Source organism: Sapajus apella, unplaced genomic scaffold (assembly GCF_009761245.1).
Source record: "Sapajus apella isolate SASKATOON/1434 unplaced genomic scaffold, GSC_monkey_1.0 scaffold26, whole genome shotgun sequence".
NCBI classification, from domain to species: Eukaryota; Metazoa; Chordata; class Mammalia; order Primates; family Cebidae; genus Sapajus; species Sapajus apella.
The window spans coordinates 20,812,880-20,957,058 of NW_022436966.1; the positions used below are offsets into that span (position 1 = coordinate 20,812,880).

General features: G+C 34.5%; 1 pseudogene; it reads right to left on the reverse strand.

The window, feature by feature from the left end:
- Positions 1 to 3,076: 3,076 nt before the first annotated feature.
- LOC116560389 lies at positions 3,077 to 79,387 on the reverse strand (annotated as a pseudogene).
- Positions 79,388 to 144,179: the final 64,792 nt, after the last annotated feature.

Sequence of the window (144,179 nt, forward strand, 5' to 3'; positions counted from 1 at the left end):
TGATCAAAGTTGTGGTTGATGAAAGACGGAGTGGCTGTGGCAGTTGCTTAAAATAAGAAAACAATGAAGTTTGCTGCATCTATTGACCCTTCCTTTCTTTTTTTTTTTTTTTTTCAGAAAGAAAGAAGTAAAATTATATTTGTTTGTAGATGACATCATCTTCTGTATAGAAAATTACAAAGAGTCAACCAAAATACTGCTGGAACTAATAAACACATTCAGTGTATTTGCAGAATACAGTATCAGCACCAAAAATTAGTTGGATTTCCATACATCAATAATAAACAATTTTAAAAGAAAATTAAGAACACAATTTCATTTGCTAGAGAACTTAAACTAAGAAATACTTAAGAAGAAAGGTAAAATGGTGAGAAGTTTATACTCTGAAATCTATAAATACTGATCAAAATAATTATAAACATATATCAGTTGAGATACAACCCATGCTGATGAATTGGAAAATATTGTTAAATGATTATATAACCCAATGTGATTTAGATTCAACACAGTACCCATAAAAATTCCTATCAGTTTTTGTTAAAAACAAACAAACAAACAAACAAACCAACCCAGGTAAAGTGGCTTATGTCTGTTGGCCAGACTGGTCTCAAACTCCTGACCTAAGTGATCTACCCAGCCTGGCCTCTCAAAGTGCTGAGATTCCAAAGTGAGCCACCGCACCTCGCCCAATCCTTTAACATAAACACTTTAATGTCAATACTTGAACTCAATGTTAAGTCAACTCAAACCTCAAGATGAAGCTGAATTGAGTCCACTGTCAATGCTTGATGGTTTGCTACACTCGCTGCATTTGGAATAATTATTTCAAGAATGATTTTTCTGATGTTCTGCAAGGAGTGACCTCTGGCTGAAGACCTTGCCACACTTATGATATTTCTAAGATTTCTGTCCAATATGGATTCTCTGATGTCTAATGAGGTGTGAAACGTAAAGGCTTTTCCTATCACATTTTTGAGGTTTCTTTCCTGCATAAATTCTTCTACGTTTTGCATAAGATGAAGCTTGACTGAAGATTTTGCCAAAATCATCACATTTGTAAAGTTTCTATCCCGTATGAGTTCACTGATAAAATGCAAGGTATGAATGATATTTGAAAATTTTGCCACATTTGTTCCACTTTTAAGACAGCTCTTCATTATGGATTCTCCAATGATTTGCAATGGTTGTAGAATTACTGAAGACTTTGTGACAATCATTACATTAGTAAACTTTCCCTATACCATAGATTGCTTGATAGTGAATAAGTGTTGACTGCCCACTAAAGGCTTTGCCACATTCATTACACTTGGAAGATTTCTCTCTAGTGTGAATTCTAGTATGTTATGTCAGGTGTGAATCACAACTGAAACCCTTGTCACAAACCTTACATTTCTATGGTTTCTCTCCAGTATGAATTTTTCTAAGTCTTTCAAGGTGTGATTTCAAAATGAAAACTTTGTCACATTCTTCACATTTGTAAGGTTTCTTTCCAGTATGAAGTCTATGATGACATGCAAGGTTTGATTGTTGATTAAAAATCTTGCCACATTCATTACACTTGCAAGGTTTCTCTCCAGTATGAAGTCTATGATGACATGCAAGGTTTGGTTTTTGAGTAAAATCTTTTCACATTCATTCCACTTATAAATTTTTTCTCCAGTATGAATTGCCTTATGAATTACAAGAGCTGAACTTTGACCAAACGTCTTGCCAGATTCATTACACCTGTAAGGTTTCTCTAGTATGACATCAACAATGGAATACAAAGGATGACATCTGACTGAAGGTCTTGCCACACTCATTACACTTGTAAGGTTTCTCACTAGTATGAAGTCTATGATGGCATACAAGATGTGACATCTGATGAAAGGTCTCGCCACACTCGTTACACTTGTAAGGTTTCTCTCCAGTATGACTTCGCCCATGAACTGCAAGGTATGAATGATGTTGGAAAACTTTGCCGCATTTATTACACTTATAAGATCTCTCTTCATTATGGATTCTCCAATGATTTGCAATGGTTGTAGTGTTACTGAAGACTCTGTGACAATCATTACATTTGTAAGATTTCCCTATACCATGGACTGCTTGATGGTCAATCAGTGTTGACTGCCTACTAAAGGCTTTGCCATACTCATTACACTTGTAAGGCTTCTCTCCGGTGTGAATTCTGGTATGTTATGCCAGGTATGAATCACATCCGAAAGCCTTGCCACCAACCTTACATTTGTATGGTTTCTCTCCAGTATGAACTCTCCTATGTTTTTCAAGGTATCATTTGTGACTGAAAACTTTGTCACATACTTCACATTTGTAAGATTTCTCTCCAGTATGAAATCTATGATGACGTGGAAGGTGTGTTTTTTGATTAAAAACCTTGCCATCCTCATTACAATTATAAGGTGTCTCTCCAGTATGAATTGTCTTATGAATTACAAGGGCTAAATTGTGATGGAAGGTCTTGCCACACTCATTACATTTGTAAGGTTTCTCTCCAGTATGAAGTCTATGATGGACTACAAGGCATGACATCTGACTCAAGGCCTTGCCACGCTCATTACACTTTTAAGGTTTCTCTCCAGTATGAAGTCCAAGACAGCATGTAAGGGATAATTTCTGAACTGAAAGTCTTGCCACATTCATTACACTTGAAAGGTTTCTCACCAGTGTGACATCTATCATGGCATACAAGGTATAGCTTTTGGTTAAATATCTTGCCACATACATTTATATTGTTTCTCTCCTAAGTGGATTATCTGATATTTCCTTGAGAGAGCTATAGTTAAAGGCTTTGTCACACTCATTACATTGAAAAGATTTTTCTCTCATGTGTACTTCCTGTTTTTGTGTGAGTAAGGAATAATGAAGCAAATTATTTCCAAAGTGTTTAGAAATATTCATTTCAGGCCTACAAGAAATTATTTGGGATACTGAAACTGAGAAAGCATCATTGATAGGCTTCTCACCTTATTGCCAGTTTTCACTTTGGTCTGAAATATGTGCTGCTCAGGCAGATAGGAATGAAAACTTAATCCAAGCAGATTAAGGTTGGATGTAATAGGCTTGTTTCCAGCATGCCTTTGATCATATTGGTCTGTACTACTAGTCAACTTTTTTTATTTTTGTCATGGGTGCTTCATGGCTCTTTCTGTCATCTTCTTGCCACTGAAACTCAAAGTCATGAATATTTTTCTCAATTCCCTTAAAGCAAAAATCTCCAATATGATGACTTTCATGTGTTTCCAATGTCCCTGTGTGGAACACTACTGTACTGCCTTGTTCTGTTGACAAGAACTTCTTCACACATTTAGAAGAGAGATCCAGGGAGACCAGGTCCCTGTATAAAGTCCTCTGAGCAGGGTCCAAGCATTTCCACTCCTCCTGAGAGAATTCTATGGCCACATCCCTGAATGTCAACAGACCCTAAGGAAGAGCTATCCTGACTCCTTTGCTTTCCCCTTCCTCTTCCAGCTTTCTTTCTCACGTATCAAAAGTCTTTAGAAGTCAATCGCGAAGTGGTGTGACCTGCACTCTACGCATCTGCTTCTGGGTTTTCGACTCTTCCTTTCATAAAAGATTTCTTTGTAGTATGTGACACTGTTTGATAGCATTTTACTCATAGTACATACAGAACTTTCAAAATTGAGATAAGTCCTTTTAACTCCTGCTACTACTTTTATCAGTTGAGCAGCAACTGATACTCTAAACATTTGGTTGCCATTTCAACAATGTTAACAGCATCTTTATCAGGAATAGATTTCTTCTCAAGAAACCTAATTTCTTGTCTTATCTGTAAAAAAACAACATCTCATTTGTTCAACTTTTACCATGAAATTGAAGGAATTCAGTCCTATCTTTAGGCTCCACTTCTAATTCTAGTTTTCTTGCTATTTCTACCACATCAGCAGTTATTTGCTCCACTGATGTCTTGCACTCCTCAAAGTCATCCAAGAGGGTTGAAATCTTCTTCTAAATTGCTGGTAATTATGATATTTCAACCACTTGCATAATATCAGTTATATTCTTAATGGCATCTACAATGATAAATCCTTTCAAAAAAATTATCAATTGAATGCCCAGATTCATCAGAGTAATATATGGCAGCTATAGTCTTATGAAGAGTATTTCTTAAATAATAAGACTTGAAAGTCAAAATCACTCCTTAATCCATGGACTGCAGGATGGATTATTTGTCTGCGGGAATGAAAACATTAATCTTTTTGCTTTATCAGAGCTCTTGAGTGACTAAATGCTTTGTTAATGTGCAGTACTGTTTAAAAGGAATCTTTTTTTCTGAGCAGTAGGTCTCAACAGTAGGCTTTAAATATTCATTAAACCACACTGTAAAGAGGTGCTGTCATTCATGCTTTGTTGTTTTATTTATAGAGCACAAGAAGAATAGGTTTAGCATAATTCTTAAGGGTGTTAGGATTTTCAGAATGGTAAATATGCATTGGCTTAAATTGAAGTCACCAGCTATTAATGCACTGGCCCCTGATATGGTTTGGCTCTGTCCCCACCCAAATCTCATCTTGAATTGTAATAATTCCCATGTGTCAAATACAGGGTCAGGTGGAGATAACTGAATCAGGGGATTGGGGGGACAGTTTCCCCAACAGCATTCTCATGTTAGTAAGTCTCACGAGATCTGATGATTTTATAAAGGGGAGTTACCTTGCACTAGCACTCATGCCTGCTGCCATGTAAAACATGACTTTGCTCCTCATTCACCTTCCACCTTAATCGTTGAGGCCTCTCCAGCCAGGTGGAACTGTGTATTAATTAAACCTCTTTTCTTTATAAGTTACCCAATTACAGATGTATCTTTATTAGCAGCATAAAAACAGACTAATACAGCCCCTAATTAGAGAGTCAGCTTGTCCTTAAAGGTTTGAAGCCAGGCGTTGACTTACTACCTCTAGCTATAAAAGTCCTAGATGGCATTTTTTTCCAACAGAAGGCTGCATCATCTGTGTTGGAAACCTGTTGTTTACTGTGGTCCCTTCATCAGTAACATTAGCTAGCTCTTCCAAATAACTTTTTGTATCTTCTACATCTGCAATTGCTGCCTCACCTTGAATTTTATATTATGGAGGTGGCTTCTTTTCTTAAATCTATGATCTAGCCTCCACTAGCTTTCAACTTTTCTTTTGCAACTTTCTCACCTCAGTCAGCCTTCATTGAATTGAACAGAGTTAGAGCCTCTCTCTGGATTATGCCTTGGCTTAAGAAACTGGTATTATCTGGTTAGATTTTCTATCTCGACCACTAAAACTTTCTCCAGCTCAGCAATAAGGCTGTTTTACCATTTTACCATTTGTGTCTTCACTGGGATAGCACTTTTCTTTTTTCAAACTAGTTAACTGAAGCAGTGACAGTGGAGAAAGAACAAAGACATTTGTAACCAGAGTCATGAACAATTATAGACACCACCACATTTGGACCGGCCAAGGTAACCTTTTAATTTCCTTCAAGTACTTTTTCTTTTCATTCACAACTTAGCTCTTGGTTTGATGCAAGAGTCCTAGCTTTCAGCCTATCTCTATTTGCAACATGCGATTTTCATTAAGCTTAATCACTTTTAGCTTTTGATGTAAAGTGAGAGACATGCTATTTCTTCTTTCACTTGAACACTTAGAGGCCATGGTAAGATTACTAATTGGCCTAATTTTAGTATTTTTATATTTCAGAGAACAGAGAGGCCAGGAAGATGAAGACACATGGATGAGTACACAGTGGGTGGAGTAGTCAGAGCACACACAACATTCATTGATTAAATACGGCATCCTATACGGATGTGATTTGTGGATCTCCAAAAAATATTACAATTGTAACATCAAATGTCACTGATCGCAGATTACCATAACAGGTATAATATTATAAAAAAGTTTGAAATATGGAAAGGATTATCAATATGTGACAGAGAGACATAAAGGGAGCACATGCTTTTGGAAAAATACTGCTGACAGACTTGGTGTATTCAGGGTTGCCACAATTTGTAGAAAATGCACTATCGGCCAAATGCAATAAAACAGAGCACAACAAAAGAAGGTATGCCTATATATATAACCTTATATGCATAATATATTAACATATTACCTCAATAGATGCGAATATATTAAATACTGACATTTAACAACATACTAATGTACAAAACATGTTATATTTTTCATTAATAATATAATTAGGTAGATAGAGATAAATGATCTCCTTTCTCAAACTACATTTCACTATAGTTTGTACCATATTATATAGCTCCTGATAGTTGTTAGAAAAATATAATTAAAAACAAAACTTCTGTCACTCAGGAAACAGAAAGCTTCCACACAATGGTATTTGAGAAAGAAAATAGTTTTCTTATTAAATAAGTATTAAACCAGAATGTGATGCATACCACAGCAACTTGCTAGAGATAGCAAAAACAGAAAGAAACCTCACCCTTTGATAACTAAGCAGATATAACCTATTACCTACATGTTTCTGAGATAAATAATAACTAGTCCTCAAGAGAAACGGAAAGTACTATTTGTCACATATGCCTTATTCTAAGTTAGCCTGGAACTGAGGTGACCATTTGTATCAGTTAATTGGTTTTGTCCAAAGGAAAAAGAAATTTCTTATACTGTGATGACAGGAGTTGATTTTGCAATTTGGAGGAAGGTGCTCATTTAAATTAAGCTTCTAACTTCCTACAAAAACTGGGAGGTTTGGATGCTTTAATTTTTGGAGATTACATTTCAAAGAGATTGTCCCCAGGTTCTTGAGAAAGACATGGCTTGCTCTAAAAGCTGGCAAGAAGCTTATTTTCCTTTTCAAAATATTTAAATACATTTCAAAGACACAGAGAAATAACTTATAACGACATGTTTTTTAATGTAAAATGTAACAGAAAAGAGATAAGAGGAGTGTCTTTTCCTGTTCGTACCAGAGGTTGTTTTCTCCTTAGATTTGTATTATCTTCACACAGTCTATATTCCAAAGTATGTAATTTATAATATACAGTTGGCCCTCCACATCTGTGTGCTTCACATACGCAAATTCAACCAATCATGGGTCAAAAATATTTGGGAAAAACCACAAAAAATTATACAATCATATAAAATTATACAAATAAAAACACCAATAAAGTATAACTGCTATTTACATAGTATTACATTATATTAGGTATAAGAATTCAGAGATTATTTAACGTATGTGAGAGGATGTGTGTAGGTTATATCCAAATATTATGCCATTTCACATTAGGACTTTAGCATGGGTTGATTTGGGTATCTGTGGGTCGTCTGGGAACCAATCACTCTAAGATACAGAAGAACAACTGCAGTATATATTTCTCCACAGAGAGTTTACCTTTATTTGGCAATGTAGGTGTATTACTCAATTACTGTTTTGATGAATTTTGTTAAGAATTTTGTGAGACTAAAGATGGGTTGGGAGATTTTTATTCTTTGACTATCAACGTATGCAAAAACCTAGTTAAAATAAAACAGCTTTCTAATAGTGACGATAGGGGTTTGGGGTGGACTGGAAAGTATTTTTAAGATCAAGAAAATATCTAGGTATAGTAGAAAAGAGGCAGAAACTAAGGAAGAATGCATTGCAGATAGAAGACATGCAAAGATTGAATAAACATAGCTAGGTATTATGAAAAAGTGTTAGCCAAATAATTTTTTAAAATATCTTAGTGCAGAATAGAAAATGCATAGAATGTAGAGAAAGACACAAAAGAAATCCTATAAGCAATTATCAGCTTCTTTGTCATTTTGAAATAACTTACTATAAAATAAATTACATAAAGTAAAATACCACATTGGACCCTAATCTCATAGAAACTTATTTTAAAGCTCCAGGTATTCAGGTGAGCTTTGAAGATTCAAAATAATAGCATTCAAGATTGCCTGCTACAAATACCAAGATGAATAAGGTGGTACACATCATTCAATAGGCATTTATGTGTAATACTTCCATTTAGATCGATTTTATAAAATTACTAAAAAAAAGGGCACTAATAATATTTCAAAAATCAACTACTTGCTTATCACATCATTCCTGATTTTATTTTTATTTGTCTACAGATATATTATGCCTTAGGCATAAGAAAATTAAAATATAGATTACATCTGAGAATATATGCTTTGAAAACATTTTGGATAATGTTATCCAAGTGCTGAAATAAATCACTATTTTATTGTTTGATGTCATTATGCAGACAACAGGCCACGTTAGTAAATAAAAATCTACTAGCATTTTTTATTGTTGTTAATTTAATATTTGAATTTGTCTATGTTTTTGCAGTCCTTGATGAAATATAATGCTAATGGAAATATGAAGTTCTAGAAATGTCACCCAGAATAATTTTTTTACAAATAAATTTGTAGTGGAGCCAAGAGAAAACTTCCCTCTTGCCCTCTGAAGGTTCATTGAAAAAATCACTGAAATAAGGCAGATTAATAGGAGAAAAGGCAAACAAATTTATTTAATGTGTATCTTCAGAATGAACACCCAAACATCCAGTGAGGTTCAAGAGTTTATGCACCATCCTGATAAAATAGTTTACAGAAAATGAGAGAAAAGGACTTCTGTTGAGGGGATTACTAGAAAGAGCAAATAGATCCAGGAACAAAGATTAACTTGTAAATATGTGGAAGAGTCTGTTCAGATGTGATTTCATTCTTCATCTTTTTTTCTGCCATAGATAGTGAGATAACAGGGAATGGGAGAAGAAAAACAATTTTTCCCTTTGGTAGGTCAGCATCATAGGTAGATAAAAGAACTTCAACTTTTTCTTAGGAGAAAGAGTAGGGCAGGGAGAAGGTCAGAGAAACCTTCAGGCTTTCTCTTTAGTTCATCAAGTCAAAACACTACATTTTGGCGTTTTGGCTTCTGAGCCTCAATAACATATATAGGAGCCGAAGAAAACCAGGCAACCAAGACAGATCGACTGTGAACTCATATTAAATGCTGCACCTCAGTGTCTACATTAAGTTATTCATCTTCAGTTTAGATGATGATTAAAAGAAGATGTTTTTCAGTCTCAACAGCATTCCAATGAAAACTTATGTTCTTCGTTGAACCTGCCTTTGCCAAGGCAATGACAGTGAGTAAAATCTACCATAACCAACTCCATCTTGATTCTAGCCTCACAGGCTGACTGTCCTCATTCATTCTTGGGCAAAGGCCAAGCTAACCACAGGAGGAATTTAGTTGATAGTTTAACTGTGAAATGAGGATGATCAGAGTCCCTACCTAAAATAAATCCCTTCCTTGCTCAGGAACCTAAATCCCATTTGTAATACTAATAAAAGGCTATAATCCTAATGGGAGGGACCTAAGTTCTTCTAAGATGCAGGTGATGTAGGTGTAGTTAAAGGATAACCAGCCATCGTCCCCTAAGCTTGCCTCTGTACATTCCCTTGATGCTCAGGAGTCATGTAGTCAGAGCTTGCAAGATTTGTGACTTCTTTACTTGCTCCTATAGATAACATCACTACTGTAAAGCCTAAGATTGGTCTTCTGAGATGATTTTCAGACTTTTGCATTCTGGCAATCAATTGGCTTTACCTGGACCTGTAATTCATACTCAACTGGTCCTGTGGTCTTGATACAGAGAACAGATTCAGTGTATGAGGACCATTTTTGACACACTCATTTTAAATTATCATTTCTTCCCAGGCCAATAAATAGGCCCCTGCCCACCAATTTATCCATGAAAATCCTAGCCTCTGAGTTCTCAGAAAGACTGACTTAAGTAACAACTCCAGTCCCACCCCTTGGCTAATTCTGCATTAATTCAATTCTGTCTCTGATATAATACTATGGTCTCAAGTGAGGTTTTTTTTTTTTTTTTTTTTTCCTGTGCAATGGGCAAGAAGAAGCCAGAAGAAGCCATGAGGCAATACATTATTGGCCACCTAAGAAATACTATATATTGTTTTATTAAAATAATAGTTTAAATAGATTATTAGAAACAATTAGACATAAGACGGTGTTCCCAAACCAAACTGAGATTCAGGAAGTAAAATAAGTAAGTTATTTACATGGTTATCAAATGAAATAGATATTACTGTTAAAAACATCAATTGCTCATTGTGTTGAATCCTTTTAAAAATTAATTCAAAACAAATCTCCTAAATTACTGATACATTTGCTCTAAATGCAAAATATTTTTAATAAAGAGCTATATGGGAACGGCCTCAGTTAGGAAATTCAGGAATACAAAAAATGACAAAGATCTCAAAGGACTAAAAGAATGTCAAAAGAACAGAGGATTAAAAAGTGTAGCATTATCTTAGTGTGCTGTTTTAAAACAAACAAAATATTTAACTTAAAAAATATATATATCAAATCCATGTTCTCCAGGGCAGGATGATAAAACAGATCCAGAAATGTCTGTCAAAATAAGATTGGCCTTAAAAAGACTATAGGAGTACTCAAAAGGGATTTCTCTCACTCTGACACTAACCACCATACAAATGGCTGAACTAGCTAAGAATAAGGGGCTTTTACATCCTAAAAATGAATGGTTTCTATGCAGAAATCTGTAAATGAGCAAAGGAGGATTTAAGAAATCAACCAATGAAATTCCAAACAGCTTAACTGTCAGTGAAGAAAACAGACATATGTTGCCCTTTTCGTACCCTGAGTTATTATTCCACGGAGCCCATAAATGTTCTCTTTTTGCAAATATATTTGAAAAGCAATTTATAAATTCTAGCCCTGGTGGTTCAAACATTTCATGTGAAATCTTCAGAATTTGAAACTCCCTTCATATATTAGGCCTACTTGTCTTTTATCACTGTAATTTGGGAAATACTAGTTTTTTGTTTTTGTTTTTTTGTAAACTTTAAATCAAGTCAAGAATTCTAAGATCTTGTGTCAAATCCTGTAATGAGTATACTAAAACAAACAGATTTTAGGAATATGGTATATTTCTACTTTAAGATGAGATTGTCCCCTGTTCTTATGTAAACTTGAGTTAAATAAAAAGGTCTCTATGAAGTCTGGGTCATCTCTCAAATTCTAAATTCTCATTTTTTATGCTATACATCAAAGATATCCTAGAATAAGAGGAAAAAAAAAACTCTAATAAGAAATTGGTTGTATTTCTTTCTGAAATCACAAGTAACAATTTATTTGGGGATCATGTGCCTTGTTTGATAACTGTTTTCCAACTCTTTGGAGGGTAAGTGTGGCTTTTTGAAACAGTCAGGCCAACAAGAAGCAGGCTGGTATTACTAGAAAGGAAGTTTGAGCAATTTTTATTTATGTTTTTTTCTCACATTTCAGAAAAATTTAACTTCTAAGTGATGAGATACCACAGAGTACAGGGTGGCAAAATAAAGTCCATGGGCCACTTCTGGCCGGGCATCTGCTGTATAAATAAAGGTGTAGCAGGCCAAATATCACTGACACAGGCCTCTATAACAACTGTTTCAATACTGAGTGGTTAAGTTAAATATTAAAAGCTAAAAAAGTAGTACCATTATACGCAGACAGAAATGTAACAAAAGCCCATCAAGATTTTTGCCAAGGGAAGAAATCAGGCTCGCTGATACACCCACTTTGCATTTTGGTTGAGATCAGGTCTATAGTTGTTTTTGAGTCTGTTTTGCCTAAGTGCACTCCCACTTGTGCTGTCCAAAATTTGTCTTCACTGGTTTGTGTATCTGTCTTGTTCCTTTTGATAGCATGCAAACTTGAAAATGGGAAGTATTGGGTCCATTCCTGTGGAGAGGCCTTTGGGAAGGAATTTTTTTCTTTTTTTGGGAGCTCAATGGTTAAAAGTCAGCTTAATTAAAAGCTAACATCCAAGATGTGTATATGTATGTGTGCATGTTTGTATTTAAAAAGGCCTCATGTTTTTGTTTATTTCTCTCCTAGAACCTTGTCTTTTTGAGCAAAAGTTTTTTTTCTTTTCAGTGACTGAATTCTATTTTCTTTATTAATAACTATTGCAACAGAAACTACTCGGGTTTTTTAGGAAAACATTTAATTTAGACACTTATAAACGTCTTTGTTTGGAAAAACAAATTTTTTTAAGTGCACTATAAAAGCATCACATGGTCTAGCCTCAGAATAATTCTCCCTTTTTGAAAACCCAGGATTCTGTATCAACTCTGCCCAGAGCCCAAGATCCAGTTAAAAGATAAAAAAAGGAGATCTTATGAACCTATAAAATCTACTTCTGTTGGCATACCTAATATGTCTATGTATTATGTCTTGTGTACATCATGTTTTACTACCAAAAAGACATAAAACAGTTCAAATTAATTGGCTTAACCAATAAAAGTACTTAAATACTTTAATAGAAAAAAGAAAAAACTATGCAAATGCTTTTTCAAATTTATGTGACTTCAGTAAAATCTCTAGTAAATAAGCTAGCTTTAAAACTTATTGGCAAAGTAGTATTAGAAATGTCTTAAGAGTTGCCAGCATACATTTTTGTTTGCATTTATTGATCAAACAATTTCATACTTATTTCTGCCAAATACTGTAAGTTGTCAAAATTTGGCATAGAGGCTACAAAACTGTAACTTAGCTCAAAAGAGAATAATCTTTGTTTTTCTAATTGTTAATAAGATAATTAGATAAATTTAATGTGATAAATACTCATAAACTTGTCACAATTTAGTATCTGAAGTTATATTAAACAACAGATATTTCATTATTTAGGTATTTTCCTATAAATATATATTGTAGGAAAACTTCTTCCTAAAAACTGTATTTTTCTAAAGGGTAACTAATTTTTATCTAATTCAGTTTATTTAAAGCTTACATATAAAACAAGGTAAAAGAAACCAGGAAATGAGAGATATATAAAAGGTTATAAAAATAAAGAGATTTTTAAAGATCATTGGTAAAATAAAAATATATTTGAAAATGTAAACATTTGTTCTAAACTGAGCAGGTCAAATGTTAGGTTTGCTAAATGCTTTACATCATAAACTGCTTTTTTGATTTAGAAGTTGTTCAATTTGTTTTGGACTGCTAAATTCTAGACAAGGCCTGAGGACATATGAAATTAATCATGTTCCTAGCAATGCAAAAAGTTATTAAAGAGATTCTATATAAGAAAGGATCTGGTATGTTAAATTCTCATTCTAAAGTAAAATAACTGGTTATTTAAAAACAGGATGTTAAGTCAGATAGTCAAGGCATGTCATAGTTTGTCTGTGTAAGTCATGAAAGAATTTATGAAAAGGAATTTATGCAAGAAATGCTGCACAACTTAAAGTTGATTAGGCCTCCTAAATGCTTTATAAAATGCTACTATGACTCTTAGCTGTAAAACTTGCCTGCTTTACAGCTAGCTATGTAAGGCCTGGGACACATGGAGTTAGATGATGGAGTAAGTCAGAACTTATCTGCACTCCTGTCTAGGTCTTAGGCTCCACATCTAGTACGTAATTAAAATCCCAAACTTACCAAGGTTTTCACCAAAAGTAAAGATTGCTAGAGTTAATAGAGTAACATTTGTTTGGCTTTCTTTGGGCTATATTTGTACAAATATGTTATTGGTATGTATTCCGAAGTTATGGGAGACTCCCATAATTCTGATATATCTTAGTTTACATTATCAATAATAATTGTTACATTAAATGGTAATGTGCCACAGAGGTAACAGATTTCCTTTTCAATTGTGTCTTTAACTAAACCTACCATAAAACTTTTTTTATACATAAACAACTGTGTTTTTTGGTCCTTTTCAGAAGGTGGTTTTATAATCAGCTATAAAGCTCTAACATGTGCTCTTGAGTGCAGGTTTCTGATAACTTTGGACACTGTGACATCAGAATAGAGGATAACTGTTCAGAAACCTTGAAGAGCCAAAATGTTCATTAATATCAAGTAAGACAGAAATTAACTGCATGAACTGAGCTAATAGGAGACTGATGTGATCTTTTTGATTTTTTGCTTAAAATGTTGCTAATCCTTTGTTTCGCTTTTCAGAGTCAAGGAAGCTTCTTTTGAGGTATTAACGGCTTTTAAAAATTACAGAGTATACTATAAACAAAATTTTGAGCATATTTGTTTCTCTCTACCTGATTTCTCCAAAATTTTGAAATGATTTGTGAGTCAATATGATTATTTGCGTAACTGAAATAAGAATCTCTTTTCTTTTGCAGCAGGACACAACTGAAAAAACTTGTAATTTTACCAAGGTTTTAACTGGAATGGTGCACTCACCTTTAAGGAATCAGACTTGACTTATGGAGCCAATGAAGTCCTTGGAAACTGGCCTATTATTTTGTGTACACAGTCCCTGTACAAGGTTTCTGGCCTGTGATAAGTAAAGAATGTCACTTTCTGAGAGGCCAGGAGCCTGAAATTATCTTGGAAGCTCAAAAGGAGAGAAATTATAGGCATTTCATCATACCAATCCATGGCTGGGCTCGGCTTTAAAAAGTCTTAGATTCCTTCTATGGAACAACATTTCATCAAAGCCAATTTAAAACGGCTATGTGAAAAATAATTATCCTTGCTGCCCTGTATACAAATAATTAAGCCAATTATAATAAAGGAAACCTGTCTTTCCGTGATTTGTCTTTTAATAACAATGGGAAACTAGAGGAGGAGATTTATGTTTCAAAATCTATAGCACACCTGTTAAATTCTAGTCTTGCCTGATGTTTTTCAGTTTTTATTATTTTCTACAGATTGAATTAAATTTTAATTTTTCTGGCTGCGGGTCTTTAAAATAATGTTTTCAATTTTTTCTTCTTTCTTTTCCTTTTTCCCCAATCATCCTAATTGGAAATCACTGAAACCTAAGGTGTACTTTCTCAAAGCCCTGCAAATTGAAGACTAACCAACTTAAACTTCGGATGAAACAGCAGCAACCTATTCATAAGTGTTGTTATTGAACATACTATTATGTTTCAGCAGGTCCTGCCTCTAAGCCCCTGAAACGGAGAGTGCTACTGGGAAGAAATTGACCTCTTCCACTCCAGCGCTGTATTTGGTGCCCCATAAAAACTGACCGTCTCAGCTGTAAGTAGCCAGAAAGATTACAACGCTCCATCCTGTGATTCTCATGGTAAGTAAATACACATCATGCACAAATTGACAGTGGGGATTGTGGGAGGCAGATCTCACTAACACAGGCCTCAGTAACAACTATTTCAGTACTGTCTGAGTTATATAGTTGAATATTCAAAGCTAAAAAGGTCAGCGTCCTTATGTAAAGGCTAGAATGTAACAGAAGCCCATCAGGAATTTTGCCTGGGCTTTCCCTGGGCCTTGAAGCATGACAAAATAATGAGAGAACTCTTAATAGGACCTATTTAGGATTAAACATATTTTACTGGGGTCTGAAGAAATGCCCCAGGCCTCCACAAACAAGTTTATTGGGGGTGTAAAGGAATGGCCCAAGCCTCGGTGATTTATCCAGAGACATAATAAGGGTAATCACTCTGGCATCTGCACCCATTTAGATGAAGTAAATTTACTGAGGCTCCAGAGGAAGGTTTTCAGGACTGACAACTTAGTTATATATTACAAAAAATTAATCACTTATATCTTTAGATGAATGCACAGTTATACGCAGACATGCAGCTTAGAAGGCATATAAGCTCTGGAAAATATTGCAATTATGAGTTGGTCTGGTCATCATTTCCACACCTTCTCCCTACAACTGGTTACAGAAATAGAAACTCTCTTTTTCTTCAGTTCACCTGCATCTCATTATTGGGCCATGAGTTTGGTCCGTGAATAAAGTTACACTACAGCAGAATCCAGTGTATTCCTCTAGGCTCATCTATGGCTGCTTCCAAGCTATAATAGACTAGCTGAGTAGTTGTGACAGAGACCAAATGGCTACAAAGGGTAAATAATTTATTACCCTTCCTTTACCAAAAAAATGTTTTCTGGTCCTTGTCATATAGAACCCTCACACATAAACACAAGGAGTATGTTTATAAGTGACCAAGTGTTCACAACTGCCATTTCTTTCCCTCTGCTTTATCTTGACCAAACTTTAGTCAGTCTTTTCTTTCTACAGGCTCCTGAACTCTGCTTACCCGCAAGCCTGAGAAAGCACCAAAAAAGTGGAATACTTCTGCCCCCACTATCAGCTTTTCCTGACAGCTGGCAGACTACAGAAAGACCTTGTCAGACCCCACTGGCGATTTTGCTTTGTGTCAAATTTCTCCCTTAAAATACATTCTGCTTACATTTGCTTGCTGCTCTATAACCTACAAATGAAAAAATCTTTTACTGTTTAAGATTCTTTTAGATTTCTGAGATTGCAGTATTTTTCCTATTGAAATAGTCTTTCTTCTGAGTAACGCCTCTCACTCTCTAAGTCCAAATTTGCATTTATTTGACAGTTTCTGGTGCCATGACTTAAATAGAGTCCTGATTCCTGATCTCCCCTGAGAACTTTTTGTGTTATTTCTGGTTGGAACAGATGTGATCCATGGTGGTAACTTACAAGTCTTAACCCAGCGCTCTGCACATTTTTCTGTAATAGCATGATAGTGATTTGCCTTAATTCTATTAAATTGGGCTTTTCCTGGTTCTTTGCTGCTTCAGCAGGACTTTTCCTGGCTTTTTTCTCTTCTAGAAAGAATTTTACTAAAAGGAAGTCTTCTTGGCCTTTTAAATGGGGATTTAATCACTGACTTTTCTATTGAGCTAGAGACTTCTGGCTCTTTTCTGGTCAATTTTGTGGTCAAGAGAGAATCATCTTCTTTTCCAAAGATGGACATTTTTTTTTGGATCTTTTGAGTGTGAATTTACAACATCAATTTCCAGTTGGAAATTCTCAGCCCTTTTGTGAGGCCTCATTGCTTTCCATAATTTTTTATTCAGGGATTGTACAGACCAAGCCTTTTAGCTTCTCAACAAGAATTGTGTGAAAGACCCTGATATTATTTGCCTCTGTGTCCCCACCCAAATAAATCTATGTTGAATTGTAAACCTCAATGTTGGAGAAGGGGCCAGGCAGGAGGTGACTGGATTGTGGAGATGGACATCTCCCTTGCTGTTCTCGAGATACTGATGATAGTGAGTTATCATGAGATGTGGTTGTTTGAAAGTGTGTAGCACTTCCTCCTCTTCCCTTTACTCTTCCTGCTGCTCCAGTCATGGAGGATGCCTGCCACCAGGATTTTAACTTTCCTGAAGCCTCCTCATACGTGCTTCCTGTACAGTCTTTGGAACTGTGAGCAAATGAAACCTCTTTTATTTACAAATTACCAGTCTCAGGTAGTTCTTCATTATAATGCAAGAATAGACAAATACAGAAAATTGGTACTGAGAGGTGGGGCACTGATGTAAAGATACCTAAAAATGTGGAAGCACCTTTGGAATTAGGCAATGGACAGAGGATGGAATAGTTGGGAGAGCTCAGGAGAAGATAAAATGATGAGGAAAAGTTTGGAACTTTCTAGAGACTTGTTAAAGTGTTGTGATCAAAATGCTGATAGTGATATGAACAATTAAGTCCAGGATGAGGTGGTCTCAGATGGAGATGAGGAATTTATTGGGAACTAGAGCAAAGGTCACTTTTGTTATAAATTAGCAAAGAAGTCGGAGGCATTGTGTCCCTGCCTGGGGGATCTGTGGAACTGTGAACTTGGGAAAGGTGGTTTAGGATACATGGCAGAAAACATTTCTAAGCATCAAAACATTCAAGATGTAGCCTGGCTTCTTCTAACAGCATATGGTCATGTGTGTGAGCAAAGAGATGAACCAAAACTAGAACTTACATCTAAAAGGGAAGCAGATCATGAAAGTTAGAAAATTTGCAGACTGACCATGTTTTCAAAATAAACCACATTGTATGGGGAGGAATTCTAGCTGGCTGCAGAAATTTGCTTAAGTAAGGAATAGCAGAATGTTAATAGCTGAGACAGTGGGGAAAATGCTTTCAGAGACCTTCATGGCAGCCCCTTCCTTTGCAGGCCTGGAGATCTCTAAGAGAATAGTTTTGTAGACTGGGCTCAGGGCCCTGCTGCCCTGCACAACCTTGGGACATTGTTTCTTGTATCCCAGCCACTTCAGCTCCAGCCATGGCTAAAAGGGTCCCAGGTATGTCTCAGGCTGGTGCTCCAGAGGGTGTAACCTGGAAGCCTTGGTAGATTCCATGTGATATGAAGCCTGTGGGTACACAGAGGGTGAAAGCTGAGGCTTGGGAGCCTCCACATAGATTTCAGATGTATGGAAATGCCTGGATGTCTAGGCAAAAGTCTGCTGCAGGGGTGAAGCTCTCATCAAGAACCTCTGCTAGGGCAGTGCCGGGCAAAATGTGGGGTTTGAGCCCCGACACAGAATATCCATTAGGGCACTTCCCAGTTTGGCTACGAGAAGAGGGCCACCATCCTCCAGACCCCAGAATGGTAGATCCAGCAGCAGCTTGCATCATGCACCTGGAAGAGCCACAGGCACTCCACACCAGCCCTTGCGAGCAGCATCACAAACTGAATCCTGTCAAGCCATAGGGGTGGACCTTCTCAAGGCTTTGGGAGCCCACCCCTTGCATCTGTGTGGTGTGGATGTAAGACAAAGTGAAAGGAGATTATTTTGGAGCTTTAAGATTTAATGACTGCCCTACTGGGGTTCAGATTAGCACAGGGCCTATAATCTCTTTGTTTTAGTCAATGTCTCCATTTATAAAAACATTTAACCAATGCCAGTGCACCTACTGTTTCTTGGAAGTCAATAACTTGCTTTTGGTTTCTCATAGGTTGAAGGAACTTGACTTTTCTCAGATGAGACTTTGGACTTTGAGGTTAAAGCTGAAATGAATTAAGACTTTGGGAGACTCTTGGGAAGGCATAATTGTGTTTTAAAATGTGAGAAGGACATAGATTTGGGAGGAGCCAGAGGTGGAATGATATGGTTTGGCTCTGTGTCCCCACCCAAATCTCATGTCGAATTTTAATCCTCATTGTTGAAGTAGGGACCTGGTGGGATTGTATTACACGGCAGACTTCTCCTTTGCTGTTCTCAGGATAGTGAATGAGCTCTCATGAGACCTGGTTGTTTAAAAGTGTGTAGCACTACTCCACTTCATTCTCTTTCCTGCCCCAGCTGTGTAAGAAGCACGTGCTTCTCCTTTGCCTTTTGCCAGGATTTTAAGTTTCTTGAGGCCTTCCCAGTTGTCATCCTTCCTGAACAGTGTGAAAAACTGTGAATCTACTAACCCCCCCGCCTTTAGTTTTCTGAGACCGAGTTTTGCTTTTGTTACCCAGGCTGGAGTACAATGGCGCGATCTCGGCTCACCGCAACCTCCATCTCCTGGGTTCAAGCAATTCTCCTGTCTCAGCCTCTCGAGTAGCTGGGACTACGGGTATGTGCCACCATGCCCAGCTAATTTTTGTATTTTTAGTAGAGATGGGGTTTCACCTTCTAAACCCCTTTCTTTATAAACTGACCTGTCTCAGGTAGTTCCTTAGAGAAAATGGCCTAATAGACTCCTCTGGCTCCCAAATGAGGACTAGGCATGAGACTCATTTGTTGCTACATCCCTCCTTTTTACTTGATCCTGTTCCTCTCATGGGAAACTCTCAATCTCCTGGAACTAAAAGTAGATTAACTCCAGCTAACAATACGCTTCATCACTGTGGCATTAATTTTTTCCCGCGCCTTTTAAAATCGCAAAGTATTACAAAGGATAACCTGGAATTGCAATGGCTACTCTAAGACTTCAGCAACTTCCTTGGTTTAGTTCTTCTCACGTAGCACTTAAATTCTGGAAGTCCAGAATGTCCTCCTGACAATGGTCTGCTTTATTATTATTTTTGTTGTTCTGGAAGAAGCTGAAAAACTTCTCCCTCAGTCAAATCTCAATCAGGCCCTTCAATGTTCTCAGTCTACCTTATTGAAAGCTGTTATACTCAATCTTTTAAGGACCATGTGTTGCCTCCAATGCTACTCTTTCTTTTCTTACTGAAATGCCAGGAGTTTTTTGTTAGTTCTACGGTTTACTGCACAGAATGTCAATCACCGATATAATGAGTATTGTCAGAGAAGAGGCTATAATCGGTAATGCTACTGAGGAAAATGAGGGGAAAATCTCAAACACATTTTGCCAAATTACTAAAATTGTGAGCTTATATAGCAGAGAATGAGAAAAGGCAAAGAAATAATCAAGATGGATGAGGGGTCTGGCATCTCATTGCCTGGATGTGGTGAGCTGGTGAGTTTCAGTTCCTTGCCAGAGGTTTGGTTTCCTGAAGAAGGAAATCAGATGACACACATGTAATTTTCAAGTTTTAAGTCTGGGAGGGTCATTTTTCTGTTTTTTCAAAAATCTGTGAATATTGTTTTCATGGGCCAATTTCACTTTTATCCCTGACTCTAAAATATATTCTTGCCCTCAACACTTCCTTGCTTATTTCCCTCTGCTCGTCCAAGTTTGTTCCAGTCTCTCCTACAACCTTGCTCTGGCCTGCCTGTGTGTGTCCTTCACTCCCTGACTCCACCCTGGCTCTTCCCACTTCTCAGTTCCTCATGGTGACCTGTGACTTTGTTCTCGCCCCTCCAGGATTAGGGCACCAAGGACAAGGGACTGGAGAGATGCAATATCCCTTCTCCAGAGAATTATCTTTGAACACTGGTCTCAATCTGATCTGCATGCTACAATGAAGAATTTCCCTGATCCATGTAAGAGTACAGAGAGATTTTCTACACAATTTAGGTTAATTTTAGGGCAATACTCTCTGGGATTCCTATGCCTCTAACAATTGGTTCAACCCCTTATATGTCCTGTCTTATGATTTGAAAAAGCTAACTTGGTTAGAGTTTAAGAGGATTTAAAAATAAATCAAAATATCCGTGAGGCTTATAGCAGAGTTAAGGTGATTGGAGGAAAACTCTTATACTCCTAGAAAATGTCGAAAAACATTCTTGAGGTCTACGTCTACTTGACCACATAGCATTTGCCTTGGCTTCCAGCTTTATTAAAGGACTCTATATAGAACTAAGGAAGGTTATTTTAGAACATCACATTAATTGGCAAAACACTTTCCTCTTTGAAATCCATCCTTTAGTGCAGCACTATGAGGATATACAGGCTGATAAACCTAAATTTGCACAACAAAAGCTCATGGTTCTTCTCCTTAAATAGCTTGAGAAAAATAAATCTAAAACCTCAGGGCAAACTTTACCAAAGTCTTTAATAGAGATCCCTGTGGATATTGCTGGGAAAATAACATCGAGCTACAGAAAGACCCAGGGCTGAAAGATAACCACAAATCTGAGTCTCAATGACTCCTCTCTGAAGGATCTACTCTTGTCTTTCCCCAAATGGTCTTAAACACTCTAGGGAGAATAATTATCCCAGTGAATTGATGCCCCACTACTTTCCAGTAGACAGTGTAGCCACCTGCTGCACCTCTGACAGCTCATAATTCTTCACCGCAAAGCCTCACAGTATGCAATGTCTGTGGTGCTGTTAGATAACTTTTCTCATCTTCTGCCCCTTTTAAACCTTTTTCTATGCCTCTTGGACTTCATTATGCCCAACATACCTTTTTATTAACTTATACAATTTAGTTCATCTATTAGGTAAAGACCTACTTTCCAACTGGAATGTTAATCTGTTCATGTAAGGCAACTGCAAAAGTAGTTGAAGACACAGCTGTCCTTACGCCGTCATACCATGAGCATTTATGTAGCTTGTGTGGTATCCAGTATACTTTTATACATTATGTATGTAGCCTACACCATATGGTTTCTCTTTTAAAATTCTCCTGCTCTTTTCTTCTTATGTTAATGTCAATCCATGTCAAAAATATCTATCATGCCACTCTTCTACCTTTACCAGAGGAAGGGTGACTGCATGAAAGTATTCTGGTCTTTCTAGTCTCAATTTGTCCTCACCCAGATCTTTTAGAAACCCTTCTTGCAAATCCAGACCGGCCCCTGTTTGTTGGTGGTGTTCTTCACACTTCAAAAGAACATTTTCAGATAGGAAATGCTGCTACAGATTTCGAAAATCCCATAGGATAAAAGTTTCCACCTGGGACAATGTCAGCTAAGTTTTCTGAAATGGTGGCTTTCACAAGAGTGTTCTACGGCTGAAATCAAGAGACCTAACACCTCTATAGACAGTAAGTATGATTTCAAGGTAGTAGTATATGATTTTAGTATGTTTTCAAAAACCAGAGGATTTAAGACAACACTTGGGGCACCAATTAAAAATGGAAAATCAGTGTTTGACCTCTTAGAAGTTTGTTATTGCCAAAGAAAATAGCTATATTTAAGGGCAGAAGCTGATAAGGATAATAAAATCCCAGAAGAAAAGGAAATTTATCTGGCTGATAGAAATGCTAACCCAATAGCTCATCAAGGTTTCTCACTCTCACCACAATCAGATAAGATTTTAAATATACTCTGATTATCCCCGATTCTTTAATTCAGGTACTTAAAGCCTTCCATTTCCAAACCTCTGGTTTTGAATGAAAAGGCCAATTGGAAACAAGTCAGACATTTTATCCAACCAGATAGACTTTGGAAACATCCAGATAGCCACTTGGACTCTCCTCACTTCCTCAATTAAAATTCAGTCTCTGGCCTTTATAGAATTACTTATCATGGAAATGAGAAATTAAACCAGGTCCTCTACCATCATTGGTGAAGAAGCTTTACTCCCTATCTGGGACAAGTGGTGGCTTCCTGCCCCATTTATCAAAAACATAACCCTGGTAAAGTTGCAAAAGTAAGGCAAGAAAGAAAACTCCTTCAGAAAGACCTTTTCTTCACTGACAATTCAGTTTATTCAGTTCCCTAAATCTCATTGTGAATATGTTCTTACTATCCATATTAGTCGTTCTCACTCTGCTGTAAAGAACTACCTGAGACTGGGTAACTTACAAAGAAAAGAGGTTTAATTGGCTCAAGGTTCTGCAGGCTGTACAGGAAATATGGCTGGGGCCAGCCTCAGGAAACTTTCAATCACAGCAGAAGGCAAAGGGGAAGCAAGCTTGTCTTCAGGTGGCCAGGAGGTGAGAGAGCAAAGTGGGAAGTGTTACATGTTTAAACAACCAGATCTCATGAGAACTCACTATCACCGAAACAGTAAGGGGAAAATCCACCCCCATGATCCAGTTACCTCCCACCAGATCCCTCCTCCAACACTGGGGATTACAATTCAACATGAGATTTGGGTGGGGACTTAGAGACCAACTATCACTATCATTTATATGTTCTCTGATTAGCTTGACACTTTTTCTTGTGCAACAGACTTAATTTTTGTGTCCCTCCAAAATTCATATGTTGAATTCCTAACCCTGGAAATCAGGCCTTTTGAAAGGTGGTTATGTCATGAAGGTGAAGCTTTCATAAATGGGATTAGTGCTGTTATAAAATACGTCCATGGGTTCTTGTTCACCCCTTCCTCCATCTGAGAGCACAGCAACAAGATGCCATCTATGAGCCCGGAAATAGGTCCTCACCAGACACAAAGTCTGCTAGTGCCTTGATCTTGGACTTTCCAGCCACCACAATGAGAAGAAATAAATTTCTGCTGTTTCTAAGTCACTTGCTATATGGTATTTTGTTGTAACAGCCTGAATGGACCGTAATAACCTGTAAAAGAGCCACTGTCTCTGCTGTTGATAAACTATCGTTAGAACAAGTACTCTCTACATAGGGAATTCCACTGGTTCTTTCAAGTGACCAAAGGACCCTGGTAAAAATCATCCAAGAAACTTGAGTATTTCTTCCCTTATCCTCCAATGGCATTCTCTATCATCCCAGTAATACGGAATGAGCACTTTAATAATTTCTCTACCCATAAAAGGACCCCAGAAACCATGAAATTCCTTCACTTAATTTCTAACACAATCTCTCAAATTTACTTGATTGTTGATTATAAATTTCTTTTTCTTCGAAAGCCTCTGATTTCCCCTAAGTCCTAACCTGTCTCAAATTTAATGGTATCCTTTGTATTGTCACAAAGAACACTTTTATTAATACTTTTACTTTATTCTTTAGAAATAACCTCTTTCAATATCAATGCTTTTCCAAAAAGGCAAATTGCTTGTTTTATAACATAACGAAGTTCTGTTTCATGAACCTAAATATTTACAATTACAACTATGTTGCCACCAATAAAAATACCTACACTATTACCATAGAAGAAAATAGCACATAATTCTTGCTGTCCTATCAATCTACTAGACTTAGATGATCCTAAACATAATATTACCAGGTGTGCTCTGAATTATCTGTTCTCGAAGCAACAACATGATTATGTTACCCTTCCCAATTGGATGGAAAAGCATCACTATCAAAAGAATTCATTTGAATTCTAAGATGCGAACCCACAGGACAATTATTTCTATGAATCCCAAATAGTCCCTAATGAAGCGTATTTTATTTGTGGCAGCCATGCCTATTGGTATGTATCTGCTAATTGAATTGGATCTTGTTATACAGTTAACCTAATAAGCCCTAATTAAATTTCTAACTAGACTGCCTTTTAAATTGTTTTCTCGTGACAACTTTACTGCATGATTTAAGTTTTTCAGGAGCTAGATTGACCAAAAGGTCTACAAAAATGTGTTACAACTACAAAATTAGGCTCACAATCCCAGGCCTAGAAGAAGGCTGTGACCTTCCTTTTTCACCAAGTTCTCAACAAGACTTGAAACAAAAAGCTAAAATATTGGGAATAACCAAAAAGAATTGACTGCTGCAGTAGATCATGGGTAGGCAAACTTTATGCCTGGGGCTGCTGTTGTGTGGGCCACTCAAAAAGTCTACTGGCATTCCTTCATCTTCCTTGCTGTGCTCTAGGAAACGTCCATGACTGTGGACAATCTTATCAAAACCACTAGCATCATTGCTAGAGAATGACAGTCCTTGAAAATCCTCTGGCACTGGGCATGATTCCAGATTCTGGAATGGGTGCTTTCACAATGGCTGGAAGGCACTGTTGTATTTTCCCAGAATCCTCTATGATGTCTATGCCATCAACAAAAACATTCGGACCACAAATGGAATTTGTCAGATTGCCACTGCTGTCTTCACTCTACCATCTGAATGAAGATGTTTTAGGCATGTTTCAGATCTTTGAATTTCAGCTGGTTTTCTTCAAACCTCAGATCCTGGTTTTAATCATGTGTTCATCCTTTGATAGCTAGTCTATTTTATCCCCAGATATGCCTCATTTTATCATCATTATTTTTCCCAGATTCAGTAACTTGCCCAATATACCTCACTTAACAGCCCAATCTCTAAGATCATAAAACAGCTATCTGTCTCACAGCATGTTCCACATTTGACACAATGGGCAGTGCTTCAGGGGCAGTAAGAATTTGAAGGGTTCCCTACCCTTATAAACTGTTTGGATCAACCTCAACTTCACAGTGATTCTTAATCCATCTCTAATAGTGTTTAAGAAAAGACTTTGTGTCTTAAACAGAGAGGACTAACCACGTGTTCACAATTGCCATTTTTTACCTTCTGCTTTATCTTGACCAAACATTAGTAAGGTTTCTCTCGTTCTTCCATGATCTTATATTCTTCATGCCCACAAGTCTGAGCAAGGACAAAAAAAGTAGAATGTGCTTTCTCATCAGCTTCTCCTAGGAATCTACTGGCCACAATGAGGCTCTTTCTTGGTCAGACCCAATTGGCCATTTTCTTCTGCTTTATCAAATTTCCTTTAAAACATTCAACTTATATTTTACTTAATAAATGAAAATCATTTTCTGTTTAATTCTAAGGCACTTGAAATTTCTGAGATCTGAGTTTTCTCCCTATATTCGTTCTTTTGAATAAAACCTGTCCAAGTTTGCATTTTCTTTTATTTGCGAGTGGCATTCACTTCAGCAAATTTATAATACCAAAACTAAACAAAAAATAAACAGAAAAGCAAGGGAAGGAGACCTTAATATCTATGAAGAAGATAGAATAAATGAAATCGTGGATTTTTAAGACTCATAAAATAAGTAATACTCAAGAAATAAAATAACAACTAAAGTATGCCTATTTTAAAACAATTCTTGAATGAACAATTCTTGAAAATGGGTCAAAAGTTCACACATGGTATTAATTCATGTAATGTCTAAAAGCATCCAAAATATCTTTGATTTTATAGGTATATACTTAGGTACATATATAGTAAAAGTATAATACATATAAATTTTTCACTAATTCTATCTGAGGAGAAAGAGAAGGGAAGGTTTGGGCAGGATGCTAAAATAGGTATAATTTGCATCAGTTAATTTTTTATTTCTGTATAAATAAAATACAAATATAGCACAATGTTAACATTGCTTAAATCTGGCTGACAAGCACATGGGAATTTATTATATTATTCTTTGCATGTTTTGTTTAGTTCAAGTATTTTTTAATAAATTGAATAAGCAGAGAGGGAAACTCTGTAACACTGAAGACTGCTGACAGGTAAAAAGTTTTCTCTGAAATGCAAATGTAAAACTTTTATCTGGTATTTTTGCCCTGTGTCTGCCTAGAGATGTGATTCACAGAGGAGTTCCTAGTGCCTTGCAGTCAATTCTCTGTTGAGGCCTAGGCTCGTTTTCTTACCACTTTGACTCATTCATTAAAGGTACATATTGTACATCCATGAATATTTCCAGTAACAACCTCTTTTATTTCATTGAAATGTAAAAATGAAACACATTTTTTAGCCAAGTGATGATTTAAGAAAGAACTATATGTATGTATTTATTTTGCTCCCTTATTTTAAATAAGAGACTTTGCTAATGGGGAAGAGAAAAGAGTCACACCTTTCATTTCATCTGCTTTTCCTGGACATGAAAAAAATCAATGCATAGTATTGAAAGGTGGCTCCCTTTAACATATTTGATCAAATTAGAAGAGTGTTTTAAAATGTCTATCTTCTCACACATTTTTAGATTTGCCTGTAAATTTTTTTTAAATCATAAATTTAAATAGATGCTAAGAATTTAATTTTAAAGTCAATAAATTCTAAGACTGCTTAATTTTGCTTTTAAACATGTTCAGTACATGCAGATGAATTTCAAAAGGATTTAAATGGGGTGAGTTGTGTTGGGAGTCAGAAGTTGATACCTGAAAATAAGACACCATGGCATACTGGATATTTTGAGCTGAAAGAAGCTAAGAAAACCACAGAGGAGGTTTTTTTGAGATTCTCCTACATCCCTGTCTTGAAGCAGGCTATAGAAACTAAAATTCCCCTTAATCTTTCTCCCGTGAAGAGGGCCACAAATCCTAGCTGAAGTAGGTTGTCAGATCCTCATCCTAAATGGGTTCTTTCTCAGAAAGAAGGAATGCCCTTTATCCCCAAAGACATAGAACACAGGGAAGAATCCGGAATAACACCTTACTGAGTTTTTCCCAGTTTGTTAACATTACTTCAAACCATTTTTTTGATCCAATTACATTTCTCTGTAACTAACCACTTCTTCATCAGATTTAGCATAAAACATACACAGATTTCCCTGTTTCTCTGGATCATAATTTTTTGTGACGACTTTTCTGTCATGCAAAACTTCTTAAATAAATTTGCATACTTCTATTAATTTTTCTTTGTCAGTTTGATTTTCAGCTCCATCTAGGAACCCTAAAATGATTGAATTGAGAAAATCATCCTCCCCCACAGGTGAAAGACCTTTTTGTTTTATTTTACATTAGAATTTTTTTTTTAAATTTCTGGTGGTCTTGGTGAATGTAGAGGGATAGGTGTACATTTTTCTTATTGAGAAACCTAACCCCACAGCACTACTTTAGAGGTCTGGTTCATACAACATCTTGGCATTTGTTGAAAATACCATTTAATGAAGTAGAAAACAGGGTAGTATATATCAGATATAAATAAATGTTCCAACTACTGAAGGTGTGTGAGAAAGTAAAATTTTTCCTGTGAGTTTATTCATAACATTTAATGTATTATTGTAAAAAGTCTATGCTTTACATTTCTGTGACACCTTATTTTTGTGAATCAAATAAAAGTCATTGCCACTGCATGAACACAGTTCTTTAAGAAAATTCAGAAATGAAACTGGTTAGAAGTACACTGAATTTATACCTGGCATATGATAATCAGGATACTGAATAGTGAACTAAATTAAATTAACCTTAATTTTAAAGAAGTGGTCCTTTAAATAAAACTACCTAATAAAATGATAAGCTCTGTGACATAAAACCTGTCTTTGAATGCTGGCTATCTTGATTAGTAAGTAACGGCGTGAATACGAGGAAGTAACTTAGCTTTTCTAATAATCCACTTCTCAGGCCTGTTGTTACAAATATAGGTAATAATGTTTCTAAAAGCATTTTATAAATATGAGGTTCTGGTGTTATTCTGCTTGGATTGAAGCTGTGGGAAACTATTTTTTCTGTATATGGTGGGTAATAGAAAATTATTATTTTCCTGGGCTAAACAATTTTGATACATTCAGTCATGACATAATAAATGGATATGTTGCTTTGTATAAATAGTTTTGATAATACTAACTTTACTTGAACTAAAATCACACACACACACACACACACACACATTATTTGCATGGGTAAATTGCCTGCGACTTATGCATCTTTATGTGTGTGTGTGTGTGTGTGTGTGTGTGTTCATAATGGAGGGAAGTATTAGGCAGAGAAAAATACCAAAAAATGAAGTGAGACATATTATAAAAATGTAACTATTTTAAGATAAAAAGCTAATATAATAGAATTTGAATTATAGAACTTAACACAGGTCTTATTTTTCTCATGAATCCAGTTTAATAAACAAACAAAAACAGAAGGGAAATCTCTACCAGTTAATCTACAAAAAAGAAATGGGATATTGAATACCTAAGACATCTGTCAAAAGCTTTCATTTGGATCTCAAGAAAACTTATTATTTATTTGTGCTTCTCAACCTCAGAAAACCTAGCAGGTACAAATTCAGCAAAGAGAGAGCCTAATAATGATGAATTTAGCTTGAGCAACAAAAAGAAAAACCTGAAATTTATAGAGGGGGAGAAGACTAAAGGGACTCAGGTGGAAATAAAAATGTAATTTAAAAATGTTTTAAATTGAGCAGCCACGGTGGCTCCTACCTGTAATCCCAGAACTTCAGGAGGCCAAGGCAGGTGGATCAGTTGAGCCAGGAGTTCAGGTGATTCTGGGCAACATGGCGAAAGCCTGTCTCTACAAAAAACACAAAAATTAGCTGGGCGTGGTAGTGTACACCTGTAGTCCGAGTTACTAGGGTGGCTAGGGTGGGAGGATCAACTGAGCCCAGGAGTTAGGCTGTAGTGAACTGTGATCATACCACTGCACTCAGCCTGGGTGACACAGTGAGACCCTGTCTCAAAAACCTTCATAACCCTTTATAATTTTTATTAAAGAGCAGATTAGTGCTATAAGAGAAACCTGTTGTGCTTTTATTTCAATGTTTAATTTCAGAAAAGGTGAGTAATAATCCTTTAACTGTTAGGTGAAAAATCATAGCAGAATGTATATCTCAATGTACACAGATAAAACGTCTGGTGGTTCTAGAGGGAGATCAAAGATGGACGCTAGATCAAACATAAACTTATAAAAACCTATCACAGGATTTCTGAAGAAACCTGCACTGATTTCTGGGTTTTTAAAAAGGGAGAGTTGTTATGAGGCTAAACCATGTGATGCTTTTACAGTGCACTTAAAACGTTTTGCCAAACTAAGACATTTCTAAGTAGGTAAACTGCATTTTTATTCTTAAAAACCCCAGAGTAGCTTTTGTTGCAATAGCTATTAATGAAGAAAATGGAATTCAGTAAACTAAGAAGAAAAAAACTTTTGCTCCAAAACACAAGGTCCTAGGAGAGAAATGAACAAGACTTGAAGGCCTTTTAAACGCAAACACACATACCTGCACACATACACATCTTAGGTGTTCACTTTTGATTAAGCTTTTAACCATTACACTCCTAAAAGAAACCTTTTTCCTACCAGAGGTCTCTTAGCAGGAATGGACCCAATGCTTCCCATTTTCAAGTTTCACAGTATCAAAAAGGACAAGATAAACAAGATAAACAACAAATTTCAGACAAACACAAGGGCCGGGGTGTACTCAGGCAGAACAGGCTCAAAACCAACTCAAAACCTGATCTTAACTAAAACGCAAAGCAAGTATATGAGCCGGCACTATTGCTCCTCTGGCAGTGCCAGACAAATGGCTTAAGAAGCTCAGAGAAGAAGACAAAAGGCTTCCAACATAGGATTCGGTTAACTCACACTTCAAGTACATCTGCTCCTGATCTCCTTTCTTCCCAGTAGTGAAAGGGACATGTAATTTTGCACATGGGACAGCCCTTGGGAGGGTCCCTGGGAAAATCTCACCCAGCAGCATTCTCCTGAAGATTGTCTAGTCCCAAGCTGCCGGCCACTGAATGCAGCACCATCCTGCTCTCTCCCAACTGGCTCGCCAACTTCTGTTCCCCAACCAAACTGAGGGTGGGGCTGCGATTCCTCGTGGCCCAATAACAAGACGCAGGTGAGCTGGAGAGGAGGCGAGTTTGTACTTCTGTAACCAGTTACAGGAAGAAGACCTGGAAATTATCACCAGACCACCTCAAAATTACAAAGTTTTGCAGAGCTTATATACCTTCTAAGCCATAGGTCTACGTTTAAAAGTGTGCCTTTATCTAAAGACATAACGGATTAACTTCTTTTAATTTATAACTAAGGGCAGAGTCCTGAAGACCTTCCTCTGGAGCCTCAATAAATTTACTTAATCTAATTGGATCCAGGTGCAAGGGTGATCCTTACCTTGTCTCCTGCTAAACCATGGAGTTTTGGGGAGTTCCTTCAGACCCCCAGTAAACTGGTTTGTGGAAGCCTGGGGAGTCTCTTCAGATCTCCGGTAAACGGTGTTTAATCCTAAATGGGTCTTGTTAAGATTTCCTTCATTATCTTTTCATGCTTTAAGGCCCAGGAAAGGCTTAGGTGAAACTTTTGGTGAACTTTTGTTACATTCAAGCCTTCGTATAAGGCACTGGCTCTTTCAGCTTTTAGTATTTAGCTTAACCACTCGGTTAGTACTGAAACAGGTGTTATGAAAACCGGCGTTAATGAAGTCCGGCCTGCTGCAGAATCACTCCTGGTGACAATTTAGAACCTAATCATGGGCCAATTAGGATTCATAAACTGCAGAGCAGTCTGAATGAGGAAAGAGTATTATAAAAAATTATTAACATCAATAGGGGATCATAGTAATGGCATATTAGCAACCAACGGGAAAAGAAGACTCTGAAGAATTGAGGGATATCAGTTATAAAGAGAATCACTACCCTTAGGGACAAAACAGTACACATTTAAGGAGGAAATCTGAAAGAGTACTCCTTGTCTGCAGAACTTCTGAGAATGGCCACTGCTCCACTAAGTGGTGGATCTGTTTTTTGTGTTATCACACTGGTCGAAATCTCTAGAAATCCATTCCTTCAGTGGTTCAGGAAAGCCAATCACATAAAGGTTCTGTGTTGTGAAAGTGGCTAGGGATCTGTGCTCTGGAGTGCAAAACAAAGCCATCAGCTGGGAGATGCTGTATCTGAAATCCGGAAGAAACCATTGGGGTGCTGGGAAGAGCTGTTTGTGGAAAAATTTGTATATGTGCATGAGACTTACTGGGAATCACCTATCACAAGTAGTACACTGAAAGATTCTCTCTGGGATTTTGAGGTTTTGAAAGAATGTAGCCTTTGGAAATGTTCTGTGCACTAATGGCTGCTGCTTGCTGCAGGAACCTTTAAAGAGGAAATAATAAGAAGCTTAAGAAGTTTTCAGGCTGGGCACGGGCTGGCTCATGCCTGTAATCACAGTACTTTGGGAGGCTGAGGTGGGCAGATCACTTGAGGCCAAGAGCTTGAGACCAGCCTGGCCAACATAGTGTAAACCTATCTCTACTAAAAGTAAAAAAAAATTAGCCAGGTATGGTGGCATGCACCTGTAATCTCAGCTACTTGGGAGGCTGAGGCGTGAGAATCACTTGAACTGGTGAGACAGTGCGCAGTGAGCTGATATCACGCCACTGGAACTCACCCCAGCATGGGCAACAGAGAATCTGCCTCAAAAAATAAAAATAAGAAAAAAAGAAGTTGTTATAACTTTCATGGCCTCTACTTAAAAAGCTTAAAATTATGCCACCTGGCAAATAAGAAATTTTTCAGTATCACAAGCAGAACAATGAAGGTCGCATTTGAAACTGAGAGGCTGTGCATTGATAATTGACACATTAGGCATTATAAGAAACAAGACCAAATGCCTCAAAATCAAGAGAAAAATAACATAAACTAACCAATGACAATACAGATTTTTCACTGGCAGACTAGAAATTTATAATTACTATAAATAAGAAAATATTAGAACCGATAAAAATCAAATACACAATATACAACTTACTAAAAATTTAGACATATAACAGAGCAGGAAACATTATAGTAGTCAAAAAATAGAAATACACTATTAACCCAATACCTAAAGATAGCAAAAGAAACATTAAAAATAACTGATTTTTACGTTAAAAATGCTGGAGAGAAAGATATATACCATTTATAAAAAGTAAAGTAACTTAGAACCTATAAAAAGTGAAATTGCAAGCCAGCAAGGTGATATATCTAAAATTAAATAATCTTATTGCAGAGATGAATAGCAGACTGAAAATATACTTAGCTTATAGAGTATAGATTTTTTTAATACCAGAAATAAGTACAAATCCTAAATAAAGATAAATACATTTCACTATATTATAATTAAACCTTCTAACAAGATATAACTAAAACTCACTGTTAAACCTTATGTAAGAGTAGATAAATAAACTATTTAAGACTAAATTACCATTCCAAATATAAATAAGGTCTTCTGCTAATTGAAAAGAATTATTTTTTAGAAAAATAGACAAATCAGGTGAATATGAAAGACAAAATGAGAATTTATATTAAATTCAGGAGCTGCTCAACTTCGTTAGTAATTTGAGACATGTAAATCAAAGCAATAACTTACAATTTGACAATATATTTGTAAACAATCAAGAAGTCTGATAACATGTAGTGTTGTTGAAAATGAGGGCAAATAAAAGTTATTTTACACTTTGATAGAAATATAAATTAAGGCAATCATTTTATAAGCTCCATCTCAAAAAAAAAAGCTAATGGAAGAAGTAGTAGAGACTGGCTAGTGCTCTTTATATATAACACTCAACAATCCCATCTCATAAATATTCACAAGGAGACATCTAAAGGATTTAATGAAACTGTGTCAAAGGGAGAAAAATAAAATTAGCATAGCTATCTAATAGCAGGAGAATTAATAAGGAAATATACATTCATCCAAAGAAATATTGTTCATCAGTTAAAATTACTACACAAGATCTACCTATTTAAAAAGGATAGATTCCAAATATATCTTTAAGACATAATATATGCTATAGGATTCATAAAAATATATAATTTTTTCAAAATAAGAAGAAATTAACATGTACACTGTTTATGTGTATATGTATATTCATCATATTATCATATATATAACACATCCAAATATATATTGACATACAGATACATACAGACTCATATATAGTTAGAGTCAAAGTAAAAAATCATGGATATAATATGAAGCCTTATTTTTATAATGATAACGTTTCCTCAGAGATGGAGAGTTGGTGAATCCCGTGATGGGCAGGGCAAGAATGGTTGTGGGCTTCAATTCTATCTGTAATATCTTCTATATTTTTTAATAAGGGTGGTGGGTCTATTGTTTAGTATTATGCCATTCACAGAAATATTTCAGACAGTTGAACTAGTTTATATTTCAAAAAAGAAAATACAGCTCAAATGATCCAAGGTCACAAAATCATATTACAGATACATTCAAATTTGTATTTTTTTTCCTAACAATCTCAGTTTTTTGAAACACAAGTTATATGGGGCAGCACATGTTAAAGAGAAAGTAATCTTATAATTTTTTTCTTTTGTTTTTTGAGACGGAATTTCACTCTCGTTGCCCAGGCTGGAGTGCAATGGCACAATCTTGGCTTAACCACAATCTCTGCTTCTAGGTTTCAAGCAATTTTATGGCCTAAGCCTTTTGAGTAGCTGAAATTACAGGCATGCACCACCACGCCCAGCTAATTTTGTATTTCTAGTAGAGACGGGGTTTCTCCATGTTGGTTAGGCTGGTCACAAACTCCTGACCTCAGGTGATCTGCCAGCCTTGGCCTCACAAAGTCCTGGGATTACAGACGTGAGCCACTGTGCCTGGCTGTAATCTTGTACATTTTAAGGTTTTGGAGTGTATTTTTTGTGGCTTACATGTATGTGATTAGAACCCTTATAATTTTGCCTTGGTGTCTCTGCCAGCCTCTTCAATAAAAATGTCTCCAGCTTCTTCCCCCCAGGAAATTCTATTATTCTTTGCATGAGAATACAGTGTGGGCCCTCGGTTTCTTTACCTTGCAAACTCTGTTGCCTTAGACTGAGCCAAGTGATAAAGAATAGATTTCCTGTGCTCCAGGTTTTCCCAGATACAAAGTGTTGAGGAATGAACTCCAGTTTCTTCAGTGGAAGGCAGGGAAAGAGGGCAGATGGTCCTAGTGGGATCTGAGGCCCATTTCCTTAAGAGTTTTTCTGCATGATGAGAATTTTATTTGTTTCTAAAGAAAATCCTATCTAGTATTATTTAAATGAATCATATTTCTTCTATTAACATGTGTTTCACTGCATGTCATTTAAAAAATATTCTTTAGAATTTTGAGCCATTGAGGTACCTGCTTATATGAAAGGAGCAATACCTTAACTGACATTGTTTGATTTATCTGGAATGGGTGGTATCAGACTGAAATGGTCTTTCTTGAATTTGTCCATTCATAAAAGCCAGTATGTCTCAGTTTTTCCCACCACCACAATTTAAAAGAACATGCAGAATCTCAGAATGTGATAGGCAGAAGTTGAACAGTCTGGATTTAGAATATTGTAATAGCTGGTAAATTGTTCTCCAAGACTTAGAGTGCCACTAAGACAGTTTAATAGAACATCATCATAATTACATAAAAAAGAAATTTTTTGTGGTCTGTGTTTGCTTTCTATCATGTGGCACAACCACCAGCATAAAAGTTTGTACATAAATTAGCTGAGTAAACAATAAATGTTACAATGTACCTATTCTCAATAGGTTGAATAATGAAAAATGCTTTCATAATTATCTTAGGAGAATTGAAGGTGCTATTTAGCATATTCAGTTTTATGAAGATGAGATTCGATGCGGGTATTTACCTTCATACAGGTGGAGATAGGAGATAACCCCAAGAATACACCCGTACCATATACATATAACTCCTTTCTGAACAAATTACCTTCCTGTTCCATTTTATAGAATAGTAAAAAAGAATAATTATTGTATTATAGATTATCCTTTGAATTTAGGTAGATGCTAACTCACCAGTAGTCTACAAAATATTATTTCTTTGACGTTTAAGCAAGAAATATATTATAAAATTGCCTGAGAGATAGTCTTCTTTGATTCAGTCTCTGAAATGGTTAATATAAATCAAAAATAGCAAAGTATGACTCAAAAGACATTGAAATTGTTTACAGATCACTTGAAATGTAATTTTGATTTTTCTGATTGTTGTCTAAAGATGCGGAAGGAAAAAATTGCCATGCAAAGTTGGAAATAAAAATCTATTTATTTCTGGCTCAGCAATGGAGAGTTGTGCTTAAAAGACACAGTATCTCTGAACAAAGAGCAGTGCTTATCTTATATATAGGGGATTTGGGGAACATTTTATCAGAAATTGGTAGGTTTTCAGAAGGAGGAATGTTTAGGGATTGGATGACCTTTGGCCAGTTACAAGATTACGCCTGCCACAATCAGAAGTGTGGGACAGTCAATGATTGGCTGTTGCAATTCTCAGTAGCTGATTGGGAAGATTTTAAAATCACTTTTGGAAGTTTGCTGTCTTTAAGGCCAAATAATAATTCACATTTCTGTAGGAGAATTAAAATGTTTTATTGTCAAACACAACAAAAAGTGAATACACATTTGAATAATTAGAAGTGCAAACTTTCTATCTCCCTTGTCTGCTACAGTAATTAAAAACTACAGCAGAGAAGAAGAAATTCCAGATTAGCTGTGGAGATACAAAGATACTAAACACAACTTCTGTGAGGGAGCCGCGTAAATATCTGTTTCAGGGATCTCTATAGAGTCTACCCATGCTGTAAGTAAAATGTAATAATTTTACATTAATTCAAAGAGACCAAATTTAAGTTGACACATTTTTTTACAGAGAAAAAAATGGTCACACAATAATTTTAATCATATTAGCAATAATAAACAGCCCATTATTGTGTTTTTTAGCTTCCATTAAAATATGTAATATTCTTTGATACAACTGGCTGTGTTCCCACCAAATCTCACCTAGAGTTGCATCTCTCAGAATTCCCACATGTTGTGGGAGGGACCCAGGGGGAGGTAATTGAATCATGGGGGCTGGTCTTTACCCTGACATTCTAGTGACAGTGATTAAGTCTCAGGAGATCTGATGGATTTAGCAAGGGTTTCTGCCTTTGCTTCCTTCTCATTTTCTCTTGCCACTGCCATGTAAGAAGTACCTTTCACTTTCCCCATGATTCTGAAGCCTCCCCAGCCATGTAGAACTGTAAATCCAATTAAATCTCCCTTTCTTCCTTGTCTTGGCTATGTCTTTATTAGTAGCATGAAAACAGACTAATACAATCTTCCAGTCTCTCTCAAGTCCAATTGTATGCAAGAAGGAAAAAAACAAAAAACAAAAACCACGCATTTAGAAATTTAGGTTTCTTTATAATGAATAAAATACTTAATTCAAATTCCAAGTTTATGTAATATTTTACCAAGACGCTAACTTTTATATTCCTGTAGAGATCCCTGTTTTAATCTAATGAGCATGGATATAGAAAATAAGATATCTTCTATCCATTAATCTTTAAAATGTAACTGCTGTGCTAAGCAGAGTTGAAGAATGTTACATTGGAAATGGGGAATGAAACTAAATTCTGTTGAGCCCCTGCTGTTTTCACAGGTTTTGTTCTATGCAATTGGTCTCTTTTCATGTTATTATATTTTAAATTTCACAGCGGCTGTCTTATTTATTTTACCAAAAAAAATCACATATAAATACATAAATAATGTTTATTGTTAGATATATTCTAGATGAATATCTGTGACTCAGAGAGATTCTATCCATTTCTCTAGTCAAAAAATAAATTGGGGGATCTCAGATTCAAATCTGCTCCTGTCTTCCATCTAATCCTGGGGGAGCTCTATGAAAAAATGAAATTAAATCTCATTTCCTCTATCTCTCTTCATTGAAAAATCAACCTTTTTCTTGCTTAATTATTCTATGCTGTCAATATCAAGACTGTTTAACCATGAAGCTTTTAATATCTATTATATATCTGCTCTATGATTTTGTGGAAGAAACACCCGATTTGCCAAGTAGGTTATGTTGAATGTGACTCAATTATACTTTTCAGCAAATATTATTTATGGAGTTTCCCCTTGCCCTGCAAATTGAGTCATATACCATGCACACTAAAGTGCTTGCCCTGGAGGAACTCAAGTAGGGCAGCTTTAATAGTCTCCTTTGCTTTTTAAAGTGTCCACATTCAGCTTATTGGCGGGTACATGATAGAACAATGCTTCCCCATTTTCAGTAAATGATGCCACATTTCTTGTTGTTTTCCAATTTTCTGGCTCTCTCTAGTGCTACATGCCTTCCCAGCTACTATTGTGACTGTTCTGGGAAGTTCATTAGTCAATTCCCTCAACACCCAAGATCCATTTTATTTGGTCCTGCTGGTTTATGTATGTTCACATTTTTTAAAAAGCATTCCCTAATGAGTTCTAGTCAGTAGTTATTTTTTCATTTCTTTCCAATTCTGTAAACTTCATTTTCTTTGCCAGCCTTGCTTTCTTAGATTCTTAAACTGTCTCTGGGATTTATTTTCTTAGTTCCCCTGAAACATGGATTTTTTAAAGGGAGCTAATTCTCTCATCTCTTCAGAAAAACTGCTCATTTTTTGCCACTGGAATCTATGATTTCTAGGATTACTTTCAATTCTATTATTGTAAGTGCCCCCTTGTCGTTATTGTAGATTCTACACCATTTATTCCCTATACCTTTATACTTTTTAACTAGTTGAGCATATTGCAGTTTACCCTTTGCTCATTAGCACATGCATACTCCAGCTCCAACTTTTTTTTTTTTTTTTTTAGACAGTGTTTCACACGGTCACCTGGGCTGGAATGCAGTGGTGTGATCTCATCTCACTGCAATCTCCGCTTCCTGGGTTCACGTGATTCTCCTGCATCAGCCTTCCAAGTAGCTGGGATTACAGGCATACACCACCATGCCTGGCTGTTTTGTATTTTTAGTAGAGACAGAGTTTCAATATGTTGGCCAGACTGGTTTCAAACTCCTGAGCTTGAGATCCCACCGCCTCAGCCTCCCAAAGTGCTGGGATTATAGGCATGAGCCACTGCACCTATCCCCAACTTTTATATTTAAATTACCTGCTAAATTGCTTGATAGAATAGCATCCATAGATAGAAAAAAAGACCTATGTGGTATACAGGGTATGTGTTCGCGTGTGTGTAATTAACATGGAAAGATATAAATTATGAAGACTTTAGATTATCTAACACATGTCCAAGAATCAGATGCCTAAGCTTACAGTTCATGGATAATAGCCCTAGATATTAAGTACAGTATGTTTTTGCTTTTCTACTAGGACTCTTTCATATACACTCTTTTGCAAATGGAGAAGAGATTCTGATAGTGAGAGAACTAACTGAATCAAAGATATGCATGGCTTCTATGGAGGTGCATTTCTGACCTCATATATTGACAATTATCCTTGTATTTTAAAATTATTTTTTGAGAGCCAGCCAAAGCTAATTCTGACTGTGATTCACACAAGCATTAGACTTCCCTTTTAGGTTCCAGCTAAGTTTATAGCTTTTATAATGTTGAATTTCTTCCTACAATACTACTTAGCTCTCATTTCATCTGTACCTTCTTCATTCTTTCACTTAAAATGCTGTGATATTTGCATTTGAAAATAAAGAACGATATTTTTTTCCAGGTTTCTTTTTGTGTGCTTTGTCAATCTTAAGATCCAAAGTCTTTGCTAGGACACTGAATACATGGAGTATGAGAGCTTACAATGAAACAAGCCACACATATTACAGTATATACTCAAATAGGATATCACGGTAAACAGCTTGTAGACAGAGACTATTCTGAAATTAGGTAACAATGAGAGTTGGTATCCAATGACTGAGAATTTACAGTACAGTGTACTGGGTTAGCTGTAATTGGCTGAGTATAAGATTACAATCAAAGTACAGGGAAATTATATACTGGTACTGTACCATCCTTTAGTGGCATGTGCATGTATACATACATTGAATCATACCAATTCTCTTTCTCTTTCTATCTACATCTACATATACATATATATGTGTATAACAATTATTTTGAAACTACTTTAGAGACAAATAGCTGTACATGCACATGCAAAATATGAAGGATTGTTAAATGTGGTATGCATTTTTTTTTTGTTCAGAAATTCAACTAACATTTATTGGGTACCTAACCTGTATCATTTAAATCACATATATTATCTCTCTTAATTATAATTACATAGAAAATGTGATCATATCAGTAGGAAACATAATAAGACAAAATGGAACAAAACAGAGAATACAAGTGCTGACCCTGTGTGAGTTTTCAAAGAATAAGAAAAGGGCTTTGGAATACTGATACTATTACTAGCTTAAAGACGTTAAAGGATGCATTTACCACCACTCAAAAAAAATCAAATAGAGATGCAGTTTGAGTAAAGAGACTAGATCAGTTCTTAAAGTCCCAGTTGGCAAATCCGAGCTCTGAAATAAGAGAGAGAGAGAGAATATTGAGAAGCAAATTAACAGATATAATATAATAATGTCCAAGAATTAAAAGACAATTGAACTCCCCAGGCAGTATTGAAAAAGGCCACATCTAGAATTTAAAACAAACCAGTAAGTAAATGAAAACACTACCAACAACCAATCAAACAAACAAAACAAATGAAATAACTCAACTGGAATACAATCTATAAGAGAAAAAGAATCCGGCCAGTATAAACATATTACCAACAACACCAGACACTAGAAGTCAATAGATTTGACTCACAGTACTATAGAAAACAGTTATTAAGCATTGAATTCTATACCCACCCAAAATTTTCATGCACACATGAGGGTATAATGAACATATTTTAAGATGTGCAACAATTCTGGATATCCCATACAAATTTTTAAAGAAATCATTTCTGCTTAGAATTCTCCAGCACAGAATTTACTAAATATCAATCACATTCTCTATTTAAAGTTCATCATAATCATGTATATTGTTATTTTATGTATTTTATTGTTGATTTTTGTTTTACTTTAACCCTAAGCTCATTTCTTTGTACAATGCAGATGTAAATACAGTAAGTCTTATGTTTCAATTGTGTCCCTTTCTTGGAATGCTCGCATTATTTTGTGTGTGTGTGTGTGTGTGTGTGTGTATGTGTGTGTAAAACATGATTAATGATGAATTATCTGTGCCATTATTTAGTGAAGCGACTTTCTCCTTATGTAGGGGATATTATGCAGGTCTTTTTAATCTTTAATCTTTTTAATCTTTTGATGCAAAAGATTTGATGTTTTTCTATGATGATACATGAAAACATGGATTTTTAAAAAAATAATTTTATTTTGATTTAATATATGGCATAAGATATAGGTATAATACTAGACAAAAATTAATTTTATGAGTAAGGCAGCATTGTAAATCTGTAAGGGAGAGAATAGCCTTTTCAATAAATAATGCTTTATTGTTTTTTTTTATATGTATACAAATAACCTCCACCTCACACTATACTCAAAAATAAATGTAATATAGATGGTAGACTAAATGTGAATGGTAAGACAATAAAAATTTTGGAAGAAACAGTGAATAATACCTTAAAAGATTTGGGAAGGCAAAGATTATTTAAACAAAATACAAATGACACCAATAACTAAAAATGATTAACTTAAACTTAGTTAAAATTCAGAAATCCTATTAAAGACACCGTGAACCTGGTAAAAAGAAAAAATGCAAAACTTGGACTTGAGGAAAATAACTGTTACCGACTAAACTGGGTCTTCCCAAAATTCATGAATTGAAGTCTTAACCCCTAATATGACTGCATCCAAATGCAAGGTCTTTAAAGATATAATTAAGATTAAATGAGGTCATCAGGGTTGAGCCCCAATGTGATAGAATTGGTATCTGTATAGAAAGAAGGATACCAAGAATGTGCTTTCACAGATAAAATGTAGTGTAAGCACCATGTGAGAACGTGACATCTCTAAGCCAGGAAAAAGGAACAAGCAATACCTGCATCTTGACCTTAGACTTCAAGCCTCCAGCACCATCAGAAAATAATTTTCTGTTATTTAAGCCACCAACTCTGTGGTTTTCTGTTATGGCAGTGCAAGCAGAACTATACAGTATTTAGACTACAATTATCTGACTAAAGACCTTTACTCAGAATATAAAAGTACTCTTCTAAGTCTAAAAGTAGAAGGTCAGAAACCTCATTTAAAATAAGCAAAAAACAGGGTATACAAATAATCAATAGACACTTAGCATATTTTGCTATAAGGAAAATTCAAATTAAAACACAAATGTAACACTTTACATCTACTAGCATGGCTAAAATTAAAAAGTATGCCAATATCAGGCATAGCTGGAAGTGGAACACCTGGAACTTTCATAGACAATTGGTGGGATTATTTGTATAATACTTGGATAATATCTATTAAAGTAAGCTAAAGATATAAGTAATTTATAATCTACCAATCATACTCCCAGGAATATCCCTACCTCCACTAAAGGTCATATAAAAGAATGTTCCTAACAGCACTATTTATAATAGGAAAACACTACAAAGAACCTAAGAGTTCATCAGAGTGAATGAATACATTCTGCAATTTAAAAGCAATGAAACAGGCCAACTACAGTAGCTCAGGCCTGTATTCCTGGAGCTTTGGGAGGCTGAGGTAGGAGGATTCTTTCAGCCCAGGAGCTCAAGCCTGCATGCCACTGCGCTCCACCCTGAGCAACTAAAAGAGACCCTGACTCTAAAAAATAAACAACGGAAACAAACTAATAAAGAAAGAAAAACAATGGAATAATACAGACAAAAAGAACAAACTACATTTATATGAAGCAACATAGATAAATCTTATGGTCATAATAATGTTGTGAATCATGAATGAAAGTAGCTTAGATGCATAATGCGTGAAAGCAGCTAGATGCATAACGATCATAGTATAAGTTTCTGTTCTTTTGAAATTCAAGACAGGCAAAGCTAATCTAAGGTTATAAAAGGATAGTGAGGGATATTATTGATTGAGAAGTGCAATGAGAGGTGTTGCAAATGCTTTAAACTTTTGACATGGGTGGTGACTACTCATAAATATTATATAAATGTGTAAATAATATGTGCATGTAAGTTGGTTAATTTTATTCTTATTGACTGTACAGTATTTTATAGCTTACACACACACACAGACACAGACACACAGACACACACACATATAATTACTCTATTTACAAATCCCTGAAGATCTAGACTGTTTCTCTTGCATTTTTACTGGTATGTGCTATTTTTGTATTTTCTTTGGATATTTTTGACTAAAGTGTCATGTACTCCAAAAACGTATAGAAAGAAATGACAAAAGTTTACAAAAAAATCGCATGATCTATATAATAAAGAGAAAGTAAAATCATACAAAAGGAATATAATCTTAATATACTCTTTGACTTTACGGTAAACTATATCTTCATATTCACAGTAATGTAAAGCATTAATTTTCAACACTAAAATTAGCCTATAAATAAAATATAGAAGGCTTAAATTAATGACAGAGTAGAATATGCATGTTATGTATATTAATAAGATGAAGGTAAAAATAAAAATCCAGTGTGTGGGCAGTAGATAGGCTAGAAAGAGAGGAAGAAGGAGGTATCTTCAATCTAATAGGGAAACTTCAGTACAAATTGTCTATATTTCATGGAACTATAAATAAGGTTTTGTGTATAATACACAAAGTTATGGAAGCACATGTTATAATCATTCGATGTTATAAGAAACCAATTGAGGAGAAAGAAGTTGGTAATCGTATGAGTAAGCCAAATTCCTATTTACTATAGCAGAAGTGAATTGCATGATGTCTATAATTAATTAATCAATGATATTAGTAAAATATAATTTAGAGATGTGGAGGAATTTACCAGAAGAATTTAGAACACAGAAAATTAAAGGAGTTAAAAATTAATTTCCCTTTGGAGAGGACTAGGAATGTAGTTCTAAAAAAAGTTTGTTTTCATTGTGAACTCTTCTGTATTATTTAATATTTTTAATAATACACATTTTATTTTTATTATTAAAAAGTTATTTATATAGTTGCTTGCCAACCATTTTTGCACATAAATAGCATAACTGCTAAAACATATTTGATAGCCAGTTGAATAACAACTATTCCAGGTAGAACACAGATACTCTTTGACCCAGCAATTCCTCTAACAGAAATTCCTCATACAGATATTTTTTTGCATGAAAGTACAAAGAAATAAGTGGGAATATTCCCTGCAGTGTTATAAAGGACATAAATATCCTTCAATAGAAACTGGTAAGTCATTTTGCTATAGTCATTCATTGGTGTATTAGTCCATTCTCATGCTGCTATAAGGACATACCCAAGACTGGATAATTTATAAAGTAGATAAGTTTAATTGACTCACAGATCTGCAGGGCTTGGGAAGGCCTCATGAAACTTGTAATTACAGTGGAAGGAGAGGTAAACTTGTCCTTCACAAGGTGGCAGGAGAGAGAATAATGAGAGCTGAATGAAGGGGAAAGCCCCTAAAAAAAACATCAGAGCTTGTGAGAACTTACTATCAGGAGAACAGCATGATGGAAACCACCCCCATGATTCAATTATCTCACCTGGTCCCTCCCATGACACGTGGGGATTATGGGAATTACAATTCAAAATGAGATTTGGGTGGGGACACAGGCAAACCATAGTAACTTGTCTATTTGGTTTTATTCTAATCTCTTTGCACTGTTTTGGAGTATAAAGATATATTGTTTAATATATTAAGCGAGAAATGATGTAGAACATTATCATGTTATAATAATTATTATATTTTGGTCTAATGTACACAAAATAGGTTTATTATGAAAATATATGTATATTCATATACATGTATTTAACATGTATATATATTTATATACAACACATACATGCCAAGGCACTTTTTGGAAAAATTATAAAGTAATTGTTAACTGTATTTTAGGGAATGACACTGTGGCAAGGGTGGCAAGATAGAGGAAGTCTTTTTTGGAGAGATTTGTTACTACTCAAATTATAATCCTGAAAATGAGCTCTAATGAAACAGTTTTTTAAAAATTTTAAAATAACCTGCTCACCTTTGTATCTTTTGACTTATGTAACTGAGTTTCTTTTAGGAGGTATGTACTTGATAATCGCCAATTATATAAATTCCAGATGATTCATGCTAGCAGAGCGAAAGGCTCACTTCTACTGCATGACCCAAACAAAGTCTCTTATATCCAGGCTGAAGAACTCAGCAGTGATTTGCTGTCTAAAACATCCTCTCACCCAAGTAGCAATGAACCAACATTAAATGCCTTAAGAACTAATTGAAAGGATGGCCAAGGTCCTTGTTAGAGATCATGTGTCTGTGAATTTCATTGTAATTATGCTTAATGAGGCTATTACCTTCCTATGTCCACAGTGCCTTCTTATTGGCCAAGGCTGGTATAGTTCTGCTCAATTTGAATCAAGATTACTGTTTTCTAGGCTGAAATTTTATTAAGGTGAGAAACATAATGCAAAAGGACATAGAGGTAGAACAGAGGCATTTTTTTCCTCCATAATTTTTTATGTTGAACCAAATACCCATCTGTGACCATTTCTCTATATGCCTCATGAAATGGGGTTAGTTAATCATTCTGCTCTATGAAAACCCTGGGTTGCAATATAACTCCTGAGCCTATTTCAGAAACAAAAATGAGATCTTAGTCTGAGTTATAGTTGGTAGAATAGTGGTTAAGAGCATAAGCTTTGTTCACAGTTTGATAACCTGAGTTTTGAATCTTAGCTCCCTCAGTTACCAGCCAAGAAACTTTAAGCAAGGTATTTAACCTCTCAGAACCTTCATTTACTCATTTTGGGATGTTTATAATAATATCTAGCCAGCAATTATAGCTTTTAGAAGGATGCCTGTAAAGAGCTTTAAAATAGTAGTATATATACAATAAAATGTGACATAAAAAGAAAACACCTTTCCTCAGGCATGAAAATACACACTAGTATCATATCTTGGGCAAGTGATATTTTCAGCCGTAAAAACAAAACAAAACAATGGGTCTGGCAGGATAATCTTTTTTAGAAGGATCTAAAAAAGATGTATTTTGGATGAAGGTTAACTGTTCTATAATAAGCTAAGAGTCTAGAGTCTAGAGTCTAGAAAAAATATTGAAGATCCTAAAAGGACTTGTTAGATGTGGTATACCATGTGCTCTTCCTTGTGCCAGGGAAATACATACTGTATATTATCCTGAAGAATCCCTAAATGAGATAATGTGTGTTTAGCCTGTCAAGCAACACAAAAACAAACATTTTAATGACCAAATTTTGGGAGCAAGCTCTCTCCTGAACATCAGCTATGCAATCTCATACCTTAGTCCCAAACAGAAGATAAAAACCTTCTATTTTGATTGTTAGATTCCTTGGTTGATACACTCATTAGCAAACATTTACTAAGCATTTACTTTATGCCAAATCTTCAATAGTAAAAAAAGAAAAAAAAAATAGATGAATCTTACCATCATGGAGGTTTTAGTCTACAGGGAGAGAGGGACAGTGAAGATGAAAACACACACATAAACCTACAAGGCTACTTTTAATACATGGTGTGAACTAAAAAAATCAGGGCACAATGGCAGAGAGAATGACAGCTGTGGTGGAGTACATTATTATTTATATTAAGATTCTGAAAAGAGTTCAACTTTTTAAATTTATATCAAGTATGACTTAGGATGGCCTTGAATTTTAAAATCTACTTGAGCCATGTAGTTTTGTAATCATTCATCTTTAAAAAAAGAAATGGGTAATTTCCAACATAACTTTTCAATTCATAGTTTTTTATAATCGCTAAATTTAAAATTCTGTGCACTAAGAACGCTCAGTCGTCTTTCACTATGAACAACTGAAGTTCCATTGGTCACCTTAGAGCGTCACTGATTTAATTTTAAATTCTAACATGATGGTTACATGCCAAAGTCTTTCTTCAGCTGCCTAAAAACACATAAAAACACTTTAAAAAATGCTAAAGTTAATTATTATAAACTACTAATTTTTAAATGTTTTTCCAAGAAATTTTGTTGCTTGATACTTTACTGGCAACCAGCCAAGGAAACAACCAAACAAAAACAACAAAATATAGTTCCAATGAGCTGAAACTGACAAGTCTAACTGCTGATCAGAACCCCTAGAACTGCGTTAAGACGGCAACTTGCAGCTATTTTATAGAATCTTTCAGCTGATCCATTACTTGCTGGTAAATCAAGCTTTAAGTTACTGGTTTTCTTTGCCAAGGTCTATAGTATCGCTACCCCACTTGTTAAAAAAAGACTTAAGAAGAAAAATATGAAGCCTTATGAAAGGTAACATGGCTATTTGATTCAAACTTTGATCCTCTCAGACAAACACTCAGCTCTATTTGCGCTGGAAAACTCAATGAATCCTTTGAATACGTACTAAATAATGACTGTCCCCACCTCTTCCTTTCTTCCTCTGCTGTCTCTTGCTAATTGAAGTAATTTAATCTCTTCTATTTTCTTGTTTTTGGCATTATATCCTTTTTCCATCAAAACCTGGAGGTAATATTAGGCAGAATTTGTTTCTCTCTCTTAATCACCCATCACTCCTACCTGAATAATGGCCACAGGCATGGTTGTTTTATTGTCTGTTTCTTTGTGGTTGTCTGTGATCTATATGTAGACATATCTTCATTGTGCATTTTCCTGATGGTTTCTGTCCAAGTCTCTCGTTTTCATTCAATTCAGAGTTGAAGTTCTGTAGGAGTAAATAATTTTGTTGCCAGAACAATCCTGAAGGCTTTTGAAAGGCTTCTAAAGTAGTCAAATCTATTTTAGTACTCAATTGCTCTGACTTCCAAGGTTAAAGCCCCATTTTCATAGGTATAGCTTCAAATGTTACGGAACCACACACTGAGCCTAAGAAGTAGCAACTGACTGATGATGCTATTGATTTTGGCCTTGGTTGTTTTTCTATATGGAACTTTACTATCCTCATCAAGTGTATGAAAGGAAACCAAAATAACCTTAGCGGAGCAAAAATAGTGTGTTTAATAAACTATGAAGGGACTGACACCTTCATTGCTACTATATTAATATTATACAAATGAATTAAACTTCCTAGAACCTCAAATTAGTGACATGCAGAGGATGAATAGGTATTTCCAATTTTTACCCCATGCAACCTCAGAAGTGCCTTTTTAAATCATCGTTAATATACACTATTATGTTTCCTCATCCAATGATGCCCCAAAAAACTAAGACAATAAAGAGGGCAACTGTCTACAATATTTTATGATGACAGTCTATAGTTCTTTCATTATGAAATATTTACTTAGATAAGTATAAAAAATAAATGATGGAATTTCTTTGTTTTGTAAATTATAAAACTTCTTTCTGTTTTGTGTACTGTTTATTTATTTTAGTTGTTTATGTATTCTGTAAAATTATAAATGTATATACAATAGAATTTCTATTTGTCATATTTTATTATTTTAGATTAATTTTATATTTTGAACAAATAATTCATGTAAAAAATGAAAGCAGTATAGGTATACAATGAGAACTCTTGATTCTACTCTTTGTCTTGTTCAGTTGTACCCATTCCCTATATAAACATATTTAGTTCATTTCTTATATGTTCTTTCATTGTTTCTTTATGCAAATTGTAAGAAATACAAAACTGTATTCTCTCCCACCATTATTACATATTGTCTTGATATGTTTTTATTCAGTTTAAGAATACATTCTAGACATCAGTTACTGTTAGGACAGAGATAATATATTTTCTTAAATGCTGCATTGTATTTTGATGTGTAATCATACCTTAAATTTTAGTTTGATTTTGAACTCTAGAGTATGTAAATATGCTGCAGAGATAAAAATGCTGTAATGACTATGCTTATATTCTTAATTTGCATGTATTCATGAATATCTATAGAATAGTGTCCCAAAAGTGACACTGCAGAATCAATGCATGATATATTTGTAATTTCAAGAGATGTTACCAAATTTTCCTTATAAAAGTTGTTCGTCTTCATATTCTTGCCAACAATTTAGGAAAATGTATTTTCTCCATTGCCCTATGAAAAGACGTTGAGGTCAATCTTTCAGATTTTTGTATTTCTCTTAATTTGAGTGCATTTAAACATTCTTTTATCTGCTTAAGAACAATTGGTTTTTATCTTATTGACTTCTTGGGGCTCTCGCCATATGGGAATATTAATATTTTTTCTATGACATAAAGCATTTTGAAGATTTTTATTCTTATTTTCACTTTGCAATGATACTCTTTGCCATGAAGAAGTTTTAGTGTAATTATAGTTGGTTTTATCTTTTTATAATTAGATGACTTTTAGGTTTTCAGTCATAATTGGAAAGTTCTTTCTTATTACAAGTTGAAAAATGTGTTCACCTATATTTTCTTTGAGTAGCTGTGTAGGGTTTTTTAGATATATATTTTATTAATTTAGAGATTATATGTCATGAGATATGGATCTAAATTCTCTAACCCAGTTGACTCAAAATCATTTATTCACAAGTCCATCTTAACTCTGCTAATTTGAGGTAATTGCCTTTGTTACATACAAAATTTCCAAATGCTTTTGGGTTATTCCCAGTCTTTCTCTTCTTTGCCTTTGGTCACTATATGTATTCATGCATCTGCAATTATATCCTTTTAATTATTATAATTTATTTTTCAGAATCCTCTTGAATGTTCTTTCTCATTTTTTTATGAGTACAGTAGAATTGCATAACAATTTTATAAGCCAGATTGTGTTTAAATATAACTATTAAAACATTGCTACTTACATTGTGGATTTTAAAAAGTCTTTTAGAGTCAGGCTATTTTGCTGGATGCTCATCAACATTTCTAAATTTTGTGCCTAAGACATTAATAATATGTGTATGTTCTTTTATACTTTTGCAAGTATCTTTGTCTTTGTCCTTCTGATCATGTGACTTGGCAGCTAAAACTGTTCAACCATTCTCCATAGTTTTTAGAGTCCAAATTACTTGACCTGTCATACAAAGTCAGGTTCTACTCCCTCTTCACATACTCTGCTGGTCTTCTTTATCCAAAGGGATTTATTTGCTATTCTAAAACAGTATGCTATCTCTTATAGTAGGATGTTGCCTAGAAACGCCACACCCTTACTCTTCAAGAGGCTGTGTAGCCCTTTTTGTAGAACTTAGCCAGCTCTTCTGGAAAGGCACCTGGCTCTCACTGTCTGAGCCTGATACTCCTTATCTGTGCTTCATGAGCACATCCCTTATAAGATTCTTAACAAACTTTGATGCAAATGATTCTTTTAAAGCTTTACCATGTTTCTCCAGTATATGAATTTTTTTGTAATGTATACACATCTTTGGTGAGGCTAGCAGAGTAGATGTCAAAAAAATCTTTAAATAAGGCTTAATAAAGTAGTTTATGTAGTATAATTCTTACAATAGGTAATGACTTATTTTAAATAGGAGCTCAGAAGTCAAACTCATACCTAAAAATTACTATGTTGATGACTTGAGACACAACCGAAAATACTTGGCAGGGAACTTCGTATCTTGTTATTATAATACAATGGATTCTTCATGCAAATCCTTCACCAAGACTGAACATGGAAGGCAAATGGAAGTACATGCCAGCACGTGAACACCAACGCTAGGCTATTTCTATACACTTACATGGTGGTGTTTTTAAAGCTATTTTCAACATGTGTGGTTATAATTCATTCAATAAAACAGATTTTAAAGGGTTAGCCAAATGATATAAGACCATAAGGCTGATAAAGCCTAAGTATATATGACCTAAGATTCGCTCTCCTTCTGAAAAGTATAAATTCCTCTTAGCAGGTCAACTTCCCTCTAGCAATAAATTCCAAAGGGCTAGAATTGTTTGTATAATCTTATTGGGAAAAGGCCTTTCTAAGTATGACACTGAAGTCATAAAGCATAAAGAAAAGTCTAATAGATTTGACCACATGAAATACAACTTCTATATGTCAAAACAGCATAATCTTGCTTTGTAATCTAGGTGAAAAATATTTATAAGAGCTGACAAAATGTCAATATGCTTATATAAATAACTCATTTGAATATGAAAATTATTTTTAAAATCCATATTGATAGCATATGGGCATAGGGCATTATCAGATAACTTGTAAATGACAATTGCTAAATTATACAATGAATCAAAGAAAGTACAAAAAGGAAAAAGTCATGTACATTGTAGTAGGGTTAAAAATATGAACTTAATACAAAGAAAATACAGTTTCTTTTTCATAACTGACTAGTTTTTTCACAGTCCTCCAATTCTTTGGAGGGGTGATATTAACTTTTTAATTAATGATATTGTCATGTTTCCTGACATAAAACATCTTAGGCCTTAGCAAAAGTGCGACTGCTCCCTCTTGTAGAATTCTTCCTCTGTGGTCCTTTCTCATACTAACTTCTGTTTATCCACAGATATTGGCTTGATCATCAGTTCTTCAGGAAAACGTTCTCATTCTTTAACTAGGTAAGATTTCTCTGCTAAGTGATCTGATATTGTCCTACATCGTTTTCATAGTACATAACAGAGTGTAATTATTTGATTAATCACCTATCTCTTAAATTAGTCTGTTTCCATCTACAGGCTACAACTAAGTCTATTTTCCTTACCCATTGCCCTAGAATCCAGGAGAGTAACTGGCACAGAGTTGACATCTATTAAACATTTTTAAAAATGAACCAATAAACAAGAGTCCTTGAGTAATAGAAGTATAAGATGATATAAAATTGTCGAACTTAAAGTGACTATATCCTTTGACTTGCTACTCATTTGTCGTAATTTATTCTGAGTTGTGCAAGGATAAATGTAATATTCAATAAACTTTAAGATAGTGGAAACTCAGAAATAATCTAAATATCCAACAACAGAGAATCGCAAAAATAAACTATTGCATTTTAATGGCATACTTTGGAGCCTTCTAAAATGCTATAAAATTATGGTTTTAGATGTGAAAAAATACTCACTATAAAACCTAAATGAGGAAAACTAGGTTTTGTACTTGATACTTCCATTTTCATAAAAGAAATGTACACACACAAATACATAAAAATATTTTCACAGACATTATGTGTGAGTTATTTGTCTAGTTGAGTTCTTCCTGTTGTTCATTTTTATGTTTATTTGCTGTCTTAATCACGTATTCCTTTTTAAACAATCTTTATTTTGAAAGAGGGAAAATTCAAGATAATACTATTTCAGATAAGAAAATTGTGTGGTTTTAAAAATTGTACTGCCCTTTAAAACTTGGTATATGCGAATTATATGATAAAAATATCCAGGCAAAATTTGGCACCATAGGAGGAAAAACATGCCATTGTGTTTCAGAGTCAGTGTACTTGGTATATCTAGCTAAAATCTTAGAAATATATCTATTTTTTTTCTACCTGAGACAATAAATAAACTAGTAGAAAATAGCCCAGTTGATTTATACGGTGGATGCATTTTCAAAAGGTTTTCGAAAACCTTTCTCTAATACAAAGTTTACATTATATGATGCTTCAATAATAGATAATCCAGGCTTCTGTGTTAAAGCTAGATTATAGAATTTGGAGTTTAACTGTCTTGCCCCAGCAAGGCAATGGCCATCTGTGTCATCTGGCAAAAACTGGGAGGATGAGTGATCAAGAGGTTGTTGATCCTCATTAAAATGCTTTATTTCTAGCAGGGCATTGAGAGATCCAAGGCTTGGCAAGCCCTTCCTGTGTCTGTCACTATTCCTTCTCAGGTGCTCTTCTTGTTGCTCAGTACAATGGGTGACTGCTGCTCTGATGTGCTTGCCAGGAGCTGTGGCCCTGAGGTGCAGCAGAGGAGTGTGGTTGATTGCCTGCAGGTGTCTGACTGAAGGATGTCTTCACTACACATTGAAAATCAAGGCACATATCACAGTTGAGCAAACCAGCTGTAAGTCACCTTGTCACCTCAGTCTATTTTTAGATCTACGATGGTAAGAAATAAAAGCAAAATAAAAATTTGCTTTTTAAAAATATGGGTAAGTCAAGAAAACGGGGTGGGGGGAAAGCGAAACAAATAAGTGTTCTGAGAAATGTTGGTGAGGAATTCAGACACTGTGGGCTGGAAGTTATCTCTTGCAGGTACAGTCTACAAGATGCTGGGTTAATCGTATAAATGGCCTGGGTCTTATTTTTTTTAAGTGAATAATGAATTACACAATCTCTAATGTCTCTTTCATTTTATGAGTCTCATAATATCTGATTTAATCTGCAGATATATTAATCAATCTTTCATGTAATGCATTCATGCCTAGAAAATGCTATCATCCTCTCTTAATAGCTCCAATCTTAAAGGAAAAGAAAACAATCTCTCAAACTTTAATTTCAACATTATTTTACCGGTAATAATTAAAATTAGCAAGCATGACTTGTTCATTTGTTTAATTTCTATTATATGGAAAATTTATCTTTAAATTCTTAACTCTGAAAAGAAAGAGTTTTTCAATTCATTGTGATGCTGGAGGTTGAAGAAGAAGAACTGAAAGTTCAAAATCTGAAGTCTCTTTTTAAATTTTAGGTACAGGCTGAAAATCCCTAATCTGAAAACTTGAAACCTGAAATTCTCCAAAATCCCCAATTTTTTGAATGCCAACATGATGCCACCAGTGGGAAATTTCACACCTGTGAATTTTGTGATGGGGCACAGTCAAAACAGGATCAAAATTTGGTTTCATGCACTAAATCATTTAAAATATTGCATAGGATTACCTTCAGGTTATGTGTATAAAGTGTATATGAACAACATAAGTGAATTTTGTCTTTATATTTTAGGTCCTGTTCTCAATATGTCTCATTATGTATATGGAAATGTTCTAAAATTTAAAAAATCTGAAGCAGCTCTGGCTCCATGCATTTCAGATGAGGGATACTCAACCTACATGTGATCCCCTTAGCATGTAAATCATCACAGTGAAGTCTATCACTAAAATAATTGAAGTAAAATCAATTAATCATAATATCCATTGTAACATATGTAGAAGTGGAAGTGTAGAAGAAAGAACACAACAATATAGATTTCTTAGACTCCGTAAGATCATGGAAAACACGTAACCTCAACAACAAGGAGAAAGGCATGAGTACCAATGAAGAGTGTATTTGGTTCAGATGCCATCAAGACTACAGCCAGAATTCTTCTCTCCCATTGATTTCTGACCCATTTGTCCTCCCAAAGTCTTAGAAGATGTGATAACCTCTGTCTGGAGACACTGTCAGTCAAGTAAAAAATAAAACCATGTCCCTACCTAAGTCTAGGTTTAAATCAAAATCCTGGCCCTGAGGCAGAAGGATATGGCAGAAAGGATGCAAAAATTTGAATTAGAAAGTCCTAAATTTAAATTACAGTTCTGGTGTTTGTCAGGCAATTAATTTTAGGCAACCTTCTCCAAAGAGCATTCATGAATCGGGGTAATTCCCATTACAAAAGATTACTGAGTAAACACATAATATATTATTGTAGGTAAAATATCTGTTTTTAGTGTTTCCTTATTAATTTTAGTTTTTTTCTTTATCACTTCCATCCTTTACAAATAGTTATGTAGATAGATAATGATGACAGAGAAATAAAGAGATAAAGATATATAGGTAGCCAGATAGATATATAGCCAGATAGCTAGCTAGCTATATGACAGATAGATAGATAGATACATACATACATACATACATACATAGATAATCTTGCTCTGAAGCCCAGCAGAAGTCAAAGGAAGACGTATTTATTTCTTGTGTCTATTTTATTTCATTAAAAATGTTTTTCTGTTTTCAGCTATACAAGTGTACACATAAGATACAAATTACATAAACCACATTTTTTTTTCCTCCATGGGTCCTCCAAGTAGTTTTCATTAAAATTAAAGTTGGGTTACAAATTACTATTGATGAATTCGATAATAAATGCGGGCTTTGGGGAAAATTAGGGGAGTTGCAATGTTACTTAAATGTAACCTGAAACATACAAAGCAATCACAGACTAATATTAAAAGTTTCAGAGGCAGATAATAGCCACATGGCTCTGACTGAGGGTGATTTCCATAGAACTGGAAGCTGAAAAGCCAGAAAATCAGTTGCTTTTCAGCAGTGTCCGGTACTGACAGTCCTCATTCCCCTACATATTAGTGGTGTTAAACCATTTACAGGAAAGGCAGACATCCATCATTCTTGAGGGATCAGAGCCATTACACAAGACAATGCTGAGAAAGGCCATTACAATGCAGTTTTAAAGAGGGCAGAGGCTGAACACTTTACCTGGAGAATATGAAAAGGCAAGATTTGCCCGCTATGTCACTTTCAAAAACTTGTATGGTCACTTTCAAAAACTTTTCAGGCTTTCATTACTTGAGGCTATTTTAAATGTGTGATATATGAGCAGAAGTACAAGGAAGCAGAAACTTCTACTTCATGTAGAGAAGCCTGTGTTCTCAGGGATGAGTGCCCTTATTTAGAAATAGTGAGGCAAACTGCCTCCTTTGTGACACTGTGTTAGCCTTCCTGCCATTTCAGTTTAACGTCTCACTAGGCCTGACTGCCTTGAGCTAAAGCACTGGAAAGAAACCATGACTTGTTTACCGTGTGAAGATGTGAATGTATATGAGTAAGCCATTTGGACACTCCAAAGAATGCCAACTTTTCTCTTGACAAGGGATTTCTGCTTTACTTTATCATTGCTTCTCTGCCTAATAAAATTGATATTGGTTTAGATCTCATAAACTTGGAAAGACTTCTAAGAGTGGGAATCGCGAATCATCGTGGTTTTCTAACAAATGGCCCTGTAAAACCTTGAGCGCAGACCCAGAAAGATTTTGGTTCATGGACTATGGCAGCAAAAAGGATGCTTCTTTTTCTTATATTGTCTCCACTTTACTGGTGTGAATTAATGATACATTTGGGGTGAAATCTAAATTTTATATCAGTTTAAATGTTATTTATTTTATGTCACAGTAGAGACAGTGTGGCCTGTTGCTTGCCTTGGTGTTAGTAAACCTATGTTGCCAACTAAAAATAAATCTCTGGATTTTTGTTTCTTCAATATCCATTAAGAATAATAATTTTTGAATCATATGTTTAAGTGAGGATGAAATGAGACCTGGACAAGACATTTTTAGAAATATGATTAAATGATACCCTAGAAATCTGCAAGTGCCCTATCAACCAACATATTCCTAGCCTCTTTGGAAGTCTATGTCATCCTAGTAAGACCCTATTCTCTCTGACTAATCCCCAGTACTCATAAGTCTTCCATTATTATCTGTATCAATTATCCAAATTAATTCTTTACGTCTTTTTTTCTCCCATTTATATCAATCATCACAAAACTTGAGCATCTAAGATTTATCTTCAGTCCTGGATTGTAGTCCCTATAAACCTATAAAGCTCAGTGGGGCAACATCCATCCTGTACTCTTTTCTATTATCTCTGCATCCTTGATTAAAATTTCTGCTTTATTTTTCTCTAAAACAAATATTGCCAAATAATTAGATTTTTTTTTTTTTTGAGACAGAGTCTCACTCTGTGCCAAGGCTGGAGTGCAGTAGTGTGATTTCAGCTCACTGCAACCTCCACCTCCCAGGTTCAAGCGATTCTCCTGCCTCAGCCTCCAGAGTAGCTGGGACTATGGGTGTAAGCCACCACTCAAGGCTAATTTTTGTGTTTTGAGTATAGATGGCATTTCACTATGTTGGCCTGGCTGGTCTCAAACTCTTGACTTCAGATGATCCACTCCCCTTGGCCTCCCAAAGTACTGGGATTACAGGAGTGAGCCACCACTCCCAGCCATAATTTGATTTTTATTTGTTTTTCATTTTCCCCACTAAAATGTTATCTCCACAAAAAGAGGAAGTTTTGGCTCTCTTGTTCACTACAGTTTCCCAAAAATATAGAACATTGCCTGGCATAAAGTAGATAATATATATTTTTAAAATATATGTATAAATCAGATTAATAAAACTATAAATATTATTAATAATATATTTAGATAATATTTATAATCACTTAACATATATAATTATAAAAATATATTAAAATATAATATATAATATGTATATAAACTAAATATCCCAAGATAAACTAATATTTCTTTTTTCTTTTTTTTTGGCTTTTATGTTTGGGGGTACACATGAAGATTACATAGGTGAACTTGTGTCAAAGAGGTTTGCTGTACAAATTCTTTCATCAAACAAGTGTTAAGCTCAGTGCTCAACAGTTATCTTTTCTGCTCCTTTCCCTCCTCCCACCATCCAACCCTCAAGTAGACCCCAGTGTTTGTTGTTTCCTTTTTTGTGCTATGAGTTCTCATCATTTAGCTCCTACTTATAAGTGAGAACATGTGCTATTAGTTTTCTGTTTCTGCATTAGTATGCTAAGGGTAATAGCCTCCAGCTTCACTTATGTTCGCCAAAAGACATAATCTCAATATTTGTTACAGCTGCATAGTATTACACGGGGTATACAATCTGTCACTGATGGGCATTTAAGTTGATTGCATGTCTTTGCTATTGTGAGCAGTGCTGCAATGAACATTTGTGTTCATGTGTCTTCAGGGTAGAATGATTTATATTCCTTGGGGTATATACCCAGTAATGGGATTGTTAGGTTGAATGGTAGCTCTGTTTTTAGCTCTCTGAGGAATTATCACACTGTCTTCCACAATGGTTGAACTAATTTAGTCTCCCACCAACAATATATAAGTTTGCCCTTTACTCAGCAGCCTCACCAGCAGCTGTTATTTACTGACTTTTTAGTAATAGCCATTCAGACTGGTGTGAGATAGTATCTCACTGTGGTTTTGATTCACATTTCTCTAGTGATCAGTGATGTTGAGAGGTTTTTCGTATGCTTGTTGATCACATGTGTGTATTCTCTTGAAAACTGTCTCTTCATGTTCTTTGCCCATTTTTCAATGGGGCTGTTTCTGTCTTATAAATTTGTTTAAGTTCTTTATAGATGCTGGACATTAGACCTTTGTCAGATGATATTACGCAGTTTGTAAATATTTTATCCTATTCTGTAGATTGTTTGTTGATAGTTTCTTCTGCTGTGCAGAAGCTCTTAAGCTTAATTAGATCCCACTTGTCAATTTTTGCTTTTGGTGTCTTTGTCATGAAATCTATTGCCCTTTCCTATGTCCAGGATGGTATTGCCTAGGTTGTTTTCCACGTTTTTTATAGTTTCAGGTTTTACATTTAAGTCTTCAATTTATCTTGAGTTAATTTTTGTATAGGGTGTAAAGAAAGGGTCCAGTGTAAAGAAATGGTCCATTCTTCTGCATATGGCTAGCCAATTACCCTAGCAGCATTTACTGAATAGGGAGTCTTTTCCCCAATACTTTTTTTTGTCAGCTTTGTCAAAGATTAGATGGTTGTAGGTGTTTGACCTTATTTCTGGGCTCTCTATTCTGTTCCATTGGTCTATATGCCTATTTTTATATGAGTACCATGCTGTTTTGGTTACTGTAGCCTTGTAGTATAGTTTGAAGTCATATAATGTGATGCATCCAGCTTTCTTCTTTTTGCTTAGGATTTACTAGGATATTTAGACTCTTTTTTGGCTCCTTATGAATTTTTAAATAGTTTTAAAAATAGTTTTTAAACTAATATTTGTTTTTCAGTGATGAATTGATCTATGCTATTGAATAATCATAATTTCTGAATGTTGGGAAGCTCATTTTCCAGGTCATATGAAGTATAAACTAAGTCCCTACATTCAACAATTTCAAAGAACTCCTTAATAAATGAGGCTTGCACATAGATAACTAAAATACAAAGTATAAAATGTGGTCAAAACTACTACATATAAAATTGCTTGACTCATAAGAGGAGACTATTAAGATAATTATGACTTGGTGGTCAAAAACACTCTAAAAATAGGCCACAAACATTCTTTCTCTTTAGTGTGTTATGAATGAATAACTTAATATTTTAATTTTACATTCTAAGTTGTTTTGTCTTAAGTGCTATCAAACTAATAGAATTCAGAAAATTATGCTTCTCAGTGGCTTATATCGGTGCCTCTCAAAGTATAAGCTGCATTTAATCAACCGAAGATCCTGTTAAAATGCAGATTTTGCTTCAGTAAATCTGACATGGGATCTGAAACTCTGCATTTCTTTTTTTGTTTTGTTTTGTTTTGTTTTGTTTTGTTTTTGTTGCATTTTTAGACAAATGGGACCTAATCAAACTCCACAGCTTCTGCACGGCAAAAGAAACAGTCATTAGAGTGAATCGGCAACCAACAGATTGGGAAAAAATTTTTGCAATCTACCCATCTGACAAAGGACTGATATCCAGAATTTACAAAGAACTAAAACAGATTTACAAGAAAAAAACAAAAAAGCCCATTCAAAAGTGGGCAAAGGATATGAATAGATACTTTACAAAAGAAGACATACATGAGGCCAACAAACATATGAAAAAATGCTTATCACTGGTCATCAGAGAAACTCTGCATTTCTAATGAATTCTCAGTTGATGCTGGAAAAGCCTCTAGAGCATGAATTAAGCTTTCAGCGAAAAGACAGAGACAACATTAAGCAACGATAATTACACCCAATGAACTTTAAAAAATGGGCTACTGAAAAAGTTGATCAAACCTCATTTTATAATTTAAAAATTGACCCCTAAGAGCATGCTTTTGAATGAATTTTCACTAGAATTGCAATCAAGCAGCAGTTTCATTGTGCTGCTCAGAACACCCTGTGACGTAGGATGAGAACACAGTAAGATTACAAATCTTGCCTGACATAGTGCGTCTTTATATATTCATTATCTTGAAGTAATACTTACTAGATACCCCCAGGGTTCCCTTGCAGCACCAGGTATTATACAAAAGAGAATTTAACAGAATCACTAATCTCCCCTCTAAGCTCTGGCCAACTAGTTCCCACTCAAGATATGCAGTTGTAAAACCTAATAATATTTTATGAGCTTAAGGTCATTTTTGAACAACCTTGAGACTTTATTGAAGATTCAGAAAAATTTTCAAAGATGAATTCCTTGTAAAACTCCATTTTCAAGCTGATCTTTTACCAGATCCCAGCTAGTGAAGTCATTAAAGATTAAAACATTCAAAATTTGAAAGAGAAGGTTAAATTGCTCTTCTCAATATTAGAATAAATAAAGGCAAATGTGAATAAAGAATGATATTTTGTATGCCATTTATAATTGATATTATGCACCCTGATCAGAAACATTCAATGTAGCTATGGCTTAGGAAAATTAACTGTCCCTTCCACAACTGTCACTTTCACAAATCTACATTTTGACAGGAGTTACAAGTATGTATTTGGTCATTCTATAATATAAAATATGGTATAAAATTGTAAACAAATAAAATTTGACTTCTTATAGGAACAACTTACTCCACTAGGAATATCAGAAAGAAACCTCAGAAATTTTCTTATACATGTATCTCTAGATAAGGTTATAGATAAGCTAAAAAGTAATACCTAATAAGTTTTCATGAGAAAATCACTCTAGAGTGAAGGCATAATCTTTGCTAAACCATGCAGGTCCAAAAGAGCAGGAATAGTAAAGAACAGGGACAAGAGTAAGCCATTTGCTTTCAACTGGAGCAACCAGCACATGAATGGAGAAGAGGTAGCAGGAGATGCTGAACAGCAAATTTGGAGGTTAGTTAGAGAATGTTGCAAGCCTTATCTGTTCTGAAGTTGAGATTTGTCTTTTAACCAAAAAAGAATCACTAAGAATGCCTTTATGCTGAGTGTCTTCTAGAAAACTAATATGGATAGTACGTCATAGTGTAGAGGAGGAGCTAACCACAGAACACCTGGGAACCAGCTATCATTTGGAAGTTTATTGACCATAGAAAGAAAGATACTGAAAGTCTGAACCAATGCATTAGCAGTGAGAATACAGAGGAAGCAAAAAGCGTGCACCTCCGTATGGTTGGTGGGGAGATATATTTATATGACTCAATGATTAATGGGATCTGCCTGGCACTTCATGAAGTTTCAGTGAATAATAAAAACTTTGTAAATGGTGATATACTCCAAATATAACATAATGATGAAGATTATTAATGTGCATGTGAGTCATAAATGCTAATTACATGATGTAATTTTTAGTTTGTCTTGTCAGAAAGATATCTTTTCATTAGAGTTTTGGAAGGAATTTGTTGGGAGTGTGGCTTTGCCTTCCACATTTTTATGCGGAATTCTCTAAGATATGTCAACAAATTTTGTAGACTATATAGCAGAAAAACAATATTAGAATATGATATCAGAGTGGCCTATGACTTTGGATGCATTATCCTACTTCTACTTTAATTATAATATAAATATTAGTGTGATATTTATGTAAAGTTTACATTCTTTTTCATACCTGTAGATTGTACAAGTATCTGTTGCAATATGTTGTCTCAAATATGTAAGCTTTCAATCAGAAAAAAACCTGGATAAAAGAATAAGAATTTTCCAATACAACTAAATCCAACAATGAAAAGTAACATAACAGATATACCTCCATCATGCTGGTTTAATAGTGACATGCTAATATAGAAAAGTGATCATTTTAATATATGGATATTACCACTCCTGTGAAATGATTAAACCACCCTATGGCAGTGGACAGGGTGAGTAGAGATTTAGCAAGGTCTTGGAGGAGAGAATATATGCCAAGAATATGCTCTGATGCCTTCCGAAGCTTTGGTAAGGTTGCAAAGCTGATGAAGGCAATAGCCTGTTAGTTTGCACATATCCTCATGACCTATATCCAGTAAACAGTTTGTTGCTGTTTCTTCTTCTTTTGCTCTTCTTTTTCAATTTGCTGGAAATGTAGAGCAGATTCATAAGCTATTTTTGTTTTCTATAAGAAATCTGGAGTAGATTGGGGCCAGGATATCATCCCATTGTATCATTTGGATGTGTTACTGGTTTTCAAACTTCTCGTGTTGTTTATTGCTAAATGGCTTTTGAGTAGGTAATATCTCTGCTAAATTACAATCACAATAACAAATGATAAGGTCTCTTTTTAAAAGTGTTAAGGATAATCTCATTTAAGTCTAAAACCATGAACATTAGGAATTGTCGTAGGAATTTTAAAAACAAAAGAGAGTGATTGAAGGAGGAGTGAGAGAGAGTAAGGGAGGGAGATAAATTGTTGAAAAGAGGTGAATAGATAAAACATATTCCCCGAATTGGCTTCTTATCGTAGAATGTGGTTTAAACTTTTTTGCATGGATGTCTCTGTGTGGATCTGGCTGTGAGATTTTTAGCTTATTGCTACTTTATGAATGCAAAGCAACTTGGATTTATCTCACTTTCTTATACAACAGGGATACCGCCATTTCATTTTCCAGTCCCATATGCAAAATAACAGCTCTTCTTGTATGCCTCAGTAAATTTTGAATTTAAATTAGGTCATGAAGGTAAGTAGAGAGGGAAAAAAATGCTAACTTTAAAAAGGTTTATTACCTGAACTTTAAAATCACTTGAAGAAAACCACAAGATTCTCTAAAATTAAAGATAGGCACAGCCTCAAATTTGTGCTGTCCGCAATTAACCATGCAAGACAGATATGCAATTATATTAAAGCAGTTATTTTTCTAACTCTGATTTTTGTTATTATTCTAGTATTTAAATTCTAAGTGATTTTGTAAGGGAAGACATAGTGAATTCTGTGGCCCTATATTAGACGGTTTTAAATATTCATTGGGTTCATATTCATCTGTCTGAATTTAATAAAGTGAACTGTTGTAGTTCAATTTTGTCTACCCAACAAAGAGGAAGGGAATAGCAGTGTCTCTAAACTCTATCATTTTAATAGTGTAACCACTTAGCTGTTATCTTTCCCATCGTAAACAATAGGAGCAGGAATCTTAAGATATTGATAGCATTGATTGATCCCTAGCATCCTACTTCCTGAACTGTGATTGTGTGTGTGTGTGTCTGTGTGCGTGCTTGTGCGCACGCACGCAGACACACACACGCATGTTTTGCCTTGCTCTCTCTCCAATCCCTGCTTTTGCTCTATCTCAAATAAGAACTATGTAAGAATAATGTTGGCATAATTCACTTGAAAACCACTTACATAACACTCTATGACAGACACTTTTCTAAGTGTTTCTGAAAATATGAATTTATTTCATGTAGCATAATCCTTATGATGACTCTTTAAAGTAGGAATCATTGTAACTGCCATTTTACATATGACAAAACCGATAATATAAGAAATTAAGTCAAAGTATTAAGGTAGCAAGTGATTAGGGTTACAATTCAGGTACATCAGCTTTCAAGAAAGACAATTGCCATTCTCATTATGCTGTGTCACTTTTTAAATAAACTGATAAGTATAAATAGGGTCATGGATTATATTGTACATAGTTACCTGGTGGAAGAATTCTAAGTTACTGTTTAAATATGCAATTAGAAAAAAACTCTACTTGTTTATTAAATGTTATTTGATTTATTCCATGGATCTGCAGTCTTGTCCAAAAAAATCCAACCCAAACTTGTAACCATTATCAATTACTGATTAATTTGAACGACAGTAATAGTTAAATTTTTATTAAGCCTTTACTATCAGCTTTATATGGCTCTCTATTTTAATCTGAATTTCCCCATTAATATTTATAACAATCCAGTGAAATTTCAGCACTGAAAATCAGAAAGTGAAGTTCAGAGAAGTTATGTGACTCTAAATCCTGTGTGACTAAGTAGCTCAGCTATGACTAGAATTGGTCCAGAGGTCAAGATGTTAACTTCAGCACTTCTCATTTGTAATAACACTCAGAAAAATGAGTATAAGAGTTCATTTCTAACTTCAAATTTTATTCTGCATACCCAATATGAGATAATTGAGCACTGTTTCATTTGTTCCAAACTGGGATTGTAATCAAGTTTGACCTTTGTTTTCTTCTAGTCATTTTCTATGTCCCACAGTGTACTCACAATCAATGAAAATATTTTAAACATGAAAACGACAATCTAATGCCTAGAAACTAAACCAACCTACTTATATGTTTTATAGCAGAAATCTTCATTTTCTTTTTTCTCTTGGATCTGTGCCCCCAGGACATGACCTGACTTCCATGGACATGACAGGAAACAATTTGTCAATTTGTTAACCAGCCTCTTGTCTGCACAACTGCATATTCCTGAATCATTCTTCAAATACTGATGTAGGTCTACTACTCAGTCATTGCCTCTACCAGACCTTTTCCGTTCCTTTAGGCTTGCTCATCAGCACCCTTTTTGATGCCATCACAAAAGGATAGTCAACTTGGTGAATACTCAAAGATTTCTGAAAGCTGCCATTTATTTTTACTCCTTTAATTATAAGTTTTGGGAAACTTGGTGAACAAAATATGGCTTTCTCTATTTTTACCTCTTTTTGAATATGAAATATAAGGTAGCTTCCAAGGATACCAGCATATAGCAGGCGTTTGATAAAGATTTCCACAGGAATGGGAGTAACTCTGGAACAGGAGTTGGATAAGGTGTCCTTATCTCTACACTAATGTCATGTTTGGACATGGAGAAACCTCAGTCAATATGAATATTTTTAATTAATTGAATGATTTTTAAACTCTTATTTGCTATGTTATTATCACTTATTTATTTATTAGTACATTTTGTTCTTCGTATGAACCTAAATTAGAGAGTGTTCATATCATTAAAGGACTTTCAAATCATTAGCAAATATCTGTGCTGATGGATTTTTGTTGTTGCTGTTGTTTGTTTTTTAACATTAGAAATATTAAAAAGTAATTAATGTAGTTAAGGTTTTTGGTTTGTTCAGTTTTTTGATACAATGACAACCAACTAATAAGTAGAACATTTTTTCTAAATTAACAAAACATATTATGCAATTGAACGTTTTACTTTTATTTACAGGAAATATGTTACTGCTAAATTAAAATATTTGTGTAAAAGCAAAATATTACATTACTTTGCAATTTCCTAATGAAATTACTTAATCTCTGAAGAGTATTTTGAAGATAACGACCTGGTGACTGAGTTGACAAGAACTGGAAGATACTATCCAAATGAAAACAAAAGTTAGGAGTTCTGGATAAGGAGGAAAAAAATCTATGTTCTTAGTTCTACCAATAATTAGCATTGTTTTATTCATGTCATTTTACTTTTATCCACCTAAATCAATCTCTCTTTCTTTCTGTTTTCCCCCACCCCTCTCTTTAACAGGGAGAAGTCAGTTACACAAAATCTCTTAAAAATGTATTCAGTTCTATCAATGGTACCTATGGAGGTACTTAAGAAATATATTTGTGTTAGGTCTGGAAGAAAAACTAGGCAATACCATTCAAAACATATGCATGGGCAAGAATTTCATGACTAAAACACCAAAAGCAATGTCAATAAAAGCCAAAATAGACAAATGGGTTCTAATTAAACTAAAGAGCTTCTGCGCAGCAAAAGAAACTATCATTAGAGTGAACCAGCAACCAACAGAATGGGAAAATAATTTTGCAATCTACCCATCTGACGAAGGTCTAATATCCAGAATCTACAAATAACAAACAAATTTACAAGAAAAAACAAACAACCCCATCAAAAAGTGAGTGAAGAATATGAACAGACACTTTTCAAAAGAAGAAATTTATGCAGCCAACAAACATATGAAAATAGGCTCATCATCACTGGTCATTAGAGAAATGCAAATCAAAACCACATTGAGATACCATCTCTCACCAGTTAGAATGGTGATCATTAAAAAATCTGGAGACAACAGGTGCTGGAGAGGATGTGGAGAAATAGGAAGGCTTTTATACTGTTAGTTGAGTGTAAATTAGTTCAACCATTGTGGATGACAGTGTGGCGATTCCTCAAGGATCTAGAAATAGAAATACCATTTGATCCAGTATTCCCATTACTGAGATAATCATTCTATTATAGAGACACATGCACACATATGTTTATTGTGGCACTGTTCACAATAGCAAAGACTTGGAACCAACCCAAATACCCATCAATGATAAACTGGATAAAGAAAATATGGCACCTATACACCATCGAAACTATGCAGCCATAAAAAAGGATGAGTTCATGTCCTTTGCAGGGACATGGATGAAGCTGGAAACCATCATTCTCAGCAAACTGACGCAAGAACAGAAAACCAAACACTGCATGTTCTTACTCATAAGTCATTGCTGAACAATGAGAATACATGGACAAGGGGAAGGTAACATCACATACTGGGGCCTGTCAGGGGGTGGGGGGCTAGGTGAGGGATAGCAGGGGATGGGGGGATTGGGGAGGGATAGCATTAGGAGAAATACATAATGTAGATGATGGGGTGTGGGTGCAGCAAACCACCATAGCACGTGTAACAAACCTGCAAGTTCTGCACATGTACCCCAGAAGTTAAAGTATAATAAAAAAATAAAATAAAGAACCATCTGTGTAACAAACCTGCAAGTTTTGCATATGTACCCCAGAAGTTAAAGTATAATAAAAAAATAAAATAAAATAAAGAACTACCTAAAAAAACAATAATTTAGATTTTGCATGTAGGTATGTGTGTATGTATGTATGTATGTTTGTAAAATTATGTTATTTCAATCCCTGTTAAAATTGAGTCCTTATTATCTGTTCATACAAATGATTAACTTAGTCACGGTGTAAGCTTGTGGTATTTGTCTAGAGATTCTGGCCTATCAAGAGACTTAAGCTGGTGGTTTGAACAAATGACTTGATTTCACAGAATCTCACAGTTCTCTTGCCTACAAATTGGGGAGATTAATATTTACCTACCTGCAAAGTATTACATGGATTAGTTAACAGAGGAAGAGCACAGAATTTGGAACTCCACATTTTTTATTTTTTCTTCTTGATCCTTGTCGTGAATTCTTTATTTCTATTTTGAAAATCCATAATTTCTTGTTTGCCAAGGCTGCTTATTGCACAACTTTTTATTTATTGCTTTGATAATTCCGCTTAGATAGTGAACAGCCAGCATTCTCAGGTTCCTGCTGTTTTATTGCTTTATGAAAGGAAGTTTATTAACTGCTTTAATAATCACTCTGAATACCTCTGAATCTTTTTAAGTTGATTCCTTTAAATAACACCCCAAATAAAGTATTTTAAAAATTGAATTTGCCTTTAGCATAATTCTGAACACATACTAAATGCTGTGAAAATCTAGTAGCTACAGTGAAGTCAACAAATAAAGCAATCATGTATGTTTACAATATCATAATCAGATGATATTCTGTTGCTAACAAACACCCAAGGTTTAATGTCACCATAGCTAACAGATAAAAAAAATATCGTGTTCCAGAGCAAATGTCTGTGGTCACACAGAACTTCATTCCAAATTGAGTATATCCCTTTTTATTTGCATAGCCTTGGGTAAAGGTCTTTGCTTTTCTAGGCAAGTTCCCTTGTGTACAATAAGTAGATCCTAATAATATTCTACATACAGATGTTGTAAACATTAAATCTAGTATTACAAGAACCAAGAATAATGCTTAATGCATAGGCAATGCTCAATAATTTTTGACAGCTATTATTATTATTGTACTTGAATTCCTGAGAAAAATATGTTAAGGTAAGACAAAAAATTTGCAGCTGAAAATAGTGCTACTGTATTTCATGGCATCAAGCAACATCATAGGGAAGTTAACTTTAGAAATTATCTGGGTCTTGTGTACAATGATTTTAGCATCTAATCTGGTAGTGAAAGATAGCACCTGCAGCAGAATGCATGACACTTACCAATCTAGACCTCCATCTAAGGATGTTGGTTTCAATGTTACAGAATATAGTTTTCTCTGCTTAAAATAATTTAAATTTCTATCTTAAAGTTTAATTTGTTTTTACTTTTTTTTTTTTTTTTTAAAGATACTAGATCTCATTGTGTTGCCCAGGCTGAAGTGCAGTAGCTACTTACAGATGGAATTATACACACTACAGCCTGGAACTCCTGGGCTCAAGAAATCCCTCCACCTTGGTCTCCCAAGCAGGTGAGTCTGCAGGCATGCAACACCACAACCAGCTTCAGAACATAGTTTTCTGTATATTAGTTCCCTAGCATGTTGTTTTTAACCCATGAATATATTCTGGCTTGCCAGAAATTAAGCACAGAAAATAGGTGGCAGTATAAACCATAACTTGCCAAGTTTTTTTTTTTTTTTTAATTTTCTGGTGCCAGAAACAATATGTTTTTATATAGTTAATATATATTAATATATATTGTTATTAAATGTAAACATGGCCACTTTCAATTTAATTGCATGCAGATACATATGTCTTATCTGATATTTTGTAATGTGTCTTAAACAGTATGTGAAATAAAGATAAGTTCAAAATGGTACCTAAATATTTTTGACAGACTGAACATATTTGAGATTTTTGCAACTATCATAGATGATATTAGTTATTCAGTAATGAAAAGTATTTTATACTCTTCTGTGCTCTGCTGTGCTAATGTGTGCCATAGCACACTGAAATACACTGCTTCATATGTAAATCCAAAATCCAGAAAAGCCCATAAACCAAAATTTGTACATAATTACGCAGCAAATTCATTTGATAGCAAAACTTGAAATGAAAGATGTACGGTTCTTCACAGTCTTTATTTCTCTTTAGAGTTTAGTGAACTCTTCATATGTTTCACTACAGCTGTATTAGAAAGTTTGATTATACAGTGCTATGTCAACACTATTGAGTATATTATATAAGATCTATGCACCATATTTCCTGCTAATATGAAGAATTCTGCGTACTTGTAACATATCTTCCTCTAAATATTTTGGATAAATCATTTGTATCTCTACTAATAGTCATTCTATCATAACTAAACTTTAGAGGATAAATTGAGAGAAATAACTAGTGTCATTAAAATGAGAAAAATGTCAACTGCTAAATTCTTTGCTTACTGGTCTGTCCCATGTTTCATGTCTCCAAAAGGTATCTGTTATAAACAACAGGAGATTAAATTCTACTTGTGTATCTATTAAAATGTCCATTTGTCATTCTCATTTTTCTCACATGTCAAAATTAAATCTAAAGTGTATTCCTCACTCAAAAAATGTAAAGCTGCATTCTATGACTTCCCAATAATTTGTCTTGCTCTTGCTTTGCTTGGGCACATAAATATTCAATGTGCCAAAGAAAGTGATAGATCAAAGTATGAATGATGTGTATAGACACCATACTTGTCATAAGTATCTATCATCATCTTCCTAGGAGTAAAACAATATATATTCATTCCATCAAGAATTTATTTCCAAATATGTTCTTTGCAATGGAGGCTGTTGTTGTTAAAGCAGTTATGTTTAAACTCTCTAGTACCGAGCATTCTTTGACCTTTATTATTATACTTTGAGTCATCTTTAAGCTATATTTAATGATCTGAGCTATATTTAATGCATTCCCAGAACTGGTATAAATCTCTGCAGCTGCACATGGAGTAGGCTACTTTATATGAATTTCATTGAATGAATTAGAAGCCATGGATGAAAGACAAAAGCAAATATGTGTTCAACAATAGAAAATTCATTAAATAAATAAATTATGGTAAATCCATATAACAATCTCCAATCATTAAGAATTATAATATAAAAAGCAATCAATTTAAAGATGAAAATTATCAGAGACATCTAAAAATAATATTTAAATCAATGTGAAAGCATAACAACTTTAAAGCTTATATAAAATGTATATAATATGGTTTATTTTTTCCCTGAAAGAAAGGCCATGGAATCATTTAACTCTGATATATTTGTGGTAATGATTCTAATGAAACTGGGTTACTAATAATTTAAATTTTAATTTATTTGCCTTTCTTTATGTTATACGTTTAAAAATAATGTACATATATTTATGTGAATATACCATCCAAGGCAATAAATGAAACATTTTCCCCAACAAGAAGCCCTACATGTGAAACTCATCATTGCATTCTTCTCTTTCCTACTAGACTTTTCCATTTGTCAAGAACTATGAAGGGTCAGAGATTTTACTCTGCCTGCAAGCTTAATTCACCTGTCATAGTATTGTGGATGGTGGTAGAAGACACAGCATTCCTAGGACAGAGGCAAAGGTCTATAATACTTATGCCAGAGTAGAGAACATAAATTTCATATTTCCATTCCTCAACCTGTTGACCTATTCCTTAAGTCCCATGAAGATGGTGTGGATACTGGAGATAAATTTCATATACATAGGATTTCCATTTCAGGTGGGTAACTCCAGGTTAGGAAGCCACACTATTTTGAGGGGACTGTAAGGAGATCCTCCCAGTCTTTGCCCCAGAGGAAGACATCTTTATCATTCTTGATAGCAAGCAGAATATTCCTCTACCCCAGAGGGAGATACTCTGTCATTCAAGGCTGATGGCTATATAGACATCTTTGAAAAAATATTTCAGAACAAAAGTTGTCCATACTTATTTTCAGAAGATGTGCAGAAACAAGTCAGATTCATAGATTGTCTCCCGACTCCACTGACCTAAAATTTTGTTAATTATTTTACTACTTTTTCTACTCTTGAAACTTAATTGATGTATCTCTAAATAATACATAATTTCCAATTCATTTGAAATCCAAATTAATGAAACATTCACTAATGAGTTTTAGTACAATATTCAAATTTCACATTAAATTTGGGATCATCCATATCAATAAATATAGCTAAAGTTTATTTCTTTTAATTGCCTTATCATATTCTGTTGTGTGAATGCGTTATAATGTACTCATCCATTGTGAGGCAGGAGAATAGGGTCTGGAGGCAGGGAACCTAAGTCCAATTTGTGCTGACTTCCTAGAACTGGATCAAAAGGAAAACCTCACTTTTCCACACCCAAGTAACAAAGGATCAGAGGCTGCTCTTCATACAACCCCCACCTTTCACTGCCTCATAGATGAAAAATGTCAAGTTGCTCTGATTGGCCATGGGCCAACGTGGGCCACGCCTTCATTTATGTAAGCTGCTAATTCATTCCAGCCTCTGGTTTAGCTTGGGCCAAGCAGGCTGTTTCTTCATCTGCATAAGGCCAGCAGACTCACTCTGACCTCTGGTTGGCCAAGTGCCACTCACTTTGGCCTCTAATTGGCTACAAGCCAAATCCTTCATTCACATGGGAGGATAATCAATAGGAAACCTCTAAAAGGTACTTACATACCAGAAAACCTTGCAACCAGGGCTCTTGAGCCCTTTGCTCTGCTGCTTGCATCCTGTGGAATGTATTCTTGCCTCAATAAACCTCTGCTTTTACTGTTTCACTATTTTGTTGCTTTGTTTGTGTGTTTTGTTCAATTCCGTGTTCAACATGCCAGGAACCTGGACAACTCAAACTCAAGAAGTTATATATGGTAACAATCACATTTACTCTTTTGCTTAATTTTCAGTTTTGGTTTGTGTGAAAACGCTGCCATAATGAGTCTTTTACATGTCTCCTAGTCCATGTATTCAAGTTTGTCTAGAGTATTTAGGATAGAAGTAGGATTGTTAGGTCAATTTTAAGCATGCAATGAACATTACTAAATACTGCAGTGGCCTTTCTCAATTGGTTGAATTTTTAAAACATTTTTAATTTCTATTAATACTCATTTTCTGACATGGGGTCTTAGCATTCTTCCCAACATTTTATATTTCTGCTTGTTTATTTTGCCCATTTTCCTATGGTTTTCTTCTACATAATTTATCACAATTCTTTATGTTTTCTTAGTACTAAGGAATGGTCAATAATATGTGTTGCAACTGTTGTTCCCAGTTCATGGACAGCATTTTCATTTATTTCATTTGGTGTTTTTTCATGACTATAAATTCTTTATTTTAAATAAATCGAATTTATCATTGATCAATATTATACTTTATGTTTTATCACCAATGTCTCATTAAGAATCCTGTTATGATACATATATGATTTCCAAAACTGACCTCTTAATTAAATTCTACATATCCATGACAATATCTATGTATCAATAGCTGTCTGTCTATCTACCTGTCTGTATAGATAACCAATTACCCAAGTCTTTTCTTTCCTGGGGGATATGAACTATCAAGTCTTTCAAATTCAACTTTCCATACAGATGTGGGTTTTTATTGAGCTCCCTTTTGTTACAAATAGATCTATTTGTCTATTTCTTTGCTAATAACAAAATTAATAACCATAATTTATAATAATCATTGCAAATCTTCCTATCTGGTCTTGATTCTTCAGCAGTGTCTTAGCTCTTCTGTTTGTTTCTCTTCTATACAAATTTTAGAATCATCTTGCCAAGTCTCCTTACCTAACTACCCGAAAACATATTGAGATTCATATTTAAATGGCATTAAATAGGTTAATTTAGAAGGAAAGAAATGTTTAGATGATTAAGACTTTAATTCTTAAACACTATATATAAACAAATATATATTATCAATATAGATTTTCCATGAATATTTTAATAGAAATTATGATAGTCTATAAGATCTTGTACATATTTAGATTTATTCATAGTTACTTTGCATTTTTAATGTAATTAAAATAGTCTCTTTGAACTTTATTTTCTAAATGTTTATTATTGATATATAGAAATGTAATTGAGCTTTGTACATTGCTTTTGTACCCATAAAACTCTGATTTTAGTTGTGGTAAACAGTTTACTTTGAATTTTCTACATACATACCATATCATCTGTGGATAGTAACAGATTTTTTTTTTCCTTTTCTGTTTTTTTTTTTTTGTTTTTTTTTTTATAGCCTTGTTTCTTATTCTTGCCTTATTGGTTGGACCCATTTGGATATTCTGTATAGTGTGAAACAGACATACTGTTAGTGGACTTCATCATCTGTTTTCTCTTTTTAAAAGAAATACTTTCACCATTCAAACGAATTATTCGGCTTTTAGCAGTTCTTAGTAAATATCCTTTAGGTAGTATAGAAATTTATTCCTTCTTTATCAGTTGCTAATAGGGTTTTTTTGTTTGCTTATTTTTATTTTTAATCAAGAATGTAAGCTCCAGAAGGTAGGAATATTTAATTTTCTATTTTGCTTATTGGTATTTTTTCAGCACTTGAAAGTTTAACTAGCATATAGTAAGTGATCACAAAATATAAAACTGGATGTTGAATGTTGAACATTCAACTGGATGTTGGATTTTCTTCCTGCTTTTGGCAATGACATAATTCTCCACATTAATCTACCTTATATACTGAATTTCATTAATATATTTTCTAATATTTAATCAGCCTTACATTCCTAAATTTTCCTCCAGGGGAACAGATGATCAGAGGTATGGCAAATACTGCTGTGACTATAAAAATTATTTGCAAAAGTCTATTCTTATTATCAAAGGGGATGTGCCATCAAACTGAAACTATCATTTTGGCATTACAGCGATATATTTTCTTTTTTTCCCCTCTGTCTTCAGAGCTGGAAGGTGAGAAAGTATGCTACCATATGCAAAATAAAAACATATGAAAAACTGCTCATCATCACTGCTCATTAGAGAAGTGCAAATCAAAACTACATTGAGATACCATCTCATGCCAGTTAGAATGGCAATCATTAAAATATCTGGAGACAACAGATGCTGGACAGGATGTTGAGAAATAGCAACACTTTTACACTGTTGGTGGGAGTGTAAATTAGTTCAACCATTGTGGAAGACAGTGTGGTGATTCCTCAAGGATCTAGAAATAGAAATTCCATTTGACTCAGCAATCCCATTATTGGGTATATATCCAAAGGATTATAACTCATTCTATTATAAAGATTTATAATATGTATGTTCACGTATGTTCATTACATCACTGTCTACAATAGCACACGTATGTTCATTGCAGCACTGTTTACAATAGCAAAGACTGGAACCAACCCAAATGCCCATTGATGATAGACTGGACAGGGAAAATATGGCACATATACACCATGGAATACTATTCAGCCATAAAAAACGATGAGATCATGTCCTTTGTAGGGACATGGATGAACCATCATTCTCAGCAAACTGACACAAGAACAGAAAATCAAACACCACATGTTCTCACTCATAGGTGGGTGTTGAACAATAGGAACACATGGAAACAGGGAGGGGAGCATCACACACTGGGGTCTGTTGGGGGTGACTAGGGGAGGAACAGCAGGGGGTAGGGAGTTGGGGAGGGATAACATGGGGAGAAATGCCAGATATAGGTGATGAGGATGGAGGCAGCAAACCACATTTCCATGTGTGTACCTATGCAACAATCCTGCATGTTCTTCACATGTACCCCAGAACCTAAAGTACAATAAAATATACGTATTAAAAAAAATATGTGTTCAGGGTTCTCTAAGATTTAGATTCTGAACCAATGAGTGAAAAGATGGGCTTATAGGTAAAGCTCAGAATGACAAATTAGTTAGTGTGCCAGAACTCAGATGTGACATAAATCACCTACACTGTCTCTGTGAGAAAGCCAAAGTTTAAGATTAGCTTAATAGGACCTATGGATTAAATCACCTTTAAGTTCTAGCATTGCTGGTCCTATGAATAAAGTATCAGGAAAAATGAGAGACATAAATTACTTCTTTTCTACTAATAATTTTGGCTGTATGCTTTTTCCATTTCAAACTTAAGATTGTAAATGATCTGGCTATTGAGGGCTTCTAAAGAAATAGTCTTCTAATATTATGTTACATGGTGTTTCCCGTGTCTTATCACTTCATAGAACATGTACTGAGTTATTTTCTTGCTGAATATTTCCCTGCCTAGTTATATTCTTGCATATATAAAGAGAAACCAGACTTCATCCTTTGCAAATCCTAAAGATGAAGGATGTGTCAGAAGGAAGTAATTCTTTAACTGTAGGCTTACATGGCAAAATATCCATAAGCTGCATATATATAAATATACATATATCCACATAAACATAAATAAACTTCCTAACCTCTTTCCCACTTTGATGACCAGGAAAGTGTTTCTATACTTGATATTGATAAATTTCATCAGCTTTGCAGAAAATAAAATCTAGGATATTATGATTGCTTTCAGACCCCTTTTTACTGTAATAATAGTTGCAATGGATAACAAATCTGAACTTTTGTGGAGGAGGTAAGAGTTATTAGTAAAGCAATTATTTGGACTACCTTGATGGTGATTTCATTTACATGAAACACTAATGTTTAAGTTTATTTCCATCTAATATATTTAGTTCCTGTTTTAGTAACTTCTGTGATATCCTTTGCTGATTCATTGCAGGTTCATTAGAGATTCCTACAAGCAGCATGTGCTTGTTCCATATCAGCAGTGGTTAATTATAGAAGGAAGAATAAAACCAGACTACATATGGTATCTTTTTTTTCCCAAATACCATCTAAAACTAACCTGTGGCACATGTGAATAATCATTTTATAATTTATTTGGCTCTGATTAAAATCTGTTATATAGTTATTAATTTTTATAGCTATCATATTCTTTGAAAAAAAATGTTGAGAGAAATTATAAATTTGGATGATGCCAGCCATGGACAAAATCTCAAACCGGGTGCCATTACACTTTCAGCCATTCACCATTTATATCATGCTTGATGTACTTTTTATGCTCTAACCCCAAAGTTTTCCTTGCTGTCCTCTGTCTGGACCCAGGTCTTCTGCTCACTCATTTACCCAGAAGACTTGTCTATGTCCTTCTTTCATGCTTATATATGATTGTACTCGGTATAGTTTTGCGGAGGTATTTGCATTCGGTAAATGCCTATGGCATATATGTCCACTGTTTCCTTTTTTTTCACCAAAATATCGTCTTAGCAAAACCTATTTCAAGGCACATGGAGCTTTCTGTACACCGCTAAGGAGCTAGAAAGATAATATTAAGAAACAGATAACATGCTGTAAAAGCACTTCAAGCTGAATTGAAATGACAAGGACATTCCTGAGACTTTTTTTGTTTGAAAGAAGGGATTACTGATGATGTCAGACTTTTACAATATTTCATTGTCAGTTTCATTTCTAATGATACCAGGTGCAACCTGCAAAACTTCTTTCGCATTAGTAATCCGATATTTCTCCCTGAACATTCTTCTCAAAGATGATGATACAGAATATGTAATTGGCACGGTAGTATTAATTAGGGAAGAGGGGATAAGTGCTGATTATTTTTTGTTTAATATTTGAGATCTTCTCTCCTGAAACTCCTTGCTTAAGATTCTGTAAAGACTTCCAAAGATATTTGCTGTGTTCTAGAAAATAGGTTAACACTTCTGTGCATATTGAAGTTGCTGGGGAGTTGCTGCCATTAGTGCCTCATAAGAGGTCTCTTGAGATTGCATTTACACTCTGTAGGAGTGCTGTAATGAACTACTCATGCCTATCATGGTTGCAAAAGGGAGACCAGATTATTAATATATCAAATGGCTAGTGGATTTGCTGGACTACATACTGATCATCAGATGGGATCAGAGTTTGGTGATCTGTTTGGGCACATGACCTTTGGTCATTATTGCTAACATATTACAAACAAACAAACAAAAATATCCATTGCCTTTGAAATAAATTATTTCCCTTATTTATACTTTTTTAATTTAAAAAGTTTGTCCTGGCCACAAAATTGAATGAGTGTTTTCAATTGTATAATTGTGGAAGAGCTCCTATAGATAAGCAAACAGAAAGAGTGCATGAGAATCACAATTGTTTTGTATTTGTTTAAATTAATCTGGAAAAAGCATAAAGTGAAAAAGATCATCAAACATTACATTGTTATAGCTCTGTATATCAGCGTAGCTCTTTATACTTTCAAAGCACTTATCTACTAGATGCTTTACAATTTTGATCTCCATAATGACCCCCTGAGATATTGAAGGGGAATATTACTATTCCTATTTTGTACAGCACAAAAACACGATGCACAGCAAATCAGTGATTAAACATGGAAAAGAATTTAGGTCTCTACTCTTTAAAAAAAATATTTCTGTGACCCTACTTTAACTTTCTACACCATGTAACAAGAGGGAGGGACAACTAATGATTATTGAGAGGTGCTTACATATAAACACTATGCTGGTAGCTTTATAAGAATTATCTCCTTTAATTCTCATACTAACCCTCTGAGGTTGCTGACACTTATTTCTATTTTATGTGTTTTATGAATAAGAACATTAAGATTGAGAATAGTTAATGACCTTGGCCGATGAAAACAACTAGTACATGGCGAAGCTAGCCTGCAACGTTAGGGATGGTTAATGCCAAAGACTTCTACTTTTCAGGAATATTATATAAGCTTCCCAAATGTATTGGTCCATATTCAACAAACATTTCATTTTTTTCTAACCTGCTACTTGTTTGTGACCTGTTTTCTGGCTTCTCTTTGCAGTATCTCTCTGCTATTATTGATATGCTGGTATTGACTGCCAAAATAGGAGTTATCATTTGTTAGTAGCTGAGGTGGTGCTTTGCCTGTGAATTTCATCCTATTCAAACCCAGTGAGGTGCTAAATTTAAATTTTTAAATAGGTCATCTAGGATATAACAAAAAAAGAGTGGATCTTATGTAATTAGCATCGTAGAATTTCAGTTTCACTTACTGTAGAATTGCTATGGTTTGAACATTTGACCCCTCCAAATCTCATGTTAAAATGTGATTTCCATGGTTGGAGATGAGGCCTAATGGGAGATACTTGGGTCATGGGGGTGGATCCCTCATAAATGGCTAGGTGCTGTCCTTGTCTTAGTAATAATGATTGAGTTCTTCTTGCTCTATTAGATCTCTGAGAAGCTGGTTAAGGGTCTGGAACTTCCAGCTGGGTGCAGTGGCTCACACCTGTCATTCCAGCACTTTGGGAGGCAGAGGCAGGTGGATCACATGAGGTCAGCAGTTCGAGACCAGACTGGCCAACACGTTGAAACTCCGTTTCTACTAAAAATCAGCCTGACCTAGTGGCACACTACTGTAGTCCCAGCTACTCTGGAGGCTAATGCAGGGGAATCGCTTGAACCTGGGAGGTGGAGGTTGCAGTGAGTTGAGAATGCACCATTGCACTCCACCCTGGGGGACAGAGACCCTGTCAAGATTCTGGTACTTCCCTAACAACTCTTTTCCTTTTTCTCTCCCTGTGAACTTTGTACACACCAGCTCCTCTTTGCTCTCTGTGAGGAGTGGAAGCAGCCTGAGGCCCTCACCAGAAGCAAATGCTGGTGCCAGGCTTCTCATACAGACTGCAGAACCACAAGCCAAATAAGCCTCTCCTTACAAATTACTCAGCTTTGAGTGTTCCTTTATAGCAACACAAATGGACTAAGACATGAAATATGTCTGTAACCTTAGAATTAAGCAAGAAAGTACATTTAAAGTGTTATACAACATGCCAGGCATAGAGTAGATTTTTCTTCTTTTTCATTTTATTTTCCACCTGCCATTTAAGGATTTAGAGTAATGTGTCCAAAAATAGGAAACTGAAGGCACTAAATAGGTAAACTTGTCTTTTTCAATAAGCTGTTGGCTTCATTTAGTGTTTGGTATTTGGGTTTTATTTTTCTTTGCTGTTCTCAAAATAAAAATAAAAATAAAGCTTTACCATATTCTGTATTACATAACATCATGGTACAAATTCTCTTAGCAATAAGCAATCTGTCCGATAAATTTGGTTTTGGGATTTTTCCAAAAGCACTTTTTAGAAAATGCCATAAGGCTAGTGTTCTTTTAACAAAAACAGACATTTTTTTTTTTTTTACATTTTTAGTCAATATTTAGTGTTGTCTTGCTTGGAGGCTCTTCCTAAAATATACTAATCTTATATTTGATTTACATATCTATAAATCAATCTTTGAATCTCATTTCATTTTGGTTTTATACATGAGCTTTATGGAATGATACTTGGGAGTAGAAATCACGGAAAGCTTCTGAAGGCCAGTCTTTGCCCCTTCTTGAGTGAAAGGGTGTTTGAGGGTTGCCCTATATTTTAGGAATATGGCTTTGTTTTAACATGGTCACAAATTTTACAGATTTGAATACCTTCAGATACCTTCTGAAGCCTACCTTGCTTACATGCCTGGTTGAAGTTGTACCATTTTTCATATATCTTTTTGCATCAATTTAACCCAACTGATTCCTCTTTCTAAATATAAGTTTAGTAATATGTGCCTCACATTGTAACCCTTAATTCTAATTATTCCGTGAAGGTTATCTGCTTTCTCAAACTAGATTTATATCTCTTGAGTGTTCTGTAAACCCTGGGGATTAGCTTAGCATCAGAACTATTATAAGGTTCCTGTGAAGTATTTGTTTGATGGTTAATTAAGTTGAAGCCATTTGGAAAAAGACTATGCAAAGGGGAATTTTCTTCTCCAGTATATGCCATTTAACCCCAGCTTGACCAGGAATAAAAAATGATCTTTTGTGCCAATTATTATCAATTAATGGTATACTTCTATGTTGAAAGTATTTAGACTGTATCAGGCCTCAGCAATAATGCCATAATTGACTAGTAATCCCTTCCATAAGCAGAAGATGTCAGGGTGGGGTGATAGGTAGCATTCTTTTGCACATTATTACCAGTTAGACTTCTGAATTTATTTATATTTTTCAGGTTTTGTTATGCAGAAGAGTTAAAAATATTACTTGCAGAAATGATATAAGAAAAAAGCAAACATAAGAAAATTATTTTTAGGCAAATCATCAATGGTTAAATGTGAGTAATTGCTTTTATTAAGTATCTTTTACAGCCATATCTGATTCAAATAACAGTAAAATAAGAAGTCATATGTGTAGTGTTTAAATACTGATATCAGTTCTTCCCTTTTATCCATGAGAATAATGTCATGCCTTTTGAGATGTCATTAAGAAGGAAACAACTTTTCTACCTGTTTCATAATCTCTTCTCCACCAAGCCCCAATGCTAATGAAATATTGAGACATTTCACACTTTCATGAATTAAAAATACCTGGGTCATTAATTAATGGGAGCTTGCTTATGTCATGCAACCTGGCATCATCTCACTATGGCAAAGGGGGTCATTTGCACACACATACCTTCCACTATCTATTATTGACTGATCTACATCCATTGCGAATTCTTTCTTGTTTTACTTAGCATGGCTTAAGACACCCTAAATAATTATAGAAATCTTTTTACCCACAATTGTTTTCATATATACAAAAATTAGTGTTCTGGTTATCAATTTTTTTATTAGTGATATGTCCTATTTTTCTTTATTTTATATTTCACCTCTCTGTCCTCATTATTTGTGTTTATATTTAACAACAAATATGGAGCCATAACCACAAATATAGAGCCTACTATACACCACGTACTGTGATGGATAGTCTATGTTCTCATCAATGAGAACATACAGTATACTCTAGAATTCTTTGCATAGTAATTATTGACAGCTGAATGGAAAATTCTCCCAAAAATATGTAATTTTTCTCCAAATGAATGAAGACAGAAACTTGGATCTGGAAAACAAAAACTATGGATCAGTCTCTGACTTATTATTAAGAATGAAATTTGATATCACTTCTTGTGAAAAGCCTTCCCTGAACTTTACTAACTTCTGAATTTGTGCTGTTCTTTGCTCCTACATGCTTTCATAATGCCATATGCTTACCTGAATCAGCATGTATAATATGCTGATTTATCTTTATTAGCTCATAAGTTAGCTCTGAGTGCAGGAGAAAAGTCTCATTCCTTTGTGAATTCCCAGTATCCATCATAGTATCTGGTATATAGTAGGCTCTATATTTGTGGTTACGGAATGATATTGTAGCCATCAACATATGAGAGATACTTTTGATAGGATAATAAGTAAACAAGTAATAAAATTTTATATTATTGAAATAATTTTATTTCAAAACTCAGTTTCGTTTTTATGTTAGGATATATACCACTACTCTGTAAAGCAGCACTTTCACTTTTACAATAATAATAAAATTTTTACAACCACAGAACTACTTTGCATTACTAGAATACTTCTTTTTTATAAAGCCCCAAGTGCTTTACAGTGAATGATTTAGCAATGTAATTACAATGTTTCGAGGGACAAACAACTTACTGGCAATTTCTTACGGCTCATTAGCATCTGGCACAGAATGTCTTAGTGAAGATCTGTGACGCTATGTAGACCAAGCACTTCTTATAAAAGATGAGACTACGCAACCTCAGAGAAGTGGCATGACCTACTAAGGTCTCACAGTTGCCTAACTGATGTCAAGGGCAAAACTTGTATTTGAGATATATTGGATGGTCTATGACATCTCCAACTGTCTGCCATGCCTCCAATCCCATCTAAAGAAAATAACTACAGGAAGAGGATTTGTATAAAGATGAATGGCCTAAGACAAGGAATCTATTACCCTGTCTACAACAGAAAGTAATAGGGAGTAACCTATTAGCCAGTGGCAGAATTTGATAAGGTAGGTTGTTCCTTGCCTAGGAAAGGAATTGTTTCGAAGATGTTCTTAATAGTGGGAAATCATATCAGAGGCCAACAAATTTACCTAAATTCTACTTTTTCTACTAGAGTTTGAATGGGAAATGCCCATTGGGATGGGCAGCATAGAAGAAACAATGGGCCCTTGCTCATCCATGATATTATTCATTCAGTCATATGAGTCGAGGCTGTGTCAGACGCTGTGCCAGTGGCAGAGCAAAAACTCACATGGTCCTTGAACTCAGAGGCCCCAGAGATTATAAAAGAAAATGGACATCACTCAGATGACCAGGCAAAGAAATATAAACATAAAAGAATTTTTTATTGTATTGACATAGAGGTTCATGGTATTTGGAATTTATTATATATAGATTTGGTTTTATCAAGGAGGTTAAGAAAGTTTCCCTAGAATAAAGGAACTAAATTTGAAGAATGAAAAATTAATAAGTGTTAAGACAGAGGAAAGAGCATTCCAGGTAGAAGAAATATATTTAAAGACTTGGGTGGGAGGAAGAAGGGTAGTTTCAAGTGACTGAAAGACGAGCAGTGAAGGTAGAACGGTGTGAAATGGTGTGTGGTGTGGAAAATGCGGCCAAACTATGCAGAGGATTATAGACTATGTTAGACAATGTTGTTTTTATTTTAATAACAAGAATGTCTGAAGTGTTTGGAAACATGCCAACTACAATGTGTGTGAACTGATTAGAAGGAAGACAGACTGAATAAAATGCAGAACAGGTAGGAAGTAATGATAGTACTTTAGGTAAGAGGTATGACTACTTGAACAATGGGACAGGAGGACGCCTTTTAGAGTATTACAATACCACAACTCTTGAGCCAATAAACCCATTCTATTTTCTAAACAAAATTGAGACATTGGTTCAAGTTTTCTATACTTTCTTGGATTATTAAGCTTCAGATGCACTGAGATTCAGCATGACAAAATGGCTCTTGTAATACTCTTCTCAGCTTACTTATTATTCGGTCAATTCATGGACTAAATCTTTCTTACTGGGTATATTCTTATCCTTGCATTCACAAAAGAGATTTAGAAATACATTTATGAAGTCCAGAAATGAAGTTGTAAGAAATTATCAGAGGAATGTAGGCAGGCAGTGGGAGTGAGGAGTAAGCCACTGAGAGTCTTTGACCCATTTTTTATTTCTGTTTTGGAAGCATTAAACTGAATTACTGCCTACAGTTTCTTGAATATGGTTGATGTACACAGTGAAGGATACTTTCTGGGTACTACTTTAGAAAAAAAAATAAGGATTAAGAGATATAAGGATGACTGTAATTTGTGTGTGATTTATTAAAGTCTTCACTAACCTGTTGAGAAAATTATAAACTCTGGTGCTGGGTTTACCTGTGTACATACAGAATCTCTGACTCAGAAAGCACTTCCTCATTTTAAAAGCTTTTTAATGTTGAAATAATCTTTATGCATAGCTTTTTCATATGCCTCCGTCTTACTCCCTCTAATATTAACATGACACATAACCATAGTTCAATTATTAAAATTAAGCAATTAATATGGATACTCTACTGTTAACTAAACCTCAGACACCTTTTGGGCATCACCAATTTTTTTGCTATCATTATTTTCCTGTTACAAGATCTAATCTGGGGCCTCAAATTGCATATAGTTTTCACGTCTTCTTAGTCTTTCCCAAGTTGTGATAGTTACTTAGTCTCCACTTATTTTTATGACCTTGACACTTGGAAGAGCACTGATCCGTCACTTCATAGAACATCCCTTGATTTGTGTTTCTTTATGATTCTCTTGAGGGTATGATTTGCTCTCAATACTGTAACACCCTAATATCCTTGTACCCTTCAGTGTGTCAAATCACTAGATACACAATATCAAAATGAGATATTACTGCCGATGTTAACCTTCATCTCTTGGTTTAGGTCATACCTGATAGGTTATTATTATTATTATTTTTGTCCATTCTACGGTTACTATTTTCTCCTACGTCATTAAAGCACTTTTTAGGGGAGACATTTTGAGACTACGTAAATATTTGTTTTGTCTCAAACTTACACTAATTTTAACAACCACCAGTGAACCTTGAATGGGAAAATTATTACTTTGGTATTCAAACTGGAATGGTTATTTTCTTTACTCCTGTAACAGTTACAGATTGAAATTTTTCTCTCATAAAGAGCTGTCTCTTCTCTTGACTTTATTTGTTTCAACTAATCATGTCAGTATAAAAGCTATTTATTCTTTGGGTTTTAATTCAGTAAAAAATATTGTTATTTATTTTATTATTCAAATTGTTTCAGCTTTGGTCAAGGGGAGCTCTTTCAGCTTGATTCCTATGTCATTCAGCCTTCTGTCCCTCCATCCTGCCTTCCAAACCAAACCTCCTTGTATTCTGAGATCACAAACTTTTCCACATTTTTTTTTTGCCTATTCCATCCCTTGACTCAAGAACACTTCCAATAAGCTCTGGTTTCTTGTTTAGGGAACAATGACAATTTAAAAGTCTGTACATGTTTAGTACATTTTTTTGTGTGAACATTTTCTATCTATGATTGGTTGAATCCAAGGATGTGGAATCCAAGTTGAGGAGGGTCAAGTATAAATATTTTGAAAAACTGTGTGCTCATGCTAATTCCTCAATTTTAGTCCACACCATAAGATTCCGTCTAGCTTTCTTATGTAACCTCATTCTATGACAGAAAAAAATAACTGCCCTCATTATCCACAATATATTTATTTTTTCAACCATAGTATTTTCGAAATGTAGTTTCAGATTTGCAAACCTGTGAGTTTACCTGTAGGTTAAAAAAAAAAATACTAACTAGACTGCAGTGATTGTGTATAGTTCTATTGTCTTTTGCCTTATGATATGATAGCAAAATATTGTTCTCCAAATTTATTTAGGTTAGTTTTCCTTTTAGCAATGCCTTCAATGTGGTTACTTTAATTATAATTAGATTTCTGTGCTACAGCTTGTATTCCATTTTGAATTTTCTCTTCATTCTGGTTATTTACTTTGTAAAATTTATATACTGTAAAATTCCATCTTTACCATGTACAGTTTTGTGGCGTTAGGGAATTCTTAGAATACTCTGACTACTACCAGAGGTGAGATAAAGAAGTTTTCCATCATCTCAAAAGTTTCCTCTTGCTCTCATTTGTGAAAAACCTCTCTCTCTGCACACACAATATTCTATCCCCAACCACTGATTTGCTTTCTATGTCTATGTTTTGTCTTTCTTTCCAGAATATTTTTTGCTTTCTTCATACTGTCATATAAATGGAGTTATAAAACAGGGATTCCTCTTGTGGACTTCTCTCACTTAGTTAAGTCTTGCATTAATAAATAGTTCATTCCAGTTTTTATTTTTATGTAGTATTTCATTTTATGTGTACTATAGATCATAGTATTTTTAACCATTTATTCACAGAAACCAGTTAAATTGTTTTCAAGTTTTTAGTGAATACAGCTGTTACAAATACTCACGTGCAGTTTTATTTGTTCTTATATGTTATTACTTCTCTTGGAACAATTCCTTAGAGTGCTATTTATGTCATATGGTAGGTGGATATTTAAATTATTAGCAACTGCCTAATTATTTTCCAAAATCACTGTACCATTTTGCATTCTTATCAGCAATGTATGAGAGTTCCAGTTATTTTGAATCACTGTCACCACTTGGAAGTGTGTGTGTCTGTGTGTGCATGCTTAATAGCCATTCTAATGTGCATATGTGGTATCTCATTTCTTTATGTTTTCTAGTTATATATTTTACGTTTATGTCTATAATCCATTTTAAAGGAATTTTGGGGTTTTTTAATTTTTGTTCTGTTTTGTTTCTGTAAAGTTTAAGTTGAAGTTCATTTATTGTCTATATGTGTATAATTATTGCAGTTATATTTGTTGAAAAGACCATCCATTTCCCATGAAGTTGTCTCCCTCTGTCAAAATCAGCTGACCATCTAAGTGTGTCTATATCTGAAACTTCTATTTGGTTATATTTAAGTATGAACATGTTCAATTGCCAGTTTTAAGTGTATGTAACTACTGAGATGATCATAAGATTTTTCTTCTCAATCTGTTAATATGATAAATTAAATTAATTAATTTTTACATTTTGAATGAGCCTCATATTCCATGGATAAATCCAACTTGGTTATGATGATGTATTTCCCTTAATATATTGCTGGATTTCATTTGTGATATTTCTTTCAAGGATTTTTGCATCTATGATCATGAAAGATCTTGGTCTGTAGTTTTTTTTTTTTTTTTGATGATTTTAAAAAATATTTATATCAGGGTAATGTTACCCTCAGAGAACTTTCTGAGTTGTTTATGGAAAATTTTGTAAAGTTGATTCTTTCTTAAGTGTTGAGGAGATTTCACCTGTGAAATATTCTAGGTAGAGAGTTTTCATTGGAAGGTATTTTTCAGTTTGAGTTCAATATTTCTAATAGACATAGGGCTATTCAGATTGTTTGTTTTATATTTAGTGTGCATTGACAAACTGTGTCATTCAGGGAATTGGTGCATTTCATCTAAGTTAAATTTATGAGTGGATGTTGTTTTGTTTACCTATTCTTCTTTTAATATCTATAAGTAGTGATTTCCCTTCTTTTATTCATAATATTTGTAAATTTTCTCTTATTCTCTTGGCTAGTATGGCTGCTGGGAGGTTTGTCCATTTTGCTGAACTTTTCAAATAACTTGCCTGTCTCATAGATTTTCTCTCTATTGTTCTCTGGTTAAATTTCATTGATTTCTGCTCTTATTTTTGTTATTTCCTTCCTCTGCATACTTAGGTTGAATTTTGTTTTCTTTAGTTTCTTAAGGTGGAAGCTTAGGTAACTGATTTTAGATCAGTTTGTTTTCTTTCTAAATATGAACATATAATACTATCAGCTGCCTTCTGGGGACCACATTCTTTTGATACACCTTTGTTTACACTGTTTAGAAATATTTTTAATTGTTACCACCACTTTGTTAACTTGTTTACTTGATTTCTCACTGGTGTCTGCCTGTGTCTTTTTCAGATTAGCAAATGCTTGTATCCCATTTCTACAGATGATTACTTTCTTTTCTTAGAGTTTGGACAACTTGAACATCCTGATGCAGCAGTTCTCAATGTGTTCACAAAAAGTCATGAAATTTTAGGGTTGCCGTCTATTTCTGTTGTTATAAAAGAGAGCTTCTTCAGCTTTCCATAGTTCCAAGAATCAGGTGAAATTCCACATCTTAATTTAGATATAAAGAAAACCATATGGATTATACCTAGACAAATTCTAAAGGAAGACAGAATTATTTGTCACATGTGCTCATTTTGCTCCCAGTCCCATGTCCTTCCACAGCTTAGGCCTGGATATAATTGTTGGCTTTCTGGCATCAATCTGGTATGTATAAGAAAAGAATGGAAGAGGAGAAATCAAAAAAAGCATAGATCCATGACAGTACCATGAGGCATCCATGTTAGTTTTTGTACTACTTACCTCTAAACTTTACTTCCAGAAAATAAACATTTCCACCAGCAATGTATGAGAGTTTCAGTTCTTTAGAATCACTGTCATCACTTGGAAGCAAACAAACAAAGCTGGAAGCATCACACTACCTGACTTCAAACTATACTACAAGGCTACATAAATCAAAATAGCATGGTACTGGTACCAAAACAGAGATATAGACCAATGGAACATAACAGAGTCCTCAGAAAGAACACCACACACCTACAACCATCTGATCTTTGAAAAACCTGACAAAAACAAACAATGGGGAAACGATTCCCTTTTTTTAATAAATGGTGTTGGGAAAACTGGCCAGCCATATGCAGAAAGCTGAAACTGGATCCCTTCCTTACACCTTATGTGAAAATTAACTGCAGATGGATTAAAGATTTAAATGTGAGACCTAATAGCATAAAAACCATAGAAGAAAACCTAGGCAATACTATTCAGGACATAGGCATGGGCAAGGATTTCATGATTAAAACACCAAAAGCAAGGCAACAAAAGCCAAAATAGATAAATGGGTTCTGAGTAAATGAAAGAGCTTCTGCATAGCAAAAGAAACTATCATTAAAATGAATCAGCAACCAAAATAGGAGAACATTATTGCAATCTACCCATCTGACAAAGTGCTAATATCCAGAATCTACAAAGAACTTAAACAAATTTGCAAGAAAAACACAAACCACCCTGTGAAAAAGTGGGCAAAGGATGTGCACAGACACTTCTAGAAAGAAGACATTTATGCAGCCAACAAACATGTGAAAAAAGCTCATCATCACTGGTCATTAGAGAAATGCAAATGGAAACCACATTGAGATACCATTCATACCAGTTAGAATGGCGATCATTAAAAAATCAGGAAACAAAAGATGCTGGAGAAGATGTGGAGAAATAGGAAAGCTTTTACACTGTTGGTGGGAGTGTAGATTAATTCAACCATTGTGGAAGACAATGTGGCAACTCCTCAAGTATTTAGAAATAGAAATTCCATTTGACCCAGCAATTCCATTACTGGGAATATACCCAAAGAATTATAAATCATTCTATTATAAAGACATATGCACACATATGTTTATCGTGGCACTGTTCACAATAGCAAAAACTTGGAACCAACCCAAATGCCCATCAGTGATAGGTTGAATAAAGAAAATGTGGCACAAATACACCATGGAATACTATGCAGCCATAAGAAGGATGAATTCATGTCTTTTGCAGGGACATGATAAAGCTGGAAACCATCATTTCAGCAAACTGACACAAGAACAGAAATCAAACACCAAACACTGCATGTTATCATTCATAAGTGGTTGTTGAACAATGACAACACATGGACATAGGGAGGGGAACATCACACACCAGGGCCTGTGGGAGTCCAAGGCTAGAGGAGGGAAAGCAGGGGTTTGGGGGGTGGCTAGGGGAGGACAGCAATAGGGGAAATACCTAATGTAGATGACAGGGTGATGGATGTAGCAAACCACCATGGCATGCGTACACCTATGTCACAAACCAGCATATTCTGCACATGTACCCCAGACCTTAAAGTATTATTTTAAAAAAAAAGAAAGCTTACTCATGTTTAAGTTACTATTGTTTGAGTTTTTGGTTACAATGCTAAATGATGCTTACATTTGGAGGTTTAAGCCACAGATATTTGTATTAAGGCTAAAATTAGAATCATGTACACATGGCTAAGTTTAATTTGCAAAAATTGTACCATGAATTTAAAAATCATCATGCAGTTTAAAATCCATTGGGATTTTAATCTCATTCTCTAAATAAAATATATGGCAAAGAAGAACTGGACAGCATTATTCAAGAAAAATATAATTCTCCAAAACCTAACTGAAATCTACGATTGGGCCAAGACGTGATCATTATCAGATTATTTTTAAAGATATAATAAAAACAGTTTTCATGAAATCAAAAATTTGTGTTGCTGAGGAATCAAAACAATCATTTAGATTTAGCTATTCATTTTACAGGAAAAAAACTGTTCATACGTATTCTTTAATAGGTCCCATGTCACACAGGTTATAAGCATCAGAATTGGTTTTAGGGCACAGCGTTTTGACTTAATTAAAGACAATTGTTTTCCTTGTACCAGAAGCAGTCATCATAGATGAAAATATAAAAAAAAAGATTAAAAAGATGATAGCTTTAGTCTCCATTTAGAGCTGATATCTTCATAGAAACACAATCTTCACTATTTCTTGTAACCCTATGGGCTTGTACATGAAGTTTATCATACAGAGATAAACACAATTGAAGGATTATATGAACAACAAGAAAGAATCAGAAAAAATAATAATCTCAGGTTGTATAAAAGATAACTTAAAATGACCTCATCAGTTACGCGTATTGCTATGTTTTTTTAAGGCAGTTTTTAGAGTAATTACACACAGTTATATAATTATATTTTTAAAATCTCTGTTTTAAACTCTATTCAGGACTATCCTTGGACATTCCCAACTAATCACAGCGTATTTAAAAGAAAGTAACCTCTGTTTAGTGGAGGTAATATTAACTCTCATAATACAAAAATTTAATAATTTAAGGTCATAGTACCTCAAATGATACTCCAAAGAGCAGATAAACAAGTTGGAATAATAAAATAATATGCTTCCTATTTCCATTGTATTACCAGTATTATTATTATTATTTTGGTATATCTCACCTCATTTCAATAAATACAGTGTGTGTTGAATCACAGAATGTTTTAACAACAAAAATCTAAGTTTCTCACTTACAGATAGGAAATTATAATAAACTGCAAAATGTCCTCTTCAGAAAAAGGAGAAAGAGAAGGAAGGAAGCGGCAGACAAAAGAGAGATAAGCAGAAAAGGACAAGGAAAGAAACAAGGACACATGTGCACATTAGCACATGTGAATGTGCTAATAAACAATGACATATAAGTGTTGTTCTATTAAATCATATTACTCATGAACAGTTACTAGCAACCTAATTACTTTATAAGTTGGGTCAAAATTTGTATAATGATATCTATACCTGAAAGAAACGTAAGAAAGAGGATAGATTTCAGATGAAATAATGATTTGACATGAGCTGTACTTTCCAGAATGCTTATATTGAATCCGTATCCTCCAAATATCTGTATGGCATTCCTCTAATTCATTTCCTCAAGGTTGTGCTATTGGGTTTTGTTTGTAGCTATGTTTTTTCTAAAAAATATGGTTTGATGCCACATGGCTTTCTCAGAATATACTGATGTGTGCTTAGGATTTTAGAAACATTGCAGATGCTCCTGAAAACCATTAGGCTTTTCTAAGTTCAGTTATCTGTCAGTGTTCTTGTTCTCTTGAAGATTACAAAATTCTGATTTTTTTTCCTCCAATATTGTGTTTATTTTTATCTTCAACCATTTTGGATTCAAAATTCTTTTATCATGCAAATCTGTCAATGTACAATGGAAGAAATGAGAGTTCACAGGAGAGGACAGAAGACAGAAGAGAGTTTCCAGACTTTTGAGATAGTTTGACATTGGTCTGATGCACAGAAAGAATATTCTCTTTCTGTGAATTCCCGCTTTTATTTCCCTGGTTTATGACACATAGGTAAGACTTAGAAACTGTCAACAAAAAAGCTCATGATGGATGACAAGCAGTAGTTTGAAGAGCACGTTTTATTTTATGCAGCTATTTTATCACGTGTGACTCTGTTTTGTACCCGTTATATATTTCCACAAGTTCAGAAATTGCTTAAAATCCTGGTTTCTTTACACGAAGAGCAAAACACCTATTTTTCTCTGAAAATTTTACTTGTCTCGAAAGATCACTTTGACATTATTTTTAGTTTTTAACAAAAGAAAACAGTCAATTCAGCTTTACCAAAAGCTTTTCATAAAAAATGGCAAATATTTCATATATATGCTTTTTATTTAAATAACTCTTATATATTGTTTATTACTATGTGCCAGACACTGTTGTAAACTCTTTCAAATATTTATTCAATGAGCACACGTCAATAAGGTAGGCATTATTATGATGTCTCTTTTATACATGAAAAAATTGTTAAACAAAGAAATGTGGTTACTGAAGTCCCATTTGTGTATGTTATTTGAATTTATTGTCTAAGTGTAAAGCCTTTAATTAAAACAAAATAAAATATTTGAAACAGGTTGTCAAATGACTAAAAAAAAAATGTTCTTTTTAAGTTTGATGAACCTGTCATATTGTTGAGAAATTTTTACCATTCTAAGTACTCTTCATCTCTTATTTTATTTTGCATTTGTACCTCAAGATAGAACTATTCTAACCATGGGCAATAATAGGATGTACCTTATTGTTCCATGGTGTGAACATGGGAAACTTCTGTTATGTGAGATGCAATGTCCTACCTACACAGCAAGAAAAAGAAGGTCATTATAATTAACTTTATTTAAAAAAACCCTCAGAGTTAAGCATCCTCTACAACACAAGATGAGAAAACTACTAAATATTTTATGTGTCACAGATGAAACTGCAATACAATTTATAAAATATTTAGAAGTATATTTCATATATAACTTCTGTATTTTACCAAAATATATATAATTTTCTGACCTTAAAAGCATATAACAAAAAAGCATATAATAGAAAATTTAACATAAATGTAAAGAAATTTATATTAAAGTGAAACAAATTCAGAAAACACGTCATCCTTTTAAAAATTTACCATGTCATATAGCATCATACCTTTTACAAAAAATTACAATATTCAAAAATACTAGCATTGTTTATGAATATACACATAGGAAGTAAAAATATATAAACATGGATGAAAGGAACGTACAAGTGGCTTCAGAAGAGTGATTAACTCTTAGGGGAAGTAAGACAGAGTTAGCTGCAAAAATGGCAATCCTTTCTTTATAAAAAGGTTCACCTTAAAGAGCAACATGGTAATCTTTGTTAATTTTTTGTGGTGAATAAATGGGTGATTGTCTAAGGATTCTCTCTATATTTCTCATGTTTAGTATGTTATTTAAAAAAGAAAAATCACAATTATTTACACATGTTATCTATGTTTTCAAAAATGACAATCTCTTTACACATTTAAAATTGAATTGTACATTAAAAATCATATTATGTGTGCCCTTTAAAATGTATTATGTATATAGGACGGTGAGAAAGTGAGTTACTCCAATGTTTACAATATGTTGAGATTGGCTACCAGTGACTCTTTCCAACGCTGATTCACTAAAAAATTCCTCCATAGTTGCTATTCTTTCTGCTGCAGTGAGAGAAAAGTAATATTTTATATTCCTGATGTATAAGGAAGAAGTGAAAAGGATTTTGTAGAGGTAAATGTACAATATATATATATATACACACATCTTATATCTATGATGTGATATACGTCAGTAATACACATCATTGGAAAAAAGTTCTATATGTGTAACAAAATAGCTTATTATAATTTTACTTTGAAATTTCTAAATTATTTTCTCATTCAACTCAGTATGTAATGACAGATTTTACTGCATTTTATAATGCAGAATCAGTGACTAATAATCAAACTAGCAAAATGGGCTGCATCTGCTAATTTATATATTTAAGTAAAAAGTGAGTACCTCATCATGGTATTTAAATGCATGCAAATTTTGATTTAAATTATAAAACATTTTGATGCATGAAGGAAAAAATGTAACCTAATTACAGATAACACCATCATTCTGTCTTGGTATCCCTGCAGTCTTATCACTCACAACTTCATTATTTTAATAAAGACATCCTGGAACCCTGATGTGGAATTTAGAATACAAATGTATATTTCAGCTATACATTTCTATAAACTTAGAAACTGCTTATAATGAAACTATGGTATGACTTTAGCAATAATAATGTAAACAGACATCATGTGTTTCTTCTTGAAATAATATCATTGAATCTTAGCTCAATTAAAAATACTTTGATTTATGTATAGTTTCAACAATAAAATAGGAAATATTTATATTTATAGAGTAAGAATTAGCTGTGTTGAAAAGCTGTTTCTTTTCTCTATCAATACAAAATCTTTATAAAGTTAGGCATTAATATCAATCTTTATTAACCTTTTCGGATTTTGAGCTGCTGGGGTAAATAAATAAATAAGGAGATATTTTTAAAATTTGAGTTAAGAATCTGATATTTTTTAAAATGTTTATGTAGTTATCATTTGACTTCTCAGTTTACTTATGGGAAATTCATCCTATAAGATTACTCAACTGCGTCAAGCATATTTTCCACAGATTTTGTAGAATTAGGAGGCGTTGATAATAACTCAAAATTTAAATCATGGGCAAAAAAAACTGTAGAGCTTCCTTAAGTAGAAATATTTCTACTAATGTGAATGAATGCTCCAAATACACTAAGTGAAAAAAATGTAAGAAAAGCAAGGCCCTATAATAAAATCTCACTTTTATTAAAATAAGTAGAAAAAAAAAATCAGTCCATAAATAGAAGAAAAATTGGGTTTTATATTAAAAATTGAGTGAATGAGTAAATGGTGAGATCCCAGATGTTCTTATTAGCAAACATTGATGTACTGCATGAACAATGCAAAAATGTATGGCATAGAAAGTGAAAACCTCTAAATCCTTGTTTTCATGTATAATTATTGTTAACAATAAAAATTCACGCATAAAGCATTATATGTGTATGTGTTAAGGGTTGAAGTGGGTCCCCTAAAATTCATACACAGAAGTCCTAACCCTGAGTAACTCAGAATGTAAGCTTATTTGGAAATAAAGTTGTCACAGATACAACTGTTTAACATGAGGTATTTAGAGTAGGACCTAAGCCATTATGACTGGTGTCCTTATGAAAAGGGGAAATTTAGATGGACACATGCACAAGAAATACTCCCTGAGTATTTCCCAGAGATCAGAGTGATGTTTTCAAGCCAAGAATGCCCAAGATGGCCAGCAAACCACCAGAATCTAGGTAACAGGCATCAGACTGATTATCATAGCCCTCAGAAGAAAACAAACTTACTGATGCCTTGATCTTGGATTTCTAGATTCTGGAACTGGAAGACAACAAACTTCTCTTGGTTAAAACATCCAGTTTAACCAAGAAAAATACATTATATTGCCAATATTCCAATGTTATTAATATTCTCCTATATTTATTTTACTACATTCCTATACATCTATCCATTTATTAATTCATCTTATTAGGATGCATGTCAAATAAACGGGCAGTATCTCAACAATAAACATTTAAGTACAAAATAAGCTGAAATGCAATACTAGGTAATGGGTTTTTTTTAAGTACTTATTCTTTAATAGACACATAATAATTGTACATGTTTATGAGGTACATAGTGATGTATTTTAGTAGAGATTGGGTTTTCACCATGTTGCCCAGGCTAGTCTCAAACTTCTGAGCTCAGGCAATCCACCTGTCTCAGTTTCCCAAAGTGCTAGAATTACAGGCATGAGCCACCATGTTCAGTCAGTTGGGTTGATTTCATATTGTGAATGGTGCTACTTGACCATTTTTTAAAACAAATTGTATATTTCCCTTGCTGTTGAGTGTTTGAGTTTCAAGTATAATCTGGAAATCAATATTTTGTCAGATGAATAGTCTGAAAATGTTTTCTCCCATTCTGTAGGTAATATTTCTACTCTGTTGATTACTTCCCTTTGCTGTGTAGAAGCTTTTTACTTTCATATACTATTTGTTTATTTTTGTTTTTGTTGCTGTGCATTTGACGTCTTATTCATACAACCTATTCCCAGACCAGTGTCTTTAGATTTTTTTCTAGTAGTTCTATAGTTTTGGGTCTCAAACTTAGGTCTTTAATCCATTTTGAGTTGATTTTCATATAAGGTGAGAAATGGGGGGTCTATTTTCCTTCTGTATATAGACATTTAGTTTTTCCAACACCAGTTATTGAAGAGGCTGTCCTTTTTCTAGAAAATATTCTTGGTGCCTTTGTCAAAAATAGTTAACTGTAAACATGTGGATTAATTAACAGTTTCTCTATTTAATTCCCTGGGTTTATGCAGCAGTTTTTATATTAATACTATGCTGTTTTGGTTACTATAAAATTGAAGTATATTTTGAAATCTAGTAATGTGATGTTTCCAGTTTTGTTCTTTTTTTCTCAGGACTGTATTAGCTATTGTAAGACTTTTGTGGTTCCATACGAATACAGAATATATTTTTTTCTATTTCTATGAAAAATTTCCCTGGTATTTTGATAGGCATTTCATTGAATCTCTAAATCACTTTGAATAGTATGGTCATTTTAACATTATTACTTTTTCCAGTCAATTAATGTGGTATGTCTTTGCAGTTTTTCTGTCTCTTTCCATTTCTTTTTTTCAATGTTTGGTAGTTTTTCTTGCAGAGATCTTTTACATCCCTGGTCAAATTTATTTCCAGGTATTTTATTGCTTTTTTTTTTTTAAACTATTGTAAATGATTGTTTCCTTAATTTCCTTTTCAGCCAGTTTGTTGTCTGTGTACGGAAATGCTATTGATTTTTGTAGGTTGATTTTGTATCCTGAAACATTACCAAATTTGTTCATCAGTTCTAATAGTATTTTGGTATTCTTTAAGATTTTTAATATATAAGATCATTTTATCTGCAAAAGGAATGATTTGATTCCCTCTTTTCCAATTTGGATGTCCTTAATTTCTTTCTTTTTCTTATTTGTTCTGGCTAGGGCTTCTAATACTATACTGTACAAGAACAGTGAGAAAGGGCATGGTTGTCTTGGTCCAGTTCTTAGGAAAAAAATTACTTTCAGCTTTCCCCTGTTCAATATGATGTTAACATTTTCTTTGTCATATATGGCCATTTTTTTTTGAGTTTCCTTCCGTCTACACATAATTTGTTGAGATTCTTATTCATGAAGGGATGTTGAATATTTTTCAATGATTTTTCTAAAACTCTTTATATAATCATATGGTTTTAGTCCTTCATTATGTTGAAAGGCCATATCCTGTTTATTCATTTAAGTATGTTGAACATCCTTTTACAAATTCCATTTGATTATTGTATATGGTTGATATGGTTTAGATATTTGTCTCCTCCAAATGTCATGCTGAAGTGTGAGCTCCAATGTTAGAGGTGGGGCCTGCTGGGAAGTGTTAGAGTCATGGGAGTAAATCTCTCATCAATATCTTATTGCCCTCCTCATGGTAATAAGTGAGTTCTTGCTCACAGTTCACATAACATCTGATTGTTTAAAAGAGTAGCAGGGGTTCCTCCTCAGCACTGCTACTGCTCTCACTATGTATATGCCTGCTCCTCTGACTCCTTCCATCATGATTGTAAGCTTCCTGAAGGCTTCATCAGAAGCAAATAGCAGCACCATACTTCCTGCACCACAGACTCTAGAATCATAAGCCTAAATAAATTTCTTTTCTTTGTGAATTACCCAGCCTCAGGTATTTCTTTATATCAACACAACTGGACTGATGCAGTGATTTTTTGACGTGCTATTGGATTTGTTTTGCTCATATATTGTTGAGCACTTTTTGTGTAAGTTCATCAGGAATATTGGACTATAAGATTTGCTTGTTTGTTTTGTTTGTTAGTTTATCTTGTGTCCTTGTTTTTGTTATCAAGATTATGCTGGTCTTGTAGAATGAGTTTGGAATAATTCCCTTCTCTTCAATTTTTTGAAATAGTTTGAGAATAATCAGTATTAGTTCTCCAAAATTGCAGTAGATCTCAGCAGTGACTTCATCCCATCGTGGACTTTTGTGTTGTTGGGAGATATTTTTACTTATTTAATCACATATTTGTGATTGGTCTGTTCAAGTTTTCTACTTCTGTTTCCATCTTGATAGGTTGCATGTGTCTAGAATTAATCCATTTCCTCCAGGTTTTCAAACTTATTGGTGTATTATTTGTAATAGTATCTAATAATCCTTAGTATTCCTGTTGTATCAGTTGTGAGGTCTCCTGATTTTATTTGGGTCTTCTCTCTGTTTTTCCTAGTCTAGCTAATGATGTGTTAATTTTCTTTACTTTTCAGAAAACCAATTTTTTGTTTCATTGGTATTTTTTTTCTATTTTGTGTGGTCCCAATTTTGTTTATTTCTGCTCTGATTATTACTATTTATTTCCTTCTACTAATTTTGGGTTTAGATGGGTTCTTGTTTTTCTAGTTCTTGAGGTGTATCATTATGTCATTTATTTGAAATCTTTCTGCTTTTTGATGAATAAATGTATTGCTATACACTTGCCTCTTAATACTGTTTCACTATGCCCAGTGGTGAAGCAATTGGCTAATACCTAGCAGCCTTTTGTATGTTTCATTTCTATTTTAATTTTTTCCTTTCTTATTGAAGGAAACAAGCTCTAGGTGCCTCTACTTGGCCATCTTGTGCCATTACTCTTTTATAGATATTTTTCAGCTAGCTATTATTAGAAAAAAAATTCATATAGGTAATTATACAAACTCCAGTGCACAAGTTGGTGAGCTTAGGCAAGTATATACATCTGTGAAACCCAAACCTTTATCAAAATACATTATCATAATTACTGAAAGTTTTATAATGCCATTTATTTGGTATTTTTAATAACCCTGATACCAGAGGCAATTACATATACGATTTGTTTTTTTATAGATTAGTTTTGCCAGTATAGAAATTTCATATAAATGAAATCAGTGTGTACTCTTTTATATAGAACTTGCTTTATTTAGCATACTACTGCAATTAATCTTTATTATTATTATTAGCAATTATTCCTTTTATTTATTAACAATTAGTATCCTATTATATAAATATGCCACACTTTTTCCCATTCACCTGTTGATGAATGGCTGTTTCCAGTTTTGACTGTAAGAAATAAAGCTCATATAACATTCTTGTATATGATATTGTATGTGTGAATATGTGTGCATGTTTGAATATATACTTTTAATTCATTTGAGTAAACATTCAGAAGTAAAAAGTTGAATGATAAAGGAGGCATATGTTTAGTTCTATAATAAATTGTGATTTTTTTTTCCCAAAGCTATTGTAACTTTTGACATTCCTACCAATAATTCATAAGAGTTTAATTTGTTCTACATTCTTGCTCACATTTTGTGATCTATTTACTGTAATATTGGCCTTACTTTTGTGCATGAAGTAGCATGTCATTGTGGTCTGAATTTGCTTTTCTCTGATCTCTCGTGATTGAATACATTTTCATGTGCTTATTAATCATTTATCTCTTCATCTTTGTAAAATTTCTATTCAAAATTTTTGTCCACTTTTCAAAAAGGGAATTGTTTTACTATTTAATTTAAAAGATAAATCTCTAACTGTATATCTATATCAATATCATAATCCATCTTTATTTATCTAAATCTATTTATATATCTATATATCTACAAGACACACATATGTTTTATGTATCTACCAGACACACATATTTTGTTAGATTCATGTTTTGTGAGTTATTTTTCTAATTTGTGGTTTGCCTAGTTCTTTTCTACATAAAGTCTTTTGACTGGAAGGTTTTTAATTTTGATGATTTTAACTCTTTTTATTGTTTTATTCTGTTTCTAAGAAAATTTTTTTCATATCCAGATGATGACTATGTTCTCCTATGTTTTCTTGTAGAAAGTTTATTATATTTATTTTAAAATCTATGATCTATCTCAAACTAAATTTTGTATATGATATTGGATAGTGGTTGAGTTCTCTCTTTTTCCTTGTGAACAATTGGTTATAGCATCCTTATAGTAAATATTTATTTCTTACTGAATTGTTTTGGTAATGTTATTAAAAATAAAAGAACTGAATAAATATTTCTGGTTGTTGTTTGTTTCCACAATCTATTAATCTATACTAGTCTTACTTCTGCACAGTCTTAATGCTTGTATCTTTAGATTAGGCCTAAAAGTCATGAGGTATAAGGCCTCAATCTCTGTTCTACTCATAAAAATTGCTTAAAATATTCTAGATGTCATTTGTTTTCATATAGATCTTACAATTAACCTGCCTTCATAAATACATTGTGCTGAAATTGGAATTTTATTTAATCTAAAAATTTGGAAAAATCAAAATTTATTTATATTAAATCTTTAAATATACTTCTTTCATATCTCCAGTTTGGTTTTCTTTGATTTTTGTCATCAAAGATCTTTCATTTTTTAAAATTAAACTGTTAATTTTGAGATAATTGTACATTTGCATACAGTTGTAAAGAATAATATCGGGTGTCTTTTACCCAATTCTCCTCCTATCATATATTGCAAAATCATAGTGCATTATCACAAATACATTATTAGCATTGATAGAGTCAGGATGCTGAACAGTTTCACCATTACATGATTCCTCAGGTAGCCCTTTTAAAACCACACTCACTTCCCTCGTATCCCACCCAATTCCATGTCTCTTTAAAAATACAAAAAATCAGCTGGGTGTGATGGCACACACCTTTAATCCCAGCTACTCAGAGGTTGAGGCAGGAGATTCACTTGAACTGGGGAGGTGGAGGTTTCAGTGAGCTAAGATTGCACCATTCCACTCCAGCATGGGCAAAGAGAGTGAAACTTCATCTCAAAAAAGAGGAGCATATCAAATAAAGTTTACTGACTTCAGGCTGGGTGCAATGGCTCACACCTGTAATCCCAGCACTTTGGGAGGCTGAAGCGGAAGGATTGCTTGAGCCCAGAAGTTGGAGACCAGCCTGAGCAACACAGTAAAACTCTATCTCTACAAAAAAAAAATATTTAAAAAGTACCTGGCAGTGGTGGCACACACCTGTATTCCAAATCACCAGTTTTCTCCATTTCTATATTATCATAATTTCTATAATACCATTATCACTAAAATATTATTTGTAATTATATTAATGAAATAATCATTTATCCATATTTACAATATTATCATTTCTTAATATTTTCAGATAATATCTATAATATAGATAAATTATCTTTATCACGTAGAAAAATTTCTATAATATTGTCCTGAAATAATATTATAATTTCAAGAACATTATTTAAATGGAAGTATGCAGTATGTAAACTTTGGGATTATCTTTATTTCATTTGAGATAATGCTGTAAGATATCATCAGGCTTATTTCTTTTTACTGTAGAGCAGTATTTCATTGTATGTACACACCACATTTGTTAAATAATTTTCCTATTGAAGGACGTGTGAATTGTTTCCAGTTTTTTACTGTCAAGAATGACTCTGCTATAAGCACTCATGTATAAACGTTTGTGTCAGCATAATTTTTTTTTAGAATAAATGTCCATGAGTGAAGCTGCTGACTTGAATGGAGGTTGTATGTTTAGCTTTTTGAAAAATCACCAACCAGTTTTCCAGAAATGTTGTATCATGTTACACTGCAATATGTATTCTAGAAATTAGTCCTTTGATAGACATTTCAAAGGACAGGATATGTGATGGTTAATTTTACGTGTCAATTTGGTTAGGCTATGCATTGTAATTTGGTCAAACACAGCAAAAATGTTGCAGGGAAGCTATTTTGTAGGTGTGACTAGTCTACAATAACATCTACAATAAGTTGATTTTAAAGTAGATTATCCTCAATAATGAGAATAACTCATCCAATCAATGAAAGACCTTAAGAGCAAAATCTGTTTTTTTCCAGGGCAAATAAATTTTGCCTCAGTATTTCAAGATAGAAATCCCTTCTGAGTTTCCAGCCTGCCAGCATTCCCTTCAGGTTTCAAACTCTAGACTACAACAAAGTCCGGTCTGAGTTTGCTGCTTGCTGGCTTACCCAAAAAATTCTGGATCCAAGATTGTAATATCAACACTTGCCTGAGTTTTCAGCTTGCTGGCCTGTCCTACTTATTTCAAATGTGCTATCCTTCATAATTTTGTGAGCCAGCTGCTTGAAACACACATATATATGGCTTATACATACACACATATGTGCTTATATATAATTCATGCAAATATACATTTATTCATGTTTGTGTATATACATATATATGTGTGTGGTAGTGTGCTTATAATATGTATATGTAATCACAATTCTCATAACAAAGTTTTGGTTAGTGTTGGACTGCATATACAATGGTGGTTTTATAAGATCATAATGGAGCTGAAAAATTCTTATTGCCTAATGATGTAGCTGTCATAGAGTCATAGTGAAATGCACACTTTTTTTTTTTTGGTAATGCTGGTGTAAACTTACTGTGCTGCCAGTCATATAAAACTATAGCATGTACAGTATTTGTTTTTTTATTCATGTATTAGTTTGCTAAGGATAATGCCTTCAGCTCCATTCACATGTTCTCACTTAAAAGTGGGAGCTAAATGGTGAGAACTAAAGAATACAGAGAAGAGAACAACAGACACTGGAGCCTCCTTGACAGTGGAGAGTGGAGGAGCATAAACAATAACTAGTGAGTACTAACTGGGCTTAGTTCCTGGATGACAAAATAATCCGTACAACAAACCCCAGTGACATACGTGTACCTATGTAACAAACCTGCACATGTGCCTTCAACCGAACGTAAAAGTTAAAAAAACTATAGCACACACAATTATGTACAGTACATAATACCTAATAATAAACGACTATGTTAGTGGTTTATATATTTACTATACTATACTTTTGAATTGTTATTTTAAAGAGTACTCCTGCTTATTTACAAAAGGTAAATATAAAACATTCTCAGGCAGGTTCTTCAGGAGGTGTTCCAGGAAAAAGCATTTTTATCATAAGAGATGACAGCTCTATGCTTGTTATTCCCCTTGAATACCTTCCAAAGGGATAATACATGGAGGTGGAAGACAGTGATATTGATGATCCTGACCTTGTGTAGGCCTAGGCTAATATGTGTTTTTTGTCTTAGTTTTTAACAAAAACGTTTGAAAAGTAAAAAACAAAAGAATTCAAAATTTAAAAATTGAAAAAAGTTTATAAAATGAGGATATAAGGAAAGAAAATATTTCTTACAGCTGTACAATGTGTTTGTGTTTTAAGCTAAGTTATTACAAAAGTGTCAAAAAGTTAAAAAAAAGAAAATGCTTATAAAGTTAAAAAGTTACAGTAAGCTAAGATTTATTATTGAACAAAGAAAAATATCTTTTTGTAAATTTCATGTAGTCTAAGTGTGTCCATTGTTTATAAAGTCTTCTGTAGTGTACGGTAACCTCCCAGGCCTTCATATTCACTCACTACTCATCCACTGACTCACCCAGAACAACTTGCACTCTTGAAGCTTCATTCATGGTAAGGACCCTATACAGGTGTGGCATTTTTAAACTTTTATACTGCATTTTTATGGTACCCTTCCTATGTTTAGATATATTTAGATACATAAACGTAGGGAGCCAGAGTCATCCACCCCCCGCACTGGGGGATAGGCAGCAAAGCTGCTGTGAACTTTGGGTGAACTCCAGAGAAGTGAAACCGTAATAGGAGGATTTGTATGGCTCGGGATAGAACAGACAGGCCTGGAGAGATAACCAGCTTTCATAGACCTTGCTGCAAGATAGTTGTTAGCTGAAGTATGTTAACTGAAGTATGAGAATAATAACCACAGGCTGTTCCAAGTAACTGCACCCTCCCTCCGCTATGTGCTTTGTGAACAAATAAAATACACTGAGACAGGTCAGGCTAGAGAGATTGACATCCTTCACCTCCCGGACCACCTGGCTGAGCTTTCTCACCTCCCGGACTGCCTGGCCGTTTGTGTTTGTGTTTTTCTTTATCCCCCACTGTTCCCTCTTAGGTCTTTGAACCCTCATGCAGCGCAGGACACAGTACACACCAGACATAAATACTTACCATTGTGATGCAACTGCCTACAGTGTGAAGTACAGTAACATCCTATACAGGTTGTAGCCTAACAGCAATAGACTATACCATATGACCCAGGTATGTAGTAGGCACCACCATGTAGGTTTGTGTAGGTATACTCAATGATCACACAATGACAAAATCAGCAAATGATGCATTTCTCAGAAAGCATCGCCACTGTTAAACCATTCATGAATGTCCTTTAATCGCTGTATCTTTTATTTGTAAATCATTGGAAGGAAGGAGGAACTGAAACTGATGAGATATTGGAATCTTATTTGAAGTTTTATAAAAATCTTTATATCATTCTTTAATAGTTATTAGGAATAGTTGTCAGGAAAAGTTAATGCATTGTGCTACAATACTACAATGTGGCTATGACATCACTAGGCGACAGAAATTTTTCAGCTCCATTTGAATTTTATGAGAGCTTCCTTGTACATTTGGTCTCTTCTTAACTGAAACTTCATTTTGCAGATTTCTGTTGACAAGAGATCAAATGTATAAGGAAGCTCTCTTTATAGTATGACTATAAAGGTAAGTGTGCATACGTATTTCTGCCCACAGGTAATACTGCCTTCTACTCCTGCCTTTCAATAGACTAGTTGAGGAATTGTCAATTCCTTCACTAAGTACTACTAATAAAGCCAGAAAGCAGTAATCAGTTCCACAGGAGTCATACCATTCTCACCCTGGGATGTTCTCACCCTGTAAGTCCTTTCACATATTAATTTCGCTACTATAATTACCTTTTTCCCCAAAGCCATAAAACATCTTTCTTTTCCAAAGGGCCAACAATCTAATTCCTTTGCCCCCATGATTCTTGAGGACTCATGCATATGAGGCAGACTGGCCTGAGGATAAGATAAAATCATGAGTTATAATGACAACTAATTCAGGCCTCAAGAAACTTTCCAAGAATTTCAGATAAATATGGTTAAGTATATGAATTCACTTGTATATTTTTTTACACTGACTTAAATAACAATAATTAAGAAAAAATGTTTAAAATCATAAACAGATAATGACAAATTGAATTAGAAAGAACCTTACAGCAGTAACAATTAAAAAGTGTAATAGAAGGTCAGGTAATAAGCAATTCAGCAAACCTGTGGAAGCTAAATCTTCAGTCTATACTAATGGCAGTGAATGGAGTCAAACTCTGTCAATATTTTAGGAGATTTATTCTGAGCCAATTATGAGTGACCATGGCTCATGACACAACCCTCAGGAGTTCCTGAGAACATGTGCCCAAGGTCATTGGGGCACAGCTTGGTTTTATATATTTCAGGGAGGCATGAGACATCAATCAAATACACTTAAGAAATACATAGATTTCATTCAGACAGGCGGGGCAACTCAAAGTGGGGGCTTCCAGGGTATAGGCATATTTAAACATTTTCAATTGGTTGACATTCGGTTGAGTTTGCCTAAAGATCTGAGATCCATAGAAAGGAATGTTCAGGTTAAAGATAAAGGAGTGTGGAAACCAAGTTTCACTGTGCAGAGGAAGCTCTCAGCAGACTTTAGAGAGAGTAAGTTGTAAATTGTTTCTTATTCAGCTTAAAGGGGTGCATGGCTCTTAGTTGATTACCTCCTAGATCTGGGAAGAGAGGAAGAAAAACAAAGGGGAAATCAGATTTTCTATAGAATATAGATTTTTCCCACAAGAGACTTTGCAAGGCAATTTCAAGGTATGGCAAGGAAACATATTTTGAGGTTAAATATTTTTTTGTTCTACAAGAAAAAAATATTATGCTGGAGTCAGGATGAAAAGTACGTCATGACATCTAGGGTCACATAAAACCCATCTGATGAGAATTTATAGTTTGTAAGGCATGACTTCCCAGACCCCATAGGTAGGAATTTGGGCAAGCTAAAATATCAGAGCTTAGTATTCACTAAGGAAATTCACAAAGCAATCAACACTGCAGAACCAGCAAAAGACTAGGGAACTGATATCTACAGGTAACTCTCAAAGTTGAAACACAGACTAAAATCCAGATAATTTGCTAGACTTTTTAGAATAAATAGGCCCCAGATTCCTTTCCATCCTCCAGACATTTTTGCAATTGCCCCTCACTCTAGCAGATCAGAAGTTTATTGTCTTGTGGATATTTACCAGAGGGACTCTGGATTGAAAGAGACAGGGAACAAGATTAGGACATATCTCTCTTTGAATTGTAACCTACAGAAAAGAGAAGATGTAAAGATATTAATTTCAAGTTCCATCAAGGAAACAGCTTGGTTAAATTACATTAGAGTGAAGTCCAAGGTTGGATACTCTCATATGTTTTCAAAGATTCAAAGAGATTGTCAGCCTCTTAAACTCTTGAACATACAACTAGGAATCACCAGAGAGAGTTGAAAACAACTGAATAAATGTAAAGCATCTTGAAGGAAACAGATTAAACAAGCAAATTCTAAAATAAAAAATATCATTAATAATCCCAGGGAAAAAATAAGTAATTTCAGTAAACAAGATAGAATGTTATTTTTAAAAACCTTTTTGAGTAAAAGGAGCCTTGGGAATTAAAAATATTGTAGCATAAGTAAATGACTCACTAGAAGAGATAAATCAAAGTTAAAGTAGAGGAAAGAGAATATATATGGGAAAACATAACAAAAAGATAAGGCAATTGGGCCAGGAGATCTAATATCCAAATAATAGAAGTTCCCGTAAGATCTAATAGAGAAAATAAAAGAGAGAAAGCCACACTCAAAAAGCATCCAAGACCTTTCCCAGAGCTAACAAACACAGATTTTCATCTTGAAAGGTGCTACTGATTGCCCAGAGCATTGGATGAAAATAGCTCCACTCCAATTATATCCTGAAATTTCAAAACACAAGAGATAAGGAGAAAAGGTTTCAGAAAGAAAGTGCAACTGATATACAGAAAGTTAGAAATTAGAATGAGTTTGAATTTCTCAGCATCACTACTAGAAGTCAGAAATCAATAGAATAATGCCTGTGAAATTCCAAAGGAGTCTAATTTATAATTTAGAATTTGGTATCAATCAAACATGAAATTAGAGTATCAATTTTTTCCTTAATGTATCAAAATGTTCAATTCTTTCAGAAATCTACTTGACGTTTCTACCAAAGTGAGGAAGTAGACCAAGCATGATATGGGGTCTAAGAAACAGAATATTTAAAACAAAAATGACTGCTGGGAACCCACAGGAATATGATGCAGAAAGATACTAAGATAACAGCTGTGCTCTAGGACTTGAGGGCAAACAACCAAAAATACAGTGAATTTTTAATGAGTCAAGTGATAACATTAATAGTAAGCTTCTTATAATAAACAATACTAATGCTCACTCCCCAAATTCCCAGGGTCTGCTCTAAGGCAATTACTTTAAACTCTTACATCTGGTTCCTCTGGTATTTATGGAAGATCTCTGCATAACATGTTTTGAATGCTACATTTTGCTTTTCCATTTTGGACAATATCTATTAATTTTCCCATATACTAACTAAATGGAGATTTAGTGCTTTATCTCCTGTACTTCACACAACATCACCAGTCCATTCATTCTCTTCATAGCTGCATCTTAATTGTGACTACATAATATAAACACATCAAGTGTTGATACTACTACATATGTAAATATTATTTACAACCGAGCCATAACTTATAATGCAATTAAATTTATTTTACAGAATAATTATTTTAAAATTTTATCTGGCATTAATAATTGTCTGCTTTTTTTTCAGCTGCTTAACTTGTATGTACCATTTGTAATTGAACAACAGCCTGTCAGTTGCTTCATTCTACTATCAATAATTTCGAACATGTCCGGTAGTTTTTTAACTTCATTGACTTTAAACATTGAAGCATGGCACATGATGATTTTTTTAAATATTCAAGGCTAGGCACAGTGGCTCATGCTTGTAATCACAGTATTTTGGGAAACCAAGGCAGGGGATCACTAATAGGCCAGAAGTCCAAGACTAGCCTGGCCAACATGGTGAAACCCCTGTCTCTACTAAAAATACAAAAATTAGCTGGGTGTGATAGCGAGTACCTGTAATCATAGCTACTCTGGTGGCTGAGGCACAAGAACCACTTGAACCTAGGAGGCAAATGTTGCAGTGGGCCGAGATTGGATAATTACACTCCAGTCTGGGAGACAGAGTACGACTCCATCTCAGTAAAAAAGAAAGAAAGAAAAAATTACATTGAAGACTGATAAAAAAGAATCCAAGTAATTATTAGGAAATGACTCTGAGTAGTAATTCATTGTTATTTTTAATGTTTTTCAAATTTCTATTTTGCAATAATTTTATACTTAAAATTTTCCTTTTCCAAGATTTAATTTATTCATCATGTCTTCTTAGTCTTCTCAAATCTGGGGCAGCACATTAGTCTTTTCTTCTTTTATATCCCTAACACTTTTGAAGAGTACCGGTGAATTATTTTATAGGATGCCCTCAGTTTGGGAGTGTCATATATACTTCTATCCCACAAAAAAATACTATATTGCAACTGAAACAATTTTTAATTTTAATTATAATTTGATAAATCATAGTTGTATTTATATACATTGTATTCCTCAATCAGCAATGCAATGATTGAGGAATGCAATGTGGAAAAATTAAATCAATCTAATTAATATATTCATCACAGCAAATGCTTATCTTTTGTGGTGAGAACATTTGAAAATCACTCTCTTAGAGATTTTGAAATGTACATATATATATATATACATTTTCATTCACTATATTCACCAGGCTGTGCAATATATCCTCCCCCTACCTCCCTCAACCATCACATAAACAATCCTCCTAATTGAAGCCTAGGAGCCTTTGACCATGATCTTACCATTGCTCCCAAACCCTCAGGTTCTGATAACTATCATTCTACTCTCTGCTTCTTTGAATTCTATTGTTTTAGATTCCACTTATCAGTAAGAACATATTTGCCTTTCTGTGTCTGGCTTATTTTACTTAGAATAATGTTCTGTAATTTTATTCGTGTTACTGCAAATGATAAGGTTTTTTTTGTTGTTGTTTTGGTTTTTTGTTTTTTTTTTGTTTTTTTTTTACTTTTTAAATCTAAATAGTATTCTGTTGTGTATATGAACCACATTTGTTTAAATCTATTCCTCTGTTAATGAATGTTTAGGTTGTTTCTATAACTTGGTAATTGTGAATAGTGCTACAATGAATATGTGAGTACAGGTATCTCTTCTATATACTGATTTTAAATCTTTTGAGTAAATACCCAGAAATAGGATTTCTGGATCATATGGCAATTTTATGTTTTGCTTATTGAGGAGCCTCCATACCATTTTGCATGATCAATATACTAGTTTATCTTCCTACCCACAGTATATGAGTTACCTTTTCCTCACATCCTTGACAACACTAGTTATCTGTCTTTCAGATAATAACCATTCAAACAGGTGTGAAAGGGCTATCTCCTGTTGATATTAAAGTGTATTTCCCTAATGATTAGTGATATTGAACATTTTTTTCTTATATCTTTGGCGAATATTTTTTACTTTTATTTTTTTGACAAATTTCTATTCATATCTTCTACTCGTTTTTTAATGTTTTTTTTTTTTTGGCCTTCTATTGTGTTTTTTGAATTCTTTACATACTTTGGATATTAACCCCTTATCAGATGTATGGTTTGCAAATATTTTTTCCCCATTCATAGGTTGTCTCTTCACTTGTTTCTTTTCTTGTTGAAAATGATATCTATTTTAAAGTCCATATTAAAATTGGAGAGTTATTCTTTTTTTTTTTTTGCATTTTAGGTTTTGGGGAACATGTGAAGAACATGCAAGATTGTTTCATAGGTACACACATGGCAGCGTGATTTGTTGCCTTCCTCCCCTTCACCTATATCTGGCCTTTCTCTCCATGCTATCTCTCCCCAACTCCCTACCCCCCACTGTCCCTCCCCTATTTCCCCCCCAACAGATCCCAGTGTGTGATGCATCCCTCCCTGTGTCCATGTGTTCTCATTGTTCAACACCCACCTATGAGTGAGAACATGCAGTGTTTGATTTTCTGTTCTTGTGTCAGTTTGCTGAGAATGATGGTTTCCAGGTTCATCCATGTCCCTACAAAGGACGCGAACTCATAGTTTTTTATGGCTGCATAATATTCCATGGTGCATGTGTGCCACATTTTCCCTGTCCAGTCTATCATCGATGGGCATGTGGGTTGGTTCCAGTTCTTTGCTATTGTAAACTGTGCTGCAATGAACATGTGTCCTTATAGTAGACCGATTTATAATCCTTTGGATATATACCCGGTAATGGGATTGCTGGGTCAAATGGAATTCTTATGTCTAGGTCCTTGAGGAATCACCATACTGTCTTCCACAATGGTTGAACTAATTTACACTCCCACCAACAGTGTAAAAGTGTTCCTATTTCTCCACATCCTCTCCAGCATCTATTGTCTCTAGATTTTTTAATGATGGCCATTCTAAGTGGCGTGAGATGGTATCTCAATGTTGTTTTGATTTGCATTTCTCTGATGACCAGTGATAATGAGCATTTTTTCATGTTTCTTGGCCTCATGTATGTCTTCTTTTGTAAAGTGTCTGTTCATATCCTTTGCCCACTTTTGAATGGGCTTGTTTGTTTTTTCCTTGTAAATCTGTTTTAGTTCTTTGTAAATTGGAGGCTTATTCTAATAATTTCAAAAGTATATATTACAGATTTCTTTAAAAATTTGGGATTCAATCATGAACACACATTGCATTTAGTTCTCATGTGTCTTTTTTTTTTTTTTTTTTTTTAAGACATGGTCTTTCTCCGTCAAATAGGCTGGAATACAGGGGCATGATCACTGCTTACTGCAGCCTTGACTTCTTGGGCTCAAGTGATCCTCCTGCCTCAGCCTTCTAAGTAGCTGGACCTATAGGTGCACACCACCAAACTCAGCTAATTTTATCTTATATTTTTAGTGACAAGGTCTTGCTATGTTGCCCTCAAACTCCTAGCCTCAAGTGATCCTCCTGCCTCTGCTCCCCAAACTTCTGGGATTACAGGCATGGGCCACTGTGCCTGGTCTATTATTGTTTTCTTATTACTAAATTCAGCCTAAATATATTTAGCAAAGTTCTGCATAGAGATAACCTGCCTTTTCAGTAAATTACAACCAGAGACACAGAAAATATTTTGTATCAATTTAATTCTATTATTTATGTTTAATTGCTTGGTTAAGTTATTGTCTCCATTATGAAATCACCTTTCTTCCATTTTAATTAGCAACCAATCTGTGGGGTAACTTTGAGAATCTCTGAATGGTTTTTTTCTTTTCCTAAATCATCAACTGCAAAATGGTGGTAAAATCATGAAATTCATTCTATATTATTAGCTGGGTTATTTAGAAAAAATAATAACTCCTTTAAATATTTTCACTGTGGATTTGTTCTTGCATTTCTTTTGTATAGCAGTGACTACACTGGTTTTAAGCTTAAAAGCCATAAAGGTTTCTCTTATTTATACAGAGTTGCATGGTACTTCAGTGTCTGAGTGTGACACAATTTATTCAGTGTCTTCAGTACTGGTTTTAAGCTTAAAATTAGTACAGTCATTATCTCTTTTGATGTTCAAATTATCCCACGTTCAGCTAGTCGGAATCCTTTCAGGTTAGTACCTGCATTATTTTTTTTTTTTTTTGAGACGGAGTTTCGCTCTTGTTACCCAGACTGGAGTGCAATGGCGCGATCTCGGCTCACCGCACCCTCCGCCTCCCGGGTTCAGGCAATTCTCCTGCCCCAGCCTCCTGAGTCGCTGGGATTACAGGCACGCGCCACCATGCCCAGCTCATTTTTTGTATTTTTAGTAGAGACGGGGTTTCACCATGTTGACCAGGATGGTCTCGATCTCTTGACCTTGTGATCCACCCGCCTCGGCCTCCCACAGTGCTGGGATTACAGGCTTGAGCCACCGCGCCCGGCCCCCTGCATTATTTTTATGTGTCCCCATTTTATGATTTCCCATCTACATTCTTTTTTTTCTGCACTGTTTTAAATTTTGTTTTCTATCTCTTCTAATGAGTTATTTTTGCTATAAATATTTTCTTGTTTATAGACCTAACATTACATTCCAAGATTACCTTGTATTTTCTACAAAACCTGGAATCAACCAACTCACAAAGGAGTCCTGGTTCCTTTTGGTAGAAAATGGTGCTCGTGTTCAAAACTCCAGGTATACACATTACACATGTCCATTGTGAATTGGCTATTATTGATTTGGGTACCCATTTGGTATCAAAACTAAAAAATAATCATTTTAAAATTATCAGTTTATACTGATTAATTAAATTGTGTCACTGCATTACTTCCTTGCTTCTCCCCAGTTTTTCTTTACAACAGTAAAAACATTGCTTTCCAAAAATATCAGTGCATTACCTATTATTATCAGCAGACATACACATCCTAATTCCACATTTGGCTATTGTAATGCTGTAATGAACATGAAAGTGCAGATATGTCATTGAGATATTGATATATTTCCTTTGAAAAGGTAGCCAGAAGTGGCATTGATAAGTTATATAGCAGTTCAATTTTTAATTATTTCTATAATGTATATACTAATTTACATTCCCATCCACAATGTACAAAGATCATTTTCTCTCTACATCTTAAGCCAACACTTTTTATCTTTTGTCTTTTGATTACAGCCATTGTATCAGGTATGAGATAATATCTCATTCTGATTTTAACTTTCATTTTAATTAGAGATGCTGAACATTTTTTCATATGTTTGTTGGCTGGTTGTATGTCTTCTTTTAGGAGATGTCTATTCAGATGTTTTGCCCTTTTTAAAATCAGGATATTTCTTTTCTTTCTATTGAGTTGCTTGAATTCCTTGCATATTGTAGATATTAACTTTTTATTAGATATATGCTTTGCAAGTGTATTCCTCAATTCTGTAACTTGTCTCTTCATTTTGTTGATTGTATTTTGCTGTGTAGAAGCTTTTTGTTTGATGCAATCCCCCTTGTTTATTTGCTGTTTTAGGTGCTTCTGCTTTTGGAGTCTTATTGAAAAATCAATGCCCAGATCAATGTTAAGAAGCTTTTTCTCTGTGTTTTCTTTCAGGAGTTTTATAGTTTTGGGTCTCGTGTGTCTCTCATTCATTTTGAGTTTATTTCTGTCTGTGTTATAAAGATCCAATTTTATTCTTATACATGTGGATATCTAATTTTTCTGACACTATTCAAGAGATGTCTTTTCCTCATTGTATATTATTGAAAACTTTGTCAAAGATCAATTGACTGTAAATGCACAAATTTATTTCTAGGCGCTCTATTTTGATTCATTAATCTATGTGGATGTTTTCATGGTAGTGCCATTGTGCTTTACTATAGCTTGTCATATATTTTGAAATCAGATACTTTCATACCTTCACCTTTGTTTTTTTTACTGGAGATTCTTTGCTTTCGAGATCCTTGTTGGTTTCATAATAATTTTATAATTTTTTCCTCTATTTCTGTGAAAAATATCATAAGTCTTTTGATAGGGATTGCATTGAATATGTAGATTGCTTTGGATATTATGGATATTTTAATAATATTACTTCTTCCAATTCTTGTACATGGAATATCTTTCATTTATTTGTGTCATCTTCAATTTTTGATTAATGCTATATACTTTTACATGTTTTACGTGTTTGAATATTTTACCTTCTTGGTTAAATTTATCCCTAAGTATTTTTTATGTGATTGTAAATAAGATTGTTTTCTTTACTGCTTCCTGGATCTGTGGGTGTTGGGATTGGAAATCTGGGTCTACAGTAGTGGCCCTGTGTCCTGAATCCACGGGGGCTACGCAGGAACCTAGGGCTGTGGGCGCTGATCTGGCACAGAGGCAGGCCTGGAACCTGAGGCTGTTGGGACTAGCTTAGAGACTATGTCTGACAGAGACAGTTTGTTGCCAGGGTTCACTGAGGCATAGCTGGTCCTAGAGTCTGCAGCAAAGCTGAATAATCACTTCACTCTCTTCCACAGTGCAGAAGGTACGTCTCTTTGCACTAGGCTGTGGAGGTTTGGGGATTGGTGTCATGGTTAATGTAAAAGTGCCTTTCTTACCCTCTTCAAAATATCTTTTCTCATTTCTGTGCCTCACCCTGGTGTTGAATATACAAACACACACACATACACATACAGTTTTTAAAACACTATCATAATTTTTAACGGAGAATAATTTGAGCTTTATGTTGATAGATTTTAGCATCATATGCTATTATTTGATAGATGTGATAAAAAGAAAACATACTTTTCTATGCCTAAACTTATATTTCCACATTAATTTAAATGCTACCTGGCTCTCTCTGGCTTCCTCTGATGGCTTGATAACTGTGATAACTGACATGCGAAACTATCAAGCGGATACTGTGTTCCATTTTTCAATTATCTTTCCGAATATGTTGACCTATTTTTTTTCTCTTTTGGTTCCCTCCTGGTGAGTTGACAGTGATCAATACCCTTCATTTTACTTATATTAATTTTCAGTGCAAGTTTCTGTCACTGATAATTGAATCCCCTTCATCAATATGACCATATATCTTACTATTCTCAAGAGAGTACTATGGAGAGTACTTCAATTTTTAGTTTGAGTGTTGCAAAGTCAAGTTGCATAGCATCAGGTATTTTCATATATTTTGATCCACTGGTTTTCTAAGCAAGATGCTGTCTAAATAAAAGTATTTTCAGATACCAAATCAGTAAATCAGATAAAAATGAGAAGTTTTGGTAAAAACCTTTAAATCTGTAGAGAAGTTTTAGGTTATTATTCATTCATCATGTCTTCCATCCAAATATTACTAAAGTAGTTGCATAGAACTCCTATGATTATGAATAGTATAGACTGAATATATTGTTAATCTTCTGTTAAATTAACAAGATACCTATGCCTAGACATCTTAAGTCGCTTACTTATACATTGTCACAGTGCTAATGAAGCATTGGGACTAAAATTAAGCCTTTTGGGTATCTGTAAATATTAGGATAGGTATTGAATACCACCACTATTTTGTGGTACTTAATTTGAGAGGTATGTCAACAATTTACATTTGCCAGTAAAAGCCATATAAATAGTTCTGTATCATTATCTTAGACAAAAATTATCATAATTTATAAATGGCTAATTACTTATTTTAGCAATTCCAAAATAGAGAGAAAATGAATTTATAGGGACAAATGAAAAACTCTTTTTTTTTTTTTTTTGGAGACGAAATATCGCTTTGTTGCCCAGGCTGGATGGAGTACAGTGGCTCAATCTCAGTTCCCTGCTACCTCTACCTCTCAGGTTCAAGAAATTCTCATGGCTCAGCCTCCTGAGTAGCTGGGACTACAGGCATCTGCCACCCTGCTTGGCTAATTTTTGTATTTTTAGTAGAAATGGGGTTTTGCCACAGTGGCCAGACTAGTCTCGAACTCCTGACCTCAGGCGATCTGCCTGCCTCAGCGTTCCAAAGAGCTGGGATTACAGGTGTGAGCCACCATGCCCAGCTGAAACAATTATTGATTTGAGGAAAAACAAGCATGACAGTAAGAAAAATTATTCATTAGGGTTTTGAATTATGACTCAATAATTATATAGCTAATGTACCACTACCTGATTTAAACACCTAGAGAACTGAAAGTTAAATAACAACTAGGAATGAAATGTGTGCATTTCTATTCCAATTTATTAGTTTTGAATCCTATTTATGAAGTTTAATTGGATGTCTCATTATTTTGGGAACAGTAGGAATCTAGGTAATCCAAACCCGCTTAGGCAATGTTGGAACTTCTTATCTACTATCAAACCATTTAATGTGGTTTGGCTGTGTCCCTACCCAAAATCTTATCTTGAATTATAATTCCTATAATCCCCATGGGTCAAGGGTGGGGCCAGGTGCAGGTAACTGGATCATGTGGGCAGTTTTCCCATTGCTGTTCTCATGACAGTGAGTGCGTCTCACAAGATCTGATAGTTTTATAAGCATCTGACATTTCCCCTGCTTGCCCTTACTCTGTCCTGCCACAAAATGAAGAAGGTATCTGCCCCTCCTTTGCATGCTGCCATGATTGTAAGTTTCCTGTGGCCTCCCAAGCAATGCCCAACTGTGAGTCAACTAAACTTCTTTCATTTATATGTTACCATCACAGACCTGGAGGCCTAGTGGAAACAATGATTTCACAGGCCAGGCCCAGGGCCCCCTGCTGTGTGCAGACTTGGGACATGGTGTCCTGCATCCCAGCTACTCCAGTTACAGCAGTGGCTGAAAGGGGTCAATGTACAGCTCAAGCCATTGCTTCAGAGGGTTTAAGCCCCAAGACTTGGTGGCTTTCGGGTGGTGGTGAGTCTGCAGGTTCACAGAAGTCGGGAAATGAAATTGAGTACCTCCTCCTAGATTTCAGAAAATGTATGAAAATGCCTGGATGTCCAGGTAGTTTTCTGCAGCGGTGCGGTCCTGAGGAAGAACCTCTGCTGGAGCAGTGCCCACAGATAATCCCAACTTGGGCATCATCTAGTGGCGCCATGAGCAGAGGGCCAAAGTCCTACTAACTCAGAATAGTGATTCACCAACACCTGCACCATGTGCCTAGAAAAGCTACAGACACTCAACACCAGTCTGTGAAAGCAGCCTGGAGGGGAATTATACCCTGCAAAGCCACAGAGGTGAAGCTGTCCAATACCCTGGGGGCCCACCTCTTGCATCAGTGTGACTTGTATGTGAGACATAGAATCAAAGGAGAATATTTTGAAACTTTAAGATTTGACTGCCCCACTGTGTTTTAGACTTGCAAGGAGACTGTAGCCCCTTCATTTTGGACAATTTTTTCAATTTAGAATGGGCATATTTATGCAATGTCTGTATTCTCATTATATCTAGAAAGTAACGAATTTGTTTTTGATTTTTACAGGCTCATAGGCAAAAGGGACTTACCTTGTTTCAGATAAGACTTTGGACCTGGGCATTTGGGTTAATGCTGAAAGGATGTAAGATGTGTGGAACTGTTGAAAGGGCATGATTGTGTTCTGAAATGTGAGGACATGAGATTTGGGAGGGTTTGAGGCTTTATGGTTTGGCTGTGTCCCCACACAAAATCTCATATGAATTGTAATCTCCATTATCCTCACACTCCCCACATGTCAAAGGCAGGACCAGGTGGGGTCATTTGATCATGGGGGTGGGTTCCCCATGCAGTTTATGATAAGGAAGAGTCTTATGAGCTCTGATGGTTTTATAAGTATCTGCTATTTTCCTTGCTTGCACTCACTTCATCCTGCCACCCTGTGAAGAGCCTTCTACCATGACTGTAGGTGTCCTGAGACCTACCCAGCAAAGCAGAACAGTGAGTTAATTAAAACTCTTTCCTTTATAAATCACCCAACTCAGTTATTTCTTCATAGCAGTGTGAGAATTAACTGATACACCATTAGAATACACATCTTCTGAGAATCTTTGTAGTTTACAATATTTAGTCCATACAAAATTATCCATTTTCGAAGTGTTCACTGCTTTTATTTACATAGGAATTTTTCAACACAGCTGAAGGGATTTTTTTTTTTTAACCAAACACATCTTATGCAGTGGGTGACTACACCTGCCAATTTGCCTTAGACTTCCCTGGCTTCTGTCTGTTTTCCAGTTGTAATCATTGACAGCACCCCTTTTTACTTGAAGGGAATTCTCTTGGAAAACAAATTATATTATCATTCTTTATACACCAGCTGTATTAGTTCATTTTCAGGCTGCCAATAAAGACATACCTGAGACTTGGCAATCTACAAAAGAAAGAGGTTGAATGGACTTATGGTTCCCCATGGCTGGGGAAGCCTCAAAATCATGGCAGAAGGCAAGGAGGAGCAAGTCTCATCTTACATGGATGGCAGCAGGCAAAGGGAGAATGACAATGACACAAAAGCAGAACCACCTGATAAAACCATCAGATCTTGGTGTGACTTATTCATTACCAAGAGAAGAGTATAGGGAAAGCCACCCCATGATTTAATTTAGTCCCACTGGGTCCCTCCCATGACACAAGGGAATTATGAGAGTAAAATTAACATTAGATTTTGGTGGGGACACAGAGACAAACAATCATTCCACCCCTGTCCCCTCGCATCTCATGTTCTCACATTTTAAAACCAATCATGCCTTCCCAACAGTCCCCCAAAGTCTTAACTCATTTCAGCATTAACCCAAAAGTCCAAAGTCCAAAGTCTCATGTCGGACAAGGCAAGTCCCATCTACCTATGAGCCTGTAAAATCAAAAGCAAGCTACTTGCTTCCTAGTTACTTCCTAGTACGATTCAGGTAAAGGTATTGAGTAAATACAGCCATTCCAAATGGGAGAAATTGGTCAAAACAAGGAGGTTACAGGGACCATGCAAGTTGGAAATCCACTGCAGCAGTCAAATTTTAAAGCTCTAAAATGATCTCCTTTGACTCCAGGTTTCACATCCAGGTCATGCTAATGCAAAAGGTGGATTCCCATGGTCTCGGGCAGCTCCACCCCTGTGGCTTTGCAGGGTATAGCCTGCTTCCCTCCTGGCTGCTTTCATGGACTGGTATTGAGTGACTGCAGCTTTTCCAGGTACACGGTGAAAGCTGTCACTGTGTCTACCATTCTGGAGTCTGTATAAGGGTGGCCCTCTTCTCACAGCTCCACTAGGTGATGCCCCAGTAGAAACTCTGTGTGGGGACTCCAACTCCACATTTCCTTTCTGCATTGCCCTAGCAGAGGTGTTGTATGAGGGTCCTGCTCCTGCAACAAACTTCTGTCTGGGCAGCCAGATGTTTCCATATATCTTCTGAAATCTAGACAAAGTTTCCAAACCCTAATTCTTGACTTCTGTGCACACACAGGCTTAACATGACATGGAAGCTACCAAGGCCTGGAGCTTGTACGCTCTGAAGTCACAGCCCAAGCTCTACATTAGCCCCTTTCAGCCATAGCTGGAGTGGCTGAGACACAAGTCCATAAGTCCCTGGACAGCAGACAGCATGGGGACCCTGGCCCCTGTCCACAAAACCATTTTTTCCTACTAAACCTCCAGGTCTATCATGGGAGAGGATGCCACAAAAGTCTCTGACATGCCTTGGAGACATTTTCCCCATTGTCTTGGGGATTAACATTTAGCTCCTTGTTACTTATTCAAATATCTGTAGCTGGCTGGAATTTCTCTTCAGAAAATGGAATCTTTTCTATCACATTGTCAGGCTGCAAATTTTTCAAACTTTTATGCGCTGCTTCTCTTAGAATACTGAATGCCTTTAAAAGTACCCAAGTCACCTCTTGAATGCTTTGCTACTTCTCCCAGATAGCCTAAATGAGCTCTCTCAAGTTAAAAGCCCCATAAATCTCTAGGAAGGGGCCAAAATTCTGCCAGTCTCTTTGCTGAAACATAACAAGAGTCACCTTTGCTCCAGTTCCCAACAAGTTACTCATCTCCATCTGAGACCACCTCAGCCTGAATTTCATTGTCCATGTTATTATCAGTATTTTTTGTCAAAGCCATTCAACAAGTCTCTAGGAAGTTCCAAACTTTCCTGCATTTTCCTGTATTTTTCTGAACCTTCCAAACTGTTCCAACCTCTGCCTGTTACCCAGTTCCAAAGTCATTTCCCCATTTTCAGGTATCTTTTCAGCAATGCCCCACTTTGCTCGTAGCAATTTACTGTATTAGTTTATTTTTATACTGCTGATAAAGACATATTTGAGACTGGGCAGTTTACAAAAGAAAGTGGCTTAACTGGACTTACATTTCCAAGTGGTTGGAGAAGGCTCACAATAATGGCAAAGGCAAGGAGAAGCAAATTCTTTCTTACACGGATGGCAACAGGCAGAAAGAATGAGGAAGACACAAAAGTAGAAAGCCCTGATTGGAAGGTAAATTATTTTATAATAGTAAATGTAGAAGAGAAAATAACTTTATTGAGTATCCACAGTATGTCAAATGTTGTGATAGATATTTACATATATGTAGCTACTTGCATTTCTAATAGATGCTCTGCAAATTGGAGGAATTAAGATATTGATTTCAGCTAATATAATTTGTGGTAGATTGTATTTTTCTCAAAAGCCTTATTTTTCTCTATTTTCCTTGATATGAGTAAATTGTACTTTGTAGACACATTGACACCACATCTGGCCATTTGTCTTGATTAATTTAATGAAATGTAAGAGTCAGTAGCAAGTGTTACTTATGAAGGAAAAGAGCCTGTAGAAGGTTTCCCATGCACAACTTCTGTCTTAGGCAACATCTGCATGGAACAAAATCACTATTCACACAGAACAAATGTACAGTGGGATCTAGAATTAAACCTCTGTTCTTGTGAGCCAGTAAGAGTTTTAGGTTGTTTGTACTGCATTGCAACAACGGTTCTATATTCAGTTACTAGTGGTGGTAAAAACATCCAAACGTTTATCTTAAACTCAGAAGGATAAACTATATGCCCTATTTTCAAAAGGCATAGAATATCAGTAGGGATACAAGACCACAAACATAAACAGTAAAGAATAGCATTAAGAAAACCATACAAAATCTTTCATAAGAAAAACAGTCAACAGTTATTAAAGAATTTCTGAGGAAATGTGATTTTTTAAACTTGCACCACCACTTTATTCTTTAATGTGTTATTATTTTTTCTTCTCTGTGCCCTGAACTTAAAATATTTTATTTTATACATGTATTTTATAAATAAATAACAACATTCTTTACTTGTATCTACTTTGTATTAACTATATGCAGATCTCACTATACTAATCTATTTTATATGTATGTTAAAACACACAAATATAAGAATTAAAAGTACTGAACCATCCTTTTGACTTGAGACTGTAGATGGTTGTGCTTTTGCCATATCTTAAAATCTAGTTATGTATTAAAAAATGATAATTTTGCTTGCAAGAAAAGGGAACCTCTGCTAAGTACAAATGTAAAAAATTTGGTGTTGGTATTATTTGAACACAGTTTGAACACTTATGGGTCTATGAGTGGTTGAAATATGGCAGTTGGCGTTGTCCAAATCTCAGCTCTTGTTACAGGTGTAAACTCCTAAGTTAGGCTTTCATTCTTGTCTGCCTATTAAGCTAGGTTGCAGTTGATCCACAAGGACTCAAATATAGGAGTATAAAGTCCTTCTCAGGCTATATTTTGTTTGCTTAAACAATTCTCCCCTTTTGGTCATGTTCTCAATTTTGAAAGACTGACCAAAACTTTGTCAATGATGTCACTGTTGTAAACGTCAGGAGAAAAAAAAAACCTGGTGTGTTCTAGGATCTGTGTGTTTCCTTAAAGTCTTAGTTTGATTATGTAATATTTAGTGCTAGTGATTCTAATTTGGCTTTTTTTCATGTTTGAGTGTAGTGCAAGAGCTCAGTACAAAACAAAGGCCTCCCATAATTTTGTTTAAAAAAAAATTTACCCTTCTTGGTCAAGTTCTTTCTTAAGGTGAAAGTGTGACCAAAGCTTAGGGCTTTATTGCTACTCTCAGTTAGGTTACAGTGTCCTCATGGTTACACATTATTTTCAGCTTTTGTCATTCCAGGTGAAGAGAGACCATTTGACATTCTAGAGATGGCTGCTTGCAAATATTTAAAACCATAGAGTGAATACAGTGCACCAGAGAGGCTACCATTGTCACTATCGGGAGACTAATACCAAGAGTTTGGAATATTCTCCTTATTCAGGGTCCTCATATATCAAACCACCTAAAACCAAACAGATCAAACAATGAGCGGCAGAGTCTATTCACTTAACTAAGTAGTCTTTTTGTTAATCCCTACCACTGAATTTCTATAGTACCCAGTGTATTTCTTTATAGGCCACAAGTGCCAGCAGCTGTACAGATATTTCTCTATTTATCTAATTCTACCATTATCATAACTTTTACAAAGTAATTTAAAGTCTGTTGTGTAACCATAGCCTTTGTGGTATACTCTGCTCTAGGGCCTACCATGATGAATACATTTCTTACCATTGCCTCTTTTAATTCAAACCATGGAAAAAGGGCCTAATAAATGATGCCTTTCAGAAAAGTGAAGGCCTGGAAATGTTCTCTTTAACCTGTGATGTGGGTTAAGAGGAATGAACCAATGTTCTGTTTCTAACTGGCTATGAGGCAACATATGCACAACTAAAATTTATCACCAGCATTAGGTCTTCATTTTGAAGGTATGCGTTTATCTATGTACAAGGCTGACTACAAAATCCTTCTTTACAAATTAAAGTATATCCCATAAGTGGACATAACAGATCCCCTTTTGACTTCTATTGTTCGTAAACGTATAACCAAGGGAAAAATATTCAAAAGTAAGAGTCTCATGATAGTAGAGAAGTCTTAATCTGTTATTTTGGAAAACACTGCCTAAGAATGCCATCTTCTTCTAGGGAGAAACTTTCCTGGTTAGCTTTACCTTAAGGGTTACAGTTACAAAGTTATGGAGAGACCCTTCTCAGTTATGAGATTACGAACCTAAAATTCAAGACCCCAAAATTTTCCTGTAGTATGGATGGAAAAGATGCTCTTTCTCTGATGTTCTAAGAAGATCCAGTCCTTGTGTTCTAGATTGTGAGGAAGTGGATTGTCCTCTATCAGTTAATCACGAAAAGCTTTCTTTACATGGTTAAAATACAGTGTAGTATAATAATCTACTGTTATAGCATCAGTCCTCTTGCATGGGAAAGCTTTTATTAAACCAGAAAACATGCATTGAAAGTGACAGTTGAATGAAATTCCTTTGTAAATGTTTAAATGGCCCATCAGGTAGTCGAATGTACTTGAAGCTTTGATTATCTTCCCAGGAATATGGATTTAACAAACCAAACATTGTATAAACTAATTTAGCAAGTTATAAGTCACCACACCAGTATGTATTTAATTTAGATCATTTTATCTTTTCCATGATGAGTCATGAAATGCAGAACCTTTAATAACAAAGGCTTTAAGGAGTCAGGAAGAACAAGGTGGCTATCCTGGTTCTCTGAGAGTACATGCTTAACATTGGATTTCTGTCCTTTTGCATACAGTTGTTTTTCAAATTTAGGTGTATATACTGAAAACTAATGGGTTATGACAGGTAATTTGACTTAGACCATGGAGTTCATTCAAATTTTATATGTGAACAATTTTAGTATCAGCTGGTTTAACACTAAAATCTAGCAAGTATTTTCTTGATATTCAATTTGTTTTTGTCCTACCTAGATTCACAGTTTTATTAACTACACGGTCTTTTCATTAAAGTTTCAGAAATTATTACCCAGTCCAAATGATATGAATTTAAAGTTATTAGAAAGCTGTATTCAAGAGTGCTTTTCAAAGTCCTTTCCATCCTTTCATGAACCTCCTAAAAGACATCATATTCTAGAATTTTGTTGGCTTGTGAAGTTTTCAGAAACGGCATCAGCATTATACAATTAACAGTGGTAATTAAATAGTCATAAAGATACAGTTGACAAGAAAATTTGGTTATTACTTCTACCTACAATACTTAATATAATAACCTTAATTATCATTGATAGTATTTACTAAGACACATTTAGAATTTTTAGAAATACCACTCAATTTGGGAACATACATTCATATCATTAGCTAAATATAACCATAAGATTAAACATTATTTTAAATTTTGGCAATTCTTCCCACGTAACTAACACGTCAAATAATCCTGCTTACCTCTCTTTTGAATGTTTCAGGGACCATCTGTAGCATCTCAAAGTTATGGGTTAGAAAAAACAATTTTGAAGGTGAAATCTGATTTTGAGAAGCCTATCAAATATGTTAAAGGTTTGAAACACTTGATATTATGAAACAGAATTCCAGATAACCGTAAGTCATTCATTTGGCTAAAATAATGACTCAAAAATTTCTAAAAGGCAAAAAGCTTTACTGATTGACAGAGAGAAGACAGCTTTCTCAACAATCTGTCCCATCTTTCCCTTCTTTTTTAAGTAATTTATTAAAAAGGCAAACAAAAATCTTTCATTATCTTTTAATATTACATAGAAATCATCTTCAAGAGAGAAAGCCAAATTTCACCATCGCATTAGTGTTCTAGTAATGTCAACCCCAATTTTTAATCAAACCTTATAGACAAATTATTAATCTTCATTGGTTGATTTCATTGAACATAAGGTTGAGATTCTCATAGACCTTTTGTAACCTTTTATAGTTTTAGTGAAAGAGCAGATCAGTGCTCTAAAAAAAAAAAAGCTGTTGTGTTTTTATTCCAATGTTCAATTTATAAAAAAAAATTAATAATACCCCTTTAATGTCACCCAATGTCCACAGAGAATTTCTTGTTCCAAGATTAATTTTTTACACACCTTCTATAACTTTCTCAAACCTTTAGCTTTATCTTATCAACTTAAAACAATCTTTTAAACCTCTGAACTAGGCAGAAATTTACATTCCTGTGCATTCTTATCAACTTTTACCAAAAATATATTTCACCTCCCTTAAAAACCGTGCATGTAAAACTATGTTTTGTAGTTTCAATTACACATTATAATAGTAACTCTTAGAAATGTTTAGTTTGGTACATACCTTTTCTTTCATGAATTTTTATGATGTACACAGACAATCTACAACATGCTTGGATGTTCTGACTTGTCCTAAACATCCCTTTTTTTAAATAACTGGTTATTTTACTTTAGAACCAGAATTTGCCATTCAAGATCCTTTCTTATATAAAATCTCTTTTCTTTATAACCTGCTTTCCATAGCTGGGGTCATGACTAATTCCACATGTCCCCAGGCCTTATTTAAATCTAATTCTCCAAAATAAATTAAACAATTTTTTAAAGTCAAAGAAGAAGTCTATGACCTTAAAGCACTGAGCAAACCATTTAATACCTGACTGCATAACTTAGACCAAATGTTTTTATTTTGCCAATAATCTTTAAAGATGTTTTTATTTCACAAGTGACTAAAGTTACATGAAAAGGTATTAGAGTTTTAATTTTTTTCAGAATATTTGATTTTAGCACTTATTTTTGTTTAAGCCAATTAATTAGGGCTCTTTTATATAAAACTTATACACACATGACATATATTACTACAGACAGAGAGAAGAAGATCCAGCAGTTGCAAGATTTTTCATTTAACAGTTTCTAAGTTTCTTAATTGGATTACTGGCTTTAGCATTGAGCCCTTCAAGAAACTACTAGGAAAACAAACAGTTTCTAAAGCCTAATAAACAGACACAGCTGGAAGGCAAAACAGATTATGAGAGGGATTTATCCACTTTTAATTATTTGAGTTCCATGAGGAAAAATGCATATTTTGCTTTTTCAAAATGGGGTCAGTGCAGCCTTCTCTGTTTTCCCAAGGAGTCTCAGGCTATCAGAAGTTATCATAGATCCTATCATGTGTGCATTAATAGTGGGAAGACAAAAGGGAGAAAAATAATGAAGTCAATTAAGAAGAAAAAACCTTTTTTTCCAGCAAAACAAGATCAACAGATAGAACAGACATAAAGGCCTTTTAAACATACCTAGAGCTTTTAATTAAGCTGAGTTCAATTAAGCTGATATCCACGTTAAGCTGAGTTTTTACCACAGTACTCCCTTCTTTTTTTTTTTTTTTTTTTTTTCCAAAAAAAGAAGTACTTTTAAATTTCTTATTACCAAAACTTAGCCACAGCCAATATTTCTGGCTTTTAAACTTTACCAAAAGTTACCTCTCAGGTGAAACCAACAAGCATCAAGTAAGGTTATGACTTAACTATGAGTGTGTGAAGTATTTCCAAATAGGTGGTAAGCAGTTTTTATAAAATCTAGAATCTTTAAAGTTAGCTCAGAGAAAGGAAGATTTAAGAAGGGAAACTAGAAGATGTTCATGGAGGGAAAGAGACCTTTACAAATGGTAAAGTCGTACAGATATCAATCCAAAGGACTCATTCCCTAAGCCAAGATCTAACCCAGGCCACAACTGTGAAAAGACAAAAGTCTAGCTATTGAGCTACAGCACCTGGCAGTATCTGCTGCCCGTCCCAGAAGGAGTCTAGAGTAGTTAATTTTGAGGTTACAAAGGTTTCTAACTACTGAGTATAATATGTAGAGCTAACTGTAACATGAACCCTAAAATTCTTGTTCCCTAGACAGCAGAGACAAAGAGGATTTACCACAGCGCAGTTAAAAGCCAAGCTACCAAGAATATAATACAAGATGGAGACCTCATTCAGGTTTTTTGCTTGTTTAAAGGACCTGCAGAAAGTTTCTATGGACCAGCTTGCTGGGCTGTCTTCAGCAGTGAGCTTATGGGGTACTAAACCCATGTTCAATCCTAAGGCACCCCTACACAGAAAAACAAATTCATAGCACAAAATACATCAGACTTGCTAAAGCTTAAGGCTAGCCTCAGAATTCATTTCTCCCATTAATTAAGACTTTGCAGAGGATATAAACAGTTATTTTTACCAGTCGTTCAACTGGTTTGCACAGAGAAGAGGGACAAGACTCTGGTAAAATTCCTACACTTTTGCCAGCATGCCAGGCTTCCGGGTTCTTTCTCTTCAAGTTGCCTTAGTGACCCTGCTTCCATACTATAGCCCTGGGGGCCAAGCCACAACACAAAGGAAAATAGTTCCTTTTTTAAAATGCACTTCAGTGCATTGTTTTCCATTTGAAATATTCTACTGTAAGTTATCTTTAGTAAGATTTCACCATTTCTGTAAATTTTGCTGCCTCCTGGGCCTAATGTATAAACTGGAAGGAACTCAATTTTTCAGAAATTAAGAACAGTATTTTTTTTACTAAAATATTAGCTTTGCTCTCAGGTTCCCTTGATTAACTTAGCCTATGATTTTATTTTTTTCCTACCTAAGCATGCAAGAAAAATAAAAAGGTAGAACATAAAAACCCCTGTGAGTATCCAAAAGCCAAATTATACAACCACTGCAATATTACAATTTATTACCCAATTTCTTTTTGACCCAGTCAGATGTAAGAGCCCTTTGGATCCAAGCCAGTTAATTATAGGATCAAATCCAATCCTGGACACAGTCTAGTTTCTGTTGCAACTTCCAAACCCAGCTTGGAATAGAAATTTACTCAAATAAACTCACAGAGCTCAAAACACAAATCTGTGGAACTCTGAAATTCAAGAGAGGGCTTACTATGATCCCCAGCCACTCTGAGAGATCAGAGGACACAAGTGGGTCCAGTAAGTACCTTGCTTGTCCACACAGTCCTCCTGGGGGTCATTAGAAGAACTAATTTGGACCCCACTTCTGACACTATCTGTTAAAACAAAAACTTTAGCCAAATTAAATTTAAAAGAGTTTAGTAGAACAATGAACAATTCACAAGTCGGGCAGCACCCAGAATCACAGCAGATTCAGACAGACTCCAGGGATGCCTATCGTTGAACAAATTTATAGACAACAAAAGGGAAGTGGCATACAGAAATCTAAAGTGAGGCACAGAAACAGCTGGATTGGTTACACGTTGGCAGTTGCCTTGTTTGAACACTTAAGAGTCTATGTGTGGTAGAAGCACGGCCACTGGAATTGTCCAAGACTCAGCTACTGTTACAGGCACATATTACTAAATTAGGTTTTCAATCTTGTCTGCCTATTAAGCTAGGTTACAGTTCATCTACCAGGACTCAAATATAGAGGTATGGAGTCCTTATCAGGCCACATTTAGTTTGCTTTAACACTCACCTAACCCATTTCAGTGAGTGTAGAAATAGTAGCCATGTATACACATTCACCATACAGCTAACAGGAACTGATGAAATAATAGTTCAGATCTCTAAAGAATTAAACTTTGCAATAAATGTTTGTAGATTTAGTACCGTTACATATCTATTTAAATTTGTCTCACTTATAATAGATTTGAATGTTAAAGGAATATTTATAAAAATATTTTCATTGATACTAATTGTATAATTACCTGAGAAAGTTTAGGGGAAAATTCTGTTCAGTCTAAGTATTGAGAAGCCAAAGTCCCTTTAATGTATTTGCTCATACTCTAGATTAAATTTATCATATATAGACCGTAGAGGGGAAACTGACAGGACTATTTTTCTTCAGTTACAATTCTTTATTACCTTTCCTTAAAGATCAGCATCATTGTTTCCTGTGTTATTAAAGACATTAATCTAAAAATACCTGAAATGACCCATTGACTTGCTAGTGTGACGGTTTGCTCACTGACTGATCATGTTAATTAGATTGGTGAACTACAGGAAATACCCTCAGTTTTATTGTGATTCTCTGAATTTGACAGTTTGGGACCTCTAGACAATCAATTTGCTCTGGGAGAAGATGGGCTATCTTTGGAATCAAAGTCAGAGGAGCTAATGTAAAATTGAATAGATTACAGAATAAAATATTCTTACCCATAAAGTTCTTTATGGACCTATATACCATTCCTAGGAAAGCTTTTAAATAGAGTATAATATCACTGGAACACTTAGTTAAAAAGCTTTGGATATGTTTTTCCACAATGATCTCACCTAGATAGTTTAGGCTGGAAAAAAACTAAAGGAAAACTAGCACATAAATACAAACTGAATGAGATTTTTTAATCCTTTTTATTATTATGGAATGTTGCATTCTCTAAAATATAATATGGGAACTCTGCAAGCACTTCCATTCTTACAGACTCTTAGTGCGTGTTTGTTTTTTGTATACGGTGATGGTTTAATAGAAACAGTGCCTGATGACTTAAAGGATGATTCAGTTTGGAAAAATAGGCAGGGAAAACCAGAGGCTTAATTAATGCAAGTCAGAACAGCAATGTTACAGTATAATATTGGTAATGTCATGGAAGTACCACGGGGAAGCCATGTATCATCAGTGAGTGGAGGCACATGCAGTAGCATTTACAACTGATCTAAAAAGAGGCAAGTTCAAGTTTTTTGATGAGCCTTCCAATTTATTTCCTAGTATTTTAAAAGATTTAAGCCTCCCAAATGTGGACTTTTCATACATAATACGGTATAAAGGTGTTTTTAAAAGGCACCATGATACGGTTTGGCTGTATCCCCACCCAAGTCTTGAATTGTAGCTTCCAGTCATGGAAGGGACCCAGTAGGAAGTAATTGAATTATGGGGACAAGTCTTTCCCATACTATTCTCCTGATAGTTAATAAGCCTCACAAGATCTGATGGTTTTATAAAGGGGAGTTTCCCTGTCTGTACATGCTCTCTCTCTTGCCTGCCGCCAGGCAACATGTGACTTTGCTCCTCCTTTGCCTTCTGCCACGATGGTGAGGAGTCCCTAACCATGTGGAACTGTGAGTCAATTAAACCTTTTTCCTTTATAAATTGCCCAGTCTCCAGTAGGTCTTTATTAGAAGCATGAGAAGAGACTAATACACACCAATATCTCTGACCTAGATAAAAAAACCTTCCTAACTGATCTTCTCACCCTCACTTTGGTTGCAAGCAATGGACATTTTACAATTCAAAAGTCAGGTAGCTCTTTATAAAATGGCAACAAAATCATGCCATTTTTCTTCTTGCTACTGCCACTTTGAGTAAATGAAAACACTTTCTAAGATGTGCATGGTCTATCTCCAGTGTTGTCCTTCACCTGCCTGGCACATTATTTCTTAGTTGTACCCATTTTGGACTTTCAGAGATTCCTAAAATGTCCCTAATCTCTTCTACTGTGTGAACTTTGCATATCCGCCCTCATACATTAACTCTTATTCTTTAAATGTCAAATTAAATTTACTTTCTTAGAGGGCGCCGCCCCTAAATCCCAACCTTAAAGGGTTGCCTCCTACTATTTTTCTCTCAATACCACGTTCTCTTCTTTATAACATTTAACACAGTTTAGAGTTGTGTACAGTCATTAGGATACAAGCATAGTTACTATTAAAAAATAAGTAATCGCAAAAAGTTGACTCTGCCATTCAGTAGCTTCAAAGAAGTAGAATTTGATTTCTCACTCACAAAACAAACCAGAGGTAAATGATTTTAATCTGAAGCAGAGGCTCCGCAAACTTCCTTATGTGGTTTTTAAACTATGAATTCAAGACAGTTTCATTTTTCACCAATACCCTGTTTTCAGAAAAGGGGGAAAAAGTAGGTGAAGGCAAAGAGTTTAACATTGGAAGCTATAGGCACTATTTCTACTTGCATCCTGTTGGCTAAAACTTAACAGTGTGGTCACAGCTAGTTGAGAGAAAGGCTGGGAAGAGTAGTCGACCTTGGTGGCCACATTCCAAGATAACTCGACGATAAAGAAGAAGAGGAAAATAAACAGTGGAAGACAAATGGCAGCCTTGCTTAAGTTAATAGTTTTTAAAGTTTAATGTCTGTCTTTTCTACTAAATTGTAAGCTCCATTAAAGCAGAAACATAACTCTTGTGTTTACATATTATCTAGTTCAGTGTTTGGCACACGGAAAGTGACCAAAACATTCTTTAAATAAATACTACGAACTCAGAATCTTTAAAGTAGCTTTTCACACTTTATAGCACTTATAAATGTCTGATATTACATAAATTTTATATTTATGTATAATTTTTTTGTCTTACTACTAAATTGTAAGCTGCAAAAGAACATTTACTATTTTTTTCCAAGCTGTAATCCCAGTATGTAGCACACTACAGGCACTGAATAAGTGTATGTTGAATTTATAAATTAACATAAAATACAGGCAGTTCCATGTTTTATAGAAATTTTGACAATGTTAAGCAGCTGAGAATTTCAGAGTTTTTCTATTATATATCAATGTTTCTTAATTTTTTTCTTATTATCATTTCCCTTGAAGAATTTTCTGGGATATTTCTCCTAACACTCTATCTAACCCTAAATGAACTTGAGTTATTATAATTTGTTAGACATTGGGCAAGCATTTCATAAAAGATTTCTCATAGAAGGGCTGTTTTGAAGAAGAAACTCACTTAAAATATTTAGGTTCAGTATGGTTCAAGATATTAAAAAAAGGAAATTAGATATTGGAATAGCAGAAAGATACTGTAAAATTAGAAAATGAAGAAAGTGATTTGCAGTCTCTCTCTCTCTCTTTTTTTTTTTCTGAGACGAAGTCTTACTCTGTCCCCTGCGTCAGCCTCCTGAGTAGTTGGGACTACAGACACGCAACACCATGCCTGACTCATTTTTTGTATTTTTAGTAGAGACAGGATTTCACTATGTTGGCCAGGCTGGCCTCAAACTCCTGACCCCAAATGATCCACCCACCTTGGCCTCCCAAAGTGCTGGGATTACAGGCGGGAATCACCATACCTGGCCTATTTGCAATTTCTTGATTAAAATTATTATTGTTGATGCAGAGTATAGTATTTATGATACATTTATTGATAATAGATGGTATTCAGACATAGAATTCTGTCCATTACCACACTATATGATTTAATAGAGAAACTTGTCATGTCAGGGAAATTTCATCTGACTGACGTATATCTTATCATCTAATTATAAATCATTGTTTTTCTCAATTATATTTTAGGCTGTATTTTTCTTATTTTGGCACATTACTGTAGTTAAACTTATAAACAATTTACAGTGACATAGAATCCCAAAGTATGTAGCCAGGCTCTTTTAATGAAATTTTTTAGCTGCTATAAATAAAAACTTCAATGATTCATGATTTGTTTGGTTTTGTCGATTTGTCTCCTGTGTGCATTTTTGTAAAACATATTTTAATAAAAAATATTTTAGATTATGCTTGTGGAGGAGGGATATTATTCAAGGACATCACTGACGAGCTATATAAAATCAAACTGAGTTTTGCCAATATTATAAGAAAAAAAAAGCTAGTCTAAGATGTAACACCATGTTTATCTAAACATCAGTTTCCTAACAATTTCTATACTCTGGATCATAGCCAAATGCAATGGGTAAACTAAAAACCTAAAAATTAAAAAATGATTGTGAGCTAAATAGCAATCACAAGTGTATAGTTAATGCATGTTTTAAAGTTTCTTGTGTGTAAGCACCTGCCTCTGTTCATGTCCCTTCTCTGGTCATATAATTCTGATAGTACTTATCATATTTAGCTTTGATAAATTATTTAGTGACCTAAAATGCTATGTAATTTGGTATCACCTAGTAGAATAGAACAATGTTGAAACAACCACTGTTAAATCAAGTTTAGCCTAAAGCTACTACCTTACATTTTTAAAGTTGGCCTGAATGTTTTTCTGAACATCATTAAGTATAGCAAGTGGAGTTGTAAACAGACCATATCCTACACCTCTGCCAATCGCTGAGTTGTGGCCAATGAATTATAAACAATCCAGTTGTTTCTGTACCTCACTTCCATTTTCTGTACCTCTCTTTCCTTTTTCTGTCCATAAATTTTCTTCCATCACGTGGCTGCATTGGAGTCTCTAAACCTATTCTGGCGGGGAGGCTACCAGATTAGCAAATTGTTTACTGCTCAATAAAATTCCTTTGCATTCCATTCAGCTGAAGTTTTTCTTTTATCATCACATACAAAACAAATAAAGAAAGGAAGCAAATCATAGGATTATCCAGAGATTCCTAACTCAGGTTAGTTAGTCTTGCTTATCTTCGTTAACCAACCAAAACTGACCTTAGTAATCTGCATATTATTGTCAAAGTTAATTTAACATAAAACTGCAACAAGCTTGATGGCTTGTTTTCACAGGTCACACCTAACTAAAAGCAGTACAACATAGTTAGGCACAGACAGCAGAGCCACTGATAAAAGGAGGAGAAGAAGAGGTAAAATGAAAGTCAAAAGAGAATGTCTATGATGTGACTGCGAACAATAAAAAGAGTATAGTTACCGGAGTCATTAAGAAAATGATAGTCCATATAATAGCTTTAAAAATAGGCAAGTGTATAATGCAATATAAAATATGTTCACACAACACTATGACATCTAAAGGTGTTAGTTAGTTCTTAAGCCATTAAGCTTCAGATATATGGAAAATAATTTCTTAAAATAACTTATTTATATATGATGCAAGATCAAAGATATTACCATGTTTCCAATGCAAATACCTACTCTGGCTCACTTCAACTTCAGAATTAAATGAGAATTAAATTTAAATGAGAAGTTAATGGTAAATTCTTAAGAGAACAAAGTTTCTATTTTCCTTAGAAGCGTCTCTGAAATCAAAAAATATTTTAAAAATTCTTACTATCAGCTGAAGATGGATTGGGATGATAAATAGTATGACACTGAATTTGCATTGGAGATTAGCATAAAAAAGATAATACAGATAAGGCGAGTGTGTGGTTAGTACTCAGAAAAATTATGCCTTCCCAATTAACTAATTAGTAGGGGTCAGGTCAGTGAATCCTTCAGCCAAACACTTAAATATGGTAAGAATTTATTCAGCAAAGTCTTACCAGCCTACATTCTTAGTGTATTTCTTAAAACACTAACACAAAGTACAACTGAAATTTAGGCATGCATGTCAAAAATTTTTACGTGTTTCTAAATCTCAACATTTCAGGTTAGATTTTTATTTGCTGAATTGGCCAATTTCAGAAGGAGCCACCCAGTTTCTGAACAGCATGCAAATATATAATCATTCTCTCATGTATTGCTCCTTGTAAATATTCAACAGTATCCTCCACTCTTCACAGTGTTACTCCTTAAAGTTGTCATAATAGAAAAGATTATTTGAAGCATCAGCATTTTCTTGTTACCTGTAAGTTCAGATATATCGTTTGGCATTTCATAGTAATCACCAGCACCACCACCACTATGAAACCAAAAGCTACCTAAAGATAGAGCCATAAAACATTTAAAAATTGTGAAAGTAATATAGAAATGAGCTTCTCTTTCTTTCTTGCTTTGCAAAAAATGTTAAGGATCAGATAAGCAAAATGATTTATTCAAGATTATAAATCTTATAAATCTACTGATATGTTGTATATGAAGAATATTTAATAAGTATTTTCTATAGGTTAAACTTTTTATATGAATTCTTCCATCTTATTATCTTAACAATGGTATGAGGTAAATATTATTGCTTTTCTTACTTTACAAGTGAATCTGGTTGAAGAAAACAAATGTTTTTAAATGTTGAAGACTCTAGCACTGGAAATCAAGTTCACTGCTTTCTGGCACATTACTCTTTATCACACTTTCGTGCATGATTATTTACCTGTTTAGTCAAACAAGATAAAAGCTTAAATTGTATTTTTTGCAGAAGTTTTAGACTTAATTTCAAAAGATTGGACAATGCAAAGCCTTTAGCTAACAATTGTTATAGAACTGAAGTCATCGTAAATAACCTGAGAGCACATTTCAAGGTTAAAGATATTTGAAAAAATCTGAAATCATGACATGAGTACCCATCTATTTCCATATACATAAAGTCAGGTAACTCATATTTTATTGATTCTTAGATGCGCTTTTTTCACTTTAGGAAATCAGTTTGCTCCTTAACATTGAAGTATTTATACTTAATACTAGTCAGGAGAGAGATATTACAGTTACTCCTGTAAGCACATGTGCAAACTTGATCATGTAGCACATGATATAGCAAGAAAACCCAAACATATCATTTTTTAAGTTTGAAATATATTTAAAGACCACTTATAAAAAAATATGAATGCTGGTTGTTCTCCAGGTACCTTTCCTGACACTTTCTTATGAGATCAAGAAAATATCAACATCTAAATTTGCAGAATAGTGACAGTGGCACACTGCAGAAATGCTGCATTCAAAATGCCTCAGGCTATGCAGACTTTGATCCTGCATGAAAAGCTTTAGACATTGCCAATGCTAAGAAAAAAATTAATAATTAAGAAGCATTAAACCATGTATAATAAGTTAGAATCTCTTCAATTTATTATAATTTCCTTTTTATGTTTGCACAAACATGATACATGATAAAACATTACAGTGCAAATATATCTCAAGATATTTCAGATATGTATTATAAAATAATAAACACATCTGTAGATATACAAATATATCTACAAGATATTTCAGATATGTATTATAAAAATTCTAAGTAATTTAAAATCAATAGTTTATAGTTTAATTAACAGCTTCTTTTCTTAATGACATATAGAATAATGAAGTTATTTACAATGGAAGTTGCCTTAAAGATGTTAAAATATGTTAGTATATGACTTGATAATGATGACTTTGTATTAAACTAAATTAAATAGAATAGCGATACTTTTCAACACAGCAAAATAATTTTAAATTTCTTGATTGATAACAATAGAAATCTACCTGGGAATTTTGTGAGTGAAAAGAGGAACATGGATAAATCTTACAAACACAATGTTGAGGAAAATATGCTGAACACAAAAGCATCCTTGCTAAGTTTTTCTGTGTAGTATACTATTAAAAGTAGGACCAATATTGCATTTTTGTGGGAGGAAGGAACAGGACAAAATTAGGAAGGATTATAAGGAGATGTTCTAATTTCTGACAATCTCCTATATTTGATCTGAATTGGCAGCTATGTGGGTATTTGCTTTGTGATAATTCACAGAATTCTTTCTTTATGTTTGGTGTGCTTTCTGTATATGTATATGTCCTAAGGCAAATACGAAAACAGTGTAATATTATAGTACTCATGAAACAGAAAGAAAGTAGTGTCCAAATGGCCATTAAAATTTTGCCTGCAAAATCTAGCACAATACTCCACATTAGAGACAGTGAAACTGAGAATCAATATAAGTAATCAGCAATAGAGATGGATCCTCTGACTCTAGAATGCCTATATGTAGTTAAATAAGCAGCATTTACTTATGGAAAAGATATAAAAATAAGTCAGAACACTTGAGTCATAAGGCAAGGAAATCAGGAAAATTTGCTGAGACCGAAATTATACATTCCTGGCCCCCCAAATTTCCCCTACACGTCTGTATTGTACATAATAATATTTGGCAGAGTGACAGTCACATTGTATTTCTGTGTGTGTGTGTTTGTGTGTGTGTGTGTGTGTGTGTGTGTGTATACATATATAGATCTACGTATCTATCATATATCTAATTTATCCATATATATGTAACATATGGTATATGTATATATCATATACATATTATATATACCCTATCATATGTATATGTGTGTATGTATATACATATATTTATTTATTTATTTATTTATATATCTACAGAAGCCAAACCTAAAATATATGATATATACACAGCCAAACTATTTGTGTATGCAGGTTTATTGGAATATGTGCTGCAGACCACCTCACTTAAGTGGTTTTCCTCCACATTGTATAATGCCCAATATATAATATTCAATATATATGCAAGTAATGATATATAAAATATTCTTATGTCATTGCATAATTAGAGTTTCTAACTTTATTAGTACATTTTCTAATTTTTATTTCTTTTTTATTTTTTTGACACAGGGCCTTGAGTTCTCACACAGGCTGGAATGCAGTGGAACCCTCATAGCTTACTGCAGCCTTGAACTCCTCCACTTACGTGACCCTCCCACCTCAGCTTCCCAAGTAGAGTAGCTGGGAATATAGTTGTGTGCTACCATACCCAGCTATTTTTCAAAATGTAATTAATGCCTTTCTTATTTACTTATTAAATGATGTAAGATAAATTATCATTTTTAATTATTTATATACATTTAAAATTTTTATACCTAGTAAATCTTCCAAATATTAATTTGCTTCTGTGCTGCTTTCTTTAGACAGTGGCCAGAATTTGCTCCCCAAATAAAGCTTTTATACACAGACACCCACACATACACACACACACACACACACACACACACGCACACACACACACAAAACTGTTACTTTGGAAATCTTGTCAATGGGTAATATCTTTGTAATTATACATTCATAATTATGACATTTCAAAATCAAACCAACACATAAAAATCTTGTAGATATAAGATGGGGTTTTGTTCTTGTTTGTTTTGTTTTGTTTTTTATTCTGAGTAGTTAAAAACCAGGATTGGCTTTAGTCTGGTCAATACAGAAAAAACTAAAGCTTTCAGAAAACAGTGTTTTGCCTTTTACTTCTGCCAATGGAGAATTAACTGCCATGAGACTGCCTTCCTGCTCCATGAAATTAGAAAACTGAACAAATGTTTTCAGATAGCAGACAATAGGCAATGTTGGAAAGAAACAAATGAGAAAATTGCCATAATTTTCTGAGCTTACTGCATTCTTTCTGCCTGCAGAGCAGGAAGGGGAAGTCCACATGGAACGGAGCAGTCTAAGTTGACATTAGAGATTACAGAGTTGAAGATGTCATGAAGATGTGGGGCAGAGTACAAAGAGAAGATAGTTTCATACAGAAGGGATTGCGACTTTGAGTGAGCAGTAGAGCTAATTTGTCCCCAAACCAAATGCTGCTCTGGAATTGGTTTATCAGAAAACTTTTCACTTAAGAATTGAAAGGATCAAATTTATTTACAAGTAAAATAACTGCATGCATAAGCAAGTCCAATATTCTTTGCAGTAACACAACAAAATCCAGTGTGGAGCAGTGTAAATCACAATATACTTATATTTAATAAAAATTTCCAGACCAAAAAAGGAGCAAGTATATGGGACGTAACTGTTTGTGTGGGGTCGGCAGGGGGAGGGGGGTATAAATCAACTAAGAAAGACACACAAATCAAAGAATTAGTAGACAATGCCCTTAAAATAGCTGTTGGAAATCTTGAATATTTTCAGACTACAAAGTAAAATCAGATCATAATGAAGGGAAAAGGGACTATTTTTAAAAAGACACAAATGAAAAACTTGGAGATATAATGTATAATATCTGAAATGAAAAAGTCTGATGAAATTAACATCAGATTGGACAGTGCAGAATAAATATTACTACTAAGAATAGGAATAAAAACCATTAAAAATGAGCCAAAGAAAGGGAAATGACTGGAAAAAATTAAATTGAACATTCATAACTTGTGAGACTACACTGCAGCGATCTACTACGGGGTGGTTGTGTTGTTGGGGGTGGTACTTGAAAAAGAAATGGTTGAAATTAAAAAAAAATTTTAAAACCGCATATCAAAAATGTTAAATAAATTCCAAGCAAAATAAACATAAAAGGCATAAATTGCTAAAAACCAGTGATCAAAGAGAAAATTTTGAAAGCAGTCAGGGAGAGGAATCATTACTCAAAGAGAAGAAAGTTAAAGCATAGCTTTCCTTAGTAACTATCAAAATAGAAGATAATAAAACAATGTCTTCAAAGTTCTGGAAGAAGAAAGAATATACTTAGCCTAGAATCATATAATCAGTGAATTTCCTTTCTGAAATAAATCAAAGACAAAACTGTTTCAAAGAATTAGAAGCTAAAAGAATTCTTTGCCTTTAGACCTTTACATCAAGAAATAATACAAAAATGTTCTCAGAAAAAAGAAACAATTCCAGATGGAAATTTGTGTTTACACAAAGTAATGAATAATGTCAGCAGTGGTAAATATGTGTGTATAGATAGAAGATAATTGTTCTCACGTGTTTAATCTCTATAAAATATAATTCCTTGACATCCTGAAACCGCTTTGTTTCTACATGTATCTTACAACCATTCGATCTTTAATTGTGTAATTTGATCGCTTTCAGGTTATGTTCACTTAAGCAACTGTCTTACGTTTATGTGCAATGTATGGTTATACATGTCAGATAAGCTCTTGCCACCTTCTTTCTTTGGAATCCAGGCAGTGAAAAATAGTGAAATCATTCTGGTTGACTCATATACCTAGTAGTAGCTTAATATCCCTATATATGGTCTATTTTATTTCATTTTTCTTCCTGCTTTTGCTTTTTTTAGTGGGGGGGTAGGATTAAAATAAATATTTTAGTAACATTTTCACTGGTCTCCTAATGAGGATACAAACAAAACAAAACACTATTTAACATATTAGTTATCTTAATCCTATATAAAAAATATATATGAATTCCTACATCAGTAATATTCAAATTGCTACATCAGTAAATCTTTTGTCAGTAATAAAAGGCCCAGGCTTTTTTTTTTTTTTTGAGACGGAGTTTCGCCCTTGTTACCCAGGCTGGAGTGCAGTGGCACCATCTCGGCTGACCACAAGCACTGCCTCCTGGGTTCAAGCAATTCTCCTGCCTCAGCATCCCGAGTAGCTGGGACTACAGGTGTGCACCACCATGCCCAGCTAATTTTTGTATTTTTAGTAGAGACGGGGTTTCACCATGTTGACCAGGATGGTCAAGATCTCTTGACCTCGTGATCCACCCACCTCGGCCTCCCAAAGTGCTGGGATTATAGGCGTGAGCCACCGCGCCCGGCCCAGACTTTTTTCCTATTAAGATTTTCCTGAATTGGATACAAATTGCTGCATCAGCAATATTGTTCATCATTGCCTATCCAGATTAACCTACTATAATACATACAAATTCCACAAATTGTATTGCTTTTGACATGATTTAGTTTATTTGGATTAAAGCCAGACCCTTGCTTTGATGCCTGTTAAAGTGAGCAGTGAAATGGCTATAAATATTACAAAAAGATAACTTCCTTGCTCTCAACTATCCTTAAGGGTAAAATGTCAAATTATGAGCACACCTTGTGCAGTAACTCAATCATTCATTCTAGACCTTTATGCTTCACTTCAAATTGTTGTCCTGTGTTAGTGACTCTAAGTCAGACCCTTGTACTGAAACAGGAGACAATCTGATACTCTTGTCTACTTCCATATTATGGGTGTTGGATAACATTATGAAATTAACAAACAACTCCCAAATAATTTACAAGTGTTAAAAATATATCAACATAATGTGGAAATTATCTTCTCTAGAAAAGATGAATGTCTGTAAACCAGTCTTCTCCCATTTAAATGACTTGGCATCATTTTCTGAAGCCTGCTATACTGACCTTGGAAATGATTGATCTAAGCCCTGGTCCCAATAGAAGAGGTTCTGTTAAAAATAATGCCAAAAAATTAATTTAATGTATTCATTCTCACTTTGGCATTTTTGATGTAGTCTTTTAGGATACATTTAGATAGCAGCAAGGCCTTGTAACTATACTCCCTATATCTGAAAAGCCAGACAAACATTCCTGTTACCCACCTTTTATATAAAAATTATTCCAATTATTCTTTGATTTTTAATAATAATGCTATTTTTCAGATGATACAGGTAATGAAACACTTTTCATACATTATTTTTTGCTTACTTCTATGTCATTCCTGCTTTGAAACATCAATTCCCTAATCTCTTGATATGTAAATCAGACATTTGTTCCAGAGTTTCCATTCTTCAACCTCAGTCTCTGTCAATGTCTCCTAGACGAGCAGCCAAAACAAAAACTAAAAAATGTGTCAATGCCATTTATGATCTACCTAAAATCTCATGGTGCTGAAATGGATTTTTTAAACAACACATACCTCTGTGATCAGCTTGCTTACAAAGGCCACTCACCAATTTCACACTACATGTCTGTGGGTGAATAATATTAGGGATCTTTCATTTTTGTACAAGCTGGAAGTCAAAATAAGATATTACACCGAATTAACCTAGTGTTTCTTACTTCTGTGAGAATATTTACCTGGGTTAGAGGCATGTTTACTGTTTTTAAGACATAGCCCTTCTCAGTTCAAAGGGCACTACAGCAAGTAAACTAGACTCATTTACATGCTTATAAATTTAAAGATTCATACAATGATGGTATTTTATCAATAAGAAATAAAGATGGCAAATAGGCCTGTTAAAAATTGCTGAACTTCATTAGTTAATGGAAAAGTGCCAATTAAAATAAAAAGATACCACTTTACACCCATCAGAATGGCTACAATTGAAAAAACTGACAGTAGTATGTACTGGCGAGGATATGAAATAACTAGTGGAACTTTTACACATTGCTGCTAGGAATGGGAAATGGTATAGCCAATTGAAAAACAGTTTAGCGGATTCTCATAAAGTTAAAGATACACTTAAGGCATTTATCTAAGATAAAGGAAATAGATGCTCATACAAAGAATTGCATGCAATATTGGAAGGAGTTTTAAACAATTGTCCCAACCTAGAAACAAGTCAATGATCATTAAAACAATAACAGATAAAGAAAAGATTAGTATATCTATACAATGGAATTCTTACTATTTGGCAATAAGATGAAGTAACCTATTTATATGCACTAACATGAAGAAATCTTCTACTAAGGTAAAACAGTGAGAAATTAAGGTTATTTGCTTTATGATTTAGACTATACGAAATTCTACATGCCAAGAATATGCACTGGGAAACCACAATTTCTTCAATAAATGGTGTTGGACAAACTGGAAATCCACATGCAGAAGAATGAAATTAGACCCATATCTCTCAAAATATACATACAACAAATCAAAATAGATGAAAGAATTCAATGTAAGACCTCAAACTATGAAACTACTACATTAAAACTTTGGGGAAACACTCCAGGACATCGTCTAGGCAAATATTTCTTGAGTAATACCCTAAACGCACAGGCAACCAAAGCAAAAATGAACATACGAAATCATAATAAGGGAACACTTTGAAGCACGGCAGAATAATCAACAAAGTTGAAAGAAAAGCTATAGAATAATAGAAAATATTTGCAAACTATTCCTCTGACAAGAGATGAATAAGGAGAATATATAAGGGGCTCAAACAACTCTATAGAAAAAAACTAATAATCTAATTAAAATGTGTGAAAGATCTGAATAAAGATTTCTCAAAAAAAATGGCATGGCAAAAAAATATATGAAAAGGTGCTCAACATCACTAATCGTCAGAGAAATGCAAATCAAAACTACAATGAGATATCATCCCTCTCTAGTTAAAATGGCTTATACCCACAAGACAGACAAAAACAAATGCTAGAGAGGATGGTGGAGAAAAGGCAACCCTTGTGTACTGTTGGTGGAAATGTAAATTAGTGCAATCCCTATGGAGAACAGTTGGATGTTCCTCAAAAAACTGAAAATAGAGCTACCATGTGATCCAACAATCTTACTGCTAGGTGTATACCCAAAAGGAAGGAAATCAGTGTATCAAAAAGATATCTCCGTTCTCATATTTGTTATAGCACTGTTCACAATAGCCAAGATTTGGAAGCAACTTAAGTGTCCATCAACAGATGAATCGATAAAGGAAATGTGGTACATATACACAATGGAAGACTATTCAGCCACAACAAAAGAATGAGATTCCATTATTTACAACAACATGAATGGAACTGGAGGTCTTTATGTTAAGTGAAATAAGCCGGGCCCAGAGGGACAAACACTGCATGTTTTCATGTATCTGTGGGAGCTAAAAATCGAAACGATTGAACCCATGTATGTAGAAAGCATAAGGACAGTCACCAGAGGCTGGGAAGGGTAGCAGGAGGTAGGGGAGAAGTGGGGATGATTAATGGGTACAAATAAATAGAATGAATGAAAAAGGTATTTGATAACAGGGTGAGTATAATCAATGATAATTTAATTGCACATTTTAAAATAACTAAGAGCTGGCCAGGCACAGTGGTTCACTCCTGTAATCCCAGCACTTTGGGAGGCTGAGGAGGGAGTAATACATGAGGTCAGGAGTTCGAGACCAGCCTGGCCAAAATGGTGAAACCCCATCTCTACTAAAAATACAAAAATTGGCCAGGCGTAGTGGCACGTGCCTATAATTCCAGCTACCCAGGAGGCTGAGGCAGGAGAATCGCTTGAACCCAAGAGGCGGATATTGCAGTGAGTCGAAGTGACGCCACTGCTCTCCAGCCTGGGCAACAAGAGTGAAACTCTATCTCAAAAGTAAAAATAAAAAATAAAATAAAATAAAAATAAAATAACTAAGAGTATAAATGGATTGTTTCTAACACACAGGAGAAATGTTGAGGGGATGGATACTCCATCTTCCATGATGTGATTATTACACATTGCATGGCTGTATCACAACATCTTATATACCCCAATTATACACACACTTACTGTGTACTCACAAAAATTAAACAATTTAAATACAAGAAAAAGAAAAAGACATTCTGGAAAAGGCAAATCTGTGTGATAATAAAAGTGTATTAGTAGTTGCTAGGGACCAAGGGGAGGGGAAGGGGACTAACTACAACTACAAGTGATTGACTTTCTGCACGATAGGAATATCCTATACTTTGTATGTGATAGTAGTCATATATCTGTATACATTTGTTAAACTTATTAAATTACATATTGAAAAATGAAGGATGTTGTATATAAATTACATTTCAATAAAACTGACTTCCTACTCATCCTCCCTCCACCTAAAATACATTTTTAAAAATCATGGTCCTCACACATTATTTCTGAAGACAAATTGTCTAGACATTTAATCAGACTAGGGCAGCATCTGTGTCTTGCCTATGAATTTAGGGATATCTTCAGATCCAGCCTAATTCAGTTTTTATGTTTCTGAATGTATAATTTCCATATTTATATTTAATCAGTAAAAATTTTTAGCTCTCCTTTCTTAGTATCATCTCTCTCTCTTCCTCTGGCTCTCACGCTCTTTCTCCTTCTTGACATAGTGATATACTGGAATCTTCCTTTTCAGTTATTTAACAACTCTCTTTGGTGAGTTCAGTGTTGACCAGTGTCCAAAAACAATGCAATAGCTAGTATTAGCTGAACATTTCTTTAGTACAAGGCAAAAGATTTACACAATTTGAAAAAGAACCAGAATTAGCTGATATTTACTAAGAATTTCTTAGCCACCAGTCACTGTTCAACTCTTTTCATGTATAAATCAGTTGTTGCTCATAACACACTCAGTGACTATATTATCCTTATTTTATGTATGAGGAAACTAACACAAAGAGGAAAATAACTTGCCCATGATCTCAGAGCCAATAAATAGTGAAGTTGACTGATACATCTCACTACTTACCTTAAGTATAACTGTAATTCGTAAGTAGTGAGGTATATTAGTCAATCGTGTCCCACATTGCAAATACCAATCCTCTGATCATGACAGAAAACCCAAATAACCTAGATCACTCTAGCCAACACCCTTATCTTACAAAAATACAGAAATTAAACTTTTCTGTAGTATTTTCCGGCTGATAAAATTATTTATCAGCCAATATAAGGATATCATGTTTGATAACATCTTCTCTAATTAAGAATGCACTCTTCCTTAAAAATTGTTTTACACAAATAGTAAATCAATATAATTAATTTTAGCTGTAGTTGTAATTTTGTAGTAATTTTTGTTACATTATGAGAAAAAGCAGGGGCATTAACATACTCGTAAGAAATCATGATGAAAATATATTTTATTTCTTCTTATATAAAACAATTTATTTATGGATACCTCCTGAAAAAAAATTAATGAAAAAGGAAGTATTAGCAAGAGAAGAGCTTGTGAAACTTTCCTCCACCTTACTGAATGTCCTCTTCCATAGTGACTGTGACAGTGATGCAATTAGAAAATGACTTTCTTCACATTGAAAGTCACCAAGGCCTATCAGTTGTTGATTTTACAGGCCGGACAGGTTGATTATATGAAGAGTTTGAAGGTATCTATATACCTGCATGCATCACTTCTTTAATGAAAAAATTCAATATCCTCTGGTTCTCCAGGGAGTCAGAGCTATTTGAATTTTATCACGGCTCTCCAGTAACTCTAGAGGTTCCCAATTAGCAGGTTCAATTAGAACTTAGTTAAGTGCGTATTTTGCTGTACCTTAATCACTTGATCAGTAATAGCTAGGTTTCCTATTCATTTCTAATATTTATACCACCTATGCATTCTGATATTAGGATAAATATATCTCACAAAACATATATAATGTTACCAATATTTATATTGCCACAACTTTTTTCTCCTTTTATAAATGTCGGCTCTTATTCTGCCAAAAATACTATGGAGTATTTGTTAGAGTAAGAAATAGTGCAAACTGAGCTCTGATGCTCAAAAGTAAAAGAATAAGAAACAAACAAGCAAAATGATCCATTGCTTACCACTGTGAGCTACTAGACTATGAAATCAGCAGATGGCTTCAGATCTCTCCTAGGAGGTCCTGTGAGATTACATGCTCTGCCACCAATTGCTATTTTTACCCCTTTTCCAGGATTATTTTCTCTATACAGGAAGTTTGAAACTCTATTCTCTACTGGGATTTCTGTTTCCAAGTCATTGCTCTTGCTCTCTTTAATTGTCAAAATTAGGTAGAATGGTACCAGTGAGTCTTTGTTAAAACAGCAGTCTTTACAGTTAGAGAATACTCATTTCTCTAATCAATGGTAAGACAGCATCAGCTCATTGGGGAATTGCTCATCATTAGCTTACTTCTTCATTTCCTATGGAAAATAGTCACCAAAAGTACTTAGCTAGTTTCAGCTGATATCTTCTTCTTCCAATCCTTACTATAATATTTGTTCCAAATTTCTAATGCTTCATTTGCTATATCTGTTAATAGCACATGCAAAAAATGTTCTCCAAATCAAACCTTGAAATAATGACTTGAGTATCTATTCATTTGAAAGGTAAACTCAGGATGTACATACTGGATTATGGAAGAAGTGTTACTGAGTGTGGTAGAGGCTTGCCAGATAAAATACAGGGAACCCAGGTGAATTTGAATTTCAGATAAACAGCAAATACTTTTTTTACATATACGTACATGCCAAATTTTGCAAGGAATTTACACACCTAAAATTTATTTACCATATGTCTAAAATTTAATTTTAAATGGACATTCTGTATTTTTATTTAATCTGACAACTCTAGTGTAGTACCACCAGAAGAAAATAAGACTCAACCTTGAGAAACCATTTGGAACATGTGTCAAAATCCTTTCCTCAGAGGACAGAAATACTGACTGCCTTTTCTATTATGTTTAAGCTGGCTCTAATTATATGACTCTGTGTTCCCTTTCCCAGTTCCTGACTTTATTCAGAGCCATGTCTGTCTGCCTCAGCAAGCTTCTGGATCTGGTGCTAGAGAAAACCCTCTTAGAGAAGAGGTCCACATTGGCTTGAGGGGAAAGTCCATCTCTGGCCATAGAGTAATTTCCCTGTGACTACAGCTGCCACCAGGAAACTTTTTCTCTGTGGCTGTTACTCCCAGTGAGCTCCAGCTTCACTATTTCTTCCCTCTGCTCTTCAGCCCAAAGGTTGGCAATTACTTTCAACACATTTTTGTCCCTAGGTTTCTCAACATCATTCATCCTTTTAACTCTACATCTCCCTATAAGAAGTCACTTAGAAATGTATTTACATTTGAACCATCTGTGGTAAATTTTATTTCCCTGTAAAACCTTGAATGATAGTGTTTGAAAGCCTTACGCACTTTTTTCAATACACATGCCTAAGTTCCACCCTCCCACATTGGTCATTGATAAGAAAGGTGATGAAAAA